Raw genomic sequence first — 118,208 nt, 5'->3', positions numbered from 1 at the left:
CGAAATCTGATCTTTTGTGTACTTTTACCTTATACTACACACATTTCACGGGGGAGACCAACGTTTCTCAAAATGGGGGTCCCCACCCAAAAGGGGGTTGCGAGGAGGGTCGCACGGTTATTGTAGGGCGTTCGCAGTATTGCCACCCTTACTTCGGTGCTGCTTTCCGAGCTGGGTGCCTGGAGAGCGGTGGCTTCTAGGTGGGCACCCAGCTCGGAAAGCAGCGTCGCCACCAGCAGCAGCGCCGAAGTAAGGGTGGCAATGCCACACTGCCCCTATAACATCCTTGCAACCCCCTTTTGCGTCAGGACCCCTACAGTTACAACACTGTGAAATTTCAGATTTAAATATCTGAACTCATGACATTTGAGTTTTAAAATCAATGACCGTGAAATTGACCATAATGGACCGTGAATTTGATCGGGCCCTAGTGATAACTTGCTAACAAGAAGAGTCTCTCTGGTGGTAGAGATGCCAGTTTTGCTGGGCAAAGCACAAGAATGGGAAATTTGTGTTTCCACAACCGCCCCCCCCAGTGGCACCGGCACTCTGGCATAACACCCTGGGATTTGAGAGTCCGGGATCTTTTTTCCCCTTTCAGCACAAGTCCATTTATCTTTAAAATACTTAACCCCTCCCCCCATTTGGGGGCAGATGTTGTCTGAGCTTCTCCAAAACTGCTCAGCAGACTGGAACGAGACTGCCAGGGTGAGTGGTTCTCCCTGAGGAGCTGAACATGAGAATGCTCTTAGCAGATGCAGTAAGTGGGGCTCTGCAACATTCCTACTTAAAAGGGACCGGTTTCGAGGAGAAGATCTAGTAGACAAGAATTAATCAGTTTGTCCTGTAAAACTCATTGGTGAAGTTCATGGTCGTTGGAGTGGAGGAGATGGAGGCTGAAGCATCAACCCAGCCAGGAGCCATGCAAGCTCCTCTCACCTTGAACCTGACCCCCCAGACCACAAAAGTCACAGCAAGATACAAGTACAGGGGGCAATATAGAGAGAATTTAACTGGTTGGAAGGGAAAGAAAAATACCATCCATGGCCCAAGTTTTGCTCTGTTACATCTTTGTCACTCCATTGAATCAAATGGAGGTCTGACGTCACACCAGGGCACAGTGTAAAGCAATTGCTTCACTCATGAAGTCATCTCTCTCCAGCTGCAACCTCCATTCCAGAACACTTACCTCATTGGCCAACCTGCCATTAAGCCCCATTTTAACTCAACTGTTAGCAACACCCAAGAGGCTTGTCATGTGAAAGCAGTTTGGATTTCCCTTTCTGGGGTGGGAGGTTTTGTTTGTTTTTCAATTTGAATTATTCCTGATCAGAATCAACCTTTCTACTTAGGGAGCTGATGCATTAATAAAGCACCAGACACTGTGCAGTTCAACAGTGCTGTTTGGTGGGGTGTTTAGCCAGCCAAGAGCTGACAACTCCAAGAAGTTACTACTAGGAGAGTGGAGCAGTTAGTGTTTTGATCTGTCCGTTCAGCAGGCTCTCACCACAGGAACAGGATGAGCAAAGCAGCACTACTGTGCTACACTTTCAAACTAGCTTTCTGCATTGGAAGAACATAATGAAAACAGAAAAGTGAGCGCAAGTGATCTAGCAATGCTCTGACGGACTGCCCCTTCCAGAGTCTTCCTGTTTCTTTCCTCTTCTGGGACTTTGGCCCCAAGTCAGCGTGGCTGCCTGCCATTTTCTATTTCCCGCACCCCCAGTCGCAACTGCAGGCAGAGCCAAAGGGCAGATTATCTTGGCAATGTAATCCCCCAATCAAATTGAAAGTGACGTGGCAGGTGGAGATTGGGAAGAAGAGCGTAGGGAAACCTCACAGCTTCTCTATGAAGTTCACACCAGTGTCTTTGGGGGTAAAGGAATGGTTTAAGATTCCCTATTCACTGTATGCTTAGCAGACTGCTGGAGCACACACCAATAGTCTTACATTGCAAGTCCTAAACCACTTGCTCTGCTATAGCTCCTTCTATCCATGGAATTCCAGGCGGTGTCCAAGGGGTGAATTAAGCCTGCCAAGGCTCCTGTAAGGTAAATTATTCCTGTTTTACAGATAGTGGCAAATTGGGGCACCGAGAAGTTAGGTGACTTGCACAAGGTCTTACTGCAAGTTCGGGGTGGTATTATGAAAATTAACGAGTAATTTTTCGCTTACAAGATACCTGTAGTCACATTTTTCTACACATGCCCTACCCGCAGAGTGCACTGTATGCATAAATGCTAATGAGGTATACTCAGAATCACATTATAAAAAGAGGGTACCCAGACTGGGAAAATTGAGTTCCCTATGGGAAATCTTCAGCAGGACCCATCCCTCTCCTGATGATCAATTGGCAAGTCAGCCATCAGACCTTAGAACATAGTTAAGGATGTAAGTATGACCAGATTTGTAACTTGTGCATAGGTCTTCATAGAATTTCTCTATGCTTGGGTAATCATAACTTTGACTGAAACTTTAAATAAACCTGTAAAAACGGACTAGACCTTGTACTTGTGAAATGTATGTGTGGTCGCTATCCTTGGTCTTTGTGATCCTAGGGACTCAATCTGAAGCAAATAGCTAAGGTGACTTTCATTCTGAGCTTGAAACTATAACAACCACAGCCAAACCCACAGTGTTGTAATACATTACTAAATTCACTTTAAATTAAAATCAAAGGCTACAAGGGTAATATTCCAAAATACAAATATTCAAGAAAATTTCTGGTGCCACAAAGTGGCACAGTTGTGTACTGCAATGTTAGAATGGTACAGTACTACAACCATAAACTCACAATCCATGTCTCCAGGGCTAGCCTAGTGGGTTTTTTGGGGGGGTGGGAGGGGAGGCACTGGGGAGAGAGGAGAGTGTGCATGCGTGTGTGTACATGGACAATATATACAAGTATATGATACACAGAGACTCTTACCTTGCCTATAATATCAGCTCTCCCTGGCATATGGCATTCACTGTCAGCTAAGGAAGTAGATGGGGATGTGGAAAATAGCTTGTCCATCTGAATAAAATGGCTTCATATAGGCATCTTAAATTAAAGCAGGGCTACTGGATTCAGATGAGCCCTTACACAGATCTGGTCAGCTGTGTATGGAAAGGAAAGACCCTATGGTTTAGGGGTTTGAGCTGGTATCCTCCATATCTCAAGCCCCACTGTTCTATACAGTGGTGTGGGCTGGTTGGTAGACCCTCCACCCTGAACAGCTGCACTTCAGTGGTGTTCTGCAGTGAGGAAAGAGGGTCTGACTGGGGGTTAGGGCATGGGACTCAAGACACAGGTTTAATTCTCTGCTGTGCTACAGACTTCCTAGGTGACCATGACTTAGGCCCAAATCCTCACATATTTAGGTATTTAATTATCTTTTGAGGATCTGGGCCCTAGTGCTTTGGTGTCCCATCTGTAAAAAAGGGTAATACTTCCCTACACCCTGTCAGGGCTGGGATGAGGCTAAGTACACTACCGAGTGTCGAGGACTGAGATACTATTGTAATGAGGATCCTGTATGTACCCGAGGGAGGAATATATAACTAAACAGCTTTGGGCTGGGACTCACAGTAAAGTATAAATTTAGCAGCACCCCAACTCCTGCCCGCACATCTTTAGTGCTGTGGTCAGAACCTCATTTTTAAATCTTTGATCCAAGTCCAATCTAGTCTTAGAATGAAGAAATTCGCAGCTCTCACCATATGATTTTGAATACAATAGCAGAAAGAACTATTGTGAACCAGCTGTGCAGTGAGTTATGGCAAAACAATGGCCAAATCTTGTCCCCCGAAGATGTTGCATGGTCTAGTGCAAGAGGAGGCTCTAACTTTACAAATATTTAAGTAAGTCCCAATCAGAGTGAAGCTGGCCAGAGTGAGCAAAGACCATCCAAGCATTTTTATTTATTTTTTAAAGAGGAGTTACATGAGCTAATGCAATCACAGCTATAATTATTTCCAGAGCAAAAGCATTGGTTTTCATTCGCGTCACACCATAACTGCCTAAGGGCAGGCGTTTCACTAGTACTAAGCCTGTTTCCCATCAAGGTTTACTAACATCTACCATAGTACACAGACAGGGTATAATTACTGTCTGATTCCCAAATCCAGAGATAATGCTGCCTATCCTTTAATTTCTACATTTTATAAAAGTGGTGGACCTTGAATCATTGCTGAGTTGGACTTCAACTACCACGGGGTAAGGAGGCAGAGGAAACTGGTTTGAGCAGAACACAACTCCTGTGACAACAGTGATATGTCTTCATTTGGCCAGTTAGACATGAGCTAGCTAGCAGAAGATTATTGAAGGAGAATGCGAGTGTCCTGCAATCAGATGACAGATGCACTACGCCCCCTTGGAGTATCTCCATATGGAACAGGTGATGGTAGCACGGTTCTTTTACCTCACCAATGAGAAGGGCCCCTGGCACCTTGTGTTAGTCAGCAGGATACTTTGAACTGGTAATCAAGCAGCCTTGCAGCTTAGCTTCATGCATGTGAAGTTATTATTACTATAAAGGTGTCAGACTGGTGGTTCCAAGAACTGCAGTCCTCTGGTAACAGGACAGGTACAGGTGAGCCATTTTGCAAAATCCTTCTTGGTGCTTTGCCAACATGCTTTGATTTTCCTAAAGGGTGATCCCTTCCAGCTGAAGCAAAAGTATTTCAGTCTCCCTGTCCCATTTGATGCGGAGACTGCTGCCAACAACAAATGTGAAGGGTGTGTGATATGGACACCTCTCTTTGTGCAACCTAGGTAAGAACCAACAGCTCATGTGGTACAGCTCACAGAACTTCTCTCGGCTCATAAGTCTACTGACCTGAACTGAAACAATGTTGAATAGCAGAGATGCTCTCTACCTCATCCTGAGTCATCATGGCTCCTCTCTCAAAGTCCATTCCTCTCTGCTGTTTGACCAACTTTAAGATCTCCCTTCCATGCTTGTGGACTCTAAGTAATTGGAAGACAACTCTCCTTACTCAGACAAGTGCTCACCTCTGCAGTGTTCTCGCACTTGCTTTTATGACAATTTTCTTTTAAATAAATTGGGCAAGTATTTCTGTGGACTCTTTAAACTGATGAAAAGGAAGGGGTCTCAGTGCTTTGCAAGTAATTAATTTCAGAATGTCTGAGGCCAGGTATATTTCACTCATGTCATCCCCTTTACATTTTTGCACTGAAGAGAGACTGAAGCTTTGAAATGTCAGTTTCATTTCAGCTTTTGCTATGGGCTTGTCTACACTACCGCTTAAGTAGATGTAACTTACCTGGCTCCAGGTTTAAAAAAGCCACCCTTGCCCCCCGGGTGACATGTTACATAGTGCGGTGGAGACACCACTTTAAGTCTATGTCGGCAGGAGAGCATCACAGCTATGTTGTCCCGCCAATATAGCTTCTGCCTCTCATTGAGGTGGAGTAATTATGCCAAGGGGAGAGCGCGTCTTCACCAGATGCGCTGCAGCGGCACCAATGTAGCACCGTAGTGTAGACTAGCCCTCTGACTCCAGCCCTCTATAACTCAAAGCCCCACACTGTACCATTGGACAAGCCTGGTGGGGGAAATGGATCATATTTTAAAGGGATAGAGCCAACACACTCACTCACCACACTTTTTGACCACTCTTGCTGTGTTGCCTCCACAGTGCTGGTCTGACCTGGAGTCTACATTGGCAAAATTGGCACTTATCAATTCACCCCAGCACAGCTCCAGTGCTGGTAACAGCTATGGAAGCCATGATGCAGGAAGTACAGGGCGGGGTTTCAGGCATTGCCTCCACTTGTCATCAAACCCTTCAAGTGAAGGCACCAGAGCCCTCTCTTCACTATAACTTCCACCAGTGGTGCTGCATGTCAGCAATTACAGGTCTCACTTTTGCTAGTGTGCCCATATCCCGAGTATTAGATTTCAAGCTCTAAGGGCAGGTCAAAGCAAACACACACAGTTCAGGGCTGCAACTTGGATGAGGTCCCAAAGCCACGTTGAAGACAGTTTAAACCTTACAACCCGAATCAACATTAAATAATCAATGGAAAGCATCAGTGTTCGGGGAGCTGTGTGTCATAGGACAAACCTTGGTGTAGACGCCTGAACCATTTTTTTGGAAGTTTTACTGCAGCTTGTTCTGGGAACAGAATGTGGAGTGGGGCAGAAAAGGTCAGAAAACATTACTCATCCAAATGCCTTAGTCCAGGGGTAGTGAATACATCACAACTGGCACAAGTCCATAGACCAAAGTTTATAAAGCTTTATTGAACAGCTGTGCAGTGAACAAACAATACAATGCTCTGGAAGTTTCACAGCTGGTTTTAGTTTTAACCTCCCTTGAGAGAGCAGCAACCATCTCTGCAGCGCTCCAGTAGGAGACGCTTGTGTGGAGACAAATGGATGGCAGACAGCAACATAACCTTGAAAGTTTATAGACCCAGTGTATTTCAAGAACCGGTTAAGTTTTTCACAAGCAAACATTTGTCACAGCAAGGAACACCGTTCCCTCTGGAAGATGCTGCTATGCACTGGAGCAGATGAGCAGGAAAGAAAGCTGTACAGCAAGTGCCACTAGGGAAACCTCCCCTAGGCTCCCCCAAACCAGCCTGCCAGGAGCGAATAGAGATCCCAGGACTGCTCACTAACCATTTATTGCCCCCTCCCTCCATTGCACATTACCAGCGGCTGGGTTGCTTGGGACAAAAGACAGTCCTGGCCTGCAAACACTGTCAGTTAAATGGATACAACCATTTGTTATTTTGAACCACCCCACATCATGCTTACTAAAAACTCTGAATCCTCCCTCCCTGCTCTCACCTCATCATTCCAGCTAGGAATGCTGACAGTTTTAAACTAACAGTGAAATTAAAACAACCCCACACACCACAGCAGAGCATGCTTTGTATCCAAAGAGTCAAGACCTCTGTAAACTGGAAATCCAGCAGAGAGGGAGGCAGGCTTTGATGCCTGTGAGAAGCGCTTTAAAAGCAGCATCGTGGCAACTCAACGTTTTTTCAGTTATGATCTGGGAGAATGCAAGCAGTTCAGAAAGCACTTGGGCAGTGCACGTCTTTCAATTTGGCAGGAGGAGATAACTCAGCAGTCTCTGGCTCCAGCAGCTTTCAGCTGAGTGCATCTGTTAACTGTTGCACGTCCCCTTGAACAGCAGTGCAATGAAGACTATTTCCCCGCAAACAGCAACATGGAGAATCTTCTAACTGCTTCAGCAGAATCGGTGGGCCCAAGGCTCCCACAGAGACAGCTGTGGCCTTATACAGACAATTGAGAGAGACACACAGATGACCACAACACAACAGCTGGACAGATCCTTCTTCCACCACTTCTCAGAGGGGAGGGCCAGTGTCCATTCCCAGAAATAAGGGAAGGGAAAACATATAACTCTTCTGCTTCTAAAAGCAGGTAGCAGTGCCAGAATTCACACAGTAAACAACTGACATCAAATTTCATAGGCAAAGTGGGAGGGCTGGTCAGGAATTTGCCGCTGTAGTCCACACACATTATAGAAAACAGGCTGCTTGTACTCCAGTCACATGCCTAGCAAGCCCTCCCTCCCCCCGCTCCCAACCTCACCCAACACCCCTCTTTAAAAGCAAACCCAGAGCTGTCAGCAAGCTGGAGGAACTTCTAGGTACCGACTATGCTGGGATCATGAGCAGACTCAGGCAGTTGGGAGCCACTGCAGTGATACAAGAAGCAGTTCCCCCAGCAGCTGTAGCAGATGAGGAACAAGGCTGCCAGGAAGACCAAGGCACAGATTGTGCATGGCTTCCGCTCCAGGAGGAAACTCAGCAGATAGAAGCCCATGAACATTGAGTGACTGAACCACAAAGCCGGGTTGAGGGGCTTAGGAATGAGGAGGACAGGCAGTAACCACTGAAGGCAGTACATAGTGACTGGCAGGCAGGGACCCAGGGACAGCAGCAATCAGAAGCACTCCTAGAACTTTTTCCTGCAGCTCCTCAGGTGAGCAGGATTCCCAACACTGTTCTGTAACGTGAAGATAAAGCTTTAAAAGAAAAAGAAAAAGAGTCAGGATTAGGGTAATGTGCTAGAGAGGCCAACACCAATTCTCCTCATACACCGAGTCACTTATTTGCTCCCAATCTACTGTACACTGACAATCACGGCATTGTTTTAACATGGTTTAGTATTAGGAGTTCCTCACACTGAGATTGGAGGCTGCACTGTAGTCTCCCAGGGGAAATGGTGAAAATACCACCAACTAGTACATAACACTAGATAAAACATTTAAAAAATGTACAATAGGGGGGCAAGCCGGCATCGACAAGGAGATGGATTTGGTCTAACTTCCTGGTCAATGCTTCTCTTTCCCAAAGACCAGCTGTTATCTGTGTCACTGGCTCACATTCTAACAAAGTAGTAAAAAACCCAGTCCCTTCGCGCAGTGTGGGAGGCTAGAGGGAAAGCAAAGGATTCCATGGGGAAAGACTAGAACGGCTGGTTTTCCTACTAATGTGCATACTCAGCTCAAACTGTCCAAAGAAATTTGGAAGGTGGTGACAGCAAGTGCACTTTACAAAGATCACCGCACAGTGGTTGCGTGGGAAGTAATGGAAGACAAGGAACAGAACCTAATTTTGCTTCCAAAAGGGAAATCACATCTGTCTAATAGGCACAGCTGGAAAAGTGGTTCAGCATAAGGCTGACAGCATGCGAGAGGGACGGTGATGATTGATGAGATCTTCACATCTGAACTGAGGATGGGATCATGGGAATCTCTCCTTTGCCAGGTTGCTTCTTGCTTTTCTGCCTGCACCTAAAGTAGGAGAATTTTACTGAGTTTGCTCTGCAGTCCTGCTTGTCATTCCTTTCCTCAGCAGCTGCAAACCCAGAGTCAATTTCACACAGATGCAGGTACTGCAAAGAAAGCCCTTGGGGAGGAGGTAAAAAGCAACAGTGAAACTCAGTTTCCCTCAGCAACTTCTTAAAATCTTAGAAGAGGAAAAGCTGGGGCGGAGGTCAGAGAAAGATGCCTTTATTGCATTTAGACCCATTGCTGAAAAACTCATATCTTGAGCCCATCCATGTACCATCTCCTCTGCACACACATGGGCCCATTAAAAAGTCCCCTAGCCCCAAACATAGTATGCATCTTCTAATGCAGCATTCTGACAGCGAAGATCCCAATCATGCAATATGAAATTCAAGCCATGTGTAGCTAAACTCTGAATGATGACAGCATGCACACTACAATGAGAGACCGTCTCTGCCTGAAGGATTTACAATCTAAGCCAGACAGACACATTCAGATCAGACAAAATACACTGATGGATCAGATATGGGACAATCTCAAAATGACAGTGTTTATACATAAACATGGGATTTCCTTCCTTGGATTATCATCATAAAACCATGTGAAAGCAGCATGTTTTGAGAAGGCATCTGAATGGAGAGAGTGGCCAACCAGTATACTAAGTTGCACTGCTCCCTTTAACAGATCAGCAGCAGCCACAGTGAGCAATCTAAGCAGCTCAAGCTAGAATACTTAGCTCTAGCTAGCATTTGTCATCCGAGGATCTCAAAGTACTTTAGAAAGGAGGATCTCTTTTCAGTTTACAGAGAGGGGAAATGGATGGAGAAAGAGGATTTTGAAACTTACCCAAGATCACACAGCAAGTCAATGGTAGGATTAGGGTATTAGTCCTGGTTCTGACTCCTTGTCAGTACCTTGCTGAAACAATACACAAACTGTGGTGGTGGTAAAAGGAAAAACCAAGGCACAGGCAGCAGATCTTTCAACAAGGGCTAATGAGAACAGTTTACATTTATACAGCACCTTTCATCCCACAGTGCTTCATAACTACATTTATACAGCACAGCTGAAGGGGATGGCAGGCAGCCAAGGCACAAAAGGGCAAGTGAAACTTGTGCCCAAGGACAACAGGGCAAGCCCCTCCTCTTAGAGAAGTGCCAGGGGTTCTAGTGACCATGCAGAGCAAACACATTCTTGGTTTATAACGGCTTGTCCTAAAGACCCTTCTTCCTTCAAACACTAAGCTGCATGGTTCTCTCTGTGTCAGAGGGCAGAAGGGCTGAGCTGAGCCAGGCAGGAATAGAAACTGTAGTTGCAGGGGGGCCCGTGGGACAAAGAAGCTGAGAAGATAAACAACATATTCCCTTGGCTAAAACTAGAAGAGAAAGATGGGATTTCCTGGCTAGGGGAGCAGGGATGAGGAGGGAAGAAGGGGCTGCATGAAAAAGCCAAAACACGGCCACAAAGAAAATGGTTTCCTGCCAAAAGAGAGTGAAGTCATAATAAAGATTAAGAAGTTCCCAGGCATATTTGAGTACCTGCTCCTCCAGCAAGAGCTGGGAACACATTCCGGCCTCATAGGCAACATTCTCCCCACGCCACCAGCAAGGGTATGTATTTTAATAGTGATGAAAGAGGAGGCTGCCCAGCATCTCCATCCCGGCAGACAGCACATCACCAGCGTTTTAGAGTATTCCTGGAGAAAGCATGGGGTGCACTGGTCCTGGGAAGCTGTGGTGGAGAGGAGAGAAAGTACCGTCCAGCAGAGAGTGGGGAGGTGGGGTTATTTTATCGGTAAAACTAATGAGCTTATTTTCAGGCCTCACAATTACTAAGTTGTTTGTTTTACAGGTCAGTATTTTCTAGTGGTTAGAGCCAAGAAACTGGAATCGGACTCCCAAGTTTTTATTCCTGCTTCAGTCTGTGTCCCCTTGGGCTATAGTTAGTTAATAAGATCATACTTCCCTATATCACAGAGGTGCAGAAGGGCTATTAACCTTTGTAAAGCATGTTGAGATCCTCAGATGAACATCATTATAGAAGCTAAGTACTAGTTAGTTCCTCCCCAGGGTAAGTGTTCACAGACGTGAGCTAGCAGCACAGCTCTCATGGGAGTTGAGCAGCTATGTCACTGCTCTTCTCCCTACTCGGACACTCGCTTTTTGTTCCTATCTATTCAAACATATGGTATGACAGCAGGCAGGAAAACAATTGTGGCAAGTCAGTGCTCTGCAGCTCTCCTTGAATCCTTCTAAACTGCTCCATATCATATGCACAACATGAATCTTATTGTTATTTATATAGCAACTTTTGTCCCCATGTTCCCCCCAAAGCACTTTACAAGCTTAACCATTATATAAAGTATACACAAAAATCACTATTTCCACCAATGGACTGCAGTGTACTGAAGCACATGGTACAGCCGTTGAGCCCTTTAAGGCTGAGAGATGTAGTTGTAGGTCACATATTTGCTCCTAGTGATGTGCCTAAAGGCAATCACAAAGTTTCTCTCTCTTAGGCAGAGGAGCAGGCAGAGGAAGGGGGAGGTCTCTGTACCCCTCAGGTTGAAAGCATGACAAGACGACACCTACAGGGAGCAGGAGCTGGCTGGAGAGAAACCTCAGCAGGGTAGGGCTGTGAAGTCCTAGAGACAAATGCTAACATATGACCCTGAAGGGTACTGAGACTATATTAGGTTGCTTTATTGAGACACCAAGATTCAAAACATAAGAGCCCTGAGTAAAGGAACTAGAACTATGCATTTGTCTGGAGCATGGATTCTACCTTCCCTGGCTGGTGGATCAGCTGTTAATAGTAACAAGTACTCTTTTCCACCTCTTTTTCGCCACCCACCCAAGTCCAACACGGCTATGAGAGTGTCCCATGGGGATTCCAGTCATCTTAGCCATATCACCTTTCTTTTACTAAATGGTGAAATATTTATTTGGTTTGTGGTCTTTGACACACAATTTTTTATGCAAGTTACAAGAGTATTTTAAAAGTATTCAATTCTGCCTAGACTCCTGAGCAAGTCTGAGGCAGGGACACAGCAAGCACGCCAAATCCCCACCTGATTTTCTCTTTTTCCCTCAAGGAAACTACAGTTATCTGCTCTTGACCAAGAGGAGTAGATTACCAGGTAATAACAGCAAGTTAACAACTGCCATACAGCAGCATTTCATTGTCTGTGCTTCCCTGTCTCACAATGGCATTCTGCTTCTTCCAAACCTACTGATCTCATTCACCTCTGAACTCATCTTTCATTGATTCCTTGGCTAAGATGGTGCACTGTCATCTTTACAGATTGCAGTCCTTATACTCACTCTCATCTGGTTTGTCAGCCACTTTTGTTAGTCATTCCAGGAACAGTGACTCCTCTGAATCCATCACAGCTGTTAGCACCGCTAAGTTTAACTTTAGACCCTTGAGTCAGAGAGCGTACAAAAAGCTGCCTGACATTCTCACTGCACTCAATAATTCACTGTTCCTTTCTATGATCTCCAGGCAACACACTGGAGTCTCCTACTCTAGAGTTCCTGCAATACCCTCAGGGTACATCTACACTACAGGGGGGAGTCGATTTAAGATACGCAAATTCAGCTACGTGAATAGCGTAGCTGAATTCGACGTATCGCAGTCGACTTACCCCGCTGTGAGGACGGCGGCAAAATCGACTTCTGCGGCTTTCTGTCGGCGGCGCTTACTCCCACCTCCGCTGGTGGAGTAAGAGCGCCGATTTGGGGATCGATTGTCGCGTCCCGACGGGACGGGATAAATCGATCCCCGAGAGGTCGATTTCTACCCTCCGATTCAGGCGGGTAGTGTAGACCTAGCCTCAGGGTCTGAGCGACCCACCACATCAGAGCTAAGCAAATACAAATGGTTTTCCACAGACAGTCACTTATGCTCATTAGTGAATCCACACCAGTCATGCTCACATCCTTTCCACTTGCTCCCATGAACAACACTTAAGCACCAAGAGGATTATAGGGTTATGGGAATAGCCAGCATGGATTTGTAAAGGACAAATTATTCCCAAATTAATCTAATTGCCTTCTTTGACAAGGTTACTGGCCTGGTGGATTGGGAGAAGAAGTAGATGTGATATATCTTGATTTTTGTAAGGGTTTTGACAGTCACACATGACAGTCTCATAAGCAAACAGGGGAAATGTGGTCTAGATGAAATAACTATAAGTACTCAAAGAGTACTATCAATGGTTCTCTGTCAAATTTGAGGGATGTATCTAGTGGGGACCCACGGGGTATGTCCCAGGTCCAGTATCACTCAGTACTTTCATTAATGACATGGATGATTGAGTGGAGAGTACACTTATCAAATTTGCAGATGACACCAAGATGGGAGGAGTTGCAAGCATTTTGAAGAATGGCCTTTATAAATTGGAAAATTGGTCTGAAATCAACAAGATTAAATTCAATAATGACAAGTGCACAGTCCTACACTTAAGAAGAAAAAACATCAAATGCACAACTACAAAATAGGAACAACAGGCTAAGTGTACTGCTGAAAAGAATCTGGGGGTTATAGTAGATCACAAACTGAATATGAACGTGATGCAGCTGAGAAAAAAGCTAATATTCTGGGGTCCACTAACAGGAGTGATGCGTGGAAAAAACAGGAAGTAATTGTTTCTCTTGTCTCAGCACTGGTGAGGCCTCAGCTGAGTACTGTGTCCAATTATGGGCACCACACTTTAGGAAAGTGGACAAATTGGGTGAGTCCAGAGGAGAGCAACAAAAATGATGAAAGGTCCAGAAAACCTGACCTATAAGAAAAGGTTAAAAAAACTGGGCATGTTTAGTCTTGAGAAAAGAAAGCTGAGAGAGCACCTGATAATCTTCAAATACATTAAGGGTTGTTATAAAAGGATGGTGATCATAAGAACATAAACATAAGAACGACCCTACTGGGTCAGACCAAGGTCCATCTAGCCCAGTATCCTGTCTACCGACAGTGGCCAATGCCAGGTGCCCCAGAGGGACTAGAACATAACGGGGCTTCACTGGCAGCAAACAGATGCTGCAGACTCTTATGGACCTTACAGATTCAACAATCCTGGGCTCACCCCCTTTGCAGACCACGGAGAACTTCATTACAGCATGCGCACTCACACCCACCCCTACATACCATGTGTTTTCAGGGGCCGCATCCCTACCCCTAACACTCCATCATTAAAGGACAACCACAGCTTCACAAACACTGATCTGTGAATGCCACAGTTGCTGTACATGGATGTAAAATGGACATGAATGTTCTTCCCCTTGTTAATAAATCAATGGAACAGAACTTAAGTTTTTAATGTATTTGCTTTTAAATTGCACAGACTTTTCTTTGTACTGATTCTATTACTGAATAAAATTCTTGGAAAATAATTCATCTTTATTAGTTCACAAACATATGCTGCAGAGTGCCAACCAGTTTTGAAATCACCCACTTGTTACTGTATAGTGTAACAACTCATAAGATCAGTGGCAAACAGTATAATATCAAATATACAGCAAGCACTGCAAAATTCATAGGTGCACTGACAGTGGTATATTCATAGATGTACACCAAGTGTCACACAATTCTTAACAGACCCCAAAACAGCAGGGTCAGGTAGAGCACAGTACACCACAACACATTATTGTGGGTTGCTGTTTAAATGCTCTTTCAAAGCCTCCCTGAGCCCTATAAGCTCCTTCTATCTGGCTGCTCAAGCACTGCAGACAGATACTCCACCTCTACCCTTTGCCCCAGACGCAACTTTTCCCCCTTTGCTTCACACATATTATCCAGCACACTAGACAGCTATAACTAGGCCCTACCAAATTCACGGTCCATTTTGGTCAATGTCATGGTCATAGGATTTTAAAAACCCGTAAATTTCATGATTTCAGCTATTTGAATCTGAAATTTCAAGGCGTTGTAATTGCAGGGGTCCTGACCCAAAAAGGAGTTGCAGATCCCCCTAAAATAACCTTGTGGACCCCCCCCCCCACAACTCCCTTTTGGGTCAGAACCCCCAATTTGAGAAATACTGGTCTCGCCTGTGAAATCTGCATAGTGCTTCTTCTCTGTCAGTGCAGCTCTCACTTCAGTGTCCTATGCTGGAGAGCTGGGGCGAGTGTGGCATACAGATCCAGGAATGTGGCCTTGCACATCCGAAAGTTCTGCAGCCACAGCTCCTCATCCCAAGCCTGCATTACGATGGGATCCCACCAGTCAGTGCTTGCTTCTCAGACCCAGAAGTGGCACTCCACCATCTTCAGCTGCTCTGTAAATGGCACCAACAACTTTGAATTGGTTCTCGCTATATCCCACAGCAGCCTATCCTCCAAGAAACTGTCATGTTCCCCGCTGATTTGATTATTCTTACAGCTCTGCAAATACCAGAGGATCACGTGTCCTGTGCTTGCAATACTTACAATAGCGCAGAATTGTGCATGCTCCATGCTCCTGTCAGAGATAGCAGACAGTGAGGAGGGCTGCACACATTATACAAACACCTATCAGGGTTGGTCTAGGTCAGGGGTCGGCAACCTTTCAGAAGTGGTGTGCCGAGTCTTCATTTATTCACTCTAATTTAAGGTTTCGCGTGCCAGTAATACATTTTAACGTTTTTAGAAGGTCTCTTTCAATAGGTTTATAATATATAACTAAACTATTGTTGTATGTAAAGTAAATAAGGTTTTTAAAACGTTTAAGAAGCTTCATTTAAAATTAAATTAAAATGCAGAGCCCCCCGGACCGGTGGCCAGGACCCGGGCACTGTGAGTACCACTGAAAATCAGCTCATGTGCTGCCTTTGGCACGCGTGCCATCGGTTGCCTATCCCTGGTCTAGGTTTACTTGGTCCTGCCTCAGTGCAGGGAGATGGACTTGACTTCTTGAGGTGCCTTCCAACTCTGCATTTCTATGGCCTGGTCCACACTAACCCCCCACTTCGAACTAGGGTACGCAAATTCAGCTACGTTAATAACGTAGCTGAATTCGAAGTTCCTTAGTTCGAACTTACCGCGGGTCCAGATGCGGCAGGCAGGCTCCCCCGTTGATGCCGCGTGCTCCTCTCGCCGAGCTGGAGTACCGGCGTCGATGGCGAGCGCTTCCGGGATCAATCCAGGATCGATTTATCGCGTCTAGACAGGACGCGATAAATTGAGCCCAGAAGATCGATTGCCTACTGCCGCACCCGGAGGTAAGTGTAGACCTACCCTATGATTCAGTTATTCAAACCACCAAGGTCTAACAGGAACAATTTTAAGATTCACATGCATAAGTACTTGCACATTCAGGGAGTCAGGGAACAAAAACAACATTATGAATTATCTAACCAGTCACAAATAACCAGCACTGCTCTAATTTTAAGTATTTGCAATGAAGTATTCAAAAAGCTACGAGAATAAATACATTTGAGGAGCTTGTGATTGGTTCCTGGATAATCTACAAGTAGAAAAGGCTTAATTCATCATAACTTTAGTTGTAAGGTTGTAAGCTATAGTCCCTATATATTAGTCCATGGATACCCATTTTATATCCCCCCTCTTCTGCAGAGAGTGTGTGCCACTCCCAATTACCTTAGGGCTCTACTTACCCCTGACTAGTGAAAGTCAGCTCTGATTATCCCCACTAAACACCCAAGGAAGTGCTCAGTGGTAATCTTATTCAGCCCTCATTAGGGTTGCTGTTAAGCAGGTGTTGGTCCAGAGGGAAGGTAAAACTTAGGTGATTTATGAATCGTTCCCTCCCAGCATGCTAGTCAAGCTGCCACCCAGTTTGGCAGCTAAAAGGCTTTACAACAAGAGATCACTTATGTACCAGCAAGAAGATGGTCAACTATTCAGCTTTTTAGAAACACAAACGTCTCCCTGGAATTTAGAGGCACCAGGTGTCTAGAGCAAATTCTGTCAAGTGTCTACACTACAGCCTTATTCCGGGCGATGGAAGTGCCCTACTACACTGAAAGAACAGGAGTATTTGTGGCACCTTAGAGACTAACAAATTTATTTGAGCATAAGCTTTCATGGGCTACAGCCCACTTCATCAGATGCATAGAATGGAACGTATAGTAAGAAGATATAGATACATACAGAGAACATGAAAAGGTGAAAGTTGCCATACCAACTCTAAGAGGCTAATTAAGATGAGTTATTATCAGCAAGAGAAAAAAAACTTTATTTGTTAGTCTCTAAGGTGCCACAAGTACTCCTGTTCTTTTTGCGGATACAGACTAACACGGCTGCTACTCTAAAACCATTCCAGACAGTTGACAAGAAGGTGTGAGGATACTTAACATGGGGAAATAGACTCAATTTGTGTAATGACCCAGCCACTCCCAGTCTCTATTCAAGCCCAAGTTAATGGCATCTAGTTTGAAAATTAATTCTAGTTCAGCAGTTTCTTGTTGGAGTCTGTTTTTGAAGCTTTTCTGTTGCAAAATTGCCACCTTTAAGTCTGTTACTGAGTGACCAGAGAGGCTGAAGTGTTCTCCTACTGGTTTTTGAATGTTATGATTCTTGATGTCAGATTTGTGTCCATTTATTCTTTTGCGTAGAGATTGTCCGGTATGGCCAATGTACATGACAGAGGAGGCATTGCTGGCACATGATGGAATATATCACATTGGTAGTCACTTGAATGCTAGGATAGCTGCCCATAATGCACCGCTCCCAATGCCGCTGCAAGTGCCGCAAATGTGGCCATGCCAGTGCACAAGCAGCTGTCAGTGTGGACAGACTGCAGCACTTTCCCTACTGCACTCTCCGAAGGCGGGTTTAATTCACAGCGCTCTACATCTGCAAGTGTAGCCATGCCCTAAGCTGCCATGGTATAAGAGGGAAGGTTCTTTCATGGATCACTAACTGGTTGAAAAAAAGGATAGTACTAAGTTGTCAGTTTTCACAAGTGGAGATGGGTAAATAGCAAGGTCCCCCAAAGATCTGTACTGGGCCCTGTGTTGTTCAACATATTCATAAATGATCTGGAACAGGGGACGAACAGTGAGGTGGCGATATATGCAAATGATACAAAATTCTCAAGACAGTTAAGTCCAAACCTGACTGCAAAGAGTTACCCAGTTTTTTGAGATCCCTTTGTGACAAAATGGCTGATGAAATTCAATGTTAATAAATACAAAGAAACGCACATTGGATAAAATAATCCCAACTATACATACAAAATAATGGGATCTAAATTAGCTGTTACCACTCAAGAAAGATCTTAGAGCCATCAGGCATAGTTCTCTGAAAATGCCCACTCAATGCACAGTGGCAGTCAAACAAGCTAACAGAATGTTAGGAACCATTAGCAAAGGGACAGATAAGAAGACAGAAAATATAATGTCGTTACTATGTTAACTCATGGTACGCCCAATCTTGAATACTGCCTGCAGTTCTAGACACCCCATTTCAAAAAAAGATATATTAGAAGTGGGAAAGGTGCAGAGAAAGGCAACAAAAATTATTAGGGGTATGGAACAGCTTTTATAAAAGGAGAGATTAAAAAGACTGGGACTGTACATCTTAGAAAAAAGATGACGGGGGGGGGGGATATGATAGAAGTCTATAAAATCATGAATGGTGTGAAGAAAGTGAATAGGGAAGTATTATTTACCCCTTCACATAACATAAGAACTAGGGGTCACCTGACAAAACAAATAGGCAACAGGTTTAAAACAAACATGAAGTACTTTTTCACACAACAACGTCAACATATGGAACTCAATGCCATGGGGTGTTGTGAAGCCCAAAAGCATAACTGGGTTCAAAAAAGAATTAGAGAAATTCATGGAGAATAGGTCCATCAACCTTGATTAGCCAAGGTGGTCAGGGACACAACCCCATGCTGCAGGGGTCCCTAAACCCCCAAGTGCCAGAAGCTGGGACTGGATCACTTGAAAATTGCCCTGTTCTGTTCATTCCCTCTGAAGCATCTGGCACTGGCCACCATCAAAACACAGAACACGGAGATAGATGGATCATTGGTCTGACCCACTATGGCCATTCTGATGTTCTTAAGATAGGCAGATAGCATGAAGTGCCAGACTCTGAAAGGAGAGAGAGAAAACTGAGATACGTAGAAGAGAATGAAAGCATGGAAAGAAGAGCAAATGCATTTTAATTTTTCCACGGTAAATGACAGATAATCATTGCACTACTAACAAAAAAGTATTTTGAGAGCCCACTGAACTACCTTGCAAATAATTAACCCACCATTGGTCTTCAGGTGACAGGACTGTCTCCCTATCACAATCTTAAGAAGAAAGATCAAACCAAAGCAAAAAGAAGAACAGGAGTACTTGTGGCACCTTAGAGACTAACAAATTTATTAGAGCATAAGCTTTCGTGGACTACAGCCCACTTCTTCGGATGCAGCTTATGCTCTAATAAATTTGTTAGTCTCTAAGGTGCCACAAGTACTCCTGTTCTTCTTTTTGCGGATACAGACTAACACGGCTGTTACTCTGAAACAAACCAAAGCAGTCACCAAAACAGCTGCACAGTTCATCATTTGTCATGTCATCCATCTCTGCTTGCATCTAAGCAGCAGGATTAACACAACATCCACTGAAGTGAATGATATGCCTGTGATCATTAAAAAACATTTTTCTAGATATTTGTTTAGTGTAGAGGACCATACCAGCACTGCCTTACACCCTACACTGCAGCCAAGTTACAAGCATGGTCCAGCACCAGCAAAGGAAATGGATGTACGACATAAACAGGAAACAGAGCTACTTCTGATTATGACTGTCAAATTTAGCCCAGACTAGTTTTTATGAGGAGAGGTGTGCACGTTTTTTTTTTTTTTTTAATGTTAAAAAAATCATGGAAAGGCAAGAACTGGAAAAAGGGAGATCTACAGACCCAAGGGACAAGAAGGGGATCAGAAAAGAATTAGATGAGGAGCAAGCAAACTTTTTGGCCTGAGGGCCGCATCCCGTTTCCAAAAATTGTATGGATGGCCAATTAGGGGAGGCTGTGCCTCCCCAAACAGCCAGGCATGGCCCGGCCCCCGCCCCCTATCTGATCCCTCCCTCCGCTTCTCACCTCCTGAGACTCCTGCCCCATCCACCCCCTGTCCCCTGCCAGCCCCCGAATCCCCTGCCACCCCATCCAACCCCCCCTCCTTCCTGACTGCCACCCCAGGACCCCTGCCCCATCCATTCTCCCTGTCCCCTAACTGCCCCCAGAACCCCTGCCCCTGACTTCCCCCCGCCCCCCATCCAACCCCCCTCATCCTGACTGGCCCCCCTGAGACCCTGCCCCCATTCAACCCCCCTGTTCCCCGCCCTCTGACCGCCCCGACCCCTAACCACCACCCCGGACTCCCCTGCCCTCTATCCAGCTCCTCCTGCTCCCTGCCCCTTACCGCGCTGCCTGGAGCACCGGTGGCTGAGGGCGCTACAACCGCACTGCCCAGAGCGGCAGGACAGGCAGCCACGCCACCGCGCAGCACCGAGCACCGGATCAAGCCACAGCTCTGCAGCTGCGCTGCCCCAGAGCATTGCGCTGGCGGTGGGGCGAGACGAGGCTGTGGAGGAAGGGGAACAGCAGGGGCGAGCCTCCCGGGGCAGGAGCTCAGGGGTCGGGCAGGAGGGGCGCGCGGGCCGTAGTTTGCCCACCTCTGAACTAGAGGATCGATGATCCAAAGACGGGGAAGTATTTCTATCTAGAGAAATCAGACAAATGGATCAGCAAAGAAACGGCCACAGAGGCCTCGCCCCAAGCCCCTCGCTCCGCACTTATCTGCCTAAGGATAATCTGCCAGGGCACGTTGTCGCGTCCTCCACCGCGACCAACCCGTCGCCAAGCCGTGGGCCGCACCTGCACTTCACAGGTTAGTTCTGGGGAAAGCCTCTGACGTGGCCCCACACGTGGATCTTTGCAGAAAACAGGAACCTGCCCCGGCCCCGGCCAATCTCACGGGAGAGCCCAAGGCAAGGGAGACGCCGCTGAGTCCGGGCACAGCCCTGGAGCCACGGGAGAGCGAGCCACGCTGCCGGCGGGGCGGGGCGGGGCGGGGAGCCGCGCCTCGGGACCCCGGCCCGACCGGCCCGCGGACCCCAACGCGCGGAGGGCGCCCCGGCGAGGCCAGGCACAGGGTCACCCGGGCGGACAGGGGCTGACCAGGAGCGGGGGGACGCTGCCTCCTCTCGGCCCTGGGGCCGCACTCGCGCTAGGAGAGGCCCCCTGGGGCCCCAGAAACACCCGGTACCTGCGCACTCCGCCATGGCGCTCTCCGCGGCCCGGCCCGGCCCGCTGCCGCTGCGCTCGCCTGCGTCCGTCACTCCCACAGGTCCCCAGCTAGCTGCTCTCTGCCTGAGAGTCGCGACGGGGCTCCTCTGGGGCTGCCCTTCCCACTGCCTGTCTCTATCCCGCACCGTGTCACCCCGGTAGCCTTGCCCCCCCTAGTGGTTAACCCACTCCCTTACTCCTCCTCAGCGCTCCCCGGGGAAACCTGGCCCCATGTAGGTGGTCTGGGGCTATTTTGATCAGGCACCGCCACGGACAGCCCCGGCGGAACGCCTCCTGGAGATTCCAGTCTCGTGGCTATGCAGCGTGCGATGGCCCGGGGGGCGCCGCAGAGATCGCTGGAGCCTGGTCCCGGGTGTGGAGCTGCAGAGGCTGGCCTCCCCCGAGGGTGGGGAGACTGCTGTGGGCATTCAAGTGGCCATGTTAATTGAATAGATCTCTGCGCGTGTCTGTATTACTACAGCATAACTCTCCTCAAGCACCATTGCAATGGTGCATTTTTAAAAAAATAATAAACACATTTCTTTAGGGATATTAAAGATCCGATTTTGGAAAGCTGGAGGCCGCAGGCTGCCCTCATACAACAAGCCCTGCGATGGAGCATGCAATTGTGTGGGCGGTGTTGGTAGCTAATACTGGATCAGCCCCACTGGATCGTCATCCCCTGCCCCTGGAGATCTCCAGGCTTTAGAAAACCTCTCATACACAAGCCCTCCCCAACCATCTACCATACACACAATTCATCATATCACTCATGCAATGCAGTACATAGCGAGGAAAAATCCAAAACAGTTTATAGCCAGAAACATGAGCTTTGACTATCATTGCATAGCTTGCATAATAGATAGAGGGATAGATTCTCAGTTGATGCAAATTGGCATAACTTAATTGACTTTAATGAAAGCACACCAATTTACACCAGCTGAGACAGTGTTGCCAATTTCAAATATTAAAAAATCATGAATCAGGCCCCCCAATTCATTAAACTGGCTTAGAAGTCATTATAACTATCTTATACCTTCATCTTCATAGCAGATTAAATGAAAACACCAGATCAAAATACCCTTACACTTCAGTTTTAATGGCTTTGGCCCATCTCCAGAGCTAGGTAGCAACTGGAGCCATGTGGCTGGTTTGTCATCTGGCTCTGGTGGAGAAGCATCATATAATGTGCATAGCAGGGAGAGATAGAGAACACATTGCTAATGTCTCCAGAATTATAGGCTTCCTGTGCCTTTGTATTGTAGTGGAAATGTTGTTTGTTCAAGTATATCTCTTTCTGTGTAGCAGCCTCCATTGTAACATGACTGCAATGTGTCACTCATGTCTGATCACACTGGGAAAAATCAGTGTTGCCCCTTTTGACCTAAATAATTAGCCAACAAGGGGGGGGGGGGGGAGCTTGTAGTTTTTTTCCAATTAAGAGGAGAAATCAGTGACAGTGATGTATTTTCTTGGTTGCAGTTTTGTCTATTCACAAAGAACGTACAAAGTCCTGTGTCTCTGAATGCAGAAGGAATCAAATAGAAGGAAACAGCTTCTTTTGTTCACAGCACCAAGGGTACTCTTTTCAGCCTGCATCCCTGACCCAAAAACCTCTCCTCAGGTTTCTTTCAGGGTCAGCCACTGTGTTTTCAATTGCTCTTTCAGGCTCTGTGCAGCCCTGTGTTCCTATCCCCTACATTGCACCTTGTGTCTTCATTGACACCTGTGCAAAGTGGGGGTCAAATAGTATCAAATCAGCATGGTAGCACTTTCTGGTATGCATAGGTGTCGCATAACAACAAGAACTTCACAGTGCCTTACCCAGACTCTCTGTCTAGGAAGCTCAGCCCTTAAAGTCAGCCCTAACACCACACAGAGTTCCTGTTTGACTTTGGGCAATCACTTGATCTTCCTGTTTATCAGTTCTCCATAAATAGTGGTAATAATACTTCCTTTCCCCCACCCTTTTGTGTGTCTTGGATATTTAGAGTGTATGCATTCTGGGGCAGGGACTCTCTCTCACTACGTGTATGTACAGTGCCTAGCACATTGGACTCTGATCTCAATTGGGGCCTGTAGTGTAATGAAAACTGTGTTACAATTACAGGCTCTCACTTTAAGTTTTAAGGGGTTTTCTGGCCCTGCTTGCAAGCAAGGAGGCTCTGTTGTAAAGGGTACGATCTGGATCAAGGTGGGGTGAGTGGTGCCTCTCCGCCTTAGGGAGCAGCCTGTTTTCTCTCTGTGTTTTGTTGTTGTGAGGAAGAGTTCTGGATTCTTAGAAATAAAGTAGTGTTATGTTGCAACCTTCCAGGAAGGGTATTGGGGGGGGGGGTCCTAATACTTTGTGTACATGCTGTGAACATAACAGGGCTGTTAGGGACTTCTGTAATACAAGTCATAATCCTAATATGATCTAGACTTTCCTGATACCAACTCATAACTATGCTGTCTTAGTGACATTGCAAACAAACCTCCATGTTAGAGTGCTGATGTCTCTGTCAGATAACCATGTGCTGCTGATGAGGTCAGAGCTGTAGTATAGATAGGGCCTAAGCACCCCGCGTAGTGAGACTCAGGGGTGAAAGGACACAGAGGACTTTGTGGAGCACGAAGCTCTCTGTTTCACTGGTAGATTGCCAATGTTCTAATGTGGTTCCCCGCTCCAAAAGGAAGCATTGGAGGCACTTGATCCAGCCTTCCCCGTCAATGTCTGTACACCTGCTGTTCAATGTCAGCACAAAGCAAGGATGTCTGTATTTACATACCTGAGACCTCTGCCAATCCGTACGGCAGGTAGTTATCAATGTCAGTTTAATTACAGCTGTGCTACTGTGGTGCCATGCACAATGACATATTCTATTATTGTCTCATATGTGGGTCTCTTATCCCAGTAGGAGTCATGCTGTTGTCAGCGCTAACATCACAGGCCCCACCCTGAATCCTCCTTAGCTCTGTTTGTGGGACTAATGGCAAAGTAGGTAATACGCTGCTGGTTCTATGCAAGGCTGGGGAACTCCACAAACCTAAACTGGCGCCATCACTCCCAGCACTGCTGCCAAAAAATGAGACAGTGAGGAGAAACGTGTGTTTGAAACAGTGCTCAAAAAAGATAGGGATCAAGCTGGCTTCAGGAATCCTCATGGCCCCCTACAGACTATTCGTGCCCATGCGCAGCCTGGGGTATGGGGCATGCTCACCAGCCCCCTGATGCTAGTGTAACCCAGGGCCTATAACACATGCTCACTAATGGGTTACAAACAATACCCTAAACTTGTGCCATGGATCTGCTTCTATGTTGCAAAGCAGTGTGTCAGATAGTGAATGTGTGTGTGTTCACCTGTAACATCTGCCCACCTGTGCTTGCATGGATGATACGCAGGTGAGTGGGTATGAAACCCTTGCCCGCTACCAGCCTGAATTCATTGACAACTTCACTGAGATGGCACAAAGATGGTAGCAGCGGCACAACAGGGCCGCCTCCTCTCTATCCCCTTCTGAACTGTGGGATTTCAGAGCCCCACGCTCAAACAGTAGCAAACCAGGAAATGTTCAGATAAGATCTCCCCACAAGGGATGGTAGCGTGACAGGAAAAAGCAAGCCACAGGCTCACCAAACGCAGGAAGGGCTCCGTTAAGCTGCTGCTTTACACACAAACACAACACAACCTTAACTCTGCCCCCTAGGGATGCCAGCACCTTGTAGTCTCGCTCTTGTGGGAGCTGGGTAAAACAACAATGGACTTGTTTAGGACACACTTTGGGATGCCACCAACATGACTTTCATGGGAAGCAATAATATGGACACCACCTAGAAAATAAGGGCAACCTAGAGAACCATAACACAGAACCCTAGAGAAAGAAACCAAATTCATCAACATGACACTCAGAAGCCTGAACAGACCAGCACAAGTCTGAAATAAATGGCCGAAACTGGTGGATGCCTAGGCACCTGAGGGTGCAGGAAGACAAAGAAGATACTAATAGCAAATCAAAATCAAAATGAAGCAGTTTGATCAATCCAAAATGAAATGGGGTTTTGGGGCAATTTTCAGGGAATTACAGAATGAAACCTGAACATTTTGAATCAGAATGAAAACAAATTTTAAAATTTCAAAATCCTTCACACAACAGCATTTCCGTTCGCTGCACAGCCTTAGTGGTTAGCCATTTGAATGGGGACCGTGTGGCTGAAACAAAGAGAAGAGGCAGCTCCATGTGCCCTGCATGATGTCTGCCAACCAGCTGCAATTACTCCTGAACCCTTGGGTGCTGGGTACTGTACACAGCTACATAAAGAGAGAGTCCCTGGCTCCAGGAGTTGACAATCCTTGTGTCAAACTGATGCACAGAGAGTCCTGTAGGACTGCATTAATAGGGGCCCTGATCCGGAATTGTAATGGACATAAAGACAATATTGTTAGGGGCAGGTAAGGTTGCATGATTGCCATAAAGGACAGAATTAAGGATGTGGTTGTGTTATATTTTTAAAATCTTTCAGTTTTTCAATTCTAATCTGGATGGTCATGTCCCTTTACCTATCTTTTGCATTATTCTGCGTCTTTGCAGGTTGGATTTAATCAACAAACTGGTCTTTGCAAATATCTTTGCTTCTAATAATTTCCTTGTGCCCCATTTAGCCACCTTCGTCACTTTTATTGTAGATAGCTGCTAGTCACTGTCATAGGTGCTGGAACTAGGGGTGCGGGGGGTGCTGCAGCACCCCCTGCTTGAAGTGGTTTCCATCCCATACAGGGTTTAGTTTGGTTTAACAGCTCTCAACACCCCACTCAAAAATTGTTCCATCATCCCCGGCCACTGTCATCTGCGCATGCCACAAAAGGGGTACCCAAGGACATAGTCCTGGAAACACAACAAAATCTTACTGTCTCAGCCTCCTAGTTTCTAGTTTAGTGTTTTGGGGACACCTTGCGGCTGTAAGGAGCCACTGCAGAAATTGATGTAGTTAAAACTTGGATAGAGAGAGGGGAGAGGAGAGAAAAGTAGAGTGAAAACTATGGTTGTGGGTAACGATTTTTCTGCATTGAGTGGGATGATACTCCTAGACTAGTGATAACACCAGCATTCAACTGTGAAACATCTCAGATGGGTCTTGTAAAATTCTCCTTACTCAGTAGCCTAGGCAAGCAGGGTTTTCTTTGATGGGAAGAAAAATAGCAACAAGGTGCACTGCTCTATGTTAGTCTGGACTTGGTAGATTTTCATGTTTAGTTTGCAAGGTGCCTTAAATAAATGAGGTGAAGAAGCAGAGGCTGAGTGAATCTGGAATCTCATGAGATCCATCATAGGGGGAGTATTCCAGTGGTGAAACACTGACACTTTCACACTATCTAGTCCTGCTGCTGGGGTTTCATTTGGATGGAAGCAGTGAAGAAATCTTGGTAATGTTCTCTCACTCGTTTGCGCTGTGGTTCTGTAGAAGTGGGGGAAGCTACTGAGGCAGGAGGCTGAATTTAGGGGAAATGCACGTAATCTGTCATTGAGGGTAGATGTATACAACCCAGAGAGATGCTGTCCACACTGTAGCATTGAAGAGGCTCTGCCTGGCCTCAAACCTGCCACTATATAGCAGACAGGTTTCAAAACAAATGTACTATTTGCTACTAATTACTCTCCCTAGAGCCAGATATTACTTTTTAAAAACAAGGAGAAAAAGAGGCTGATGGGATGCTGCATATCTGGAACAAAAGGTGAGCCACTTGGCTTGTGTGTCTTTAATTGCACAAGAGTTTGTTCAGCTGCTACTGCCAAAAAAAACTGTGCCTCTCCAATCTGCTATAATCTTTCAAGCATAATCACAAAATAGTGGATATAGGAGAACAGGTTGGAATAGTTTATTTAGGCATTCAAGGAGCCTTTGACAGTCCCTCACAAAAACCTATTAAGGAAATTAAGTAGTCATGGGATGACAGGCAAAGTATGGTCATGGATTAAAAACTAAGTAATAGAGAACAGAGTAGGGACAAATGGCCAGTTTTCAACATAGCAGACAGCCAATAGCAGAGTGCCCAAGGATCTGCATTAGGACCATTATTATGATCTGGAAAAGAGAGTGAGCAAGGAGGTAGCAAGAAGTCCAGATGGCACAATTATTTGGGTTAGTCAGGACTAGAGAACAATGTGAAGAACGCAGCATGAGAGCAGATTGACAAATGCAAAGTGATGCACACTACAAGAAATAATCTGAGCCATTCATATGCTTTGCTGGGATCTAAAATTAAGCATCACTCAGAAAACAGAGCTGGCTCTCATTCAGTGAAGACCTCTGCTCAATGAGCAAATAAAGAAAAGCAAACAAACTGTTAAGGGATAAAAAGGATGGGGCAGAGAATCATACTACAATTAGGTTAGTAGAGGTTCACCCTCACCTGGGATATTGAGTTCAGTTCTGGTCACCCCATTTCTAGAAATCAGAAGTAATAGATATAAAGGGAATTCTGAGACAGGAACAAAAAATGTCTAGAGGCCTGCAGAGACTTCATAGATAGACAGAAGAGACTGGGATTGTTTAGTTTGGAAAGGGAACATGGCAGAGGACAATACAAGTGACAAGTACAGAGAAGGTCAGGAGGTTTTCCTATTTATCTTCCCATTTTGCAAGGGGACAGTTAATGAAATAAGGCAACCTATTTAAAATCAATAAAAGGACACATCTCCCCTCACCCTCTCCCCCATATTTAATCTGTGGAATTCATTGCCACAAGATCTCAAGAATACAAAAAAGGGTCAGACCCATGGATAACGAGAGCATCCTTACTTACACTAGAGAGGGCAACAACGATAAGGGATCTGAACCCTCGTGCTGCCAATTGCTCAGAGTTGGGAAAAAATTATTGCCCACAGTAGAGTTTCTTTCTCTAGAGCAGCTAGTTCTGGCCACTGGGAAACAGCGTATTGGAGGAGCGGGAGCTCCAGGCTGACACTGTGCAGCTGTTCTTTTGTTACTCTAAGTGATAAGAAGTTGGCAAGGACATACTATCTTTTAACAGATAAAGACCCATCTTCCTGGCACTGACTGAGATATAGGGAGTAGCTCCCAAGGAACCAGGCAAGGCTCATGGGAGCCCTGCTAAGGACACCGATCCCAGATCTGGGCTGGGGAGATGCAGATCCTCTCTAGGTGCATTTATAATATGATGATGGGACTTGCACATTACCCAGAACTGCCTAGATGAGGCCAGCCTAGCGTCCTGGGGTGTAGCAAAGACATTGCGTAGACAGCTCTTGCTCCAGATGACTGCTCAGTACTCTGAAATCCTGATCGTTTTCCTCACTGCACCAGTGGGGCCATGTCACTAAACCAGATTTATGGTGAAAAAGGAAACATATGGATGCGGGGCCCTGGCAGGTCCCTTCATGTCACTGTGGGCAGAAGAAACCATCAGCCTCCAAGTTTGGTTCTCTTCAATGTATGATGATGCCACCCATCCACGACTCCCAGCTCCTATTTGCTCTGCCGCTTAGAGGCTGTACACTTTCCGTGGCCCTGGCTCCAACTAGAGCAGGGTTCCTCTCCTCAGTGTCTGTTTAGCATCATTACAGCAGCTGCAGGAGAGAATATTCCCAGGAAGAAGAGGCTGTAAACAGCTTCTGGCTAAACCTCAAAGCAAGGCCAAGGCTCCAGCCCCACCACTGCTATTCCTGTTGCAGCATGGGGAGAAGGTGCCACAAACCCCAGACCAGAGCACAAGAGTGTAGCCATGTGGGGCTGTGAGGGGTTGTGGCTGTTGCTTCTCTATTTAACGCCCTTCTTTGTTCGGTCTTCAGAATTTTGCCAGCTCAACCCCGAAGTTGGCCCCTGTAGGGCAGTGTTGCCAAGGGATTTCTATAATTCTACATCCAAGTCCTCTGACAATTATACTGCAGAGGTAACAGTAATAGCTTCATCCTGCTAGAGAAAGTCTCCAGCCCAGTGCAGGTTGCTGAATGTGACCCAACCCCTTCCCCCCCAAAAAACCCAACCCCATGTGGCCAATCAGAACCTGTTCAGAGCTAAATGAATCATTCATAACTTTGGCCTCTCTTTCTATGAATAAATTTTGGTCTGTAGCTGATTCTGAGTATCACTGTGGAAATTCAAGATCTTTTGATCAGCTACATTGTCAAGTGATACATTTCTGTTCCAACTGGACGAGAGCGACTCTTGGAATCAGGATCCAGGGTAAATAATCACAATTACACTTACATTTTCTTTCCACAAATATTCTCCAAGATTCCATTAAAATTCAGTTTTAGCAACACTCCAGAGCAGTTATCATACTCCTGGCAAATGAACACCAAAGGACTGAGTCCAACCTCCAAGAAAACATATGGAAAACTTCAAAGAAGTATTTGGGAACGTTTTTTCAGTTCTCTGCCTTGAATAACGAATGCCAAAAACTGAAAGATGCCCACATCTGCATTCACACGTTCACATGAGCTGTCTGTGCACAAATCAGATCCTTGTGCCTTTGCACCCATTTACTCCTCGTGCCCTCCCTAGAGACAGAACCCTGGGAGAGCTGCCCTTCTGCCAAATCTTTCAGCCCCTGGGGAACAAAGACCCCCCACCTCACTGCAGTTCCCCATGCTAAGTGAAATGTAATTAAATCTCATACTTCAGAACGTAAACTGATCCAGGCAGGGGTCAGGCAAGACTTTAATATCTATGTGCAGCATTGCCCCATTGGCAAGGGCCACAATGTGGAATTGTTAGCTTCTCCTGAAGTCTCACCGACAGGCACTGACTACTGCTGCATGCAGGACATACCCATGGCCTGGTTCAAAATGGCAGGCGGTGAGATACTGGAGTAGATAGGATCAGTGCTCTGCTAAATTCTGTGCAATCCTTCAATTGTGTCTCCACACTCCTCTATGTTCACTCTCCAGCTGAACTTTGAGAGTTCCTTGCTGACTCCAGCCCCTGCAACTCTTATGCTGACCTACTCCTGCAATGTCACTACCAAGAAGGGTGGACAACTGTTCATTTATGGTGGTTGCCAGGGCAACAAAAACAGATCTGCCATTGAAGTGGAACATTTCCAGGCAAGGGGATAAGAGGGGACTTAACCGAGAAGCCCAGCTCCACAGCTGGCCCAGGAAAGGATCCAGGAGTGAGAACGACTGTCCCTACTGGGCAGGGCTGACATGGGAGGCTAAACCAGGGGACAGAAGAAGCTGGAACCCTCCACCTTTCAGCTACAAAAAAAGAACAGCACAGGCCTACAAAACAGCTCAGATTTATTTCTGGTACCTTTTTACAGAACATAAATTACCCCTCCCCAGAACAGGACTATCACACCTCTTTCCTGATCACTTGGCTCTGCACTTCCCTGTGATCACGGAGCTTTGGGACTACAATTCCCAGCAGCCTCTTAACTGGTGGAAGTTATCCCTGCCGTCTTGGCTTCAAGGGCTCCAAGAGATAGAGGTACACGAGGCAGCAGGAGATAAGGCAGCAATGTTTTCCTGTCCTCTCACAATCTCCCTGCAAGTCCTGGCTGTAGCACCTCCCACTGAAGCCCACATTACATGCCCACTGCATTGGATTCTCTCAGAGGGGTGGAACCCCTCTGACTTTGCGGATGATATTGGCCAGTCGCTTGGCCAGACCTCCCCTGCTTGGCTCTTCCACATGGAAGGTTCTGGTCAGTAGGTTGTAGAAGGAGCCATAGCACACGGCCACCACAGTGCAGGTCAGGCAGATGACGTTATATGGCATGCTGAAGTCAGGCGTTGGCAAGTTCACCAGCAGCGGCTCCGTGTAGAGACGCACAAAGTAGCTGGAGCCATCGGAAGAAGGAAATCTGGAGATGGAAGCAGGAGGGGAAACATCACTCCACGCAAAACATTCCAGCAGGATCCTTCTTAGTGCGATGGTGAGCAATGTTGCCCACCTGCTCTGACAGCAACCCTAAAGGTGCACTTGTTATACCCCGCTTAGAAGCTGGGCCCTTCTCTCCAGCCAGCATTAGAGACATCTGCCGGGTCATCTCTGATGACCCATCATGAATCTGAGCCCCCTTGGGAGAGGCTGACAGCACCCAAGGGAAAAGCACACACAGGAGGAATAGTCCTGTGCCCAAATGAACTATCCCAGACCAAGTGCAGGGCTTACAGGGGAAGCCACTCTACAAACTCTGCAGGTTCACGTTGAACCTATGGCTGCCCTGCCTGAGAACAAGCACACAGAGATGGTTGTATGTGGCCTTCTCATTCCTCCCACTCCAGGAACTAGCCAATCCCCTCACATGGGCTCCTAAGGAGTGGAGTTTGTGGCTCAGATTCTGAACACATCACTGAGAAGCCTACTGAGTAACTCTACAGGGAACTGAGTGCTGGCACATGTAGATTAGCACCTACCAGGTGTGAGATCCATGTGCAGCAAGTGCCTAGGAATTCCAGCCCAACACAAGCAACCCCTCCCTTTCCTCCATGGCCCGAGACAAGGTTCACTCACAGTGAGGTGAAGAGAGGACTCTGCTCTGCATCCTCTGCCTTCATTGCTATGACACTTGGCACCAGGGCACTCAGGACAGATGGACTAAGGAGACAAAAAGCAGCAACAGAGTCTGAAAGATGTAGTCTTCAGTCATGCTAGAAAACAAATGGCAAACAACACACACACACCAGGAGCCAAGCGTTATGTGCGGCATTGGGCCCAGAACCCGTGACGGGTCTAGAAAGGGAAAGCCCCGCAGAAGCCTGGCCCACAGTATGTAAGTTACCCCAAAGCAGGGGCACATAGCTTTACCTCACATAAAAGCCGTGGTTGGGGTCAGGGGTATACTCTGTCCACTTCAGTAAGGCTCTCTCGAACTGGATGGTGATCTTGGTGACAGAGTTTGCTGGGAGCTGGATCAGCATCTCCAGCAGATGGGGCCGCCTTCGGTCCTGAGCCGGCTGGTAGTGGATATAACCTACCACCAAAGACAGTCACATGTCACCCTGCTGGGAACCTTCCCCACTAACACAGACTGCACTGAGCGATACTGTTGCCTCCACCCTGTCCTACAAGAGAGGGCACAAGATTACACCCACCTCACACAACCCTTCCCTATGGCTTCTGCTCTCCCCACTTAGAGCATGAACTCCTTAGGGCTGGGTTCTGGACAGTCAGGGCTCAGCATATAATTCACAGGGACAACATTAAAAAGCAAAAGATGCTCAAGTTGACCAGTTCTCACTAGCCCAAAACAACACACAAAGATAAACATGATTCTCATGTCAGAAAGGCTCTGTGACGAATATCCAGGATGCCTCTCCCCATCTACTCAGACACCGCTGTAAGGGAAGAAGTTCTCACCCACCCCTGCTCCACATCCCCATGGAGGATAATGGAACACCCCCAGACAGACTGTTCTGTGTATGTCCACTACCAACCCAGCCCCTTTCCTCTTAAAGTGTAATGCTCATGAGAGCATGGCTATAACTGAACTGATATGTACAAGTTTCCTGAACACACAGCTCTGCTCAGACACCCCAATGCTGGCTTGCTGTTATTCCAGCCCTGGGACTCTCCTGAGCCGATGCTGCTGTTAGTGCTAAACTTGAGGGTATATTTCTGAAGTTAGCTTTCCACAATAGCACAGTGTACAAGGAGCTCACACTGAACCCCTGGTGACCTGGGCAGGGATTGATCGGTCTCTGGAATGAGACCCTGGTGCCAGAGGAGTCTGCACAGTGTGTATTCCTTACTTGGTTTGTTTTCTTTTCCCTTGGTGGTGATGACCAAAGTGTGAACGTAGAGTCTCAGGTACCAGGGCACGGTCTCCAATAGTATCACAGGGAAAGCCCGGTATGGGTGGGTGTTATAAATCAGGGTGCTTATTTCTCCTGTCTGCAGGCCATATCCACTCACATAGCGCTGAGCATGGAGCACAGGTGTTGACAGATCCACTGCAACAGGGAAATCAAACAGGGGCTAGTAACACCAAAGCCCAGCTGTAACTCTGAACACAAGAATACTGTTATCCACCCAACAAGGAGCTGAGAGGCCGGGGGCACGTCCCTTTCACATGGCTCCTACTGCCTCCCATCTCACATGGAGCAGAAGAGAGAGCAAGGGGCAGTTTCTGCCTCACACCCCAGCACAGAGTGGGATGGAGGAAGGGTCTCCTGAATGTTGCTGCTCTATGTCTCTCCCCAGCAAGAAGCATGCAGTCCTCTCCTCCTTCTCAGGGCCCACACAGTGACTAACAGCAGCAAGAGTTTGAGTATCCCCATCCCAGGTTGGCATATTAAGAACTGGTTGGGTGGGGGGAGCTGGAGTTATGCACCGTGCAGGTACAATGAAGCCATTAGTCACTCACAGCTGTCCTGGGGCCGTTTCCATTTCAGCTGCACGTTGAGGCTGCGAGACACATTAAAGAGCGAGGGGCTCAGTAAGTCGTAGACTGCATAGGTTCTCCTGTCTCCTTGGACAGATGCTTCATGCACAGACAGTGGAAGTGGGGTCACCTCCAGCAGTTCGTTCTCCTGAGAATGTAAGCAGAGCACATAGGAGGAAAGGCAACTCCTGCATTAACCAGTAGACAGAAAGGCGGTCCTTAGCATTCCCTGTCATGGAAATGACTGGCCTGTACTCTGTCTAGGAACGCTCCCTCGGCACAGGCCCAGCTCAGGACCTTCCATAACACTACTGTAGTATCTCCATTTCTGGACAGTACTATAGTAATTTTACTCTTTCAACAAATAGACATCTGCCCAACTCACAACAGGAATCCTTTCATCAAGAATCCCATCCCTGCAGGGAGCTCTGGGTGACGGCATGCCAGGGCAGTTCCATCTCTGCACTCTGGTGCGATTGGAGACAGCAGAGAATGCTGCAGGGAATCCAAATTCCTTCTAACAGGATGCTATGTCACGGTACTAGGCAGGACAATGAACAGGAAGTGTTACCTGGGTCTTACTGGAAATATCAACATAGATTTTACTCTCAGACGCAAGAGGACAAGCTTCAGTGATAGTGCGTGAGAACATCTTGAAAAGGGACCAGTCTGGAGAAGACAGACACAAAGAGAGGTCAACCAGGATGTGAGCAAATGAGGCTAGTGCACTCACAGAACACAACAAACTGCAGATAATTCCAATTACCTCTCTTCCCTTGACCAATGGAGAAGGTGTCAAAGACCACGGTGAGGGTCTGTCTAAGCTCCCAGGAGACACTCAGACACGAAGCATCCTGGAGGATAAGACAAACCAGAGACTGTGTTCAACACAAACCCACCTTCCAGAAGGGCAAGACTCATCACAAGAGGGAGATGGGGCTATAACAGGGTCATAAGACACACTGCAGGGCCCAGATGGAGTGGAGAAGGACAACATATCAGTTAAATGTGCGTGGATTAAGTCCCAACCAGCCTATTTCACAAGGGCCAGGGCAGAGCTGTTCCCTGCAGTGTATTCTCCAGGGCTTTGTCTGGTATAGTTTACCAACCCAAATCATTAGGAAATGCTTCCTGGTGTTCCATCTACATGTTCATTCCTAAAGCATCAAGGGTCTTATCAGCCTGTCCAGAAATGCCACGCTACTCCCAGCTTTTGGACACTAGTGATGGTGCTCACCCTGCAGATGGGGCGGATATGCACTGCTTGGGAGTGGTAACTGCTGTGGAACAAACGTTCAGCCTTCAGCAACACAGCAAGACCAGCCTGCAGACAGTGAAGGAGAAAACATCATTGAATCATACGTAACCACCACCAAGCTATCAGGCACCTCAAACTTTCAAAGAGCCCAGCAGAGGCTTCACCTCTCACCAAGTATCCCAGCTCCACCTGCTCCTACTGAGATGGGAGCAGGACTCCAATGGGAGTTACAGCAATGCAGTAACATTTGCTCTTTGGGAACCCAGCTCCAAAGACTCTGGCTATGACCTGATCAGGCAGTGGAAAGCCTAGGATTTGCCCTCACCTTTGAACCACATGGCAGCAGCTTTTTCCAAGGCGTGAGGTTCTCAGTACAGACGACCTCCCGGGGCAAGACGGCATATCTCAGGAGATGGTGATCTGTAACTGGGATGGGGGAGTGGAGGGTTAGTAGCCTGGTGTTAGTCTGACCACGTGCACCAAAGCAACACTCCTCAAAGCTGATCAATCTCTGAAGAATCCCATGAGCTCTGTGGAAAAGGGAGGAGACCACTGCAGGGCCACTTCATCAAACAATGGATCTGAGGGGACAGCTGTATGTATCTCCAACATATAGGAAAAAACCCTCTGATCTAGTTTCTGGAAGAACAGCCTGCAAGCTTCCAGTCCTCATTACTTTCTACAGTTCTTTGGACAGAGGGGCCTGAATAACTTCAGGTATGGAAGTTATTCTATTCAGGTTCTTATCAGAGGGCCTTTAAGGTCACTGGTTCAAATCGAGCTGAGTTTGGTGGGGACTAGAAGCTGCTTCCAGCTGCCTGTATGAAGTTAGTTTGACATTTCAGTTCAGTTCCTAGTCTGCAGGTATCTGCATCACAATTGGCACTAACTGACCCCCTTGTCAGCAGTCTCAGAAAAGAGGAAGAGGACCGAATGAGCCAGAGTACCTAAATTCCCCCCCTTTCTCCTAAAAGTGGTCCCTTCAGGTGAGGAATGAGACCCTGGTGGGGGTGAATCTAGCATGGCTGCTGCCCATGCTGCGTATGTCCTGTGGGCATAGGTGGTTTCAGTTTCTAGAGCTGTCTGATACCTCACCACTTCCAAATTCACTTAGAAGACCTATACTTAGGATGTTAGCATAACCAAGAGTTCTCCCAGGACCTGCATCCAGACCCTGCCCTCAGTACCACAGCAACAGTGAAGTGAACCGTCAACAATGAAGCATTCCCCCACAGAGCAAAGCAAGCCCTTTCACACAGGTCCTGTCTCACCATTGGCCAAACCCAGAGGTTTGAATGATGCAGTTGGAGTGACGGTGTTGGTGGAATCAATGAAGTTCAGAGAGGCACAGAATATCCCTGAGAGGATGTTACTAAGTTCTGTCCAGGCTTTATCAACACTGAATGAGAAATATAAGAGGCAACAAGTTACACAACGGTCTCTCTCCCCCAAATCTATATGGGTCTGTTTGAAATTAAAAGTTTGTATAGTGTATTTGATAAATGAATAGATCATTGTAAAGAGAGCACTGTTAATAAATGTGTAAATATCACTACTGGAGCCTTAACCAAACAATAAAACAAGGGCTTTGGAGACAGCCAGAAAGAAATGAGGTTATTGAGCAGTGACACTGGAAGGAGGTTTATGAAAGTAAGCTAGAGATGATATTTCTCAGCACACAAAGACTACAAAGGTATCATGGTTGGGGTGGGAAGAGGAGAAATAGAATCTTGTCAATGTACAGCCCACAAAATAATTACACTTGCTCCAATAGTGAATACAAATATTCTTTACAGAACATCACAGATGTGCATAGTACATTGCAAACACAGGGTCAGATCCTGGCACCCTTAGAATGAATAGTAACTTATTTCACACTTTCTTCCAAACATCTAGAACATTACAAATTCTCCCGTGTGAGTGCAGTTCTCTAACCCAAGGGAGACCACACTGCAGCCCAATCTACAGTGCAGCTAACAGCCAGACTATAGGTGACAGTAGATGACGGAGAACGATATGTTGGGACCTGTAGGGCCAAATTAACCAATGAAATAAAAAGATGCAATGCAGTTTATTTATAGGTGTTTCTATGCCCTCATTACCATAATATCCAAGCATGCCCATTTATGCCAGCAGATGAATCACCCCACAATATTTAGAGGCTACTGATCAGTATTAAAAAGGTGAGTAATTGCAATATAGTCCATTGGGTGTCAGTCAGGTGTGGCCCTTGGGCTGATGGGAAGAGGCCAATGCCACCATTGGGTGGGTGAAGCTTGGGCATTGCCCCCAGCTGTAACTTTCTTTTAGAATGGTTACTGTGGTACCATCCAAGACACTTACTCAGTGACAGAGTCCTGGAACCAGACCCAGAGCTCGGCCCCGGCTGGAGCTTGCAAGTAGGGTTGTCCCCAGGTCCGTGTTCGCCAGAAGCCCTGAGTGAGGGACAGGTGCAGCTCTCGCACCAAGTACTTGGAGATGAGCTGACCCAGAGCCTTGGGGAAGAGCCTGTAGTGAGAGACTGCCGGGAGCAGAGTGAACGGCACACGTGCACGGTGAGTCCAGGAGATCGTGTGCCCAGTCATCCCGTACCACCCAGCGCCCCGACGGCCCTGAACCGAGCCTCAGCCCACCATTCATCCTGCCTCACGGCTCCCTGGTGCCGCACAGCCCCGGGCACTGAGGCAGGACGGAAACGGACCAGCTCCCCCCAGCCCAGGTTACCAACCCCGCCCCAGGGCTCGCCCACCACAATCCAGCCCCGCTCCTCACCTCCCTCCCGGTGCAGCTCCGAGTCCCAGCGGGCCCGGAACTGGAAGGTGGCGGCGAGGTCCCCGGAAGGGAGCGGGCTGAGCAGCAGCTCCTCCCGCAGGCTGTCCCGAGGGGGCCCCGTCGAGCCGCCCGGAGACCCCAGCAGCAGCAGCAGCAAGAGCCCCAGCACCGCAGCTACAGCCCCCGCCATCCTCCACACTTCCGCTTCCGGCCCGCTCACCCAATGGGGAGGCACTTCCGGCACCGACCACCTCGAGCCTGCCGGGAAAGGCGGGGGCGGGTCGAGAGGGTTGCTCAGGGACTTCAAGCAGAAACGGGGCGGGGCCTTAGTTCAGCCCCGCACCAGCAGCCTGTTGCCGCGGTGACCCTGAGTTCCCCAGCGCGCATGACGGGGTCTGGCGCGGCCGCGGGGGGCACAGGCGCGACACACGTGCCTGTCGCGGGGCGCGCGCCGCCGCACCCCCTGGGTCTGCTCCGGGTCTGCACGCCGCTCTCCGCAGCGGGGAGTCCCCGCTCTGGCCTGATCAGCCCTTGGGGCCGGGGAGCCCGGTTAGTGTTGCTTTCAATGGGACATGGGCCCACCGAGAACTGACAGGACGGCGACCCACCAAGGGCCTCACGCAGGCCATGGGGCAGCGACAGAGGGGGGGCTTTGGGTCACCTTCCAGCCTGCTCTGGGTCTGGACTGGATCTGATGCAGTGCCTTAGGTACAAAATGCTCCTTATCTTATTCCCTGCCCCGAGCTAGTTAGTACCCCTAACCTAGAGTCACACTGGAACTTGTTCCCCAGAGTTGAAGGCCTCTGTACCCCGTTGCCTAACTGCAAAGACAAATTCTCTGGCCTGTCCCAATTCTGTGGAGTTGTCATCTTTCTTAGCTATGGATATTTTTTTTGGGTGGGGTGGGGTAGAATATAAATCAACATCTGTTTTTCAAGGTGATAGAACATGGATTATCCTGTGAAAATGAGTATTTTCTGATATCATATCAGAGCCAACTGGGGTCCATCTAAACCAGTGGCTTGTCTCTGACAGTGGCCTGTAGTAGATACTTTTGCAGTTGCTAAAAACACACAATAGACAGTTATGTAATAATTTGCCCAAAGAGGAAGTTGCTTCCTAATACTGAAAGCTAATCATGGTGTCTACTGTGAAGCTGGAAGGTTTATATTCTATAGACATGTTTACTTTAATATATATATGGATATACATCCACCCAAGCACCTCTGAAAGCTGTGTAGGTAACTGAGTGCAGATGCCAGAGTCCATCAGTAAGAACAGGGTGTACTCTCTACTTTGCCTTGCTTTTTTATAAAAATTTTTTACATGAAGGTAATGGCATGGAAATTCCAGTTCTAGGAGTGTGTTTGGGTTTTTAGGGCCTTTGTCACTTGCTGTCTAACATTCTACTGCTTGCTGCTGTGGCCAATATATCTGTGGTTTAGCACTGGGATTACTTGTCTAATGAATATCCTCCGGGCACCGTGTCCCTGGGTTTTGAAATCTGTTGAAAATCTCATTCTGGAGCTGTCAGTATGGATGACAGCAGACCTGACCACTTCCCTCAGCACTGAACAGATGGAGCGATAAAGCAGATTCTGACCCTGGCAAACTTTCCCTTGTTTGAAGGGCTTGGTTAACAGGCTTATTGGCAGTTATTTAATTTCTTGTGGAGCTGGAATGTTGAGTTTGTTGCACTGTACAAGTGCCGGCACTGGTTTTTGCTCTCTGTGCCAGTGTGAAACAACATCTCACCAGGCCTACTCTGCGAGAACATGTTCTTATTTTCTACAGGGGCTGTGTTGGCAATCATGTTTAATTCCTGCACTCATTTTTAATGTCTAATTACATTCCCCACTAGAGGGCAGACACGACACACATTTGAACCTGAAATTTTATTGAACCATTAACCCCATGACTACATTGCAATCTCCTCAGAGTTAATGGATTATACAACACAGGGCAGGTTTAGCATCTCACTAAGAATAGTCTGACCTGCCTATCGGAGCATGGTGCAGCCTTTCAGCAAAGCTTTAACATATGCTAAAGAGCAGGATCTTACATTATAGGGTAGACACAGTGCAAGAGACCCCCCCGCCCCCCCGGTCCTGCCCTGCTTATCCTTAACTATATATAAAAGCTAATCACATCAGTTTGTATCTCAGTCTCTCAGCCAGATAAGCAGCCAAGACAAAGTGCTGTGGTTTTTCCCAGTAGATATGTATGTAAAAAATCATTCCTAAAATACCACAGTCCAAACTTGTATCATTTCTGCCATCTCCAATGTCTGGGGCATATGCTGAATTCCAGAGTTCCCAAATGAACAAAGATAATGAATGAGGCTGCGAGTCTGTCACGGAGGTCACGGATTCCATGACTTTCTGTGACTTCTGCAGTGGTTGGTGCTGGCTCAGGGGCTTCCCAAGCCGGGCAGCCCCTGGGCCAGCAGCAGCACTTTGGGTGTGTGGGAGGGGGCTCAGGGCTAGGGGCAGGCATTGGGAGGAGCGGGGGGCGCATACCTTGGGGCGAGGGGGCTCCCGGCTCCCACTGGCATGGCCCTGCAGCTTCTAGGTGATGGAAGAGCCAGGGGGCTCCGCACGCTGCCCGCAGGCACTGCCCTCTCAGCTCCCATTGGCTGTGGTTCCCAGCCAATGGGAGCTGCGCAGCCGGCACTTGTGGCGGGAGCAGCGTGCGGAGCTCCCTGGCCCCTCCGCCGCCTAGGAGCTGCAGGGACATGCAAAGTCGGGTAGGTAGCCTGACAGCCCCACCAACCCCCGGCCTCCTTCCCCCCAGCACCATCAGGGATCCCGGGCTGTGCATTGCTTCCCCCCCCAGCACTAGTGGGGGTCCTGGGCCACCTCCCCCAGCACCCATGGCACCCCCTGGACCGCCTCCCCCAGAGCACCCATGGCTCCCCGCCCAAGTTTTAGTTAGGGGTATACAGTAAAGGTCATGGACAGGTCACAGGCTGTGAATTTTTGTTTGCTGCCCATGACCTGTCCATGACTTTTACTAAAACTACCCATGACTAAAATGTACCCTTAATAATGAATACTATGATCCACACAAAATGTTCAGAGACAAGTCTCCTATGTCGGAAGTGCTCCCTCCCTAAGTATTGAGGGGAGTGCAGGAGAAGTTCAGCAAGCTCATTTAGGGCTTGATTCTGCAATGTGCAGAGCACGCTGGCTCTTATCTAGTGAAACACTTATGCTTAAGGTTAAACACATGCTTGTGAGTAAGCCCATTAACTTCAATTGGCTAGCCACCTGCTTAAAAGTTTATGCTTCTCTACATCAGGGCCAAAGTGCTCCACACCTTGTAGGAACAAGTGCTTGCTCAGAGGCCCATGTGGAATCTAGACACGTGAGCTCCGTGCCAGGCAGGGCTTTGGAGCTGTGCTCTGGCTCCGCTCCAGGCAAAAACCTGCAGTTCCACTGCTCTGGAGCTGCTCCGCGCTCCAGCTCCAGGCTCCGCTCCAGAGCCCTGGTGCCAGGACTTTGTAAAAGAATGCGAGGGACTCCAGGCCTAGGAGATTGCATGGGAGCTGCAGATGCTGCACAACAGAAGGTCTTGCTCGAGAATGTTTTGAACCACACCCAACAGCTGGAGAACACCTGCCACCATTCTGACTTGCAAAGACACAAACAAGCACTCAGTGCAGCCCCAAGCAATACCCCAAAACTCATAATGTATGCCCAGCCCTAGCCCAAAACCACTGAGACCTGGAAGAGCACTCCTGTAATGAACATGCCAAACTTCTCAGCACAGGGGTGGAGACTTGCAGTACTGGAATGCTTCAGCTACGCATGAGCCAGGATGGCCAGAGGCACTAGACACAAATTCTCTGGGCTTAGGAGACTCCCTGCACCACTCTGTCCACAGACTGCTGCAAACCAGCTGAAATCAGGGTCCTGGGGGCAGTCCTCGCTCAGCAGCGGCCATTCATTTCTTGGATTTTTCCATGGGTTTAGCTGATTGCTAGGACTATATTTGTGCTGCCCCCGTCTCTCGGGAGTTGCCAATCTGCTGAGTCACTTCCTCTTCTCAGACCTTTCTTTTCCCTTTATCCTCTTTCTCTGGAAAGTGCTTTATGAGGCAGTATAGTGGACAGAATGTGACTCATCTGCACCTGGCTTTTCGTTTGATGGGACTTGGGATGCTAAATGCTGCAGCCAGGGTCCAACAGTGTCTACTAGTATGTGTCTAGCTACGCAGCTCTGAGTGCTCCCTGGGAAATGGCCTGGATCTAGAGCAATTCCCAGCCTCTGTTATTTATATACCAGACTCCTCTCCTTGAGGATGCTCCACTTCCGTCATGACAGTGACTTTGTTTTTCCTGTTACAAAGTCTCCTTGTGGCCAAAGCTTTCCTGTATTAGATCAGATGGTGGCAGTAGCACGCCTCCCTAAAATGGTGATGCAGCCGCATCTGTGTGTGGCTATGCTCATTCCCCAGAGTAGGAAGAGGGCAAGACAAATAGCCAGCAAGGAGGGGGGGTCAAAGTGACAATCTGTTCTTGTAACACAGCTAGCCAGAGCTCCAACAGCCATGCTGGGTATTCTGCTGTTGCTGCACCTGATAATTGGTGCTAGAAGGGTCATACAATTCATGGGGAATTGCTTGAACACACTCATGGGATCATGTTACAGATCACAGTGCTCCCACGCCCACCAGCCCTGCGGGTTTAGTGTGGGAATCAGTACATTCTCACTGCGGTCTCAGGCTGTGTCCTCTGTAAGCACAAGTGCAATCAAAGCCCTTTGAAAACGCAAAGCACCATAGAAGTGCTCAGTATTATTATTGGGATGGGTTGGTGATTTGCCCCATTAACCCCCATAGTTCTTCTCAGCGGCGGGTAATGAGGACTATGCCACTTGTATTTATGTTGGGCAGAGGAATGGCCACTAGATTGGGCTGGCGCCTGGTCTGGGAACGAAGTTAAGACCCTTGTTCTCCGGCGACTGAGAAACTTTGGCTCATCTGCTACTGAGGTCTTGTCCTTGGTAGTATGGCTGTAATTGCTTCATCCCCTGCCTTAAGCCTGTCTCCCCTCCCTGAGGCTCTCCTCTTCCTCATTCTGCAGCCGCTTCCTAGGCCAGCCCTTCATCCCCACCAACCACCAGTCATTCATGGTTCTCCAATAACACACACCATCCCTACAGCTTATTTGACGGGAGGGTAATTTCTCTGTAGGCTCTTGTTACACATTTGCCTAGAAGGGGGGGTCTCACTGGGACTGGGGGGTGCGATCCTGCGGGGAGGCCTTGTCAGGAATGGGCACAACTGAGGCCATGGCTCGTGTAGCAGTTCAGGTGAGTGAAGCGGGAGAGTTAGTAGCAAAGCCTGAAGAGTTAATTTCTGAAGCACTACACTACCCCTCTGTTTCTGCACCACTCTCCTGGCTGACTGAAGAACGTGCTGAGGGAAGCCGTCTCTCCGCTCCTTGGGATGAGGAGACAACTCAGGTTGTACTGAGCAGGCGTCAAACAACCAGCAGCCTTCCTTCCTCTCATGCTGGCAGGTCCATGCGGAGGGTGGATGAGGAGAGAGCAGGGAGCCTGCTGCTAGCTTCTGGCCGCCTGCGCTTCAGGACTGTCCTCCTGGGGTTCATCCTCATCTGACTGCACCACGGGGGTCTCAGCCCCCTCCTCGCTGGTGTCCAGGCTGTTCAGGTCTGTGGACACGGAAGATGTGGACGAGATCCGGGATTTGATCTCAGCCGCATTGGGCACTTGCAGGGTGATTTCCTCCTGGTAGTGGCTGGGCTCTGCCCAAGGAGAGAGGCAAGATTAGCAGAAGAAACCAACATGCTAGCATCTTTGCAGGCCTTGTGCCCAGCCCCCTTCACCTCCACCATACCCCTCTGCAGGCAGGCTGTGCCTTCATCCCTTTCCCAGCCCATTGCAGGGGCTATATATGTGCAGAGCGCCATTTCAGCAGGGGCAGCGACTCTGGTACACAATGTTTCTAGGCCCTTTAGGAGGAAAGGAGATGAGGCTGGAACTATCCCTATCAGGAGAGGTGAGGGGTCGGTGGGAGTCACTGGGCTCAAAATTCTTATTGTCCATGAGCAGAGAGACATGAGCCGGCCGTAAGCAGGACTGAGCTGCTGAGCTACTGATCCCTTAGCCCGACTTTGATCCCCAGCACGAGCCAGGCTGCAGCCAGAGCCGGGTCTCCTTCCCCAGTCCCAGACTTTGGCAGCAGGGCATGTGCCTCACATTCCTTCCCCATTTTTGGCAGTGGAGCCTTTTCCGTCTTGCTTGTAAAATTCCAGCTTGGGGCCTTCATGTGTGAGGCCGTTTAACTGGCACAGAGGAGAATCTGCCGCTAAATGGCTTGACTCATTCTCAGAGTGACTCATTCTCAGAGTCTCTGCAAGGAGTGCAGTATGGGGTGATCAGGCTGCCGATGCCGCCTCCTCCCCCATTGGGGTCCCCCTCTCCAGGCAATGAGCTCAACACAGGGTAACTGGGGTCTGCAAGGCTCCCCACTCCCCATGTGAGGAGCCCAGCCTGGGGCCACCACGGTGCTGACACTGCCCCCAACAGGGAGCTCAATGCAAGACAGTCAGGGTCTTGGCACCCCCACACTTTGTGCAGAGAGCTCAGCATGGGCAATCAGGGCCCAGGGGAGCGTGAGCATGTGAGGAGTGCAGCAGGGGTGATGGGACAGTGGCTGCTCTAGAGCAGTTTGGGGGGACAAGAATTCAGTCTTACAAACCCTAAAAAGCTCAGAGTGCACATCAGCCCTGGAAAACTTGGATCCATAATTCTCTGCTCCCAGCAATGGTGGCTGTAGTGTAGACAGGGGACAGTGTTTGTACAACAGTACCCTTCCCTAAGATTAGATGTCGTGATGCTGAAAATGCCTGTGCCCTTTCTACTCGGCAGCCTCCATTGCTCATATCATCGACGGAGCTGTACTAGCGGAGCTGTGCTGATGTGAACTTTTCCAACCCCACAGGCCAAAGCCACAAGTTTGTTGCCCTTCAGGACTGAAGAGAATCACAGCAGGGCTTGGACTGGATCGAAGAACTGACCAGCTGGCGTGAAGGTTGGGGGGACAGCAGGGAGCAAACAAGGAGGGTTGCGTACATACCTGGCAGGAGACCGGCAACATTGTTATCCTCTGTCCCGCAGCTGAGAAACACATCCATGGTGTCCTGGTCAGAAAGGTCCATCATCTCCATCTGCTCCAGCATGTCCACATTCACCTCCATGGAGGAAATGCTACCCAGCGGAGCTGCAGAGACACGGACCAGAAAACAAGGGAGGGCCCATCACTAGTGCCAGCCAGATGAGAACCTATTAGCCCTGGACCAGCAGCACTGAGAAGCCGATGCCATGGGAGGCCAGCTTGTGGGACTAGTCTTCTGGCTTGCTTATAGTGTGAGCTCTTCAGGGCCCTTATCTTTATGACCTGTTCAGGGTTCTATAAATAACAGGTCACCCCCTCCGCACTGCCTTCCATCCAATTCTGTGTGTGACAGACACCTCCCCCTAGCCCCGGGCGGGCGGCACTTACGTCTCCTGTGCTCTATCTGCAGGTGGGACATGGGGAAGAAGAAATCCACATCATGCTGGAAAACCTCCTCAAAGAACTTCTGCCTGTCACGTAATTTGAGCTGCTGCTGCATCTGCTCTGGCTCCAGTCCCCGCTGCCCATGCTCCATGTCAGCTGTAGAGGAACAAGGTGGAAGATCAGGCACAGGCTAGATGCAGTCAGATGGGGCATGGGAGATCAGCCCAGGCCAAGAAGGGCTGCATAAGTCCACCCTATTCCTTCTATCAGTGTCCTGCAGGATAGGTATTGCTCTCCTGCTCTACTTTATCCATGGGGGTGCATTGTGATTTGGTAGCAATGGAAGAGGTATTACAGGCCACGGAGCTTGCTCCAGCAGTGCAATCTGTGCTGGGGGCCACTGCTACTGACTCTGCTCCTGTGATACAGCCCAGTCTGATGTCCACAGCTGCAATGACCGTCTCATACTTTGGGCTTCCCCACCTTTCTTCCAGGGTTCTCAAAGCGCTCTACAAACTTTAACTCTCACCCGCTCCGTGAGAGGGGATTAGTGTTCTGTTATCCCCATTTTCCAGAGAGGGAAACTGAGGCACGGAAAGCAGACGTGACTTGCCCAGGGTCACCCAGTATCAGAGCCAGGAATAGAACCAGGTCCTCCTGACTCACAAGCCTCTGCTCTAACCACTAATCAGCGGTTCTCAAACTGTGGGTCGGGACCCCAAAGTGGGTTGCAACCCCATTTTAATGGGGTCACCAGGGCCAGCCTTAGACTTGCTGGGACCCAGGGCTTGGGCTCCGGCCCCCTGTCCGTCCCCCACAGGGCAGTGGGGCTCAGGCTCCAACCCCCTTTCTTCCCCCACCCGGGGCAGCAGGGCTCAGGCTCCGGCCCTCCACCCCCGGGGTCATGTAGTAATTTTGTTGTCAGAAAGGGGTTGCGGTACAATGACGTTTGAGAACCCCTGCACTAGATGACACTCCTGCCTTGCTTGGCAGAGAAGAAACATGGCAGCCCAGATGTTGACTGTTCAGGACTGTAACCCCAGAGTGCTCAGGTGTGCGTGATATGGGGTAGTCTCAGCTCCAGCCTGTCACACTCTGGTTTTCCTGCTGCCTAACAAAGGGTTAACCAGAGAGTTGCCTTTGAATATTAACACAGCAGAAACTCTCCCAGGAACAGGAACTGACCCTGAGTGCCAGGGAGATTGGACTGAGAAATGTGATAGTAATAAAATGGCATTAACACCCCCACCCTCGCCTACAAACACTCCCCTCCGTACAGTCTATAATCCCAGTCCCGTCCCCCCCGCCCCACACACACATACAGACAAACAGGCTCCTCCATTCGCCCCACCCCCTTCACACACAGCCAGCCTGGATCTCTGCATTTGCATTCCTTTCATCCCTCCCATGGTTTAACTCTGCTCCCAAGAGCAATGAGGAGCCACTGAGGGAAGAGGGCTGAGCCCTCCGCAGGGAACAAGGTGATGGAGGGCCAATTCCTCCTAAGCACAGCCGGGCCTGCCTCTGTCCCTCCTGCTTTAGGAAAGCAGAGGAGCAAAGAACCTGCAGCCCTTCTAGCTTGGCCAATTGGTTTCCTGGGCCCAGATCCGCTAAGGTGTTCGAGTTCAATGGAATTTAGGAGCCTAAATACCTTTGAGGAACTGGGCCTTGCTGGTTTATTCCAGCAGCTGCCTGGATGCTCCCAGACTGGAGTCTCATTCCAGGATCCGTCTCTGCTACTCTTGGCCAGGCAAGGAAAATGTGACAACCCAGCCGGGCAGGGCAGAAACCAGGGAAACCAAACAAACATTCTAGCCTGTCCCCATCCCAGCACTGACCAAACCCACCTCCTGCTGCTGGAAGCGGGGGCGGGGGGAATCCCAGCAAAGAGCAGCAATTGCCTGGGATCCCCACCCTGGCTGGCGGGGGCTGTGTCTGTATCGGGACCAGAATGTTATAACATAGGACCCCAGAGGAAACAAACTTCTTCTTCCCTCCCCCCAAACACCTGCCCCAGGGAAACCCCTCAGGGCTAAACTCCCTGCCCAGACACCTGCCCCAGGGACACCCAGCAGGGCTAAATTCCCCCACTCCCAATACCTGCCATAAGGAGACCTCTTAAGGCTAAACTTCTTCCCCATCAGACATCTGCCCCAGGGAAACCCCTCAGGACTAATCTCCGCCCCCTACCTGCTGCAGGGAAACCCTTCAAAGCTAAACACCCCCTCCAGACACCTGCCCAAGGGAAACCCCTCCGGGCTAAACTCCTGCATCTGAAATATACCAAACAGGAACCAGCTGCCAACGCTGTGTGACTTATACTCCTGGTGACCTGAAACCCCGTTTCCCCCGGGGTTCTGTATTCATTTCTGGTTCTGCTTGTCCCATTACTGCTGGGCCCATTTCCAGGCTCCAACCTGCCTGGCATAAGTTCTGGTTCCAAGATGCCCAGCCCAGGTCTAGGCCTCCCCACTTACTGCAGCCAGAGAGCTCAGTGCCAGCCCCTGCTGCTGTCTGTCTCCTTGTCCATCGCCAAGGTGCCCATGCAGCCAGGATCTCACACACTTTGCCAAGAGACTAAACCCCGTGTTGAAAGCGCCTTAACAACATGTCGAGATTAAGCCCATTTTACTTTCCTTGCTGGTCTCACCATCTGCTGCTGCACTGACCAGGAGCTCATTCTCCTCCTTATCCTGGGGCAAGGCCACACAGAATCTAAGCCCCCCCACTCCTTTGATCCCACACATACTCGCTAATCCATCAGCAACTCCAGAGCTGTGTCAGAGAGTCTGGGAGGCAGAGAAGGGCTGGGGGAACAGCTACGGCACAGAGGCAGGAAGGAGACTGGGGTGGTCTAATTACAAAGCTCTGGGCTGCACAAAGAACAGGTTAACCCTGGAGGATTGTCTCTCCCTCAATTAGCATCGAGGTAACTCTGGGCCCCTTTGGCAGCCCCAGCAGGGTAGCTAATGACTAAGGCTATGATTTAGTCATGGAGGCCACAGCAGTCACGGATTCCGTGACTTTCCCGCACCTCCGTGATGTCTAGGGCTTCAGGAGGCGGAGACGGGACTGTGCGCCCCTGCCCTGAAACTGGGGCTGGCTGGAACCAGGACGCTGCAGTCCTAGCCCCACAGCTTCTGCCAGGAGCTTCAGCCAGGGATGCACTCCCCAGCCCCGCAGTGTCCCAGGCTTGGCGGGGGCTGCAGCCGGGGCCAAGTAGGGCCAAGTACTCAAACCCTGCGGTGTTCCAGGCTTGGCAGGGGCTGTAGCCGGGGCTGTGTGCCCCTGCCCGGCAGCTGCACTGGGGACAGTGCATCCCCCTTGCAGCCTTCATGGCCATATGCCACCCCCAGCTGTGGCTGAGGCTTGGTGGGAGCTGCAGCCAGGGCCACACACCCCTGTCCCATAGCTGTGGCCCGCTGGTGTGGGGGCTTGGCCTGACCATCCCCTCTGCGATGGGACTCCATTCTTCCCCCCTACATAGCCCTGCCCCCAGGGTATTTTTAGTAATGTCACGGACAGGTCACCGGCTTCGTGAATTTTTGTTTATTGCCCATGACCTGTCCGTGACTTTTACTAAAATAACCATGATAAAATCTTAGCCTTACTAATGACACAGCCCAGCTGCATGGAGCCTGCCCTATTGTGCTTTCCCACCAGGGCAGAGTCACCAGCTTCCCGCCGCTCCAGGAAAGCTGCAGCTGTAGCATTGTTGGAATCCCTGGCTAACAGGCTGGACCATCCAGTGGCTTGTCACAATTTTCCCAGGGAAAGTGGCCAGCAAATTCAAGTACTGCAGAGAAGCCAAGGTTCAGGGACTGGCGGTGTTAAGCAGCTCTAGAGAAACCCCTGAGAGCTGGGGACACTTTGGAGAAGGTGATCCTGAAGTTCTTGCACCTCACACTCCTTCCCAAGGGCCCTCATTCCCCATATCCTTGGCATCAACAGCGTCCACAACCACAGGCTGGCTTCCACAACCACAGCGTGACTCTTACTATGTATTTGTACAGCACCTAGCACAGCAGGGCCTGTCCTCAGGCAGGGTCCCTAGATACTATTGCAATATCAATATGAACCTAACAGATTAATAATACTGCCGTTTGGGGGCCCAATAGCGGATATGTTACAACTTCACTTTCCAGTAGAGCAACAAGAACCATGTGATCAACTTGGTGACCCTATTCCATTGGAACAGGGGACACAGTGGAAACAGGGACACACTGACCCCAGTCATTCTAGTATTGGAGGAAAGCACAGTGCCCTGGGTTCCCTTTGATTTGAGCCCTGTCTGTAGAGGTGAGCTCCCAACCTCTGCCAGGAGGAAGCACTGTCTGTATGCAGAGGGGAAGGGGGAACGCACAGCTATTCCAGTCTCAGGCCCTCCCTGCAAGAACATTGCAGGATAAAGGTTAAGGCCATCCTAAGAGTTTGCAATTTTCTACACTGTTAATGCACACATTGTACATCTCTCTCCCAAGACATGACAATTACAACCATGGGATGTTCCAGGCACCCAGGAGGAGATGCAGGGAGGTGGCATGGGTTGGTACACTCACAGCTGGTGCTGGTATGTTACTCTCACTCAAGAGCTGTGCTAAAGCCTCAATGGGGAAGATGTGCCTGCATTTATTAGCAAACTTGTCTGTAAATTCCTTGGCGAGCTTTTATTAGCCAGCTGAGTAGCCGGCACTGAATACCATTATGTAACTAAGGCAGGCATCAAGCAAGATGTGCAGCGGGGTGACTGACTGGTGACTGCAGTGAGAAACAGAGCTGGAGCCTTTTCCCCCACTTCCTCATCTCAGCTCCCTCTCTCCCTTCCCCCTCGCTCTGTTCCCGTATCTCAGGCACTCTAGGAGGCCAAGAGCTCTGCTCATGTATTTGCAGCTAAATAACCGCCATGGAGGAAATAAAAGAGACTAACATTCCCTGTCTCTGCCCTTTGCCATGTGACTGATGGTCACATTCTCCTCGCTGTCAGTCGCTGTGATTGTCTCATCAGGATGGCATGTTCCCAGCAAGTGACACACACACTCACACAATGCAGCCCCTGTGCGCTGCAGGGAATTCATTCTGAGGTTTAAATACCTGCTGGTGGTCTTTTTTACAAGGCACTCAACCAATGGGCTGAGGCTTATGCACATTCGCAGTTGGGACACAGCACTGCCTCTCCTGGATCACTGACCCCCCAACACGTCAGCCTGTCACTTCCCAAGAGCGTGAAATGGCACCGGGCTCCCTGCTGCCTTCAAATCCTTCCGGCTCTTGCTGTTCATTAGGCACCAAAGCCTATGGAAGAACTGGACCTGAATGCAAGTGTGGGGACTGAAGGGAGAGGAGCCAGCCTACCACAGGCCCGTGAGAAGGAAACAGATATGGGGATTTCCTTCTACTGCCATTGCTCGGTTTCTTCGGTCCCAGCCTCTCCCAGCAGCAGGAAGCAATGTAAGGAGCCAGGGGAGGTGTTCTGGTTCCAGAGACTCCAGTGCCACCCTGCCTTCGCAAGATGTACTGAAAGAAACAGGGCAGATATGCTGGCTGGGTTGCACAGCTGGGATTCTCTGTCTCTCAGCACGAGACCCTGTAGGGTGACTGCAGAAAGGCCAGACATGGAAGGTGCTCAGCTCCTCTATTCCCCATCTTCCTGCAGGAAGCATAATAGTGAACAGTGCAGGAGTTCCAGCCACAAGGAGCTCCCAGTCCCAGCTATTCCACACCAGCAGGGAATGGGGCCGAGCATTGGCTTTGGGTAGCTCCCAGCGACTGAGGGTGACATGAGCCCTGGGGGTGATATGGCTGAATGGATTATTTGGGACACAGTGAGATCTTTTCATTGATTTCTTGGGCTGAGCACTGAGCACACGGCAGCTTGTCTGGCCGTGTTTCCGCTGGGAGTGGACATGTTTGTCATTTCCCCTTGTCCTGCTGGATCCTAGTACAAACCCCACTCTGTGCACCAGGCAGTCTGAATGGATGTGGGTGGGGGGCTTGTTAAAGGAGGCACAATCCAAGAGGAGATGGGGAGAGGGTTTTCTTTAATTGATGTCTCTTTAAATCCCTTGAAAACTCCCCAAGAGATTAAAGAAACAGAGTAAGCCATGAATGGGGCAAAGTCAGGGGGAAAGGGGAGGTTAACAGAGTATAAATGAGGGAAGGAGGTACATTTTGCAGGGTGTGGATCAGTTCTCTAGGGAGCGACTCCAAGGAGCACAGCTTCACACCCAATCTGGCCATGCCATGACGGGGCATTCCCTCAAAAGCATCACCCCAGCCCCTGTGAACCGGAACAGGGACACACTGACCCCATTCACACTAGTGGTGGAGGAAATCACAGTACCCTGGGCTCCCTTTGATTGAAGCCCTGTCTATAGAGGTGAACTCCCAACCCCTGCCAGAAGGAGGCATTACACGGAACAGGTCGGGACAGTGACTGTGGGGGGAGCTCGCAGCTACTCCAGTCTGAGCCCCTCTCAGCAAGAACATTGCAGGATAAAGGGTAAAGCCACCCTAAGAATTTGCAACTTCCTTCAGTCTTGGGGAGAAGCAGCTAGAGCAGAACCATTGGAATGACCTAGAAGAGGCCTGTAGCGATGAGCTGACCATAAACTGGATGCCTGGAACCTGCCGAATGCTCCTGTTCAAATTCTCTGCGCAGCCTCCCTCTCAGATTCCGCATCTGGCTTCGTACCGCAGGAAAAGGAAAAACTTAAACCCAAGCCTGCCGGGTGAGAGGGAGTGCACAGGACGGGGAGAGGGAGGGAAGTGGTTTTAGCAGAGACAGAGCAGGAAAAAACAGGAGGGCGGAGAGCAAGAGTGTCAGTGGGGTGAGGAGGTGGCACCTTGTGATCCTGATTTCTGACATGGACTCTTCATGAACGGTATTCAGTATTCCAGCCAATCCTCAACTCCTCCGTGACTCCACACTAAAAATATCCCCACAGCCCAGAGCTCTCTCCCCAGCAGAGGCCACATCACAAGACCCTGCTATTTACAGGGCCTGATTCACTTGACATAGAACCCTGAGCAGGATAAAGCCAGGAGCGCATTCGGGAAGACGAGAGGAGGTGGGGAGGCTCATAAGCCACACAGGGGATGTCTACATAGCCCAAGGCAGCGAACCTCCCAGCCCAGGTCGACAGACCCAGGCTACAGGAGCTCGCACTAGTGCTCTAACAATAGCGTTGTAGACAGCGCTGTGAAGTTGCAGCACGAACTGGAGCTCGGGCTCTGAAGCCTAGGGATGGGGATGGTCTTCACAGTCCAAGCTCCAACACAAGCCACAACTTCAAAGTGCTGCCCACACAGCTATTTTTAGAGCACTCAGGTGAGTCCTGCTAGCCGGCGTCTGTCGACCTGGGCTGGGAAGCTCGCTGCTGCAGGTGCATGGACAGGCAGCCTCCACACCATGTTCTGACCCACACACTGAAGCTTTTCCAAGTCCTGCTGAGAGGCTCATTAAAGGAGCTGGGATACCACCCTGTCTCTCCTCCCCAGCTTGGCCTGGAGCTGGCCTGGCCCATGCAGAGACCTTCACTGACTCACTGTCTGCTCGGCTCCATGGAGCTTCTCTATCCGGAACACATGCTGCTTCAGGGGTTTGCTCCTGTCCTTAGGTTCCACAGGTGACAGGGAGAGCTGGCTCATTACAAAAGCAGTTTTGCCTCTCCTGGAATGGACACCTCCTCATCTATTATTGGGAGTGGACTACATCCACCCTGATCGAGTTGGCCCTGTCAACACTGGTTCTCCACTTGTGAGGTAACTCCCTTCTCTTCGTGTGTCATTATATACTGCCTGCATCTGTAATTTTCACTCCATGCATCTGAAGAAGTGGGGTTTCTACCCACGAAAGCTTATGCTCAAATAAATCTGTTAGTCTTTAAGGTGCCACCGGACTCCTTGTTGTTTTTGTGGATACAGACTAACATGGCTACCCCCTGATAAGGGAGAGCTTTGCCGATCCGGATCAGACAATGGCCCAGCCAGCTCTGGGCCCGGTTTCTGGCAAAGGTCAGTGCCTGATGCTTCACAGGAAAGCAGCCTGCACCCCCACCAAAAGGAATGCCCCCAGCTGAAGGGCACATCCCATAGGGCAAGCCCTTCCTACCACCCAGCAGCTTGAGATGTGACTGCCTGGATCTCAGCATGTAGAACTACTACTGATATTACAATGGGATGTGAAAGGATGGAGGCACCAATCACCATGGGGTGTATGGGAAGAGCGACTTCAGGGGAGGCTGGTGCAGGGTGACTGCGAGATGGAGGCAGGGGGTTGGTGGCTGTGCAGAGGTGAGCGGCCAGGAAATCGGGATTGTAGAGCTGAGGGCTTTGGTGAGGGAGCTGCTGCTTGGTGGGGTGGAGAGGTGCCCTGCGTGGGGGGGTGGGGGTGGAGAGGAGCTGGTGGGTGGGTTGTGTGGGGTGTATGAAGAGATGTGGGAAGGTGCTGGCGAAAAGGCGCTATAGGGTGTATGGAGGGATGTGGGAAGGCGCTGGCGGAAGGGCACTAGGGAGCGTATGGAGGGATGTGGGAGGGCACTGGTGTACAGGTTGTATGGCTGAATTCTGTGGGGAAGGACAGAGAAGGGCTATGCCCAGGGGAGGAGAGGGCTGTAGTGTCCATGGGACCATCGGTGGGGGGTGCTCTGCCTGGTGCCAGTTCACAGCATGGTTTGCGGCTGCTGCCTGTGGAGTCTATGTTGCTCCAGCCGGGGCCTGGCGGCAGCTTCCGAAGATGAGCCAGAGCTAAAGAATTCACTAAAAAAGGAAAGGGTTCAGAGAGTCGTGTGCCGGGGGTAAGGCATGGGGGAGCAGAGCGCCACTGGATTAGCACTTCCACACGGATAAACCCCCAACTCCCTCCGTCAGTCAGTACCTTTGTGTACATGTACACACACACAGACACACACAGAGGGGACTGACACAGACAGAACACAGGGCGGCGTCTAGACTAAACTGTGGCTGAGCAGTAATTGCTCAAGTTTGACTGTAAATTTACAGAGCAAACATTTGGCTGAGAGAGATGCACCCAGTGCAAGGCTGACCCAGGTGTGGCTGAGTGGGTGTGCAATGTAAGTGTGTGAGAGAAGGGGCGAGTGGGTGTAGGTGAAAGTTGTGTGAAACAGACGGGAAGTGTGTGTGAGTCACGGGTGACGGCCAGTGCCTGTGCCCATGATATATGACACTTTGGGGACGGGGGTGAATCAGCCGGTTTCTGTACAATAGTCAGGATTGTTCTGGGCTGTTGACCACTGCAAGATAATTGTGAATCCCTAAACTCAGTGTTTTAAGTGGCTTGGGAAAATAGGGTGGGGGGAAGGGCTTTTATGACAATCCCAGCTGCAATAAATGTTCATGCACGGGCAGGGCAGTGCTTTCACCCTTTGTGAGCTGACTCAGTTTTAATTCTTTTTTGCCGGGACTGTGACCCATGGCGACCCTGCCCACTTTAAGTCCCCCTGAGCTGGGCCCACGAAAGAGCTGCAGTGTCAGCAGTGTGCCCCCCTCCTGCGGGAGGCTGCCCAGGCAGGAGGCAGCTGCTGTCTGTGTGCGTGGGTGAGCGGGCACTGGCCTCCGGCTGGCGGTAGTGACTGTGCCGGGGATGCAGTTGGGATACAGGGGGTTGCTCCAAGCCCCGCTCAGTGCAGCGGGCATCAGGAGTGTGCCCTCAGCCTCACGTGCGTCTCAACCCTGGGGCGCTGTCCGGGCCAGGAAGGGTCCCTGCTGGGGAACATTAGAGCCCTGGAGCAGAGAGTGCACCGGAGCGGGAGAGGACGCCTCCTGCCCGGTCCTGCACATGTCCCTCCACGCCTGCTCCCGGACAGTCAGCGGCAGGGTGATCCCACCACCGAGCCAGGGGGGACCCTCGCTGGGAAGCCACCGGGCAAATAACCACCCCCGCACCAGCCTTCCCGAGAGGGGACTTACAGGGCAGCCTCCTGCTCTGGCTGTGAGCTCCGGGTCCGGACATGGCCAGCAGCGGACGGGCAGGCGGGCGCTGTCTGCTGCAAGCAGCCCCAGGGCGCGCTCAGGGTTGGGCGGGTGCAGGGGGCGCTGCAGCCCGGTGCACGCTTCTTTCTCCAGGCAGGGCAGGCAGCGCTCCAGCGGGTCTGGCCCGGCCGAGAGTGCAACTGGGGCTGCCTCCCGGGCCGGGCTGGCTGGGGCTCGGCAGACTGTACCAACTGCGTGATCCGGAAAGGGGGTGGGAGAGCAGCTCGCACGGGCTCCGGGCTCCCGTTGGCTGTACCAAGGCCAGGCGCTGGAGCCTGGAGGAGGTGGGGGGCTGCCTGCGAGGGAGCGCGCGGGCAATCGCCTGTGGCTGCAGGGGAGGGAGCAGGAGATGCTGAGGTCCCCGGTAGGGCGGCTGGGAAGCAGGTGCAGGCGGGACCCAAGAGAGCAGCCTGCACCCGGGTGGAACGGGGGTGTCTATGGCGAGCTTCTCAGCTCTGCCCCTGCAACCCCTCTGCCCCCTTCCAGGCAGTGCAGCGCTGGCCCTGTTTGCACAGGATGGGGGCTGGCCAGGAGCACAGTGTCACCCTGAGCTGAGTGGCTCTGGCGGGCATTGAGGAACCTTGCAGTAAGGGGCACCAGGAGCTGGGGAGGAGAGGTGACCTGCCTGGGAGACCCAGGGGAAGCAAGTCAGGTTCCTTTTCTCACCCCTCCTTGGGCCGCAGCATGGAGCTGGAGCTGCAGCTCAGCAGTGCAGCCCGAGGCCTGCCAGCAAAGGGAGCCAAAGAAGTGACACCAGCTGGGAAAAGCCAGCATCCCTGCTGTACCGTGCTGCACTTACGGCAGAAGCGGGGTGAGGGTGGGATATCAGCTTCCCTCCATCCCAGTGCAACAGGCTGCAATTGCTGTGGAGAGAGCTCAGATATACAGAGCGCAGGGACTGGTGCATCTGGAAAACCGCCTCCCCCGCCTAATGTTAATAATTAATGTCTTCTGCTTCTCTATATGCACTGCGCATATGATCATTGAGCAGGCAATGGGCTGCAGACTCCATTCTTATCATAACTGATTCCCTGTTTCTCCAGTACACAGATTCCCTTAGAGGCCTCTGTCAGCCTCATATCCAGCATGTTTTCATCATTAGCTCTTTGGCTATCATTGAAACATGCTGGGCTTGATTCTGCTCCTAGAGCAGAGCTCTCAGGAGCAGGCCCTCTATTTCCTTCCTCTGTCTCCACAGAGTGACTCAGTCCCTCCGTAGTGCCAGTGCCTTCTCTGGGCAGATAGGATCTGATCACAGCCAGAATTCACAACTCCTCAGAGCATGATTTACTCCCCATTCTCTGCATGAAACAGCCAGAAAGGGAGTTTCCCGCAACCATTATCAGTCCCACCCTGACCCAGCTCACTGCCTCAGAGGGTTTGCATCACCACATTACCAGACAAGTGAAGAGGTTGGACTTGTTTGCGTCGGCTGTTCCTGACTTGGACACTGTTGCTTTGCAGCCCTCCTGATTTTGGCCCCTGGACCTGGTGGTTGTATCAGAAGTCCCTTGCCACCACTGGTAGTTAACCTGCTGTGCGAGAAGGCTGGTTTGAGGGAGGGAGATGATTTACAGCTCGTGCACAGAAGTTTATTTGTGCAGATCTGATGCCAATGGTTCCATCTGATGTAAGTTAAATTAATTCTGAGGTTTCAGTTTAGCCTTTGTGATTATTTATCCACATCCAAAACCCACCCCAGAGTTCCACATGACTGTTTCTGTCCATAGCCTGGGGTCAGGATTAAAGAGCATTGGTAGGGGCCCAGGATTGGAAGAGCAGAGGGACTGCAGGTCAATACTATGGGGTCCCAGCAGAGTGTTTGTGAGGGGCTCATGATTAGAATAACAAGGCCACTGCAGATCTGGATTGAGGTACATTCGTAATGTACAGAAACCTCTTGCACTGCACCTATCAGTATTATGAGTGGCTTTAGCCAGTAGTATCACTTCCTCAGATTCCTGTCCCACACCTTCCTTTCTGACCTCCCTAATATACACTCTCAGCTATGGGAGCTAGAGGTCAGGGCCAGGGAATCAGCCAAGATCTCTGCTATAGTATGTCTCTTTTTCTAAATTGGCACCAGTCACTAACGTGAGATTTAAGGCCAGATTCTGCCACTCTTATTTACAATGATCAGGGGGTAGCCGTGTTAGTCTGTATCTACAAAAACAACAAGGAGTCTGGTGGCACCTTAAAGACTAACAGATTTATTTGGGCATAAGCTTTCGTGAGTAAAAACCTCACTTCTTCGGATGCATCCGAAGAAGTGAGGTTTTTACTCACGAAAGCTTATGCCCAAATAAATCTGTTAGTCTTTAAGGTGCCACCAGACTCCTTGTTGTTTTTATTTACAATGAGTATTCCCTTAGTCTGAGTAGTCCCTTTGATTTTAAATAGAGCTAATTGAAGACTAAGATACCACTCAGTGGGAATAAAAGAGGCATAATCTGGCAAATAATAAATAACACAGCAAACATGCACCCCTCTGCTGTTTCCCTCTTTACTGTTTCCATGGCAAAGAGTATCTTAATCCTTAGAATTAAGCAACATCGCCCCCTGCATGTAAAGTACATTGAAGCATCCTGGCGTTTTATCATAGGGCAGAGTATCAGTTTTACTCAAATTAACTTAACGTAAACCAGCCCTGCAAGTTCCAACCTGGTCCCCTCTGCTCTTGGCCATAAATGCCTGGCCTGGGGAGAAAGGAGAGAGGCGGAGATGGAATCGCGCTACACAGCAATCCATCAGGAATGGACACCACTGGCAAATGGACACAAGGGATCAACAGCATGTAGCCCTGCCCAGGTTGACTCTTATTTCTCTCTGACAGGTACCTGAAGGGCCTAGCTCTTTTCTTTACACTGGCATCACTTGTGGGCCCAATCAATTCTCCTTGAAATGAACGGTCTCTCTCCAGGTCATCATAGGAACTAGTGCCCAAAATTACTGAGATGACATCATAGTCACAGGTCAGCTGCAAGACCCCATTGCAAACCTAGGGGGGGAAATGGCTCTTCCATCATCATGGCACAAAGTTCAGTTCCTGCTAGAGCCCCTGAGGCAAGCTGGTAATCTGAGCACTCTGGTAGTCAGAATAAAATGCAACGTGACTTGTTCCTCCTGCATTTCCTGCTCAGGTTTCTTTCTTCTATTATAGGTCTGCAGAAAACAGGAGGTTACTCAGGTCCCTGACCACTGGAACGGGGTGGGACGATTACGGAATAAGTCAGCTGCCAAGTGAAAGGTGAACAAGCCCCACCCAGGCACTGAATCATAAAACAATGAAAATAGAGCTTATTCTTTGTAAGCACCATGCGTAAGAGGCTGTACGTGAGATGTGGCTTGATTTGTTCAGTAAGTTGCAGGAGTAAAGGAGGAAATTGGCTTTTTGCCATGGACAGGGCAGGGTTTCTTTCCTAACAAATTACAGCTGAGCCAGAGTGCAGCCCATCCAGGCTGAAATGCCATCTCTGATGCCTGCAATCTTGCAGTTCCCTTAAAAGGGAGATTTTGGTCCAGGATAAATGAGAGCCTAAAAAGCTCCCATCTATTGAAGGAATGTGGCTGCTGTGAAGTGAACTTGTCTCACATGGAGCTAGGAAGCTTGGAGGAGAAGCACAGAGACAATGGCAGGGCTGGAGATGGTGGATGATTCCAGGTCCGTTAACGCTGCTTCTGAGGCAATGTCAGTGATGTGATGGGAGGTTATACAATGGGGTAAATTAGGCTGTCTCCCATTTATGCTACTTCATTAGATGGATGCACCCCCCTGCTCTGTTCAAACCCCAATGCAAGTCACCTGCTAAAGTTTCAGAGCAGGTAGCTCCTATTTTGGGGCAGGTGATGATCACTGCACAAATACATCACTGACACAGTTAGTGTTTGCCAGAACTGAGGAGAAAGTTCATAGCAGGAAGGAGCATCTTTACTGTCTCCCCACTCTCTCCTGCTGGCAGCACAACGTGCCTAAAGCATAAATGTTTTGAAACCTGGGGACTCAGCTAGCAGAAAGTCGTTGAACTGGGCATCTCAACTGCCCCTGAAATGCTGTCCCATGCATCTCCTCCAAGGAGCCACCTCACACTCCACAGTTAACATCTGCCCCCGATGAGTGTGAAGTGGAGAAAGGGAAATGTTTTTACCTTTGTGAGAACTTTGTTTTCTATTAGTCTGACCAGCTGCTTTATTTGGGGTCCAAACAATGAGGAATACGGCCACCAGAGCAAAAGACACTTTGACTTGCCAGTAGAGCTCTGCGGAGAACAGAAATTCCATTTCACAGAGGATTTTGAGATTTCTAATTTTTTTTTGTTCTGAACAAACTCTGAAATCCTCTGCAAAAGAAAATCCCAAAACAGTTTCATTTCAGATCGATCAAAATGTTTTGTTTTGATTTTGATTTTATTTTAATAGTATGACAATAATTCTAATATAGAATTATATAAAACAAATTAAAAAAATAAAAATAAAAGTTTTTTTCAAAAAGAAAAATCAAAATGTTTCATTCTGAAAATGTTGAAGTGGGGTTGTGGAAGCAGAAGAGTAAGATCTAGGGGTAGATGTCTTTAGACCCTTTAAGGATTGAGCAAAAAGAAACCCTAACCCTAACCACGGGAGAGTTGTAGGAGATGCTGTTCTCGCCTTTGCTTTTAGTTGATAAGAATGGAATGATGACTTAAGCAGAAACCTTGAGATAAGGTAGTGTCTGGAGGGAGTTTGTATAAACAAAGGATAACCGTTAGCTGTTGATGTATGTAACGGAAAAGTATAAATACTTGTCTTTTACTGCTTGTAGGGGGAAGATCTGCCTGAAGTCAGGAGACCCCCTGTCCGACTGCAATCTTCCCTTGCAATTGCTTGTAATAAACTGTCTCTGACTTGTTGCTAACAAACGCAGAGTGAGGACTTGTTTTCTTCCACAGGGTATTTCAACACTGTCTGAATTATTTCCCTCTCCCCTCATTTTATTTTCCTAAATGAAATTTCAGCAAAATCAATACAATTTCATGAAGCATTTCATTTTTGATGGAATTGCATTTTCAGCTGGAAAATTGCTCCAGCCAGGTTCTTCTGACCTGATCTACTTGTCAGGTTTTCCTCACCATCACCTCAAACCAGAGGCCATTCTGTCTGGTCTAACTGTGCTCTTAAGTCACTTGGATATGTCTGAAAATGTCCCCCACTCCCAATGATAAGTCTTCCTTAATGCTGGATTTCCCATCTTGTGTGTGTCTTTTATGCTTGGGGCAGGGACTGTCTTTATATTAGGGTGTTGGTACAGTGCTAAGCCCACTGTTGGTGTTAAACAAATAAATCAAGGCTAATGACTAGCCAGAGACCTGACATTCAGGAGCTTTTATTCCCCCCCCCCCCTCCATTTTCACATCAGCATGAAAATTCAGTTCACATTTTAAAGTGTGAGTTCAGCACCAAGTGCCCCAGGATGGGTGTAATCTTTGCTCTGGGTGAATGGTCCACAGGGGTAAGAAATGAGTTCTGTGTCCATGGCCCCTTCACACCTTAGCCTCCCCTCTGCTGAGAGCACCAGCCCATGCCATAGGGGAGGATGGATTTTGTGATGTAGGCAGCTGCACAGAGCCACCTTTCACACAGGGGTCATCACCAACCACTAGATGGCAGTGACTTCCCAGGGCTAGCGTGGAACTGATGGGCTATCCAAAAAGGGCTCTTGCTGCCTTCCTCAATCCCTGAACCACCTAGTCCATCTCAGTTAACACATTATTACTGTAGAGGCCTTTATCATGGACCAGGATCCCATTGTTCCAGGTGCTGTACAAACACAGAACAAAGGGAGGTTTCAGAGTAGCAGCCGTGTTAGTCTGTATCTGCAAAAAGAACAGGAGGACTTGTGGCACCTTAGAGACTAACAAATTTATTTGAGCATAAGCTTTCGTGGGCTACAGCCCACTTCATTGGATGCATAGAATGGAACATATAGTAAGGAGATATATATACACATACAGAGAACATGAAAAGGTGGGAGTTGCCCTACCAACTCTAAGAGGCTAATTAATTAAGAGAAAAAACTTTTACAGTGATAATCAAGATAGCCCATTACAGACAGCTTGACAAGAAGGTGTGAGGATACTTAACATGGGGAAATAGATTCAATGTGTATAATGGCTCAGCCATTCCTAGTCTCTATTCAAACCCAAATTGATGGTATCTAGTTTGCATGTCAGTTCAAGTTCAGCTGTTTCTCCTTGGAGTCTGTTTTTGAAGCTTTTCTGTTGCAAAATTGCCACCTTTAAGTCTGTTACTGAGTGACCAGAGAGGTTGAAGTGTTCTCCTACTGGGTACACTAGTCCCTTCATTTTAAACATTCAGCCAAGCTTGTTGGATTGCAATCGAATCCACAGCCTTCCTGTGTACCCTACCCATTGCCCTTTGTTTCCTTCAAAGAGCTGAAACGCAGAGAGATGGTCTGTGAGCGCAGCCGCTGGTGGTCTATCAAGTCCACTATCCTGCCTGTATACTCGATGCCCTTGACCAACTCCGCAATGCTGCATATTGGAGGACTGATAAGGATTTCCCCTACCCCTTGCCGACTGATCTCCCTACACCTTGAAGCATGACAGTTCATCACCGCTGTGCCTTTGTACATATCTGCTTTACAGTGCTCTGCCCACACCACTTTCAAGAACAGTCAGACACCAGATATGGTCCCCTGGACACTATCATAATTACTAAGGATAGGAAACTCACAGCCACATTCCCAAATGTCATGGATGGTAGGGGACCCCTTGAGTCCTTCATAACCCTCTTCATCAGCAAGTTCCACTCAGTTGTGGAGTTTGCATTGTGAGCAGTTTGCCCCTCCCTTGCCCCAGCTATTGTTAAGAGCAGCAGAAAATGCTCCACAAATTCCCGAAGTGGTTGATCCAGAAATCCCACGAACAAAGCAGGAACTTTGATCCCTTCTTGACTGCCCATCTACCGAGCAGGACAGTGCCCCATGACCTGTGGTGCAGGGATCCAGTGCCAACACCTCCAAGCTTTACGTAGCATGGATGTTAGCAAGGCAGCTTTCACAGATAAACAAATCAGCAGCTCTGATCTCATCTTGAAAGGACATATCTAAAGCAGATACGGGTCCCCCTGCACCCCAAACCCACAGAATTCAGCCTTTGTGTCACAGCGCCTGTCTCTTCTATGCTTCACTGATGAATCAGACACTGTGACCCCACTGAAAGAAGAGAGGAGGCAGAGGGAGTTAGGAGAAAAGAGTGAGAGCTTCAAACGGAGCAGCATTGCCAGATGCATACACAGGTACATGTGCATCACACACACACACACGTAAAGCACTTTTGAATACAGCAGTGTTTTACACACAGAGACATGCTACTAATATGCTGACATGGATGCAGATGCATTGCTGGATATATATACCCATTTTAAAACATATGCATATACACATATAGGTCAATACACACACCCATGTACACATATAACAGTGCCTTCAACCCAGCAACATTGCAGACACACATACACAGGTCCACCATCCCCAGGAGTAACAGGGACAGTAGCAATCTTTGTTCACCTAGCCATCATGGTATTAAAAGGAGACACTACCACTCTCCTGGTACTGAATATTTGATCACTGACTGTGTTTCCAGCCCCATTGGGGCAGCTCCACTCTCTCGGAGATCAATCTACTGAAAGGCATGTGCAGTTTCAGCTTTCCTGCCCTGTGTTCTCTCTCTTTGGCAGGTTTCCCTCCTTCCCCTCATGTTCTTTGCATCCCAGGCTTGATTTCACCTGCCTGCTTTCTGGACACTGATTTGATATTTGTAGAAACTGGAAATGGAGAAGGCCTATTCTCTCTAGTCTCTCCTGGGGCAGGGGAAGGTGCAAGATTGTTCTCTGCCAGTAGATTTGATAGTCCATTGTTAAATGCCCCAAATGATGAGATTCACAGCCTTTGCTCTGGTAGCTGCTCTAATGCAGTGGTTCTCAACCAGGGGCCCGGGGTCCCTTGGGGGATCACAAGCAGGCTTCAGGGGGGTCACCAAGCAGGGCCAGCATTAGACTCACTGTGGCCCATGTCAGAAAGGTGAAGCCCCTCCGCTTGGGGCTGAAGGCCAGGGCCCTGAGCCCTGCCACCTGGGGCTGCAGCCAAAGCCTGAGCAACGTACAGACTAGGGACCAAGTGGCTAGGCAGCAGTTCTGCAGAAAAGGACCTAGGGGTTACAGTGGACGAGAAGCTGGATATGAGTCAACAGTGTGCCCTTGTTGCCAAGAAGGCTAACAGCATTTTGGCTGTATAGGTAGGGTCATTGCCAGCAGATCGAGGGACATGATCATTCCCCTCTATTCGACATTGGTGAGGCCTCATCTGGAGTACTGTGTCCAGTTTTGGGCCCCACACTACAAGAAGGATGTGGAAAAATTGGAAAGAGTCCAGCAGAGGGCAACAAAAATGATTAGGGGGCTGGAGCACATGACTTATGAGGAGAGGCTGAGGGAACTGGGATTGTTTAGTCTGCAGAAGAGTGAGTGGGGATTTGATAGCTGCTTTCAACTACCTGAAAGAGGGTTCCAAAGAGGCTGGATATAGACTGTTCTCAGTGGTACCAGATGACAGAACAAGGAGTAATGGTCTCAAGTTGCAGTGGAGGAGGTTTAGGTTGGATATTAGGAAAAACTTTTTCCCTAGGAGGGTGGTGAAGCACTGGAATGGGTTACCTAGGGAGGTGGTGGAATCTCTTTCCTTAGAGGTTTTTAAGATCAGGCTTGACAAAGCCCTGGCTGGGATGATTTAGTTGGGGATTGGTCCTGCTTTGAGCAGGGGGTTGGACTAGATGACCTCCTGAGGTCCCTTCCAACCCTGATATTCTATGAATGTAGCTTCACAGGGGCTGAGAACTGCTGCTCTAATCATTCCCCTTGTCAGGAAGTTTGCCTCTTATATTCAGAATACACTCTCCTTTTCTGAATTTCATCCCACTCATCTCAGGTGCACGCCCTGTGTATGACACTGAATCATCCCACTCTTGCTGTTTGTTTAGCTCTTCTTACCGCCCAGAAATCAGCCCCTCCAGTCCCTGAATGCCCTTCTATCAAGTATTGAGCGGCCCAGAACTGGACATGATATTCCACGTGTGCTCACACCGGAGCTGTGGATAGAGGTCTGTAGGACAGTTCCTCACCAGTCTCTACTGGATTTGGAGCTCAGTGTCAGATATATACTCACTCCAGGTAGCTGGTGCTGGTTAAGATCAGCCAGTCACAACATCACAGCTAGAGTCATCTACACTCTATATCAGTAATACTCAGACTGCAGCTCACGAGAGCAAGTGGCTCTTTAATGCGTCTCCTGAGGCTCTTTGCAGCACGATATTAAAACACTCTGTTATTAACCAGTCAGAATGCTTCTACTATGTTATTAACCAATTAAGTTATCAACTTGCACTAAGTTATTAACTTGTGTGTACACATATATATACACACACACACACACTATTTCCCATCATACTGTTTAAATATGAATAGTACTATAGTAAATGAAGCAATAAATTCACACTATTGTGGCTCTTCTGGGTAATTTAGCTCCTGAACAATTGAGGTCTGAGTATCACTGCTCTATAAACACAAAGAAATCAGGCCAGGAGCTCTGTAAGCTCAGAATGCCCCAGTCTGGTGGAAGTAGGCCTATAAGTCACAATACTCAGGTCTGTGAACTTGCCTCTCACTTTAGACCCACTCTACACTGGTGGCCCTAGTCACCAGCTGAGGAGAGACAATCAGACACACCCAGGTTAGTTTCTGCTCCTTTCTTCAGAGCCCTGTTTATATCACCTTCAGAAAGAAAGGGGGGGGAAAGGTGTGCAAAAAAAACAACACAAACATCACCCTGGTCAGCATTCAGACTGGGGTCCTCTGAGTTTCAGTAGCTACCAGGAATGATCCTTTCCAACCCCTGGGGGCTCCTTGGGGCCAGCCAACCAGCCAGCTCTGGTTACTAAAGAAAACATCTCAGTCCTGACTACCCCCTTCTTTATGCGTTGAGTTTCCTTTATATTGTCTGGCTGAGAGTGTGGGGCAATCATGAAATGCTGATCAGCTGTGTCAACTGAGTCCCAGCACCTGCCTGCTGGACTTTTCTCTGGGACAGGGTTGGTACTCTTTGTCCCCCTTCCCCCTGGACTATTAAAGGGGCAGATTGCCCTGTTATACCCACTTTTACTTCCCTTCCCTCAAACCTATTCATTTTTATTATGAATTATTAGTATCAGAAATGCCGGCTCAGGAGAGAGGTCACCAAAAACATTCTGTATGTAATAAATCCAAAGCCAGTTCCTTTCACGTTTCCCCACCTTTTCTCACCATGAGGACAGCTCTCCACCCCTACAGCAATACCCAGAGCCCCAGGTATTGTGCCAGGAATCATGAGAGCTCCTGGTAGTTATTTATTTATGCTTAATAATAATTAAATTTGCACTGCTACAGTCCCTTTCATCTCAGGATCTCAGTGGCTTTAAAAACATTAATGAACAAAGCCCCACAGCCTCAGGACTATTCTCATTTTATGGATGAGGAAACTAAGGCACAGACTGACTTTCTCAAGGTCACCCAGTGAGCTGATGGCAGATTGGGAGTGCCAGTCCCCTGCCCTGAACGTTTGCCGTGCTGCTCCACTTTTTGGTTTCCTATGTTAAATTGGAAACTGTCCTATCTGGGGGAGCTAAAACCCCTCACTATTGATGTTACACCCTTCTCTTTATTCCTCCCCCGGTGTGCATTACCCCTCACCCCATCTGCAACTCCCCAGCTCACCCTGTCACCCTCAATATTGACATGTGGTTTCTGGTGTCACAGATAAATGAGGTCACAGCCTCTGTCTGAATTGACATCAACCCAAGACCTCAGACCCTAGGGAGGACCAGTGGCATTTCAGAGAGAGGGAGCTCCCAGGTACCTCTCAGATATCTTGCCTGTCTGCCACAGAACCTCCCATCAAAACCCTTACAGAACTATCCCTGAATGACAATGAAGGCCCCAGGGAAGAAGAAAGCCCTCGTTCACCAGGTACAGTCAGTCCTTCTTCAGACCCTGTGATGAGTTGTAGTGATCCTCCTCCCTGAACCTCTTTGAAACTGGCAAAGGGAATGAATAGGTGGGGTGGGGGAAGAGAGAATTTGCCCTTAGACTGGAAGGATGTAGACTGTAGACCTTTGCGGCTGGGACCCGGTTTTCCTACGTGTTCTGTATAATGCTGAGCACCTTGTGGGGCTCAACCACTAAAGCAATAACAAACACATGCAGTAGGGAAAGTCCCAGCACAGCCATGAATTTAAAGAAGTCTAACGTGATGCTGCACACATACTAGGGTTATCCAGCAGTGGCCTTTTAAATGTTGCACTGACTCATAGGCTCAGAGACATTAGAGATAAGAAAAAGACTGATCAGGTCCCATCTAGACACTGGTTCCCCCAGAGGACAGGGCAGGATTGTCCCCTACAACGCATTTGCTAGTGCTTTGTCCACTCTAGTATTAAATCTATTGCCTCAAGTGTGCCTGGTCTTTTCCTTTCACAGACTGAAGATGTGAAGACTGGAGCAGGTCAGCTGAGCAACATGGAACAAGAGAAGAACCATCTAAAGACAGTAAGAAGCCACCCTGGTTTTTTACATGTACCAGCCCCTGGTAGATAGGTGTCACCCTCATTACGAGGCAATAGGCACTGTAAAACTGGATGGTGGTGTGGGGTCTGTGCATGTCAGGAGCCTTGTTCCCTACCCCTCTGCAGGCTGAGCTGCAGCGCATGGACTCTTCCCATAGTTGTGTATCTGTTCGTCTCGAACGCTCCCTGGTTCTTGGCTGGAATTTAAAGGGAGGGCAAAGGTGTGCATGTCAACATCTCAGTGTCTCTTTCTTCTATGGGCCAAGGGCCCAGAAGGGATGCACAACTGGGGATCTGTCTGACACGCTGGCCCAAGGGGCTGGAAAGGATGTGACTGGCCTGTAGCTTCTGCTTTCTTCTCTGGCTGTGACAACCTCATGAGATCGGAGCAGGTAATAAAGTATTTCAGCCTTTCATTCCCATTGTACCCAATCTGGCAGATACTCAAGAAGCTGTCACTGCTGAAGCTGCTGAAGAACGCTGATCACAGGATCCTCCGGCTACGTGCATTAGCTATCAGCTACTGGAAGTCACTGGCATTCCAGAAGCCTCCCAACCTCGCTGCTGTCCCCTCTGGGTGAGTCCCTGTATAACGGAATCCCTGGCTTTTTGCTTCCCTGTGACTGTCTAATGGGCACAATGCATGAACCTGAGGATGGTTACATGATGGTGAGCTTTGTATGAGTACATTGTGGGATGGGGAGTTTTTTCAGGCTGTGTCAGGAAGTGTGACTGGGGGAACGGGGGAAAGAAGGGGAAGTGAAAGGTGGCAGATGGTGAAATTAGCTCATTCGGAATATTTTAGGCCACCTCTCAGCCATGATTCCATGGGGCCGCAGACAGTCTGATTTCTGCTTCCGAATGCCTGATTTAAAAAGGGGGAAATGGTGTCATGCCCAGATTTCTCCAAGAAGCTAGTGCCGGAGGGCTGGAGCGATCAGGGAAAGTACTAGAGGAGACATGACCTCCATAAGTGGAATAGAGGGATTTCAAATCAAAGAAGGCAGTTTTGAGCTGTATCCTGTAATGACCCCGGGGTAAGAGAGCTGTCTGGGGATGGGAGAGATGCGCTTGTACTTTGTATGCTTGGCAAGGACAGCAGCAGCAGCCCACTCTGCATAGGCTGGTTGGAGTCTGGAGAGCTGGGCGGTGGAGAAGGGAGGTACAATTGTTGAAGCAGAATGAAATGACAGTCGGGAAGAGGCTGGGAGTCAGACTGTCCCGAGTTCTAATCCTGGCTCTGTCACTTACTCAGGGGGTGGCCTTGGGCTATTTCCCCTTCTAAATCAGGCATTCAGAAACAGAATGAGCTGGACAAACTGGAGAAATGGTCTGAAGTAAATCGGATGAAATTCAATAGGGACAAATGCAAAGTACTCCACGTAGGAAGGAACAATCAGTATACAAAATGGGAAGTGACTGCCTAGGAAGGAGTACTGTGTAAAGGGATCTGGGGATAGTGGATCACAAGCTAAATATGAGTCAACAGTATAACAGTGTTTCAAAAAAAGCAAATTTCATTCTGGGATGTATTAGCAGCAGTGTTGTAAGCAAGACCCCAAAAGTAATTCTTCTGCTCTACTTCACGCTGATTAGGCCTCAACTGGAGTATTGTGTCCAGTTCTGGGCGCCACATGTCAGGAAAGATGTGGAAAAATTGGAGAAAGTCCAGAGAAGAGCAACAAAAATGATTAAAGGTCTAAAAAACATGACCTATGAGGGAAGATTGCAAAAATTGGGTCTGTTTAGTCTGGAGAAGAGAAGACTGAGAGGGGACATGATAACAGTTTTCAAGTACATAAAAGGTTGTTACAAGGAGGAGGGAGAAAAATTGTTCTCCTTAACCTCTGAGGATAGGACAAGAAGCAACGAGCTTAAATTGCAGCAAGAGTGGTTTAGGTTGGACATTAGGAAAAACTTCCTGTCAGGGTGGTTAAACACTGGAATAATTTGCCAAGGGAGGCTGTGGAATCTCCAGCATTGGAGATTTATAAGAGCAGGTTAGACAAACACCTTTCAGGGATGGTCTAAATCAGTGGTTCTCAACCAGGTATCCAGGGTCCCCTGGGGGGCTGCGAGCAGGTTTCAGGGGGTCCATCAAGCAGGGCCAGCATCAGACTCCCTGGGGCCCAGGGCAGAAAGCAGAAGTCCCACTGCATGGGGCTAAAGCCCGAGGCCCTGAGCCCCACCAACTGGGGCTGAAGCCGAAGCCTGAGCATCTTAGCTTCATGGGGCTTTCTGTGGTCTGGGGCCCCAAGCAATTTCTGTTTGCTGCTGCCTAACGCTGGCTCTGGCTTTTATATGCAGAAAATCAGTAGTTGTGCAACAGGTGGGCCATGGAGGTTTTATAGCATGCTGGACAGACCTCAGAAAGAAAAAGGTTGAGAACCCCTGGTCTAGATAATACTTAGTCCATGAGTGCAGGGAACTGGACTAGATGATCTCTCGAGGTCCCTTCCAGTCCTACCATTCAATTTTCTAGTCATTTCACCTCTCTGTCTCAGTATCTCTGTCTGAGAAAGGAGGATAATATGAGTTCCCTCCCGGCCTCATTGGGTGCGGTGAGCCAGATTAATTAGTTAATTTCTGTCCAGTGCTCTGAACACAGAAAGCATGATGAAAATACCACGTATTTGAAATAATGGAGGTACGTGAGGGCAGTCACAGCCCGGATCACTGTGATCATCTCTAAAACATTTTCCTTTCACTCATGTCATTGTTCCCACCTCAACCCTTTGTCCAGGCACTTGAGAGGCAACATACCAAAGTAGCCAGGTCCCTCACTACAGTCACCTAGCGGGACCACATCCTTCTTTCTTCGCAGTAGCTCCTTTTCAATGCTTGAATCCTGCCCTCTGTCTCTGAGCCACTCAGACGGTTCCTCCTCTTCCTTTTTGTATTGGGGAAGGGAGTGTCTCGTGTGAATGGCCCCTGCATGTTTCCTTTTGGCTTCTCTCACTCCTGTGCCTAATTGCCAGAATGATCCTTACCATTCCCTGTGGGCTGCACGCTCAGTCAAAAGGGTTGTCTCTGTGGCCAGTTCCAGGAGAGCTGGGTTAAGAGGACTGTTTTACAAGCTGTTTTGGAATCTGCAGGTGGCCGGAATGGAAAACAATCATGTTTCATTTTGGATTTTGTTTTAGGACAAGTGTCTCCTCCAAGGACCCAGACAAGCCTCAAGAAGATTCTGGTGCTAGTACTGTCACCGATGCTGAGGACATGGATACAGATGCTGCAGCTGTGCAGAGTAACCTTGAGCTGCCCTTGGAAACCCAGCCTTCTGATCTGCATCAGAAGTGCTGCTTTGAAGGCCTGCCCAAGCGGCTCCATGTACCAGCTCCCAAAGTGCTCTGTAGACCAGCGACCCAGCGATGGATTAAACCCTGCTGTACTCGGTCATGTGGCGAGACTCTGGAGCACACTCTCACCATCCAGTACCAGCAGTGACAGTGTCTGTTCCTTGTAAGCTTCCGGACGCTGGCTTTCGACTGAAGAGAAAATCTCTGCATCCCCCTGTAACTTTCTCTCCTAGGCATTGAGTCACTGCGACTTTCTCTCCCCTAGCCAGGCTGGATCCTTCTTAATCCTGTCAATGGCCAGAGGGAGTCACTGCAGAGACAGCTGAGGTGCTTCCCCCGCATCTTGCTGCCTGTGCACTGCCAGATTCCTAGCCCTTGCTGGCCCTGGGAAGCTGGAGATTGAATGAGGGACCTAACCTGGAATCGTCTATGTAGTAGCACGACAAGCGGCAGCTGGACTAGCATGGGGGTCCCCTCTTCTATAGATTCTTATACCCCACTCCTCACCACAGTATCGAAGCACCTAGAATTTTCATTCCCCCCCAGCCATGGTGTCAGGGGAATTTGAACCCAGCCACGCTAGCAATACAAGCAAGAGCTGTGCCCCGAGGCCACTTTTAATACTTTTCTGTTTTCCTTCCATAGCTAGACACTCTTGTCTCAGCCACTCAGCACAGACGGGGCAGGGCAAATTGGGTCAATCCAGTGCAGAGCTTGTAGGTGTCTCCTTGAATTCTTTGCTGAGGTTATTCCCAATAACAACAGTGCCTGACCCATGTCATCAGTTGGGCCTATTCTTATCTCAGTACTCATTATATAGAACCATACATACGCAGGGCACTTTGCCAGTCTAGTAAAGACAATCTCTGCCATGTAGGGCTCACATTCGAAGTCTGCTCTCCTTGATTGTGAGTAACACATCGCCCCTAACAGAATACATTCCCTCCCCAGGTAGGAGGTCACCCCACAGTAACAGGACCTTCCCTCCTTTGATGAAGTCCCATCATTCCCATAAACACTAATAGGATTATGACGGATATAATTATCATCCACATTAGCTCTGTCCCAGCATGAAGCATGCAGATTCCAAGGCGGATAAGCAGCTAAGCTACCCTCTCGCTCTGGGTTGGTGTTTAGGCCTAGAGAACCCCCATCACTGCACTCACTGATACTTCTCTCTAGAGAAACAGCACCGATGTTTGTTTTCCTTTCAGGGCTTGCAGATGTTCCGAGCTGGGCAGACACTGAGATGAGGTTTCGAGAGAAAGATCAGCTGAGTGATGCACTGATCCATAATTCTACAAATAAAGGGAATAATCTGCATCCTTCAGACACAAAATGTGTCTCTAGTATTTGTCAAAGTGGGAGCTGATTGGATTGAGTTTGGCAAAGGTGGCCACAGGTGTAGTTTCCACCTCCCTTGCATTCACAGCAATGCAGATCTCTGAAGAGTGGGCTGGAATGAACACTCTGGTTGTTGACAGATTTCAGAGCGGCAGCCGTGTTAGTCTGTATCAGCAAAAACAACGAGGAGTCCTTGTGGCACCTTAGAGACTAACAAATTTATTTGAGCATAAGCTTTCGTGGGCTAAAACCCACTTCATCAGATGCATGGAGTGAAAAATACAGTAGGGAGGTATAAATACACAGCACATGAAAAGATGGGAGTTGCCTTACCAAGTGGGGGGGGGGTCAAAGCAGTCACTTGAACTTCTTCTCACTATACTAGGTAACTTTAATCCCCCTTGTAACTTTGTAACTCCACTAAAGTCAATGGCATTATTTCAGGGATGGATTTAGGTCAGTATGCTATCTCTAAATGAAACCCAAAGAGGAGCTCAATAGTTTACCAGCAAATGAGTTCCTTCTCCTAAACCAACAGTACTAGCAGGTGGTCATTTTTATGATCTCCTTCCATGGAGGGTTCTTCTCTCTGGGTCAGGAGGAAGAGCATTTCCTGGGACCTCCTTGGCCCAAAGAGCTTTCATTTCCCCTAATCCACAGATCCAGGAGGGAATAGAAAACAACACAATCCTGTGCCCATCTCCCACTTCCAGAAGGCCTTGACACTGGTCACAGATAGGGTCAATGTGGTTATAGTAACAAGTGAAACATGCAGCAATGTGACGTCACACAGGCTGAACTGTGACACTCCCAGACCATGAAGTGATGTCATCAAAGTGGGCAGAAAAGAGCTTGTCTGGGCAAAGGTTAGATTCTGCCCTCATTTCCACCAGTGTAAATGAAAAGTGACCCTCACTCACATCAATGGAGCCTAATATAAACAAGAGCAGATGCAGAATCAGGCCCTAGCTATGCAAAATGTTGTATAATCCCCCAACACACACAGGTTAGAGTGATGGAAACAACTATGGGCAGGGTTATTTCTGTGATAACATCTACTAAGGCCTTGATCTTGCGAAGACTTACACATGTGCTTAACTTTATTTACTTCAATTAAGTTAATGGAACTACTCACAGTGCATAAAGTTAAGCATGTGCATAAGTGTTTGCAGGATTGGGACCTCCAGGAAAAAAATCACCTAGAACCTGAAAGATCATTGAGAATTATGAATTCATTATGAATGATTATCTGTGTATAAAACGTGTGGTGCTAAAGAATCATTTTTAACAAATAAATACATAAACACTTTGTTATTGTAAGGTTGCTTATAAGGGCTGACCTGCACACACTGGTTTATTATGAATTTGTTATTTATGTGTTTGTTCATATTGAGGTAACTCCCGGGGCCCCCAGCTATAGATCAGGGCCTCCCTGTGCTAGGCACTGTACAAACAAAGAACAAAGAGGTGGGCCCTGCCCAAAGAGTTTAGAATCTAAGTTTAAAACAAGAGACAACAGGTGGATGTGATAAACAGAGTGAGCCCAAGGAAACAATGCAACGATACTAGTCAGCATGATAAACGGTGGTCACAGCTGCCTAGCCCATGCTATTGGCATCAAGGCAAAGGTTTGTTACTGCAGGTTGCTTATGAGTGCAGACCCACTGCCATTGGTTTTGTTTTACATAAACATTTGCAGAAGCTTTTAAAACATAGAAAAGGGGCACTTGAATTTCCTCAATTTTCTAATCCCTTTTCCCATTAAACATATGAGAAGCAGCCAGCAGGTGGCACTAGGATTTTACATTGCAATTCAATTCAATTGATGTGGTAAATTACCCAAGAGTGGCCAAGCCTAAGGAAAAAGACAAGACATCTCAGGTGTGTGAGGTTGGAGTGGGCACCACCTGCGCAGGCTGGGTCACACAGTGTGTTTGGAGTTTGATCCCTTGTGTCCATTTGTCATTCCAGATCAGGTTATCAACCAGGATGGTTTTCCTATTAGGGCCTGATCTGAAGTGTGTTGAAGTCAGTAGGCTCCCTTTGGATCATGTCCTTAGTCTCCTATACCCCTTGCCATCTCCATGCTTCAATCGCTGCTGCTCTCTTTATCTTCCTTTCCTACCTCTGGCTTTGCTGCCTTGTATACTTAACTGAGAACGTCACATGGCAATTCCCTGCTGCTGCTGAGTGTTCCGATTTCTTCAGTTCATCATCATTACTGTTACTATTTATTTGTATTGCAGTACAACCTAGGAGCCGCAACCATGGGCCAGAATCCCATTGTGCTCGATGCTGTACAAGCACAATACAAAAAGTCCCTGCCCCAAAGAGCTTACGATACAAGACTAAAATGAGAGCCATCAGATGGATACAGCAGACAGACAAGGCAGTACAAACAATGAGACCTACAATATTGGTCAGCATGGCAGGCAGTGGTCTCAGCACACCAGCAGCCTAAATAAATGTTGCCAAATATGTTGTAGGCATCAGAGCAAATGAGAGTTTTAAGGAAGGATTTGAAGGAGGACAGAAGTGGTTTTGCACATTTACAGGGAGCCCCTCTTCTCCTTTCAGAGAGCAGTTGGTGGCTAGAAAAATTCCTTCCACAGTCTGCATGAAGCCCCATGTGCCCACCTGTGAACACGAGGGGGAGGGTGCATGGGAGGGAGAAGCAGGGTGGGGGTGGGTGACTGAGGTGTTTGTGTGCGCAGGCGTGTGTGTGTTTGGGAGGGGGTGTTTGTGATGGGATCTGTATGTTTGTAAGGGAGTGTAAGCGTGTGTGTACATGGGATGTGTGTGTACGTGAGATGGGATCTGTATGTTTGTAAGGGAGTGTAAGCGTGTGTGTACATGGGATGTGTGTGTATGTGAGATGGGATCTGTATGTTTGTAAGGGAGTGTAAGCGTGTGTGTACATGGGATGTGTGTGTACGTGAGATGGGATCTGTATGCTTGTAAGGGAGTGTGAGCGTGTGTGTACATGGGGGGTGTTTCTGTGTGCCACCCGGCGTTTGTACACCAGGTTACACCTTACACTAGGTTTGTAAGGGTGTGTACCTGAGTGCCAGGCAGCATGACCACAGAAGACCCCTATATTCAATACCTTTCTCCTGAGTCTCTCCTCTGGACCATTCTTAGCTGGTTCCCAGTGCTGCTCTTCAGAGAAATTTCCTGCTGCCCTTCCTCTGGAAGCCAGAGCCCAACATGCCACCCGCTGGAGACGCCAGGAGGGGCCACATCAATCTGGGGAGGATTGTTAAGAACTCCCAAGGCTGGGAACTAATCCACCTGCCTGCTAATGCACTTTCCAGGGTCTTCTGATGCGAAGTCCCTCTCTTACAGAGCCTGCGACGAGCCAGTTCCACCTGCGCTTCACCAGGGATCGATTCTGGGGGGTGTATGTGCGTGAGACTATTAATACCCCCCTGTATTTCCTACCCCCGCCCCCATCCCTTGAGCTCAGCGCTCACACGGGCTCTGGCTATTCCTCTCCATCCGGAGACAGGTGTGGGGATGGCGGGGCTGTGGGAGGGGCAGGGAGGTGGGGGAGGAGAAGGGGATGGGGAAGGAGCTGAACTCTCCAGATGCCTGAGCCGCCCAGCTCTGCAGGACCAGGGAAGGGGGCTTCCCATGGCTAGGTATTAAGGAGACTCCCCGCGGGGTTCCCCAACCCCCTGGAAGCTGCACTGGCGGGCGGGGGCATCACACAGCAGGGACCGAGCGGCCAGGGGGAGAACCCCCGGGAAATGCAAAGGGCTTGAGAGGCAGCTGGAGCCGGGCGCTGCGCGGGGCTCTGGGAAGCGGGAAGAGCGATCGCGGAGTTTCCAGGACCATGAACTCCCCTTGCAGCGGGGGGCTGCTGCTGATCCCGGGCACGGAGCCGCGCCGGAGCCCCTGAGGAGCGGAGCCGCCGGAGAAGGCGATGGGCCAGAGGATGGGCACGGCGCTGCTGCTCCTCACGCTGGGTAAGGAACGGGCAGCGCGGGCGGCTCCGGTCCCGCAGGAGACAGGCTCGAACCGGGCGCCGGGGGAGCCAGGCAGGGACCGGCCCCTCAGCAATAGGGCAGAGTCCCGCTGGGGGGCAGCACCGCCCCGGCGGGGTCACCCCAGCGCAGCCGGCGGTGGCGCCCCCTGGCGCTGAGCTGCGGGGCTGCCGCGGTGCGCCACGAGCCCGGAGCCTGCAGGCGCCCCCAGCCCAGGCTGCCCTTGGGGGCGGCTTTTCTCTCGGCTTCCGCCTGGGAGGGGGAGCGGGGGGCGTGTGGCCCGCAGTGGGCACCGCGAGTTAGATCCGCCACCCAGACCCAGGCATCCCCTGGCTGCAGCTTTCCCGAGCTCATCCCTTGGTGTGACGCGCCCAACCTCCGGGGGCAGCCGGTGGCCCTTCCCATCTTAACCCCGAGCCCAGCCTGGGCAGGGGAGCAGGAACCTCCCCCGGGCCCTTCCTGCTGGGGGAGTTAGTGGGTCGCAATTGCCGTGTAAATTACGGAGATGGCTGCATTTCAGCCGCTCTCAGCTGGGGCAAAGAAGTCCCCTCTCCATGCAGGGCCGCGGGGGGAGGGCAAGTGGGGCAATTTGCCCCAGGCCCTGGGCCCCACAGGGGTGCCCACGAGAATATAGTATTCTATGGTATTGCAACTTTTTTTTAATGGAATGGGCCCCCAAAATTGCTTTGCCCCAGGCCCCCTGAATCCTCTGGGCAGCCCTGTTTCCATGGGAGGGGGCAAGGAGGGTGCCATTCCCCTCTGCATGGAGCACTGCAGTTGGCTCTGAGCTCTGCTGGTTGGTTAGCCAGGAATAGGATCTCTTCTCACGGGTCACAGAGGGACCGGCACACAATAGAGACACAATAAACTAAGCACCTGTCACCAGAGCAGCCTCTTCTCTCCCATCCTTTTCATAGTGAAAGAATCCTAGATTCCAAGGCCAGAAGGGCCCATTGGGATCATCATAGAATATCAGGGTTGGAAGGGACCTCAGGAGGTCATCTAGTCCAACCCCCCCCCCCCCCCAAGCAGGACCAAATTCCCAACTAAATCATCCCAGCCAGGGCTTTATCAAGCCTGATCTTAAAAACCTCTAAGGAAGAAGATTCCACAACCTCCCTAGGTAACCCAGTCCAGTGCTTCACCACCCTCCTAATGAAAAAGTTTTTCTTAATATCCAACCTAAATCTGCTGCACTGCAACTTGAGACCATTACTCCTTGTTCTGTCATCTGCTACTACTGAGAACAGTCTAGATCCAGCCTCTTTGGAACCCTTCAGGTAGTTGAAAGCAGCTATCAAATCCCCACTCACTCTTCTGCAGACTAAACAATCCCAGTTCCCTCAGCCTCTCCTCATAAGTCATGTGCTCCGGACCCCTAATCATTTTTGTTGCCCTCCACTGGACTCTTTCCAATTTTTCCACATCCTTCTTGTAGTGTGGGGCCCAAAACTGGACACAGTACTCCACATGAGGCCTCACCGATGTCGAATAGAGGGGAATGATCACGTCCCTCGATCTGCTGGCAATGCCCCAACTTATACAGCCAAAATGCTGTTAGCCTTCTTGGCAACAAGGGCACACTGTCGACTCATATCCAGCTTCTTGTCCACTGTAGCCTCTAGGTCCTTTTCTGCAGAACTGCTGCCTACACATTCAGTCCCTAGTCTGTAGCAGTGAATAGGATTTTTCCGTCCTAAGTGCAGGACTCTGCACTTGTCCTTGTTGAACCTCATCAGGTTTCTTTTGGCTCAATCCTCTAATTTGTCTAGGTCCCTCTGTATGCTATCCCTACCCTCCAGCGTATCTACCACTCCTCCCAGTTTAGTGTCATCTGCAAACTTGCTGAGGGTGCAGTCCTTGCCATCCTCCAGATCATTAATGAAGATATTGAACAAAACCAGCCCCAGGACCAACCCTTGGGGCACTCCGCTTGATACCGGCTGCCAACTAGACATGGAGCCAGTGATCACTACCCGTTGAGCCCGACATTCTAGCCAGCTTTCTATCCACCATATAGTCATTCCATCCAGCCCCTTCTTTAACTTGCTGGCAAGAATACTGTGGGAGACCGTATCAAAAGCTTTGCTAAAGTCAAGGAATAACACATCCACTGCTTTCTCCTCATCCACAGACCCAGTTATCTCCTCATAGAAGGCAATTAGGTTAATCAGGCATGACTTGCCCTTGGTGAATCCATGATGGCTGTTCCTGATCACTTTCCTCTCCTCTAAGTGCTTCAGAATTGATTCTATCATCTGACCTCCTGCAGAGCACAGACCAGAGAACTTCCCCTAAATAGTTCCCAGAGCAGAGCTTTTAGGAAAACATCCAATCAATTAAAAAATGGTCAGGGATAGAGAATACAGCACATACAGACCGTGGTAAATGGTTAGTTACTCTCACTGTGAAAAGTGCCTTATTTCCTGTCTGAATTGGTCTAGCTACAACTTTCAGCCTTTGGATCATGTTAGACCTTTCTCTGCTGGACTGAAGAGCCCGTTATTAACTATTTGTTCCTCATATCGGTATTTATAAACTAATCAAGTCACCCTTTAATCCTCTTTGTTAAGCTAACAGATCGCCTCTCAAGGAGCTCAGTCACTATCATGCAGGGTTTCTAATCCTTTAATCATTCTCCTGGCTCTTCTCTGAACCCGCTCCAATTTATCAACATCCATCTGGAATTGCAGACCCCAGATCTAGACTTAGTGTTCCAGCAGCAGTTACACCAGTGCCAGAAACAACGCTAAAATAACGTCTGTACTCTTACTTGTCCAAGGATTGCATTAGTCCTTTAGACCCCAGCATCACACTGGGAGCTCATGTACAGCTGGTTATCCACAGAGCCGGCTTTAGGCCAATTCGGCTGAATTGGGCCCTGCGCTAAGAGAGCCCTGCGCTGCAGCTCTCCACCCTTCCCCCAGCTCACTTCCCCCTCCTCCCCTCCCCTGAATGCTCCGCCCCCTGCTCCTCACCCTCCCCTGCTTCCCGCGAATCAGAGGTTCGCGGGAAGTCTGAAAAGAAGCAGGGGCGGGCAGGCAGCACCAGAGAACCCGGAGTGGTGGGGGGCGTGAGAAGGGCTCCGGGGAGGCACGGCCTAGTCCGGCCCCGGTTCCGGGTGAGCGCGCCGGCCTGCGGCGCGGCTCCGGCCCAACCCGCGGCGTGGCTTCAGCTCCGGCCCCCGCGGCGCGGCCCCGGGTCCGGCCCCCCGGCCCGGCCCCCGCGGCACAGCTCCGGGTCCGGCCCCCCGGCCCGGCCCCCGTGGCGCGGCCTGGTTCCAGCCGCCAAGGGGCTCTGGGCCGGACCCAAGCCCGGTGAACACGGCCGGAGTGCGGCTTGATTCCTGGGGGTGGGGCTTGCAGTAAGCCCCGCCCCCAGGAATCAGGCCCCGCTCTTGCTAAAGCCGGCCCTGGTTATCCACCACAACCCCCCAAATATTTTTCAGTTATGACTTCCCAGGATAGAGTCCTTTATCCTGTAAGTATGACCTACATTCTTTGTTCCTAGATGAATACATTTACATTGAGCGATATTCACATGAATAGTGTTTGCTTGCGCCCATTTTACCAAGCGATCTAGATTGCTTTGTATTAGTGACCTGTCCTCTTTAGTATTTACCACACCCCCAGTTTGTGTCATCTGCAAACTTTCTCTCAGTAGTCATCCATGAGAAATCTTCCTCCTGAAATTCTGGGCACAGAGGGCTTGGGAACCATCCCAAAGGGAATCAAAAAAAGGGGCAGTGCAGGTTTGAATTCTTGGCCATTCTTCTTGCTATTTCCCCTTTGGGCAGAATGGGATTCATTGAGGGCTGAAATAGGAACAGGTCCCCACTTTGTGTCATCACTGAGTCCACTGATTTTTTAAGAAGAAACCCTGTTTACTAAGGGTTAAAAAGTGCATTTCTCCCCTTCCCAGCAGAACAGAGAATGTTAATGGTTCCTTTTTTTCATATTTGTTCCAGGGATGGAATGGTGTCTGTGTAGGGGAAGGTACTCTCCCTAGCTCTTCCCACAAACCAAGCCCTGCCCACCTAAAGCACTAAAATGACATGTTGCGGTGTAGCTTACACCAAGCTTCCTAATATGATTCACTGCTGACCACAGCTAGGAAAAAAAAAAAAAAAAAAGAGGGAGAAAGAGTTAACAACATTGCTATTTAAATCATCATCGTTAGGCTTCACTGCTAAAGTCCCATCACAATGAATATGAGCAGTTCCCCTTTTCAGAGCTATTATTGCAGGCTGCTTGCAAACCCGGGCACGTCACTGCATTGGTGACATTTGGTTCACGTGTTGACACAAGTTTCTTTCCAGTGATGAGGGCTCGAGAGGCTTGTTTTAAGCTGAGACTGTGAAGCACAAGCTGGCAGTGACCATGAAATAGCTGCCATGAGCTCGCCCAGTTTACCCTCCGGTTTATGCAGGCGTTTACATGTATGTAGCCCTTCAGAGAACATGGGCTCTTTTCCCACAGCCCATGCTAGAAGTTGTGGGGAAGCCTCTGGGAGGTGACCTTACCGGGCTGACTCAGAGCTGGGTTGCTACACTGTTACATAAATCCCCTTTTTGTTTTATAGGGTATTTGGTCAGGTCGCTGGCTTCAGAAACTAAATGTGAAAACATTTACCAAGGCTTCTCTGACTGTGTCTTAAAACTGGGGGAAAACATGGCCAGCTACGAGGAGGACGACAGGGATGAGGTGCAGGGGCTGCACACTGTTTGCGGGTGAGTAGCAACCCCCCAGCTCTGGCTCTTCTTCCCTACGAACACAGGGCAAATGCGCACACTGTCGTGCTCACCCCAACCTCCTGAGATGCAGAACACACACACACACCCAGGCAGACACACCCTCTAGTCTCATGCAGGCCGAGACAGTAGGACACCACAGAGCCTGCAGAGCAGGGAGTCAGCAAATCCTCCAAGGACTCCCAATCAAAGCGGAGGATGCAACCCATGCAGAGTAGTTTGGGGTATTATTATTATTGTGCATTTTTAGCGACAGCGTAGGGTGCCCGAGGATTTAGGTAATCCGCCCATCTGGGATACCATGCTCTAACCTCCTCTTCCACTCAGCCTCCCAGGCCCCCCACCTGCCTCTGGCTGCTTTCTCTGACAAAAATAGATTTCTTTCAGCATAAGCCAGGCTTTCCTCACCTTCCTGCTTCCCACCTCAGGCAGGAGCTGGGACAGAGGCTACTGCTTGCCAATCCCTGATAACGACTCTTTCCTGTCCTCAGGAGATCGGTGGAGAAGAAGACTCTTGCACCCAGCTAGTGTAGGTGGAGATGGAGAGCTCCCCCCACTAAGCATGGCTCTAGCCTTTAGGGCTGCATGAGACATAGCAAAAAAGGTGTCAAGAAAATCCTGCCAGGCTAGACCATGCCAAGGATTAAGCACACAAGAGCAGTTGGAGCCAGAGTGCAAACTGCATTTAATCAGGTGTCAGCAGCCTAAAAGCAAGCTGAACTCAAGGGTCCTTGCTGCAGGGTCAGGGCCCAGTTCATTCCTGGTGAAAGTCCTTAATTCCAGGCCCCTCAGTGAGCAGGTGAGCTTCACAGCCGAGTTCAAAAGGTGGAGGATCCATTCAGATACCAGGGGTGATAACCTAATCAGGACCAAGGGGAAAGCAAGGAAGGGGGTAAAATAGTAAAGCTGCTGGAGTTCACCACAGAGTGTGTTCAGGGAAAGGTCTGATTAAAAGGGAATGAGCTAAAGCAAGTGAGGGAAGGGAGACACAGGGAGGAAATGAAAAGTTGGCAGAGATAAATGAAGATGGCTGAGGGTTCTGAGCATCCCCAGCAATGAATCCACAGGAGTGAAAAGGCCAAGGGGGGGGATACGGAGATGCAGAAAGCAATCAAGGGAAAGACAGATGCACTGGGGAGGTGTAAACCTTCGAGCCCAAGGAGGAGGGCTGAGAAGATTAGAGGAGTAAGAGCATCTGAACTAATAAGGAATCAATGAGAAGTGGGAGGGGTGGAAATGACAGGCAGGATCTGAATGAAGGCATTTCTCTTACACCTCAAGGTTAGGGGTTAGTGAAAGAGACAAGCGGTGGGATTGATGGGGCTGCTGAAAACGGAAATGAATTCCTAGCCCTGCATGGGAACAGGAACGAGATGCAACAGGCAACCATTTGCCAGGGAAGAAAGATACCAGGACCGAGCTGAGAAGCCCACCAGCCCAAGCGATTGGAAAGGAGAACACAACAGAATTCCAGCACCAGTGGAGATTCCTGCCAGCACTCTGCAGGATCCCTGACAGCGAGTGCAGGATCCATTTGTCCCAGGTGGAGAGAAGTCAACCTCACTGTTGTTGTGTGGAGCAAAGGGGAGCACTGCCTAGAAAGGGGGACAGATTGCTTCTTTCTTCTTCCTGTCTCCTTCTACCCAGGGATCTGAGTGCTTCCCAAACACTGAGCTTTTACCTTTACACCCCACTCCATTCCCCCATGAAGAGAAGAGTCACTATCCCCAGTTTACAGAAGGTGTACCTGAAGCACAGAGGAGGGAGGTGATATTGCCAAGGACACAAGGCAACTCAGCGTTGGATTTAAGCAACTGGGGTTACGGATCATTTAAGCTAGCTCTAAAGGAAGTAATGCAATCCAGGAGCCAATTATTTATGTATGTATCTCCAGCTTCATAGGGGGTGGGGTCTCTGTTTAGTGAACTCAGTGGTGTCAGCTAGGTCTTTTTCTGGGATAGGGCTGCTGCCTTATAACCAAGGTAACAGAGGACATAGAAACAGGGAACAGGAGATGGAAGTAAGTGGGGAGGCTGTGCAGGGGGTGGAGTGGGGTGAACAGAGCTTCCTCTAGGCTAGAAGTAGAGGGGAGTTCCCCCACTTCTCCCTGGATTGAGTGAGTAGTGCTCCCCCACAAAACCCATAAATCCTCTTCAGCTGGTCAGTGAGAGCTGTGCGTGCCTGTTTCTATTGGCTTTAACCACTTCATAGGAATGATCTGAAATCTAACATTGGGCCTCCCAACGGATTAGAAAGGAGGAAAGACTTTTGTTAAACTCTGTTACCTTACTAGGTTGGTTCAGAGGACAGATTGGAGTTCCAGAGAGTAGGTGCCCTGGAGGAAAAGCTGTCTCTGTTTTCCTAGGGGATCATCCCCAGCTGTACACAATATAACCTGACCCAGCCACCAGGTGCGAAGTAACCCTGCCCCCACTCCCAGATGTATGCTGTGATGTAAACCTGACCTAGGTGCTCTTGTTTTCTGATGGATCTTCCCCCTCACCATTGCACACATGAACTTTCCCAGGTCTGTAGTGTGAACCAAATCTGAAATTCATACATTTCCCACATTAGTAGCACTGCACCGGTTTAGCTAGATTAATTTTAAATTGGTCTATTTAAACTAGTGCAGAGCTTTAATGTAGACACCCACTCCCCATTGGAGGTTTGTACCAGTTTAACTAGACAGATTGTAAATCAATCTAGTTGAACCAGTACATCTTTTCTAATGTAGGCCAGCTCTGAGGAGGAGAAACATCAGGCCCAAGCTAGTAAAGCTGGTCACAAATCAGAATTTCCAGGCCATGGAAAATTCCAATATTTCACACTTGCTTTTGTCCTGAATTGGTGCATCATGGGTGAGGCTACGTTTTAGTCACAGGTATTTTTAGTAAAAGTCATGGAGAGGTCACGGGCAGTAAACAAAAATTCACAGCCCGTGACCTCTCCATGACTTTTACTATATACCCCGAACTAAAACTTGGGCTGGGAGGCCATGGTGCTCTAGGGGGGCATCCCGGGGGTGCATGCTGGGGCAGGGGGGTGGCCAGGACCCCTGCTGGTGCTGGGGGGAAAGGGTTGGCAGGGTTCGCAGGCTCCCTACCTGACTGCGCATGTCCTTGCAGCTCCTAGGGGGGAGGGGCGGCCAGTGGGGCTCCACGTGCTGCTTCCGCCACAAGTGCTGGCTGCGCAGCTCCCATTGGCCGGGAATTGCAGCCAATGAGAGCTTCGGGGGGCAGCGCCCAGAGGCGTAGCGAGCGCCCTCCGTACCCTCCGACCGGAGGGGGCCCCGCAAAGAAGGGGGCCCCTAAAAGTGGCAAAATAAATACCGCATTCCAGTTTCTGCATTGTAAGGGGCCCCGCCCGGACATATGTTCAGAGGGGGCCACGTTCTTTGTTGCTACGGCCCTGGCAGCGCCTATGGGCATGGGCAGCGTGCGGAGCCCCCTGGCCCCTTGGCCTAGGAGCTAGGGACATGCTGGTGGGAGCCAGGACCCCCTCCAGGTAAGCAAAGCCCCGCACCCCAATCCCCTGCCCCAGCCCTGAGCCCCCTCCCACACACCCAAACTGCTGCTGCTGGCCCAGGGGCTGACCAGCCGGGCAGCCCCTGAGCCCAGCACCAGCCGCTGCAGAAGTCATGGCAAGTCACAGAATCCATGACTTCCATGACCTCTGTGACAGACACGCAGCTTTAATCATAGGAGATCTCGTCCAGCCAGGGAGCCCAGCCCATAGAGAAGAAAAGGGGCATGAAGCACCTGAACTGCAACTCCCATGAGGTACTATGGCAACTCAAACAGACACAGATTAACGTCAAACTGACCCACAATGAAATGTTTCAATTCATTTTGACAAACAAAATGTTTTGTGTTGGGTCCGCCTGGCATTGAACAAACTATTTAATTTTGATAATAGAAAATTTTGTACATTTTCCATTTAAAAAAAATGGCAAATCCCATGTACAAATTAGAACTTTCAGCAAGATTAGAAGGGGGTTAGAATGAAAAGCCTCCTGGACTGATAATGCTGGGCAGAGATTCTGGTTTGAATTGGGAACGGAAGACAAATGACATCTTCGCTGGCAGTAGAAAATGGCCAGGTTCCTTTAAAGGGGCTTTCAGAGGAGTCCATGTATCATACTGTGAACCGTAGCATGTATCTCTTCCTGGCAGCACACAACAGCATATCATACCACTGCCCTTTTTGTGGATGCGAACAATGTATTTGACTGCTTTACTAAACAGCTTTTCAGTGTTTTTAAAAAACAAAGTTTATTTCATTTCTAAAGAAACAACTGATTTCTGCTCCAATTGGCAATAAAGCCTGATTTTCTTGGAAGCTCCAGGGCACTAGAGTGGCTGAAAACAAATACAGAAAATTAGTAAAACACTGGAACTGCAGACGGTGCTACGTAGCACCGGAATCCTGACCATGCTAGCAGGGGTTCTTGTGTAGGTCCTGGTGAATGGCCAACCCTGCAAGACCACCGGGGCTATTGTGATTGAAGGAAAAAAGTAATGATCCCCTTTCCCACCAAGGAATATCTTGGGCAGTTATTGGCCTTTAACCCTTAACTCTCCCTATGCCATCTACAATTCAGCTAATGTAGGATGGTTTTCTCAAGCCCCTCCTGTGCCATGTTCTCTCCAGGAGTGAGATACACAGGTCAGTGACAGATATGGAGATCAGAATAATTGATGCCTTGGAAGGCAGTCTAGTATGAAATCAGCAGCATTTGTTTTTCAGTTCTGCTTGTGCAGTATTTCCCCAGAGTCCAACACTGACAAGTCATTTGATCATAGCCTGTCTGGCTGAACAGATGGAGGCTGTGAAGAGTGAAGCATTGTGGGAATTATGATCATGCAGCTGAAAGTAGAACCACCACTAAAAGTTGACATTCTCTCTCCTCTGCCCCACTTAATCTTTTGCCTGAAGAGATAGATCATTTTTAACCCCTACCTGACCGAGCTGTGTTTCCCAGTTTAGCTGCTGCAGGGTCCTGAGTGTAGCTCCCTAATGAACACAAGACCTTACCTTAGTTGGCACCAATGTTTCTCATTATGATCTCAGGACGTTTATTCTGCCACACTGGCTTTATTTAATGAACTCTATGCAGCTGGTGTTCTGACATAAATCCTATTAAAAAAGGAAAGCACTAATGTCCATACTTCAAGAAAAAATAGTGTCATCTCCAGGAAAGGAAGATTTGGACAAAAGTAAAAAGATGTCTTCCCATGCTTGGGATGTTGACCCCAGCCAGATGGTCTGCTCAATCTCCCAGATTGAGATGGGACATCTAGATGTGTCCCTCCATGAAGAATATGGCCAGCAAACTAGTAAGATGACAGAGAAGAATTCACCGTCAGTCTAATAGCTCAAGAGACTGTAGACGTACCTATTTACCTTCAGTGACTTGGTGCAGGGCAGTATAGATCCACTGTGCTGGCCAGGGAAGCTCTCTGCACAGAGGGTTTTCTCAGGGGGGCAGTCCCCTACTCCTTTATGTTGTCCAAGAGGCATAAAGAATAACTGAGAATTGGGCCCCATGTGTTATGAAAAATTCTCTTCACCTCTTCTACAAATAGGGTTGCCAACCCTCCAGGTTTGGCCGGGAGTCTCCCAGAATCGGGCTTGATCTCCTGGAGGCTACTGAAGCCAATCCGGGAGATTTTAGACAACTAAAAGTCCAGTGGCACAGCAGGGCTAAGGCAGGCTCCCTACCTGCCCTGGCTCCGTGCCACTCCCAGAAGCGGCCAGCATGTCCGGCAGCGACTCCTGGGCGGAGGCGCGGCCAGGGGGTCTCTGCATGCTGCCCCCATCCCAAGCACCAACTCCGTTGCTCCCATTGGCCGTGAACGGGGAACTGCGGGCAGGGGACAGTGCCTGCAGGCAGGGGCAGCGAGCGCCGCGCAGAGCCACCCCGAGTCTAGGAGCTGCTGCCAGACATGCCGCCACTTCTGGGAACCACCCGAGGTAAGTGCCACCTGGCCGGAGTCTGCACCCCGAACCCCCTCCTGAACCCCAACCCCCTGCTCCAGCCCCCTCCCGCACCCTAACCCCCTGCCCCCTCCTGCACCCAAACTCCCTCCTACAGCCCACATCCTGCACCTCCTCCCACACCCCAAGCCCCTGTCCCAGCCCTGAGCCCCCTCATGCACCCAAACTCCCTCCCACAGCCTGCACCCCGAACCCCCTCCCGAACCCCAATGCCCTGGCCCAGCCCTGAGCCCCTCCTGCAGCCAAACTCCCTCCCAGAGCCCGCACCCCTTTCCACACCCTAACCCCCTGTCCCAGGTTCAGCCCGGAGCCCCCTTCCACACTCCAAACCTCTCGGCCCCACTCCCCAGTCCAGAGCCCGCACCCCAACCCCCTGCTCCAGCCCGGTGAAAGTGAGTGAGGGTGGGGGAGAGCAAGCGACGGAGGGAGGGGGGCTAGAGTGAGAGGGGGCGGGGCCTCACAGAAGGGTTGTGACGGGGTGGGGCATTCGGGCAGGGCTGGGGGTGGGGCAAGGGTGTTTGGGTTTGTGCGATTAGATAGTTGGCAACCCTAGCTACAAATGACACTGTCACAGTTACAGGGCAAGATGCACTTCGGACCACTTTCAGTTCCTCTTGAGGGCATCCTTCAGATGACAGGCTTGGCTTCCTGCACCTCTCTCAAAGGGTGGAACCCCACAGTCCAACCTCTCTTGGGCTGGATCTCTGGGTGGGAGCCCCTGTTTCCCAATGTGTTGACATGCCAGCTGTATCAGGGCCTTGTAAACCCTTTTCCTCCAGAGGCCCGTAACAGCAGCCAATTAAAGTGACTCAAAAACAGCATTATGCGTTCACCAAAGGCACACAGTATGCAGAGAGAAGTGGGCTGTAGCCCACGAAAGCTTATGCTCTAATAAATTTGTTAGTCTCTAAGGTGCCACAAGTACTCCTGTTCTTCTTTTTGCGGATACAGACTAATACGGCTGCTACTCTGAAACCTGTAAGTATGCAGAGAGAAGGGGTAAAACAACAAAAGACTCATATGGGTCTTAACTAACCTTCCTTCTTTCCTTACCAGTGTTGGGTAAGTTTCACTCAGCCCAGACCTCCCTGCTCCAGCGCTGGAAGCGACAGACAGCCCCTGAACATCCTCTGTTTCTCCCTGTCAGAGATTCCTCCCCAGCCACTACTGCCTGCTCACTCCTCCTTCCTCCCTAGGCCAGGGTCTTTAAGGCTTTAGAATCCCCTTTGATTCTAGGTTCAGGCATAGGAAGAATAAACCTTGTTCATCTAGTTGGAGCCCGGCAGAGGCATTCTCCAATAAATTCTCCATAGCTTTATCCAGGACCAGGACCCTTGGTATTCTCTCTGGCATATCTTATTTTTGTCATTGTTTCATTTCCTGTTTCTTCCCCTCACCTCATTAACAGCCTCCTTTGATTTAACTCCTTCCACTCAGGCATGTCAGCAAGCAAATAAACCAAGGCACATAAAAAAATAATACAGACTCTTCCTTCATTCTGTATAGACACTGGATTAGAAAACTGAAATAGTTTTCAAGAGCCAGTGTTCTTACCCCCAGTCTGTGATCACATTGTGCCCAAGCCCATCATTCAGCTTGGACAAAGAGCAATGAAGTCAGTCAAACATTTGCTCTTAATCTGTTTCACTTTCAGGGACTCAGAGTTGGAATTCCAAGCACTGAAGGGGGACAGCAGTTTATGAAAAACAATGGATTTAATTGGCTTTCAAAAGAATTGTAGAAACACTTCAACAAGTTTGGGGGGGTTAGTTTTTAGCAAAAGAGCTCTGTGAGACCCACAAAGGGGGATTAATGATGCCAGAGCAGGGAGGTAGAAAACTAAACTTCCAGTAAGAACAGTAGGACAATGGAACAGACTGCCTAAGGAGGTTGGGGAAGCTCCTTCATTGGAGGTTTTCAAAAGGAGACTGGGTAACCATCTGTCTTGGATGGTTCAAACCCAACAAATCCTGCATTTTGGCAGGGGGTTGGACTAGATGACCCTTGTGGTCCCTTCTAACCCTATGATTCCACTAACAAAAACCACCACTGGGTCAGTCTCCCTTAGATTTCCCAGTGCATCTGGCTTCTGCCTCTCTTTAAGGCTCTGATCTTGCCATCCTCTCAGTGCAGGTAGAGCCATAAGCTTGTGCAGAACCCAGCTGAACTCAAGGAGGTAGAGGAGTTCTCATGGGAGGAGCTCATTGCAGGATTGGGGCCTTAAACTGTAAGCAATTCAGGACTAAGACTCTCTATCTTGAGGCATTATACAATGCTGAACACAAAGCCATCATGTGCCAAATAAGTGCACCAAATGTAAATGTAGGGGCCAATTGAATTGAGAGTTTCCTGTGGGGAGAAAGGTTTTGTCTTGGATCTTTCTGCTCTGTGGCGTTTTAAATGAACTAACAGCCTCCATTCTTCCCTCGGCTACAGGTACTGGGATGAATTTCACATGTGCGCCATGACTGCTCTTTGGGAGTGCCAGAAGGAGGCAGCAAGTATCTGGGAGACTTTGAAAAAGGAATCTAGAAAAATCAAATTCCAAGGCAGCTTGTTTGATCTCTGCAGTCCCAACAGCTCCCAGAGCTTCAGCTTGACAAATGTTTCAAATGTTGTTGTCTTAAGCCTCTCTCTGATGGTCACTTGGCTTAATTTGTAAATGGAGCAGCTCTGAAAGTATTGGAACGAAGAGGTATTATCAGTGTAGTTATGATCAGAAATGTAGTATTTCCAAACCTTTGAGAAATACTGGGTATGGTGCTGGATGAACACTTGATTTTATTATTCCAGGTCTGTGAGCCTCAGAAGAGCAGCATCTCCTTGGTTGCACTGTCTCTAAGTAACTTACATGATTAATCATAAACTCAGCACTTGCTATAACTTGACATTGTCCAGCTGCAAGTGCACCCACAGCTCCGACTAACGGTGCAGAGTGCTGGAGGCTGTAGCCTGAGGGCCAAAGGACTGGGGAGAAATCCAGGATTAGTGCTAAACACTAGGTTCTTTTGCACTCTTTTCTATCTATAGTCACTGGAAGCGAATCTGTTTATTCAGCTGCCTGTTTCTGCCAGACAAATGCTCCACTTTTTTCAGTGGTGATGGGCGGGAGGAAGCAATTATTGGTGGTGTTTTTGAAGTGCAGGGAGAATGTATTGAACCTGTCAAAGGCAGGAAGGATTCTTTGTCATGTTGCTAGTAGAATCCTCCCCTTTGGGGATGGTGAAGCCTCCCCTTGCAGAACAATCTCGGACATGTCTGTTTCTTGTGGGATGCACCTGGCTACCTGAGTGACTCTTGCGTTGTGTGTAAATCCCTTTCATAAGGAAACAAGAGGGAAAAACATAATGGGGAAAGGGGGAGGGTTGGGCTAGAGGTTTCTAATAACTCTTTTGCTTTAAAAGTATCCCAGGAGACACCTGTGAGCAGCACTGTGACTGACTGTGTAATTCAAAAATATCAAATAATGTCTGTTGCATAACCTACACCTGTCAAAATGGAAATCATTTGTCTTGCTTTCTTGGTCTATAGCACAGTCACTCCCTGTCTCTTCCAGTGCAGCCCAGACAGTTGTTCATGTCACGGCTTCAACACTGCCATTAAACATATTTGCAATACCAAGAGACTCTTGCAAGTGATTTCAGGATATGTTGAAAAACTCAACTGTATTATCTGGCAGTTGAAAGCAGTGACTTAACTGTGCCCTATCTCCTGGCCCCTAGAGGCCCTACCTGGGCATGCAAGGGGGTCTAAGGCCTGGTCTACACTAACCGCCCAATTCGAACTAAGGTACGCAACTTCTGCTACGTGAATAACGTAGCTGAAGTTCGAAGTACCTTAGTTCGAACTTACCCCGGTCCAGACACGGCAGGCAGGCTCCCCCGTCGACTTCGCAGTACTCCTCTCGCTGAGCGGAGTACCGCAGTCGACGGCGAGCACTTCCGGGTTCGACTTATCTCGTCCAGACAAGACACGATAAGTCGAACCCAGAAGTTCGATTTGCTTGCCGCCGAACTACCGGGTAGTGTAGACCTACCCTAAGACAATAATGTGCATCAGTGCAGGTCTGCTCTTTCACACCTATTACAGCACTTCAAAGAGAACAGGAATTTCCAGAATGGATCAAACCCAAGATCCATCTAGTCTGGGAACCTATCCCTTGACAGGCCAGTACCAAATGCTTCAGAGGAAGGTACAAGAAATCTGCAGTTGGCAGATGTGGGATAATCTGTGCCCATTGAAGGTCTCATCCTGATCCCTAATAGTTGGAGCTTGGTTTAAGGCCTGAGTATATTGTTTTATATCCTTTCCAAAGTGTTTGTTAGCTTTAAGTATAGCAACTTAGGATCCTCTTGTCATTGATATTACTCCAATCTTTTTCTGAATCTTGCGATTTACTTGGTCTTATCAACTTCCTGTGGCAACGAGTTCCACAGTTTAATTATGCGCTGGGTGAAAAGGTCTTTCCTTTGATCAGTTTTTAATTTTCCATCATTTAGTGGTATTAAAGGTCCCCTTGTTTTTGTGTTATGAGACAGGGAGAACAGAAGCTCCTGCTCCACTTTCTCTGTAGCATTAATTGTATATACTTTTATTATGACACTCAGGACCATCGAACAGGGCACTCATTCAATTTTGAATAGAGGGAAGCAGCATCTAGCAACATACAGTATGGATGAGTTGCACAGCTCTGAGGATTCCCATTACCACAGTAGGGAAGACATTGTTAGTTATCCCAACTGAGGAGCCTGTGTTTTCTGTTAGTCTCTCTCACATCCACAGATTGGTTCAAACCAGCATGTATGAATTAGAAACAATAGGTATAAAGGTTCTAACAATGTTCACAAATCTGGGAACATGCTTTAGAGTGTGAACAATGACTTTAGTGGGCCAGTAAGTGAGGCACTGCTAGCCCTTGGGATTTAGCCAAGTATATTACAGGCACATACGGAAGCTTTTCTTTCAGCAAGGAATATCTTTTGGCCTTTCTGCTGACACTGCAAACAAGAGGTCCATTAGTGCCATCCTTGACAAGTCAAGTTTCTTCCTGTGTAACTTCTTGCACTCTGCCTGCTGCCCTAGTTACTATTTACCACCCTGCTCTCCACAGCACTGCTAAGCAACCCTGCTTGCATTGTCAGCAGGGAGGGAGTCCTCTACAAAATTAATGAAGTGGCAGCTCCCAAGAAATCTGAAACAGCTCAGGGGAGGAGCAGCAAGTATTTAAACTCCACTTCCAGATGGGGCATCCAGAGATTTTGCTGATGAGGAAGACATTAATAACACTCTCTTAAGGGTGGCATACGGATTTCAGGGAGACAAACATCTCTGGCATTGGGCACAATGGTACCTCGTGGGTGAAGCGGTTAACAAGGAGCATTGTAGGATTTAGATTTAACTAGTTTCAACTCCATATTCAGCTTGGTTCTACTTTCTGCTCTGATACAAAATGCAGTATAGGCTGTGGCTTCATTCCATTCTCTCCTCTCCCCACTATCAGTGTCCCTGCCCATTCCCTACACATTCTCCTATGGGGGAAAGCTGGAGTAGCTCGACACTGCCAACGGCCAAGGCAGAGACTGCTTTGTGGCCACACCTATTTAATTCTGCTTTAAAGGAAGCAATAGTATGGTTTAGACTAGTAAACAATTATCTAATGCCTTAACAGGCTTCCTCTTCTTAGCTGCTTTAACAGATCGGCATCTTCCCCTTTGTTAAACTTTCAAGCTTTTAAACAGTTCTAGAAGACAGAATGATGTCTTAATGATTAGTACTCTCTGCAAAGCCTACTTCCTGCCAAACCTTGCAGACCCTGGATGAAAATATCCAGTTTGCTGACACTACTGCAACCCCCAGAAAGGGAGCAGGTGTTGGAGAAAATCTCCCTGGGAGCAAAACCCCTCAGCTCCAATGTACTAAAGAAAAGGTTCATTAAGAAATAGACCATCTGCCATTGCTCTGGTGTACAACTGTAAAAGTTCCAAAGCCAAAGAACTGCTGAGAATTCATCAACTATGTGCAAGTGAAAATTAGGCTTTATGACATGGGAGTGGAGGGTCTCAGCGTTTCCAACTCAGTTTTTGGTTTAAAAAGACACTGCCCCCTTCAACCAAGGACAGGTAGGCACTGAATTTTCCTACAAAAGGCACTGACATATAGTATAAATTCAAGTCCTCAGAGGCAAAGAATCCAGACCTGTCAACAAACATATTTCAAATCCCACATTACAGCATTTCATGCCAATGCAGCAGGGTCTAGAGTCCAGCGGTTCTCAAACTTCATTGCACTGCAACCCCCTTCTGACAACAAAAACTACATCTCTCTCTCTCTCTCTCTCTCTCTCTCTCTCTCTCACACACACACACACACACACAAAAGAGAGGAAGGAGGAGCCCAAGCCCCAGTGCCCTAGGCTGAACCCCGAGTTTTGGCTTCTGGGGCCCAGGCTTCAGCTTTAGTTCCAGGCCCCAGCAAGTCTAACGCTGGCCCTGGTAATCCTATTAAAATGGGGTCCCAACCCACAATTTGAGAATAACCGGTCTAGTCCATTGAGAAATAAGTGGTACTGTTTCCAAATAAGAACGAGAATGGGAAACATAACAGTAACACTTAGATCAGGTGGTCTCACAAATATGTATGTGTAGTCAGCAGCTCTTTCTTCTTTAATGAGTGGGACTACTACATCCCTCCATTGCTTCTCCCTGGTATCTAACTCTAATCAAGGAGGCTCTGATATTTTCCTCAAGAAGATCCACCCTTAAAAATGTGATTGAGTGTCACTGTGAAGTGACTCCTGGCAGTGTGTTACTGACCCACTGATCAAACCTACAAGACCCTGCACTTCTTTCTGCATATGGGACTCGGCCTTCCCTCACACTAGTACTGACAGACAGGAGACATTAAGGTTGAATATCACAAAAAGCCTTTCATCTAGAGGCTCAATTGGATGTGGAATATCCCAAATTACCAATATTGCAAGAGTGGAAAGATAGTTTATTCAGCCTAGATCTGAACTAATAGCTATGGTTTCATGAGATTACTGCTGAAGTTGGGGTCACATATATGCAGCAGGCTCTTCACAAACTGTATGGGATAATGTACACTGGAAGAAATCATAACAGATCATTCTGGTTACATGCTTCAGCCCTGAAACCCCTGCAAATGGGATCAGAATTGTTCTGAAGATATGCCAGGTCAGTTGAGCCCACAGTGATGGTGTTTAATAAGGCTACAGCAAAGGTTCCCAAAGTGTGGTCCGTTCAGCAGCTGCTGGTGGTCTTCAGAGCATATGGTCACAGTGCTAGCAGTTCTTATTTTCAGCTGCTAAACTGCAATAGGAGATATATTTTTAGCTATTACATATTGTCCTGATATTAGTTTTCCCTGTAAGCAAGTACAGTATTATGATGTCATCACATTTGGAGGGTATAGCAGGGAAATTCATCCTACTGTGAATGAGAAGGGAGGTGGCTGGGAGATAATCTCTCTTCATATGTTATCTCCACTAAAAAGTTTGACAACCCAAGGCTACAGTATTGTCTGTTCCAATCTGCATCTGGGCACTTACCTTCCTTTCTAGGAGAGGAAACAATGCCATCTCCTGGAAGAAATGGTAATTCACACCCAGGATTACATAACGTAAGAATGGCCGTATTGGGTCAGACCAAAGGTCCATCTAGCCCAGTATCCTGTCTAGCAACAGTGGCCAATGCCAGGTGCCCCAGAGGGAGTGAACCTAACAGGCAATGATCAAGTGATCTCCACCCTCTGACAAACAGAGGCTAGGGACACCCTTCCTTACCCCTCCTGGCTAATATCTATTAACAGACTTAACCTCCATGAATTTATCCAGTTCTCTTTTAAATGCTGTTATAGTCCTAGCCTTCACAACCGCCTCAGCCAAGGAGTTCCACAAGTTGACTGTGCGCTGTGTAAAAAAACTTCCTTTTATTTGTTTTAAACCTGCTGCCCATTAATTTCATTTGGTGGCCCCTAGTTCTTGTATTATAGGAACAAGTAAATAACTTTTCCTTATTCACTTTCTCCGCACCACTCATGATTTTATATACCTTTATCATATCCCCCCCTTAGTCGCTTCAGCTTGGAAAAGAGAAGTCCTAGTCTCTTTAATCTCTCCTCATATGGGACCCGTTCCAAACCCCTAATCATTTAGTTGCCCTTCTCTGAACCTTTTCTACTGCCAGTATATCTTTTTTGAGATGAGGAAACCACATCTGTATGCAGTATTCAAGATGTGGGCGTACCATGGATATATATAATGGCAATAAGATAACTCTCCGTCTTATTTTCTATCCCCTTTTTAATGATTCCTAACATCTTGTTTGCTTTTTTGACCGCTGCTGCAGACTGCGTGGACGTCTTCAGAGAACTATCCATGATGACTCCAAGATCTTTTTCCTGATTTGTTGTAGCTAAATTAGCCCCCATCATATTTCATGTATAGTTGGGGTTATTTCTTCCAATGTGCATTACTTTACATTTATCCACATTAAATTTCATTTGCCATTTTGTTGCCTAATCACTTAGTTTTGTGAGATCTTTTTGAAGTTCTTCACAGTCTGCTTTGGTCTTAACTATCTTGAGCAGTTTAGTATCATCTGCAAACTTTGCCACCTCACTTTTTACCCTTTTCTCCAGATCATTTATGAATAAGTTGAATAGGATTGGTCCTAGGACTGACCCTTGGGGGACACCACTTGTTACCCCTCTCCAGTCTGAGAATTTACCATTTATTCCTACCCTTTGTTCCCTGTCTTTTAACCAGTTCTCAATCCATGAAAGGACCTTCCCTCTTATCCCATGACAACTTAATTTACGTAAGAGCCTTTGGTGAGGGACCTTGTCAAAGGCTTTCTGGAAATCTAAGTATACTATGTCTACTGGATCCCCCTTGTCCACATGTTTGTTGACCCCTTCAAAGAACTCTAATAGATTAGTAAGACACGATTTCCCTTTACAGAAACCATGTTGACTTTTGCCCAACAATTTATGTTCTTCTACGTGCCTGACAATTTTATTCTTTACTATTGTTTCAACTAATTTGCCCGGTACTGAAGTTAGACTTACCGGTCTGTAATTGCTGGGATCACCTCTAGAGCCCTTTTTAAATATTGGCGTTATATTAGCTATCTTTCAGCCATTGGGTACAGAAGCTGATTTAAAGGACAAGTTACAAACCATAGTTAATAGTCCCGCAACTTCACATTTGAGTTCTTTCAGAACTCTTGGGTGAATGCCATCTGGTCCTGATGACTTGTTACTGTTAAGTTTATCAATTAATTCCAAATCTCCTCTAGTGACACCTCAATCTGTGACAATTCCTCAGATTTGTCACCTACAAAAGCCGACTCAGGTTTGGGAATCTCCCTAACATCCTCAGCCATGAAGACTGAAGCAAAGAATCCATTTAGTTTCTCTGCAGTGACTTTATCGTCTTTAAGTGCTCCTTTTGTATCTCGATCATCCAGGGGCCCCACTGGTTGTTCAGCAGGCTTCCTGCTTCTGACGTACTTAAACATTTTGTTATTACCTTTGGAGTTTTTGTCTAGCCTTGGCTAGATTGAACATGTCTAAAGGAACAGACACATCCCTAAACAGACCTGGAAGGAGAAGAATTTTGGCGTAGGCAAAACAGGACAAGGGGAATTAAGGCTGGTTGGCTACTGCAACATTGCACTGTAAACAGTAGGAAAAGGCCTTCTAAAGAGCTCTTTGCTCTATTTAGGAAAAAACTGCCTAAACTATTCCCTAGGGAAAGATTGTTGTGCCACAATTGTTTTGCATATTCCCTTCCTCCTTTCTTTCCTAGAGTCATTTAATGGGAACAGATTCTTGGTTTCCTAAATCAGAATGGAGTTATTTGGAAAGGCTTGTGATGCCAACAGAAGATTCTGACTTTACTGGAGCAGGAGTGAGCAACTGAACTCTGAGGAAACTAGGACCCTGTCATTGTACATATGCTTCCCCTCCCTATGCCCCCAAAGTAGTGAGGAGAAAAATATAGATTAGCAGAATTGTGCTTAAACTGAAACAGTTTGTGTTCTCCAAACAGGACTCAAAGGTCTAATAGTATAGGCTCAAGTCTCACAATGTCCCCACTCACAAAGGACATATGAAAATCAAGAGATAGCAGCCCTCAGAATGCCATGGTGCTCTTCTCATGAAAACAGCAGCATTCTGTTCACTGATATTACGGAGCAGAGAGAATCTCTCTGTACTACCTCAGGAGAGTTTCAAACAAATATTTTACCCTTGATTAAAACACTATATACAGCATATGAGATGAACAGTTGCAATTTAGCTTTGAAATTAACACAACAAAATAATTAAGAGACCCATTTTAGAGAGAGTTATCAAATTCTGTGTCAACTCATCCCACCAATTCCAATTCTTTACAAACTGCACATTAATTTAGCAAATATAATTTATTCAAACTAATAACGTTCACCAAATGTACAAAGGAAAGAGATTGGCAGCAGCGAGCCACACAAGAAAAAAAGGAATTTCAATGTTAAAATCCTAGTTTGCCCCCATTTAGAATGACACACAGACAGCACAGACTTAACATCCCTTAGAGGAAACTACACAACTAGAGGTAAGTCTGACCGTTTGGAATGCAGGACTCTAGGAAACCATTTGGCCACTCCTTTCATTGGGAATACTGGGATCAGTGGCTTATGAGAAGAGAGGTTCTATTTAAATTGCCTATCAGTCAAAAGCACCATCTCGTTAACAGCATGAGAGACAAAGAACAGTGCCAAGTATGGCGTCCTGCAGCAAGAAACACCTACCAATTTTGGAAAACAGTCTTTGGTGGCAGCCTTCAGGCAGGAGTAAGTACTGGAATTTGATGATTGGTAGGAAGACGCAGGTTACTACAGAGTGGGAATGATGAAATGGTGCTTGTAACACACAGCAGAAAGCTCCCCTCAACCAACTCAACCCACAGTTCAACGTTTGGTGAATGTTATGGCCAACTCTCCATGCAAGAGGAGAATAAGCTGGTTGATTTTCACTGGCTCCTGGATTTCTGGCTTGTGGTGTTTAACATTCATAGTGGGGAGTTTTACAAACCTTAGAAAGTGACCACTGGTGTTCCTTTCTGGCCAGACCGTAGTCCATTGCTGTGATGTGGACATTCATTACGTAGCTCAAAGTGCTCAGCTCACCAGAAGAATTATAACACACTGAAGGCAACTTAATACCATTTTTCCTATTTTGTTAAAAAAGCGTCTTCAATCCAGCAACGTATGTTGCCTTACATCTACTCTAGGAACTAAACACAGGAACAATAATGAAGCCCATATGAGCATACAGGCCTTATAGGTTCACAACTGGTGACTGAGACAAACACAATTCTTTTTAATCCTACATCAGTTTAAATCCTTGATTTTAAAACAAAAACCAACCAAAGGAAAAAGATGTAAGAGGCAGCTCCTAGTCAATCACTGTGCGTTTCTCCCCGAAGGTTTGATCATCCCAGCTCCAACATGCGCGCCAAAGACCTTGCACATGGGTTAAATTCCAGTTGCTTCTCATGCACTAGGTTTTGTTGCCTGATTTTTCCCTGGTCCATATCACTCGAATTAATAGTGAAAGCACTCACATAGAATAGTCATATTAAATGCCTTGTGTTATTAAAATAAAACTTCTGCTTTGTTCACTGTCCTAATGGCAACAGCAGAGATCTTCACACTCATGCAGCCACCAAGATCTAAAAAAGTCCAAACAGACCCGCTGTGCTTCTTTAATGAAGTTTTCTGGCATTGTCTTGTGTCACTGCCGAGGTGCTGGAAACAATGGCCTGATGCAGCGCATCCCCAGAACAAGTTTATACGCTGGACTTGGGGACTGAATTCAATGGGATTTCTTTGAGTTCTGTTCTCATACAGAGATACTCCCCAATCACAGCCATGAGTGCCGTGCACACACCATGCACTAGCCACCACGTTAGAGCTGTGGGAAAGTGTGCATTATAAATCCAGCAACCCAGCAGATGGAAAAAATGAACTGTGACTGTGAAATCCAAACACTGCTTTCCTCGCCGGATAAAGTACAACAAGCCCAAAGCACTGCAAGAAGAAAGAAGAGACAGATGTAACTGTAACTATATTTAAACTGCAGTGGCCTGAGAGGCAGGGATCTAGCAGCAGCCATCAGGAATTATCTGTACTGATTATTTATCCATTAAAAATAAACCTTAACTGTTCTGAAGTCAGGACTATTCTGCCCTTGCTCAATGTTACTGCAGTAAAACTTAAGCAGCTTGTAGCATTTTAATTATGTGATGGCAGAGGAATAAGCTTTTAGTTTAAAAATTCCCAGCTGGCTTTCTGCCTTGTCTCTGCAATCTTTGGCCACTGGCTGAGACTAAATACTTTGCACCTTTTTAGCATTTTATAGATAAACAATTATTTACAAATATTAATTAATTTCCACAAAATCCCTCAGGTGCAGATTTTATCCCCAGCTAAAAGATGGGGAAACTGAGGCAGTGAACTTAAATGACTTCTTAAGGGTTCAGAAGAATCAGCATCAGAGTCAGGACTAGAACTCAGGAGTTCCTCATTCCCAGTCCTGTGCTTAGACCTCCTAATTGCCAGCTGTCCCCTTCAGGAGTCATTACTGATAAATGGAGGGAATTCTCAGATCTCAGCCAACAAGAACAAGATATGTTTGTTCTGCAACAACATAGTTCAAGTGACCTTAATGCACAGACCCCCACCTAAAACAAAAGAAGGATTAAGGAGACACTTGAATCACCAGGCCCAAATGACCTCCTGACTGGCATCTCATGGGGCAAGATCCTTGCTACTATGGGCTAGTTCTAGCACAAAAGACATAATCAGACACAGTACCAGCTGTCTTGCTTGGACAGCTTGGCAAAGGAGCAGGGAATAGGAACAGCTTTTGAGAGCAGGACCACTGCAGAGGGATCGGAAAGTTGTGCTGTGGAAAGAGGGCAATTGTTCCAGGGAGATGTAAAACTCTTCACAGAATGATGTGCCTGGGACTGACACATGAAGTAAGAACAGAGAGTGGCTGGATGGCAAGGAAGGCTATGGAGAAGAGGACTGTCCTAAGGGGGCACTTTGCCCTAGAAGAGCATTTTAGTCGATTGGGATGTAGGGAATTGGGGATACAATATGTGTGAGCTGGTTTTTACAGTTTTCATCTATAGGCCATCCTCCTATTTCACAACCTATTGTTTGTAGCTTTCACTTGTTGCATCATGTCTACCATTAGCCTGAAAGCTCTTCAAGCAGGGAACTTGTGGCTCTGTATTCTTTGTAAGTATGGGATACCTAGAACACTGCAAGTGCTATGAACAAATTAATAATAAAAATAGGCTCTCTCACTGGGACAAATTTAACTTACAAAGCCCCAGGCTCACACTGTGGACATGCAACAGAAGCACTTACATCATTTCCCTTCACACTGCAGGAAACACAATTTCCCACAGAGTTTGCAAGGTTCACCAGACTCAGACATCACATTTTGGGCAGAGTAAAAGGCTTTGGCTATTTCTGAACCCAGTCCATTCCTATCATCAGCACTGCATGAGCCTCATCAAGAGTAGGGTAACAAGCTGTGTTGTTAGCATGTTAGTGAATGTGTACTAATATGTTTGAAAAGTCTAGCATAGACAATGCAGCAGGGTAGACTTTAACATGTGCTAAACTGGTTGAGTTAAAGCCTAGGTTCCCCACTGTGTTAAAGGCAGTATGTCTTGTATACAGTCAGTAGCCTTTTACAAGGTGTTAGCTAGCACATGCTAACATCACAGTTTTAAATTCTAATTTAAAGGCAATAATGGCTAATCCCAGACAGAAGATGTCCAATCCCAGTACGGATAAACAAAAGCTCAAAATCTCACAGCTGATCACTGGAGAGCTGACTTACCAGGTGAGTGCATTGAGGATGAAAGCAATCATGGAAAGTCTTCCAGGTGGGGTAGAGAATCCCAAGATCTATATAGGGTGATAAATAAGAAAGACACTGAAATGAATTGGAAATTGCTTCAGCTAGGACTCTACTCAACTCAGGCTCTTCCCAGTGGCCCAATTCCATTCTATTTGCTCCCTACAAAGCTGACAAACTAGTATTTCTAGATTTAAAAAAACAACAAGCCAAAAATAGCAACAACAAAAATGTTTTCCTTTCCTAAATTGTGGGTTTGTATTTACAACGTTAACACCTGGGCACCTGGGAATTTTAGGGCTTGTGTGTCAGAACACACAAGGGAGAAATTCACTCTGGATGGAACTGCACTGACTTCAGTAAACTTACTCCAGGGCTGAGTTTGGCCCTGTAAGTCTAAAGAGAGTCTGGAGAACAACACTGATAAGACTAGGAGTACTTGTGGCACCTTAGAGACTAACAAATTTATTTGAGCATAAGCTTTTGTGGGCTACAGCCCACTTCTTCAGCCCACAAAAGCTTATGCTCAAATAAATTTGTTAGTCTCTAAGGTGCCACAAGTACTCCTGTTCTTTTTGCGGATACAGACTAACACAGCTGCTACTCTGAAACCATTGATAAGACTAGATCCCAGCTTCTGCAACACAGCTCTCTTCAGGTTTCAGAGCAGGGATCTCTCTTATGAGAATTCCCATGACTGTTGCATGTGGTAATTAAAACGTAGAATCTCAGTTGCACTCTGAGATACTGACTCTTCTGGAGCACTCCTAGTCTTATCAATGTTGAGTTGTGGAAGAATTGTCAGTGTGCGCACTACAAACAGAAACACTGTATGGACTGCTGTGGTCCTCTTTCCAGCAATGGTACTGCCAGAAGATTAGGTCTGAAGCCACAATCAGTAACTATGTATGAATTTTTTGTTAGACTGATCTCCTGTGTGCAATCACCCTAATTCTGTGCTCAGTGGTGCAGGAGACTCAAGATCCAATGTGGTCTGAGGACTCCGCATTTCTGAGTGTGCCAGTGACCATGTTAGCCTGTAGTGTTTTATTCTCTGAATTTGAGAGACCTTTTCTATGCTCTAGCTAAGGAAAAGCGTCTTACCTCATAATTGAAAATCTGGTCAAGAGACGGGCTATTCTGCACCAGGCTGTCAACCAGAGCTAGCCAGAGCCCCAAGGAGCTGTAATAGACTGCCTGCATGAGGACAATCTGCGTCAGAATGAGGACAGGGTCCCAGACATAGCTACGGAACTGTCCTGCCATTCCCAAGGCAGCTCGCACACAACCAGGGGAAAGTTGATGTGTCAGCCCTGAAAGAAGACACTGGGCGATTTCCTCAGCACCTGGAAAAGAAGGGCAGCGTAATGACAACAACAGCGTCCACCTCACCCACTGGGCCCTGCCAGATGGTCACCCATCTGAGCCCAGCCCCAAGGGGTCTCCGCTATTACACAGAGTCAGCGCCTCTCCCCCCAGCATCTCCCTCAGCTCAGGAATCCCTCCTCCAACCCTCCCAGAGCATCTCCTCCCCTCCCTGCTCCATCTCCCTCAGCTTCCGAACCCCTCCCCCCAGAGCATCTCTTCCCCTCCCCCCAGCATCTCCCTCAGCTCCCGAACCCCTCCCCTCAGCATCTCCCCCAGCTCTGGAACCCTCCCCCTCCAACCCCCCGCAGCATCTCCCCCGCTCTCTCAGCTCCCAAACCCCTCCTCCTCTCCCCCCCAGCATCTCTTCCCTTCCCCTCCCCCCTCCTCCTCCTCCTCCTCCTCTCCCCCCCGAGCATCTCTTCCCTTCCCCTCCCCCCTCCTCCTCCTCCTCCTCCTCTCCCCCCCGAGCATCTCTTCCCTTCCCCTCCCCCCTCCTCCTCCTCCTCCTCCTCTCCCCCCCGAGCATCTCTTCCCTTCCCCTCCCCCCTCCTCCTCCTCCTCCTCCTCTCCCCCCCGAGCATCTCTTCCCTTCCCCTCCCCCCTCCCCCTCCTCCTCCTCCTCTCCCCCCCGAGCATCTCTTCCCTTCCCCTCCCCCCTCCTCCTCCTCCTCTCCCCCCCGAGCATCTCTTCCCTTCCCCTCCCCCCTCCCCCTCCCCCTCCTCCTCTCCCCCCCGAGCATCTCTTCCCTTCCCCTCCCCCCTCCCCCCTCCCCCTCCTCCTCTCCCCCCCGAGCATCTCTTCCCTTCCCCTCCCCCCTCCCCCTCCTCCTCCTCCTCTCCCCCCCGAGCATCTCTTCCCTTCCCCTCCCCCCTCCCCCTCCTCCTCCTCCTCTCCCCCCCGAGCATCTCTTCCCTTCCCCTCCCCCCTCCCCCTCCTCCTCCTCCTCTCCCCCCCGAGCATCTCTTCCCTTCCCCTCCCCCCTCCTCCTCCTCCTCCTCCTCCTCTCCCCCCCGAGCATCTCTTCCCTTCCCCTCCCCCCTCCTCCTCCTCCTCCTCCTCCTCTCCCCCCCGAGCATCTCTTCCCTTCCCCTCCCCCCTCCTCCTCCTCCTCCTCCTCCTCTCCCCCCCGAGCATCTCTTCCCTTCCCCTCCCCCCTCCTCCTCCTCCTCCTCCTCTCCCCCCCGAGCATCTCTTCCCTTCCCCTCCCCCCTCCTCCTCCTCCTCCTCCTCTCCCCCCCGAGCATCTCTTCCCTTCCCCTCCCCCCTCCTCCTCCTCCTCCTCCTCTCCCCCCCGAGCATCTCTTCCCTTCCCCTCCCCCCTCCTCCTCCTCCTCCTCCTCTCCCCCCCGAGCATCTCTTCCCTTCCCCTCCCCCCTCCTCCTCCTCCTCCTCTCCCCCCCGAGCATCTCTTCCCTTCCCCTCCCCCCTCCTCCTCCTCCTCCTCTCCCCCCCGAGCATCTCTTCCCTTCCCCTCCCCCCTCCTCCTCCTCCTCCTCCTCTCCCCCCCGAGCATCTCTTCCCTTCCCCTCCCCCCTCCTCCTCCTCCTCCTCCTCTCCCCCCCGAGCATCTCTTCCCTTCCCCTCCCCCCTCCTCCTCCTCCTCTCCCCCCCGAGCATCTCTTCCCTTCCCCTCCCCCCTCCTCCTCCTCCTCTCCCCCCCGAGCATCTCTTCCCTTCCCCTCCCCCCTCCTCCTCCTCCTCCTCCTCTCCCCCCCGAGCATCTCTTCCCTTCCCCTCCCCCCTCCTCCTCCTCCTCCTCCTCCTCTCCCCCCCGAGCATCTCTTCCCTTCCCCTCCCCCCTCCTCCTCCTCCTCCTCCTCCTCTCCCCCCCGAGCATCTCTTCCCTTCCCCTCCCCCCTCCCCCCTCCTCCTCCTCCTCCTCTCCCCCCCGAGCATCTCTTCCCTTCCCCTCCCCCCTCCCCCCTCCTCCTCCTCTCCCCCCCGAGCATCTCTTCCCTTCCCCTCCCCCCTCCTCCTCCTCCTCCTCCTCTCCCCCCGAGCATCTCTTCCCTTCCCCTCCCCCCTCCTCCTCCTCCTCTCCCCCCCGAGCATCTCTTCCCTTCCCCTCCCCCCTCCCCCCTCCTCCTCCTCCTCTCCCCCCCGAGCATCTCTTCCCTTCCCCTCCCCCCTCCCCCCTCCTCCTCCTCTCCCCCCCGAGCATCTCTTCCCTTCCCCTCCCCCCTCCTCCTCCTCCTCCTCCTCTCCCCCCGAGCATCTCTTCCCTTCCCCTCCCCCCTCCTCCTCCTCCTCCTCCTCTCCCCCCCGAGCATCTCTTCCCTTCCCCTCCCCCCTCCTCCTCCTCTCCCCCCCGAGCATCTCTTCCCTTCCCCTCCCCCCTCCTCCTCTCCCCCCCCGAGCATCTCTTCCCTTCCCCTCCCCCCTCCTCCTCTCCCCCCCCCGAGCATCTCTTCCCTTCCCCTCCCCCCTCCTCCTCTCCCCCCCCCGAGCATCTCTTCCCTTCCCCTCCCCCCTCCTCCTCTCCCCCCCCCGAGCATCTCTTCCCTTCCCCTCCCCCCTCCTCCTCTCCCCCCCCCCGAGCATCTCTTCCCTTCCCCTCCCCCCTCCTCCTCTCCCCCCCCGAGCATCTCTTCCCTTCCCCTCCCCCCTCCTCCTCTCCCCCCCCGAGCATCTCTTCCCTTCCCCTCCCCCCTCCTCCTCTCCCCCCCGAGCATCTCTTCTCTTCCCCTCCCCCCTCTTCCCTTCCCCTCCCCCCTCCTCCTCCTCCTCTCCCCCCCGAGCATCTCTTCTCTTCCCCTCCCCCCAGCATCTCCCCCAGCTGAGGAACCCTCCCCCTCCAACCTCCCGGCGCATCCCCCCAGCATCTCCCTCAGCTCACGAACCCCCCCCCCCCCCATCTCCCTCCGTACTCACGAGCCGCAGCCGCCAGCTTCCGATTCCCGACCCAACCCCACCCGGACAAAGTCCCCCGCCTCAGCCCCGCGCGGCGCCCTGGCTCACCCAGGACGAGTCGGTAAAGGCCACCTCGCAGCCAGGCCCGGCTCGGCTTAACACCACGGACCGCAGAGGCCGCAACACTCGCCTACAGCGGCACCAACATCTCTGCCAGTTACCATAGAAAAGGCGCCAGATGCCTAGAGCGGCATCACCGGGACCGGATTTCCGGAAATACCACAGAGACGGCGCTCGGGCCTAGAGAGGCGTCTCCAACCAGGCACCTCTTGCGCATGGGCAGCAACGTACAGTGCTCGGCGCCCTCTCAAGGCGTCAGGAGACCGGTGACACGTGATCTCTGACCTCGCCAGGGCTGCGCACAAAACGAGGCGTGACCTTGTGAACTTTGGCTCCAGTGCAACCCCGCTGGACACCGTGGTGTGACCTCTGACCCTGGCTGCCTATCAGGCCTGGGCTCGTTTTGACACTCTGCAGGAGAATGATGGCCTTCTGACCTCACCTGCCTAGCCCAGGTGCTGCTAACATGAGGGACAAGGGGTGTCATAGTGATGCCCTGACCTTTGTCCCTGTGAAGGTGCCACAGGATCAGAATGTGGTACTGAGGGGTAGAATCAATGGGAAAGACCTCACTGCTAACATGATTAGGGTCAAACAAATGATAACCTACAAGTTAGCAGCCTTGGTAGACCAACAGGTTCATAGAGGGGCCCACTGTGATCATCTAGTTTGTCCTCCTGTATAACACAGACCATAGAACTTCCCCAAAATAATTCCTAGAGCAGTACCTTTTAGAAAAAAACATCCAATCTTGATTCAAAAATTGTCAGTGATGGAGAATCCACCACGATGCTTGGTAAGTTGTCCCACTGGTTAATTGCTCTCACTGATAAAAAGTTATGCTTTATGTTCAGTCTTATTTTGTCTAGCTTCAACTTCTAGCTATTACAACTTGTTATACCTTTTTCTGCCAGACTGAAGAACCCATTATTAAATATTTGTTCCCCATGTAGGTACTTACAGACTGTGATCAAGTTACCCCTTGACCATCTCTATTAAACTAACTAGATTGAGCTCCTTGACTCTATCACTATTGGGCACATTTTCTAATCCTTTAATCATTCTCAAGGCTTTTTTCTGAACCCTCAAGGTTATCAACATCCTTCTTGAACTGTGGGCACCAGAACTGGACCCAGTATTCCAGCAGTGGTCGTACCAGTGCCAAATGCAGAGGTAAAATAACCTCTCTATGCCTACTTGAGATTCCCCTATTTATGCATTCAAGGATCGCGTTAATCTTTTTGACTACTGGGAACTCATGTTCAGTTGATTATCCACCACAACCCCCAAATCTTTTTTCAGAATCGCTGCTTCCCAAGATAGAGTCTTCCATCCTCTAAGAATGGCCTACATTCTTTGTTCCTAGGTGTATATGTTTACATTTATCCACATTAAGACACACATTTTTCGTTTGTGGCAAGTGATCCAGATTGCTCTGTATCAGCAACCTGTCCTCTTTATTATTTACCACTCCCCCAATTTTTGTGTCATCTGCCAACTTTTTCAGAGATGATTTTATGTTTTCTTCTAGGTCAGTGATAAAAATGTTAAATAGCATATAGCCATGAAACTGATCCCTGTGGGACCATACTAGAAACACAGCTACTTGATGATGATGAATCATTTCTCCTCCCTTGGTGTTCACACTTCAACTGCTAGCAGAGCACCTCACCCTCCCTGATTGAACTAACCTCGTTATCTCCATACTGATTTATACCGGCCTCTGGAAATTTCCATTACTTGCATCTGAAGAAGTGAGATTCTTACCCACGAAAGCTTATGCTCCCAATACTTCTGTTAGCCTTAAAGGTGCCACAGGACCCTCTGTTGCTTGATTCAGTTCTGGTCACCTTGTTACCAGAGATATACACAAACTGGAGGTTGTTTGAAGAACCGTAACCAAAATGATCAGAGAGCTGGAGGGCTAACAGGAGGCAGATGAGACATGGTGACAAAATAACTGTCTGCAAGATCTGAGGGGAAAAACAATGAGGGAGAGAAATTGTTCCATGTGTTACACTGTATTATAACTTTCAGAGTAACAGCCGTGTTAGTCTGTATCCGCAAAAAGAAGAACAGGAGTACTTGTGGCACCTTAGAGACTAACAAATTTATTAGAGCATAAGCTTTCGTGGACTACAGCCCACTTCTTCGGATGCATATAGAATGGAACATATAATGAGGAGATATATATACACACATACAGAGAGCATAAACAGGTGGGAGTTGTCTTACCAACTCTGAGAGGCCAATTAATTAAGAGAAAAAAAACTTTTGAAGTGATAATCAAGCTAGCCGAGTACAGACAGTGTGATAAGAAGTGTGAGAGTACTTACAAGGGGAGATAGAGTCAACGTTTGTAATGGCTCATTAACTAAGATTAATAACATGGAATTAAGAAAGGGAAAATTGAGGCTGAATTTCAGGGAAATCTTCTGTCAATGAGATGTATCAGACTGTGGAACAGTTTCCCAAGGAAATGTGGGAATTTTCCTCACTTTAGACATTTTAAACAATTCTGTTTTCCAGAAATGTTTGCTTATACTTGGGGCTGAATTTCTGACCGGAGAGCTACGGAGCCATTTGTCTTTGTGCACTACTGCCATGTAGTCACTAGGTGGCAGTTATCTTTTGTTATGTATTTGGTGGTTTGGTTTTAGTAAAGCAGGTTTTCCTTAAAGGTGACTGGCAAATACTGTGCATGTGTACATATATATCTATATCATCTAATGATGTAGATATCTTGAGGGACTATAGATGTAGAATTCCATGCTGATTTGAATGGCCCAAAATAACCAAACCGAGGAGGGGTACTGCACACATTTTAATGTCAAATCTTGATTTTGTGCTGGACTTGTGATCTACAATACTCAGAGCTGTCTTGGATGACATAGTATTCCATCATGCTCTCTACTGATGGCATCCCATCCACCAGTTAATCCTGTTGAGCCAATCTATGTGGGAAGGTAAATGCTATATTTTGGTTTAGAATATTGTTCCCATTATCGTTAAGATCGTAGTCTAACACTCTTCATTCTGGGGTTTGATTCTTGAAGCTTTTTTTTTTTTTTATCATTTTCCACATTCCAAAAATTCATTTGGACACTGTGATCAGACGTGGGTAGTCGCTGCCCTCTATATGATGATTGAGGGGACCTGGCAGCTTCCTCCCACTACCCTTGCTATCCTTAATGTTTGGGTAAATATGGCCTTTAAGAATTTATATTGGATTTACTGTGAAATGTTAAATGGAGATATATAGCAGTTACTTGAAGCTTCCTGGCTTTTCATTATTATTATTTATTGCTGGTAGTGCCCAAGAAGTGGGCAGTACCAGTAGGCACTACCAATAGGAACTTTCTAAACAGAAATAAGTCACAATTCCTGCTCAAGTACCTTCAACTCTAAAGTATGACAAAAGAACGGAGAGGGCTGCAACATATATGTAGGTCTAGGTACTGCTTGACTGCACCTTGGACTAGATAGTATATGTCCGTTAGATTCCCCATGGGCATCGCAGCGGAAATGGGTCCTCAACAAGGACTTAAATACAAGGAGCCTCATGAGAGAGGGTGTACCAAGCATTCAAGGCAGTATGGAATACTGTATTTTCGTAGGGAAGGTCACTGCACATGCTGATTTACTTTAGATGGGAAATTCCCCAGTTAAGTTAGAATTTGTTTTTCTCTGGTCAGGTGAGTGACCTAGTTTTTTCCATGGTTTTTGATTTGTCCTCTTCTTGAATAGTGTGAAATTTATTTAAATAAGGTATTGAGCTGTCAGGCCAAAAGGAAACCTGGATGCTGTACATAAAAATAATTCAATAGTTCAATTATCCTCCCCGTCACTATTTGTTCATTTCCTGTGGACCATGAGTAGTTAGTTCATTAGCTAATGCCCAACACTGAGATGGTGGAGACACCTCAGGTTATCTGGGGGACAGGGGAGGGGAAGAATCCCAGGTCTTTGCGGGATGTAGGAGGTAACAAAGGAATTATAGGTCCAGGTGAGATGGAGGAGGATGAAGAATAGCCAGGTCTTTGTGGTGTGAGAAGGTACTGGAGAGCCGGGGGAATGTTCCTGGCAATAAGAAGTTAAGTTTCATTCTCTCTGGCAGATTCTCCCGTGACGCTTGGTTTTTCCCACTGACCCAGCTGGGAAGTTCCTTGTGTAGTTTTGATGCTTGCTTTTACTTCCCCATTCTGGGTGACATCACTGCAATGATGCAAGCTCAGCTCTTGACAAGTTTCCACCCTCTGAAGCCAGCTGCTTCCCTCCTCCCTCAAAAGGGCTTGTGCAAGGAAGAGGAAGCTCTTCATGGCTGCACCATTTTCAAAAACGTGGCTCAGTGCCCTCCATATAGCTTGATTCTGATGTAATTTCTAGACCTTACAAAATGAATGTGGGAAAGTCCCAGATCCTGACATGGAAGCCCACATAGTTTCTCTGCTGCCTGCATATCACAGAGAATTGCAAGCCATAGCACTGCCTCTTTTAGTACTTTGTACACATTAGTTTCCAGTTTCTAGCTCTGCTGTGCAGTGGGAACTGAAAGCCATCAGCTAGACTTTAACTTCCACTTCCTAGTTTCGTTTCAGTCTTTACAGACTGACTTTCCCTTTGATTATGCAATTTTTAAGTACAAACTGAAGCACTCAAATACTATGGTAGTGGTGACTTTAGAAATGCTTGTATAATAACAGAGGGGTAGCCGTGTTAGTCTGAATCTGTAAAAAGCAACAGAGGGTCCTGTGGCACCTTTAAGACTAACAGAAGTATTGGGAGCATAAGTTTTCGTGGGTAAGAACCTCACTTCTTCAGATGCAAGTAATGGCATCTGAAGAAGTGAGGTTCTTACCCACGAAAGCTTATGCTCCCAATACTTCTGTTAGTCTTAAAGGTGCCACAGGACCCTCTGTTGCTTTGTATAATAACAATCTCCCATCAATCCACTATAGAAAACCCAGCTAGAACTCGTAGCAACCAGCTCTCTGACTCAGCTTGTGATCATAGAAACCATGTGATTCTGTCTGACATTTCTGAGAATTACAGAATTTGAATCCCTGATAAACCACAAGACTTCCACTTGCACAGCTACTGGACAATGGTTGAAGGAGCCAACCAAGCAGCAGTCACCTCAGAAGCAGAAGAGTACAGACTCCAGACAGTTGCTCACTCCCATTCTGTGTTGAGAGAATGTAACAGTGAGTTCTCCTCCTCACATATTTGGAGAAAATGTCCGGGAACAGATGGGAAAATGTGCACCTAATCTGCCCCCAGGATTTTAAGGAAGGATGAGGAGGACAAGCCCAGAGAGGACTAATGTGAGCCTCAAAAGCAGAAATTGGGGGGTAATTAACAATCCATTTTAAATTCTCTTTCTTTCTCTTAGCCCCAGCTAAAGGAGGAGGCAGCTTTCAGGGAATGTGGGTTGGGGGATGAGGCCACATAGAAACACTATCACTTTCTGATGGGAGACAATTATTTTCACCCTTTTAATAGAACAGCTATTTTCTCCTGAATCAAAATCCTTTATTTTCCTAAACAGCGGCCAGTTTTATGGTTATACCCCTGGATCATGAAGAGCAGCACCTCCTGGACAAGCAGCTAGTAATAGACCACTAAGGTCATCTTGGCAGGGAAAAAGGAAAGGGTAGATTTTCAAAAAGCTCAGTATCCACAACTGAGGCCAGATTTTAAGAAGAGCTCAGCTCCCTTTTAGGCACCAAAGCAAGTGGTCAGATTTTCAAAAGAGCTCAGCATGCTGAATGCATGTTAGGTGTGAGGTTTTTAAAAATACTTAGTAATGGGTTCTGACTACTTCAAAATCCAGGCCTATGCTCTTTTAAAAATCTGACCATAGAAACTGTGCTGAGCAAGTCTTGGCTGGAAGTTGTCTTTCCCTGGCCAGTCCACTAGGAACTATGATGGATTTGACTAGATGTTAGTCTTTGTTGGCTTTATGCATGGCCTCCTGAAGATAACAAAGCCTGTGCTTTATATGTGACAAAAGAAAAATGTGGTTTTAGAACTAAAATCTATCTGGAATCATAGTTCCTCCTCCTGGATGTTTTTGTCACAGATTCACAGTTACAAGTGAATTAACTTTTCGAGATTTTTTTTTTTACCCAGTTATGGTTTGATTTTAAGATTTCATGAACAGTGAATTATTATTAAGTAATGGGACTGGAACAGCAGAGGCTGAGCCAAGCTGACTTTTGTGCAGTTTCTTTGAAAACTGTAATCTTACATTGTACAAGGGCTGATGTACACCTAAAAATGTCATAATTCACAAGTCTGATCAAATCACAACATTGAGATGTGACTTTTTATGCCACTTGATGGTAGTGGATTTCAGAAGAGAAAATGTCAGTTATTCATTCTCTCTGCCCATTTTATCCTGTCGCTCTTTGTGAGTGTCATGTACATAAGATTTCTCCTGCATTGTTCTAGTGAGAGTAAAATATAAACATTTTGAAAGGGGACATTTGAAGGGCAAAATGAACCAAGCAATTTTGTGTCATGAATTCACAGCATAGTGTTAAGATTTTTAGGGTTGTATTTCCTACCATGCAGTTTCTTTTTGTGACAGTAGAGAGAAAAGAAGAAAGATAATCTACAAAATGTGCTCAGGAAGTCTGTCATTACTGGATTTATGCAAATTTACTCTAAAGGTTGGAAACCACATTAGAGGCAATTCTCATTTCCCACTATATTTCTGACTGAGTCTGAGCCAAAGATTTTATCAGTTTGGTTACAAAGAGATGAGGTTCTTATTTAAAGGGACCTTGTCAGTTTAAAAAGCATAAACAAATGCCCTTACTTGTGTTACTAATACCTTGAGTTGATTAAAATTGAAATGTTTAAAAGTCTTTCTTTTTACCATCTGTGATGACTATTTGCTCTGTGCACTTGCCTCTGATTAGACACAGAAAACAGACCAAGCAGTTTTGCTTTCAGGTTCTCATTCAGGAACACAGTGATGTAATATCCCAGTTTCCAAAAACAGCAGTGGCAATTTTAAATGTAAACCGAAAACTATTTTCATTTTTTTATCAAATGTAACAAACATTTGTATTCATGTCTGGCTGTGTAAAAGTTACAAAACCTACATTTTGGACCTACATTACTTACTCATGTTCTTTTATGGATTCCACTTATTTATGGCAATATTTGTTGCATCTTAAATATTAAAACAAAAGCTACCTAAAACCCCAATTCTGCAATGAGCTCCATGCAAGCAGAACCCTACACTTGCATGAGATTCATAGCAGGATCAGGATCAAATTGCTGCCTGTCCCAGATATTAACAACATTGAAACACTTTTGTTGTTTTTAAATATCTGACATGAAGTCTGGAAATATTCCTTAAAATGCTATTGCATTAATCAAAACAGATATAGATTTTAAATGCCTTACTGTGAAGCTGCCAGGAAAAAAATTAAAACATCTGTTTGCTGCTATCATACATGAGTAACAGATTATTTCCATGTTTATCAAAGATATTGTATCTCGGCACCGTAGTATCTAAGCGCAGTGTTAAAATGTCTGTTGTAGTTGCAGTTAGTATTCAGGGGCAAAATAGATTTTCCTGGAAGTTATTTTGCATAAAGATTGCCTGATGATGAAAACTTGCCCTGGAAACATTACCAGCCTTCACAGCTTAGTCTTAAATGCTGGAGAAAACATTGTCATCATGGTTTGTGTTGTTTTAAATGTTATTCTGGATTTAGATATTGGCCTGAATCCTGTAATTAAATCCTTGTGGCAGACCCTTATGTTGGAGTGGTGTCTTATTGAAATCAACAGGGCTCCTCATAGGCATAGGGGTCCGAGTGCATTAATCAAATTACAGGATCAGGGCCTCATTCCTGTCATAAAACGTGCCCTGCTTGTTTCAGTTGAATGACCAACAGAACATTTTTGGTACCCTTAAAATACAACCACCTTTATTTTATTTTAAAATTTCTTCCTTTTTTTTTCCCCCCCAGAAAACTAAAGTGACCAGTCTTTGTTAATTTCATGGTGCACTCTTGTTAACATTAATTCCCATTGGCCCCTTTTGCAATAATCTATTATTTGTTAACAGCCAACAGTATGATAAGCATTGTATAACACCCAGAAGTACAACCAGGCTTTACCTAGAAGGATTTTGAATCCACAGGAGAGACCCAGAGAAGATGGGCAGAAAAGGCAAATCCAGAGGGGAGGACAACAGGAGGATTTAAAAAACAAATCCTATTGTTATAAATATATATATAAATCATATTTAGAATGGTATTTTCATATGCTGGTTTCTCTCTCATACGTTGATTTTTAAGAGAGACAGTCGAGGTAGCATGGCCCAAAATCTGACTTCCCATTTCCCTTTCTTCCTATGTATTCATAAAGTTCTTATTGGTGTAAGAGGGTGGGGGTGTATGGGAAGGTAGTACAGGGCTAGGTTGGAGGTGGAAGGGGGATGGTGGGAATGTGAGGGGAGTTCAGGAAGCAGGGTGTAAGGGGATGGCAGGACCTTCAAGGGTGAAGGTGAAGTGTTAGAGTTGCACATGGCGGCATTTAGAAAGGGGCTGTAAAGTGGTGGTGAAATGGAGGGGGTGGAATACAAAGGACCAGGGAAGGAGCTGGGAAGGGGGCTGTTAGATGGAGGGAGGAACAGGGTGGTATTGGGCCCCAGAAGGTTGGGGAGGGGACTGTTAAGTGAAGGGGGGGAACAGAGTGGTGTGAGGCCCTAGGAGCTTGGGGAGAGGGATGTTGGGAGGGGAACAGGGTGGTGTCGGGCCCCAGGAGGTTGGGAAGGGGGCTGTTCGGTGGGAGAAGGCAGGATGGTGTTGGGCCCCAGGAGATTGGGGAGGGGAACTGTATGGGAGCAGAAGGGGAGCTTGGGAGGGGAATGGTGGGGGGGCGGAGGGGACTGCAGGGTGGGTGGTTACCCATAGCCCAGGAGTGCCCCTTCCGGGACTAGAAGGGCAGCTGCACGTCCCGGACTCCCAGCAGCTTCGGGCATTCCCCTCCCGCTTTGGGCCTGCAGCTCCGCCTCCCCCGGGGGCGGGGCCGGGCCGCCTATAAGATGCGTGGCTGTGAGGTTCGTTCAAGCCGTTTGATCGTGTTGCCACAGCCGCCTGCTCCGCTAGCGGGACCCGAGCACCATGCAGCTGCTGTCAGCAAGGCACCCCGGGGCGCTCTGCGCCGCTCTGCTTCTCCTGGTAGCCGCCAGCGCCGTCTCCGCCGAGTCGGTGAGTGCCCGCCCGCGCCGGGGGGTGTCGCGGGGCTCCGAGCGAGGGGGGCAGCGCTCGGGTCCGGACTCCCTCTTTGCAGGCTACCGGGGTCGGGTCGGCCTCTTGCCACTCGCTGTGTCCCAGATGGTCCCTCCCGGCCCAGCGCCAGGGAAGGGCTGGGGAGCGGCCGCACCACGGCCCCAAGCGGGACAGCTCTAGGAGTCTCTTCCCGTCCCCGTCCCCTGCTGGTGGGGTGCGCGGGTAGGGCAGAAGGCCTCCCCGTCCCGGGGGTGGACAGCGACAGCCCTTGGCCGGACGTTGCCTCCTACCCACCTCCTGCGGCCGCCCCCGGGCTCCAGGATCCGCACATGGCGCAAATCGTGCCCAGCCCTCGTAGCTGGGGTATGAGTAAGGCTGCCCCAAACCCCGGCTCTGTGGCAATCGCCTCCCGTCACCGGGACCTGCTGAAATCCCCCTCCTACGGCGCGCCCCGCAGCTGCGGTTTTCCTTTACCGTGTGCCAGTCCCCGATTTCCCCGGGCCGAGAATACCGGGCTGCCGAGGGGAAGCCCAGATAAGCGGCTGCGCTTCCTTTACCAAAGGGCTCCCGCACCCATACTCCAGCTGGGGTAAGAACAGCATTGCTCCAGTTCCATCCTCGCCTCATGATCTCCAACTAGATCTAATTCCTCTCTTCAGGGGGCGTAATGGATTATAGCCAGCCTTGTTAATGGAGGAGAAGAGAAGTGTTATACAGGCTTTCCCAGAGCTCAAACACCCCATTCTCTCCCCCCCCCCCAATCTTTCGGTATGATTAAGCTGTGGAGCCAGGATTCCAGGTTTAGCTCCCCCAAATATCCTGTGAGACTTTGTCCTTACCTGACTTAATATCGTATGTGCTGGTGGCAGAAACCTGGCTTTTCCCATCAGGAGGAAATTAGGTTTTTCCAAGGGAGAATAGAAAGGCCTTTCTTTCCAGATGATTTTGTCCCTGCTTCTGAAGCAATTTATAGCCATTATCCAGGGAGGGAACATGCTACTTGGCAGGAGGCTTTGGAGTAAATATGGCCACGATTTTCCCCACTTCCATAAACTTTGAGTAGGTGAAAGGGGCAGATGTATCTAAGGCTGTCCCTGTCTTGTGGTTTTAAATTGTCCCTAGTTTTGCTGGCTTGTGTATTGAATGGAGTGGGATGAGGGAGAAGAGTAGCTGGTTTCCACCTGAAAATATCCTGATGATAGGACTGCGTGGCTTGATGGATCCTGAACTGCTCACCGTTATTTATGTATTGATGACCGATTTCTATTGTTTAATTGAGTAACACTTACTTGGCTTGCCATTCAAATGGATCTGCCATTTGCCTTTGCACTGCTATGCTTCCAAATACCATTTTCCTGTCTACCTGAGTTTTACCCCCCAGGCTCAACGCCTATCCTGCTCCCCACTTGCCTGTCTACACCAAGTTCCTCGTTTTCTTCTCAGTCCTTACCACATTCTTTTCCTCTGCTGGGTCAGAGACTCCTTTCCTCTCCCTTCTCTGTGCCAACATTGGGTCCTCCAGCTCCTTCTGATTATTCACAAATCTTCCTCTTTTCATCTCCTATCAGGCGATACCTCTTCTGATGCTGACCCTACTTTCTTACCAACCAACTTACCCACCCTCCTGCCCTGCAGGCTCTGTTTTATCAGCATTAGTCCCATGCCTTACAACCTTCCTCCTTCTACTCACTCTGCAACTAATCTACCACAATACATGCTGTTTCTTTTGTGCTCCTTTACCACTGTGCCTTCCCCTTCTGATTCCGCCTCTGTGATTACCATGCCCTTGGATGGACCCTGCTCTTCTTGCTTGTCTGTACCCCAGTAGTTCTCAAAGAGGCTCAGGAGTGGGCTAACAGGGATGCTGCGGGTTAGGCTTGAGGTGCAATGGCAGAATTTGGAAAAAGGGGAGGGGGGGCAGAACTTGCATATCAAGGATATAGATTAGGATTGGAGAGCAAAGATGTATGGAGATCAAAAGCTGAGGGAGGATGGAAAGGAATTTTTAAAAAATCCCTCAACATTATATTTTGAACTTGTAAGGTGCTCAGATATAGTGAGTGCTGTAAAATGTAATTACAAGCGTCTCTACATGTAGTTCTATTGGGACCCCTCATTTTTATGGGCATTAGACCCTCTCTAACTTGCAAGATGAGTCCGGACCCTGTACAAACACCAGGCGTGTATGTAACTCAGAGGGTTTCTGGCTTTTAACTTTTAATTTTAACAATTGTCTACGCTCCAGTCAGAAGGCACCCTGCTCTGACTCCTGCTTTGGTGCTGGTTAGCAGGGACTGCATTGGGACTGGGCAATTACAAGAGATTAGAGTATCCCCAAACTAGGTTTAATTGTCCCCATTGTTTCACTTGCAGCCTGAGGCTCTGTAGGCAGGTCACCACTTATTACTTTTTGTTCAAGTTTCTGCCCTGAAGCGCTAATCCAAGATGCTGGTGGTTTAGCAAGAAAGCTCTCAGGCTAGAATACATGAAGTGTCTACTCCTTTAACATTTGGCAGCCCTCTTTATGACCAGCTAGCCCGAGCGAATTCATCAGATACCGAATCCTTGTCATGGCTGCCATCAGGCACAACTAAATCCAAAGCCTAGCACAGGGCAAAAACGTCTTGGGTAGTACAACTTTTGGATGCTCTTTGACCACATGTGGTATGAAATTAACATTGCAACCTAGTGTGCTTGGGGAATATAATGGGCTGTGGATTTAGTAGGCTGTGTCCTAAAGGGTTCAGATGCCTCCAAAGAAAACACTTCTGCATAGCTGTATCTATAACTCCTTATGCTGAGTTTACAGAACACTCAATACAGCATATTGCCCTATGCTTCATTAGTTTGGCTGTATTCTAGTGTTGCCATATTGACTTTATTTGCACCACCAAGTTTGCTTTAGTAGAATGGGCCAACCCCCACTGAGGAGCGGTCTCTTGTGATGCAGCATCTAGGTTAGTGTGGGAGGAGTTAGTCCCTTTTTGTAGTGTTGGTACAACATGCTGGATCACACAGCATGTGGCCTGTAATTTTTGTACACCCAAGATATGGAGAGGGTGCAGACATATTGTTGAGACTCCACAGGGCATGGAGTCTATTTTGTGTTTGTGTAAGGGCAGGGCCTTGAGGGCTATGTGATCCTGTATGGTGGTGTTCCCGCAGAGCCTGTACAATGCAAGAGCCAGAAATGCTTTGGAGCAAGCTCTACTTCTTTCAAGTGGCATGTGATGCCCCATGCGGCTCTCACTGCAGCCAGGTTTTCTCTGGCTGAGGCAGCCTTACCACATGTAAAAGGGCTGAAAATATTCCTGAAAGCTCCATGGCATAATTCCTATGCTCTGTTTATGTTAAGTAACAGACTGGATCATGTTAACATGATGTAATATTTAAATGTGAGACCATTCCTATGAGCTCCATTGATCCTACGTACCTAAAACCAATCTTTGAGGTGCTGTGCTTCAGCCTTTTAGGGGTTGGCATGCCAGATCATAGCACCATTTCATATACTAGTCCTGCACTGATAACATCCAGATGATCTCTTTAATCAAGCTCTTATTAAATGGGAGATGTGAGGGGAGAGAAGGGGTCTGAGTGAAGCAGGTAGTAGGCTCTGCTTTTCTGCTGCAACACCTGCCTGCTTTATTACTAATGCTTCAAAAAAGTGTTCACACTTCCCAGAACTCACTGGGCAACTGACTGGCTGAGCTGATGTTTTGTTGATGGTGGTATTTGGAAAGTAATGCAGCATTATTAATGTTTAAACCGGTTTGGCTTGTCCTTCTACCACCAGTCCCTGAGGCCTGTTCTTTCTGCTCTTTGCCCAGTTTCTCATCTGTCCCTCCCAATCAAATCAAGATATTGCTATCTGCATGTATAACTTTATTTTCCATCTGCTTCACCTTCTGACTTGGGCAGGCTCATGGAGTGGGTGTGATTTAACTTGGCCAGAACAGTACCTGTCCGACATAGAGCAACAGACTGTATTACAAAGACTAATGCACCTGGAACAGAGTTTTGAAGGAAAAAGAGGAGATGATGGGCTCTTGTCACTAAATCAAATGCTTTTTAATGCATCTTCTCAAACTAGCAGCTTTATTGGAGGGAATAGACCAGTGGTTTTCAACCTGTGGTCCATCAGAAGTGTTGTCGTTATCATAGATGCCCACAGTTTAGTGCCCTTTTCACGGTGCATCAAATGCCATGCTGAGCACGTGCCACATTTACAGTTGAATTCTGTTCAGTCAGTCTTTAGTCTAAGACTTCTTCTGTGGTAGGGGTCCTTGGACTACAGGTTGAATTTCCAAAGAGGTCTGCACCACCATTTGAAATTCATTAGGGGTCTGCAAACGAAAAAAGGTTGAAAACCACTGGAATAGGCAGTTAGTTGCTTTTAGTTTTTAGCACTTCACAGAAATGTTTCTAATATGCAAATTGGTTACACCCAATAGGGTGGGAGTGATATCTGTGTAGTCCCTCAGTTGAGTACTCTGAATACTAAGAACAAGATCTTCATCAGTAGCTTTTACGCAGGAGTCCCCAGAGCCCTTACTTGTGGCCCAGAGAATGAAATCCTTTGGAAACTGATTGGCAAGATGGATCCCTGAGAGGAACTTCTCTCATGAAGTAGTCTCCACAATGGAAGCTGGGGAACAAATTCCTTGCATAAGTCACTTTGCTGAGTCCCCTATTTGAGAAGAGGGCTCTTCCATTCTGAACAGATGGAGGTAGCCCAGGGCTGAACTCACTTTTTC

The 118,208-nt window shown here is 48.5% G+C and overlaps 6 protein-coding genes and 1 long non-coding RNA gene across 12 annotated transcripts in view; 3 read left to right on the top strand and 4 right to left on the bottom strand.

The window, feature by feature from the left end:
* Window positions 1-7,004: 7,004 nt before the first annotated feature.
* BLCAP (BLCAP apoptosis inducing factor) lies at window positions 7,005-21,107 on the bottom strand. 5 transcript variants are annotated; one of them, XM_054045888.1, is made up of 2 exons: window positions 20,998-21,107; window positions 7,005-8,013 (listed from the first exon to the last, which is right to left on the bottom strand). In XM_054045888.1, exon 2 carries the CDS (start codon window positions 7,893-7,895, stop codon window positions 7,632-7,634), a length of 264 nt encoding a protein of 87 aa, XP_053901863.1. In that variant the 5' UTR covers window positions 7,896-8,013; window positions 20,998-21,107; the 3' UTR covers window positions 7,005-7,631. The 5 variants fall into 5 exon arrangements, 4 of the variants coding, with proteins under 4 accessions (XP_053901863.1, XP_053901866.1, XP_053901864.1 ...); XM_054045891.1 differs by lacking the exon at window positions 20,998-21,107 and adding an exon at window positions 20,607-20,630; XM_054045889.1 differs by lacking the exon at window positions 20,998-21,107 and adding an exon at window positions 20,405-20,451.
* A 9,133-nt stretch (window positions 21,108-30,240) lies between these two features.
* PIGT (phosphatidylinositol glycan anchor biosynthesis class T) lies at window positions 30,241-37,566 on the bottom strand. The gene is made up of 12 exons (XM_054045885.1): window positions 37,377-37,566; window positions 36,948-37,125; window positions 35,876-36,003; window positions 34,930-35,030; window positions 34,584-34,670; window positions 34,113-34,200; window positions 33,918-34,015; window positions 33,329-33,494; window positions 32,715-32,915; window positions 31,771-31,936; window positions 31,477-31,560; window positions 30,241-30,823 (listed from the first exon to the last, which is right to left on the bottom strand). Exons 1-12 carry the CDS (start codon window positions 37,564-37,566, stop codon window positions 30,571-30,573), a joined length of 1,740 nt encoding a protein of 579 aa, XP_053901860.1. The 3' UTR covers window positions 30,241-30,570.
* A 1,686-nt stretch (window positions 37,567-39,252) lies between these two features.
* On the bottom strand, window positions 39,253-55,745 carry DBNDD2 (dysbindin domain containing 2). 2 transcript variants are annotated; one of them, XM_054045887.1, is made up of 4 exons: window positions 55,693-55,745; window positions 44,907-45,059; window positions 44,481-44,624; window positions 39,253-43,146 (listed from the first exon to the last, which is right to left on the bottom strand). In XM_054045887.1, the coding sequence occupies exons 2-4, from the start codon at window positions 45,052-45,054 to the stop codon at window positions 42,944-42,946; spliced, it is 495 nt and encodes a 164-aa protein (XP_053901862.1). In that variant the 5' UTR covers window positions 45,055-45,059; window positions 55,693-55,745; the 3' UTR covers window positions 39,253-42,943. The 2 variants fall into 2 exon arrangements, with proteins under 2 accessions (XP_053901862.1, XP_053901861.1); XM_054045886.1 differs by lacking the exon at window positions 55,693-55,745 and adding an exon at window positions 54,831-55,139.
* Window positions 55,746-56,262: 517 nt separating this feature from the next.
* Window positions 56,263-59,752, top strand: LOC128846651 (uncharacterized). The gene is made up of 3 exons (XR_008446805.1): window positions 56,263-56,523; window positions 58,054-58,140; window positions 59,692-59,752. It is a non-coding gene; the product is annotated as an uncharacterized LOC128846651 (long non-coding RNA).
* Window positions 59,753-74,977: 15,225 nt separating this feature from the next.
* On the top strand, window positions 74,978-88,848 carry LOC128847131 (neuritin-like). The gene is made up of 3 exons (XM_054046480.1): window positions 74,978-75,152; window positions 79,752-79,899; window positions 88,354-88,848. Exons 1-3 carry the CDS (start codon window positions 75,110-75,112, stop codon window positions 88,577-88,579), a joined length of 417 nt encoding a protein of 138 aa, XP_053902455.1. The 5' UTR covers window positions 74,978-75,109; the 3' UTR covers window positions 88,580-88,848.
* A 7,495-nt stretch (window positions 88,849-96,343) lies between these two features.
* Window positions 96,344-104,267, bottom strand: SYS1 (SYS1 golgi trafficking protein). The gene is made up of 4 exons (XM_054045615.1): window positions 104,186-104,267; window positions 100,963-101,204; window positions 99,841-99,908; window positions 96,344-98,009 (listed from the first exon to the last, which is right to left on the bottom strand). The coding sequence occupies exons 2-4, from the start codon at window positions 101,122-101,124 to the stop codon at window positions 97,769-97,771; spliced, it is 471 nt and encodes a 156-aa protein (XP_053901590.1). The 5' UTR covers window positions 101,125-101,204; window positions 104,186-104,267; the 3' UTR covers window positions 96,344-97,768.
* A 9,019-nt stretch (window positions 104,268-113,286) lies between these two features.
* Window positions 113,287-118,208, top strand: part of SDC4 (syndecan 4) — a 24,265-nt gene continuing 19,343 nt past the window's right edge. The window contains exon 1 of the mRNA XM_054045425.1: window positions 113,287-113,433. Within this exon, the coding sequence (XP_053901400.1) occupies window positions 113,347-113,433 (87 nt within the window). The 5' untranslated portion in view covers window positions 113,287-113,346. The remainder of the gene's footprint in view (window positions 113,434-118,208) is intronic.

Source organism: Malaclemys terrapin, chromosome 12 (genome assembly GCF_027887155.1).
Source record: "Malaclemys terrapin pileata isolate rMalTer1 chromosome 12, rMalTer1.hap1, whole genome shotgun sequence".
NCBI classification, from domain to species: Eukaryota; Metazoa; Chordata; order Testudines; family Emydidae; genus Malaclemys; species Malaclemys terrapin.
This window is presented reverse-complemented; position numbering and strand designations above follow the sequence as displayed.

Coding starts and splice junctions, on each gene's coding strand:
- BLCAP (XM_054045888.1), bottom strand. CDS start 7,895: ATGTACTGCCTTCAGTGGTTACTGCCTGTCCTCCTCATTCCTAAGCCC.
- PIGT (XM_054045885.1), bottom strand. CDS start 37,566: ATGGCGGGGGCTGTAGCTGCGGTGCTGGGGCTCTTGCTGCTGCTGCTG. Junction 36,004..36,947: donor TTCCAGGACTCTGTCACTGA/GTAAGTGTCTTG, acceptor TTTCTCATTCAG/TGTTGATAAAGCCTGGACAG. Junction 34,671..34,929: donor TGCTGCCATGTGGTTCAAAG/GTGAGGGCAAAT, acceptor CACTGTCTGCAG/GCTGGTCTTGCTGTGTTGCT.
- DBNDD2 (XM_054045886.1), bottom strand. CDS start 54,873: ATGTCCGGACCCGGAGCTCACAGCCAGAGCAGGAGGCTGCCCT. Junction 44,625..44,906: donor GCAGATAGAGCACAGGAGAC/GTAAGTGCCGCC, acceptor GTGTCTCTGCAG/CTCCGCTGGGTAGCATTTCC. Junction 43,147..44,480: donor TGTTGCCGGTCTCCTGCCAG/GTATGTACGCAA, acceptor CTCCTTGGGCAG/AGCCCAGCCACTACCAGGAG.
- LOC128847131 (XM_054046480.1), top strand. CDS start 75,110: ATGGGCCAGAGGATGGGCACGGCGCTGCTGCTCCTCACGCTGG. Junction 75,153..79,751: donor GCTGCTGCTCCTCACGCTGG/GTAAGGAACGGG, acceptor TTTGTTTTATAG/GGTATTTGGTCAGGTCGCTG. Junction 79,900..88,353: donor GGGCTGCACACTGTTTGCGG/GTGAGTAGCAAC, acceptor CCTCGGCTACAG/GTACTGGGATGAATTTCACA.
- SYS1 (XM_054045615.1), bottom strand. CDS start 101,124: ATGGCAGGACAGTTCCGTAGCTATGTCTGGGACCCTGTCCTCATTCTG. Junction 99,909..100,962: donor ACCAGATTTTCAATTATGAG/GTAAGACGCTTT, acceptor CACCCTATATAG/ATCTTGGGATTCTCTACCCC. Junction 98,010..99,840: donor ATCCTCAATGCACTCACCTG/GTAAGTCAGCTC, acceptor TTCTTCTTGCAG/TGCTTTGGGCTTGTTGTACT.